The 144,179-nt window shown below is 38.4% G+C and overlaps 4 protein-coding genes and 1 long non-coding RNA gene across 13 annotated transcripts; 1 reads left to right on the top strand and 4 right to left on the bottom strand.

Annotated features, from left to right (window-relative positions):
- Positions 1–9,736: 9,736 nt before the first annotated feature.
- On the bottom strand, positions 9,737–11,485 carry BEX3 (brain expressed X-linked 3). 2 transcript variants are annotated; one of them, XM_045538870.1, is made up of 3 exons: positions 11,188–11,485; positions 10,733–10,811; positions 9,737–10,300 (listed from the first exon to the last, which is right to left on the bottom strand). In XM_045538870.1, the coding sequence occupies exons 1-3, from the start codon at positions 11,394–11,396 to the stop codon at positions 9,980–9,982; spliced, it is 609 nt and encodes a 202-aa protein (XP_045394826.1). In that variant the 5' UTR covers positions 11,397–11,485; the 3' UTR covers positions 9,737–9,979. The 2 variants fall into 2 exon arrangements, with proteins under 2 accessions (XP_045394826.1, XP_045394825.1); XM_045538869.1 differs by having other exon boundaries at positions 9,737–10,339; positions 11,188–11,401.
- Positions 11,486–13,073: 1,588 nt separating this feature from the next.
- LOC123628872 lies at positions 13,074–17,661 on the top strand. The gene is made up of 3 exons (XR_006731792.1): positions 13,074–13,097; positions 14,001–14,053; positions 17,190–17,661. It is a non-coding gene; the product is annotated as an uncharacterized LOC123628872 (long non-coding RNA).
- Positions 17,662–27,725: 10,064 nt separating this feature from the next.
- On the bottom strand, positions 27,726–29,708 carry TCEAL9 (transcription elongation factor A like 9). 4 transcript variants are annotated; one of them, XM_045537968.1, is made up of 3 exons: positions 29,559–29,708; positions 29,207–29,451; positions 27,726–28,567 (listed from the first exon to the last, which is right to left on the bottom strand). In XM_045537968.1, the coding sequence occupies exon 3, from the start codon at positions 28,502–28,504 to the stop codon at positions 28,190–28,192; it is 315 nt and encodes a 104-aa protein (XP_045393924.1). In that variant the 5' UTR covers positions 28,505–28,567; positions 29,207–29,451; positions 29,559–29,708; the 3' UTR covers positions 27,726–28,189. The 4 variants fall into 4 exon arrangements, with proteins under 4 accessions (XP_045393924.1, XP_045393920.1, XP_045393921.1 ...); XM_045537964.1 differs by lacking the exon at positions 29,207–29,451 and adding an exon at positions 29,028–29,101 and having other exon boundaries at positions 27,726–28,570; XM_045537965.1 differs by lacking the exon at positions 29,207–29,451 and adding an exon at positions 29,028–29,101.
- A 25,568-nt stretch (positions 29,709–55,276) lies between these two features.
- On the bottom strand, positions 55,277–58,127 carry TCEAL7 (transcription elongation factor A like 7). Of its 4 annotated transcripts, none has more exons than XM_045537729.1 (3): positions 57,306–58,127; positions 56,578–56,700; positions 55,277–56,201 (listed from the first exon to the last, which is right to left on the bottom strand). In XM_045537729.1, the coding sequence occupies exon 3, from the start codon at positions 56,182–56,184 to the stop codon at positions 55,882–55,884; it is 303 nt and encodes a 100-aa protein (XP_045393685.1). In that variant the 5' UTR covers positions 56,185–56,201; positions 56,578–56,700; positions 57,306–58,127; the 3' UTR covers positions 55,277–55,881. The 4 variants fall into 4 exon arrangements, with proteins under 4 accessions (XP_045393685.1, XP_045393687.1, XP_045393688.1 ...); XM_045537731.1 differs by having other exon boundaries at positions 56,578–56,642; XM_045537732.1 differs by having other exon boundaries at positions 55,277–56,204; positions 56,578–58,127.
- Positions 58,128–63,904: 5,777 nt separating this feature from the next.
- VAMP7 (vesicle associated membrane protein 7) lies at positions 63,905–125,363 on the bottom strand. 2 transcript variants are annotated; one of them, XM_045537539.1, is made up of 8 exons: positions 125,196–125,363; positions 117,120–117,274; positions 111,095–111,152; positions 108,537–108,674; positions 106,222–106,312; positions 85,193–85,260; positions 67,667–67,759; positions 63,905–65,673 (listed from the first exon to the last, which is right to left on the bottom strand). In XM_045537539.1, exons 2-8 carry the CDS (start codon positions 117,263–117,265, stop codon positions 65,605–65,607), a joined length of 663 nt encoding a protein of 220 aa, XP_045393495.1. In that variant the 5' UTR covers positions 117,266–117,274; positions 125,196–125,363; the 3' UTR covers positions 63,905–65,604. The 2 variants fall into 2 exon arrangements, with proteins under 2 accessions (XP_045393495.1, XP_045393496.1); XM_045537540.1 differs by lacking the exons at positions 63,905–65,673; positions 67,667–67,759 and adding an exon at positions 82,431–82,515 and having other exon boundaries at positions 125,196–125,294.
- Between the last annotated feature and the right edge of the window lie 18,816 nt (positions 125,364–144,179).

Raw genomic sequence — 144,179 nt, 5'->3', positions numbered from 1 at the left:
ACTCTTCTTTTTTCCTCTTGAAGGAGAAGCCAGGAATTGGGAGTCTTTTGTCCTAATCACATTGTGCTGTTCTGGAGAGGTAGAGGTGTTGAGCGTGTAAAGTGCACTGATCCCTGTTAATCTATATAAATGCCCACTGCCTTTAATTTTATCTTGTCTGATATTTTTAAAAAATACTAGCTTTCTTATATATACAACTTGGATAATATATATTTCAACATTTTCTTATGTTCCTTCTTTCTTTGTTCTTTTATCCAACGTGAATTTTTTATAAACACCTTTTAGTTTTACTTTGTTTTTAACTTTTACTTGGAATAGTGAGGGACAGAGTGGAGATTTGAACCTAACTAGTTCTGACAGGTTCCAACACCTGGACTTTTAGAGCCTGAGCTACATGGCTTCCCCTCTCTTCTCAATATTCATATTGTCCTTGGCCGATCTCATCCATATCTGTGGTTGTCACTACAGTACTAGGGGTGATCCCCAATTCCACATCCCTAGCCCAGACCTCTGTCTGGCTCTACACACTTTTATCCAGTTCTCTAGTACAACTCTCTTCCTGGATTTCCAAGGATACCTCAATCTCAGCAGTGATTAGTTCCACCATTAATCAAGATTAACCCTATGTCTCTGTCCCAGGTTTCCTGCTCAGTGATGTTCAAATGGTAGGCTGGCCCTAGGCACAAGGTGGCTCTTTACTTTACTTTTTAAGTTTCCCCAGTAGACATACATGTCTCATTAAAGGAGAAAAATAAATCCATTATTACATTTTAAAACAAGTTAGAAGGTATTATTTACCATACAATATCTATTCATTTTTGTAAATGTGTATGGATCAAAAACACTGACAGAATCTACTTGGCACATTTCTGTCCCATGAATTATGCATTCATAAAATAAATGTCTGTCTTCTGTTTCCGTTGCTGAGAGGTGTCTTAATTTTTTTCTACTGGATACCTTTCTCTGTGTCCTAGCTTCTGCTTCTTTACAATTTCTGCTCTCTCCTAATTTCATCTTTCTCATAACTTGGACTTATTTTAAAGACCTTTCAAGTCCTCAATATCAGGGACTTTACTTTTGTCCTTTGTTTTTTTCCCTCATATTCCAGTATCAACTGCCTGATTATTTTCATTATGCCCAGATTTATTCAATGTGAGGGAAAACACCATATCCCTTAGAAGAAAAAAATGGGATTGTGATTTGTCACTACTGAAATATTAGAAAAATGTAATTTTTATATTATATATAAGAAAATAGGTGGCTGTCTCTAGCTTTACCAATCATCATTAAAATTTGTTATTTACTTTATTGAGAGACTGAGAGCACTGATTTTGGAGTCCAATTGTTTTGCCTATATCCTGATTTTGCAACTTATTAGCTTAACAAAGTCAGGTAATTTGCTTAACTTTTTTGTGTCTCAGTTTCCTCCTATGTAAAGTGGGGTCATTGATAGTATAGTCCTCAGCAGCTTCTTTTGAGGAATAGTTTGATTAATACCTATAAATCACTTAGATCACTGTCTAGAAGAGGGTTGACTCTGAAAGTATGTTATTAGTATTGGTATTATTACTGTTATTTTCTGCATATTCTAAATTGACATTATGACATATATATTCAGAATTTATTAATGGCAATAAGATTGTAACCATACAAAAATCTAAAAATAAAAAAACTGGCACTGAAGAAAATAGAATGGAAAAATCACCTTTAATCACATATCTATTCTCAAATGTTATCAGTGGTGAATTCTTTTATATCTTTTTCTATTTGAATATGCACATGCCCATATACATTTATACACTTTACTTTCTTGATTATTAGATCATAGCATCTGTAACATACATCATGGATTCAGAAACGCTTTTTTTTTTCTAGTTTTGAGCATCTATTAAATTGTTCTTACTGGCCAGGCGAGGTGGCTCACGCCTGTAATCCTAGCACTCTGGGAGGCTGAGGCGGGTGGATTGCTCAAGGTCAGGAGTTCGAGATCGGCCTGAGCAAGAGCGAGACCCCGTCTCTACTAAAAATAGAAAGAAATTATCTGGCCAACTAAAAATATACATAGAAAAAATTAGCCGTGCATGGTGGCGCATGCCTGTAGTCCCAGCTACTCGGGAGGCTGAGGCAGGAGGATTGCTTGAGCCCAGGAGTTTGAGGTTGCTGTGAGCTAGGCTGATGCCACGGCATTCACTCTAGCCCGGGCAACAAAGTGAGACTTTGTCTCAAAAAAAAAAAAATTGTTCTTACTTATTTATTTTTTCATTTTTTGCATCTTCTTAATTTATTTTTTATAGATACATAATAGTTGTACATATTTATAGGTACATGTGATATTTTGAAAAAAGCGTACAAATGTGTAATGATCCTGCACTACCAGTGGTTCTCCAGTGTTAGTGTGCATCAGAATATGTCAAGGGAGCAAAAAGGGGCCTGGTTAGAAGTGTGCTTAAGTCATAGAATCTTGGGAAGAGTGCCAGAAGGGTGTGAAAGTCTGTTAACAAAAGAGACTGGAGATTCTAAAGTAGGCAGTCTATGTGAAATGCTTCAAAAATCACCAATACATACTGACATGGACTCCCTCCTAGTACAAAACTTTAGTCATATCCCTTTGAACCTTTTTTTCAGCTAGGCCTTGTCCTTGGCCTCCTGAGCCCAGTTTTAGCAAAGAATCCTGCTCAGTCAGTTTATCAAGAATCCCCCTACCCTTGACATCCAATCAAGCTTTCCTTCCCCCACTTTTGATATTTAATCAAGTTCCTCTCCCCCTACCCTTGATTATATTCTTCTTAGTAATTTTTCCATTCTCTCCCTTACCCTTCCCAGTGGCTGTAAAATCCCAGCTATCTCAGTTGTATTAAATATTTGGAATTGAGTTCAATCTCTCTCCTCTCTTGCAGTAGTCTTGAATAAAGTCTTCCTTGCTGTTTTTTAAAACAAGGATCCAGTGCAATTTTTTTTTATATAATATGATGCTAAATTTTTGTTCATGTTTTAATTTGCTGTGTCATCCTGCCCTTGCTAGGCTCTTTGGGAAATGCAACTTTTTGCCTCTGTATAAATGAAGTGACTTGACTGCTGTTCTTTAGTAAAGGGTAGAATTAGGCTAAGGACTTGAGGATTCCCACAGAATCATAATGGCCACATTAAACATTTACTTAAGAAATACCAGTATTTCTGCTCCTAGCCGGAATATAATTTCTCTCCTATCTGAAACAACTAAAAAACTGGATAAAATACATGAACCACTACTCTCAAGACCCTGAACAACATGCAACAATGGTCAGTGATCCCTGAAAGACTGGAAACAAATGAAATTATTTTTGTGATCGTCTCAGCTTACTTCCTAGAGAAAGTTTTCAGGCCACAGTGCAGGGAGTAGGAATCCAGTGGTATCCCAGAGCTTAGAAAAAGAAGTTAGGGGGCCAGGAGGCCAGGAGGCCAGGGAAGCTGGAGTTTACAACGCTGTGTGCCAAAAACGAAAGAGTTACCAAGAGAAAGAATTCCAGAGATCTGCAGATGGCCTCCCTTGAATATTCACCTGAGTACTGTTAAAAGATATGCATAGGCATATTAAAGTTTTGAAGAGTTTATATGAGTAGACAGTGATTCATGAATAGGGCAGCACCAAACTACAAGTTGTTCAAGCCTCCATCAAAGGGGCTTGTGAAGGGAAAACTTTCATAAAATGTTCTCTGAAGCAAGACAAAGAAAATATTTGATTGTTTAAAGTGAAAAGTCTGTAGTTAGTGGTTAGATGGTGGTTTCTGATTATTAAATTCTCTAGTTAGAGGTTAGTTGGCAGTTTTTGATTGGTTAAGCTTAAGTTTTATTTTCTTAGGCTGTGACCATTCACTATCAGCTGGATTGTGGTTTGCTTACATAGGAACTCAGAGGGCTAGAGTCACTTTGGTCTAATGGCCTCTCAATTATTTTAATAGTACTGCTCATTACATGCCTGTGGGTAAACTACCCTAGGCCAGGAAATGATCTACTCAAAAAGATTAAAGGGAACAATTCCTTAAGTTCACACATGTTTGGGAAGAGTGCATGTTCCCACTAGCCAAACTTAAAAACCTCATAATTCATGGGACATCCAAGTACTCAGAAGGGATATTTCATCATTAGTGGGGTACAATTAACCCTAAACTCAACTCTGATCCTTCCTTACAAAACTTAAAATCAAGAACCTAAAAGATCAAACTGTTTACAAGTAACTTAACTATGTCCCAGAATGAAAATCAATATATTTACAGGGATGAAAAAATATCCAGCACTCAATTGGTAAAACTTACAATGTCTGGCATCCAATCAACAATTACCAGGCTTGCAAAGAAACAGGAAAATAAAACCCATCATGAGGAGAAAAGTCAACCAATCAAACTGACCCAGAAATGACAAAGATGGTAAAATTAGAGAAGGACATTAAGACAGATATTAGTACTACATTGCATATGTTCAAGAAGCTGGAGTAGTGAACAAGTTTAGTAGAGACATGGAACACAAAAAAATATTTTAAAAACCCAACTTGAACATCTGGAGATAAATATTACAATGTCTGAAATGAAAACTATGCTATCAATAGCTGGGATGGGGTTAATGGTAGATTAGACATTGCAGAAGACAAGAATAGTGAACCTGAAGACATAGCAAAAGGAACAATTCAAAATGAAATACAGAGAGAAAAGATGGAAGAATTAACAAAGCATTAATTGTGGTTGTGTGACAACCACATTGATAATGAGTTTAAATGGAAATTGTCTTAGCCCTCTAATTACATGACGGAGACTTTCAGAGTGGATAAAAAAGCAAGACTCAGCCCCCAATATCTTAATAACCACAAACACAAGCTGATTAAAAGGCCTCTTTTGCAAAAAATATACAATATACCATGGTCCAAACATCACTAAGACAGTGCCCACCTAAGCTAGTATCACTCTAAGTCAGGTAGAAGGTCTTTATGCATAACTCTGTAGAAGATAAACTGGGATACTGGCACATTGAGGTGTCTAGGAAATCTGTAGTGATCGGGGCCAGTGGAAAGTACAGAACCGGGGGAAGGGGGTGACTGACTAAAGTAGAGGTATGGAGTGGAATTGTAACATACAGTTTGGATACTATTCCCAGCATCTAAAGAGAATCTGAGGGACTTGGGATGTGCAAGTGAAAACAAGCAGGTAACACAGCTCACATGCTCTTTACCTCCTTTGGTTCCCACAGCAGCCCTGGAAATTATCATCTATGTTTTACCAACAAACATAGTAAACAATAAGGCATTGCCATGGTATTAACTATTAAGTTTATATTACCAGCTAAATGATGCAGAAATAATTTGAAATTTATTATTCTTGTTTGTTGTTGCTTTTTCAACAAGTTTTCATCAGGTTCTTCACTGTCTTTTAATCTGATTGACACATTAGTTTGCTTCCTCTTTTAAAAATCAAACCTTAATATAATTACAGACTAGGTGATACTTATTAACTTAGGGAAAAATAGATAAAAACTTAAAATTAATTGTTACTCATGATATTAGGAAAGGAAGCAAGGTGTTGAAAGTAAGATTTAAAATTTTTCTTAATATATTTTTTCTTCTGTTCCAAAGCAACAACAAAAATCACTTTAGAATGTATTTCTTTATAATCAGAAATACAATAAAGCTCTTCTCGTTTGAGGGAAAATGATTCTTTTTTAATGGGCATACATCTGAAAATTTCTCTCTTCAAATGAAATTCAGCAAAGTTTATTTTTACTAAATAGAAAATATTTTCCACCAGCTACAAATGAAAGAGTAAATTTCTTTTTTTTTTTTTTTTGGAGACAGAGTCTCTGTTGCCTCCGCTAGAGTGCTGTGGCATCAGCCTAGCTCACAGCAACCTCAAACTCCTGGGCTCAAGCGATCCTACTGCCTCAGCCTCCCGAGTAGCTGGGACTACAGGCATGTGCCACCATGCCTGGCTAATTTTTTCTGTGTATTTTTAGTTGTCCAGATAATTTCTTTCTATTTTTAGTAGAGATGGGGTCTCGCTCTTGCTCAGGCTGTTCTCGAATGCCTGACCTCGAGCCATCCTCCCTCGGCCTCCCAGAGTGCTAGGATTACAGGTGTGAGCCACCACGCCCGGCAGAAAGAGTAAATTTCTAAACGTATTAATTGTAATTTTTCAAATAATGTCTGGGGAAAATTCAAAATAAAAATGAATATTTTTTCAAATTTATAGGGATCCTTTATTTATTTGATTTTGTATATTTATATCACTTAGAAAGCATTTTGCCTGTTTACACATGAGATAGCAACTATATTACATGCTATCTATTTGAATATTTAAAATCTAGATCTTTATAAACAAAATCACTTTCTTACATGATCTATGTGATACCAGGAAAGGAGATGGAGCAGACATGGGATTTTGTCGATTTCATTTATGTAATCTAATCTTTTTTCTAGTTCTGGGACGCTCTTTAAGTTTCATAAATAAATCGTTCTGCCTGTTCTATTAAATGAATGTATTTATCATGTTCCTAAATTTTCCAACTGAAAGTGGACTGCTAAAATGTGATGGTTTGACAGTTTTGAAAATCAGGAGCTAACTGAAAGTTGATCAAATATGCGTCAATTAGCTTTGAAAAGTGGGAAGGAGAGATAAAAAAATCAAAATAAACATGGTAAGCTGAATGTGTTTCCTTGGCAGGGGCTTTGAAAGAGGCAGTGTTTTTCATAAGAGGCACTGAGCCTGGCTTTATCATGACCAAATATAAGACGAAGAAAAGCAAATTTATAAGTGTTATCTTTGGATGATTGGATTACAGTTTTATTTGTATTCTTCCTATATTTTCTGCATAATCCAAATATGCGTAATGACATTGTATTACATAAATAATTATAAAATGTATTACATTTAAAAATGTTCCTCATAGAAACTTAAAACATGAGTATAAAAAAACCCACCCATGACACAAAAATGTTAATTATTGATATTATTTTAGATAAATTACTATTGTGAAATAATTTAATAATTAAATTATGATAGGGTGTGATGTCCATACTCGGGTGAGAAAGATTTTTCAGACAAAGTTTAGGATAGATAGAAGCGAAAAGTTTTATTTGGTCTCTCTCCAAAGAGAGAGGGCACAGCGCTGGAAATGGAGGCACTGGCCCTGAGGCCAAACAGCTCTGACTTTTTATTAGCGCAGGCTGAGGAGGGGTAGGGAGGTTATGACTGTAGCCCAATTAGCAGAGGACAGCTGTGTTGGGTTTTTCTGTTTCTCACCTAGCAGACTGTTAGCAGAGATTAGATTTTTCTTTCTTCTTGATAGCGGGAAGCATCTGGTACTCTCTCTTCTTGAGGAAGCGGGGGAAGTTCGTATTCCTACTGTGCAATCAGGAACTTTTTCAAGGCTGTTTAAACAATACTCAATAAACTTTTTTATAGGCAGTGAATTTTTGATGACAGTCCATCAGATAGTCTACCCTTTCCTCCCCTCTCCTAGAAACTTTCTTTGCTTTTGGAATGTGAATTGACTAGCTCTGATGAATCTTAATGAGGATTTATACCTTATTTTGTCTGCTCAGCTTCTTTTAATTGCTAGGTAAACGTCTCTGTAGGAAGGATATTCATGTTACTTAACCTTAGAGACAGGGTTCATGCTACTCTAAGTGGCTGCCAGTTAGAAATTTATTTTCTTGTTAGCCCGTTAGCAAGACCATTCTTTCAAATTATTTAATGAATTAATAATTAAATGAATTTAATGTTATTAAACATTACTATATTAGGCACTGTGCTAGAAACTGAGCTCCAGGGCAATTAAGACAAAATCATTGTTGTGAAAGGGAACAGGCTTGCATAGAGATGATAATGCATAATTTCATAATTATTATAAATGTATTATTAGTAATAAATTCATGATGTCATTAGTTTAATAGTATATTTAAAAAGAAAATAAAACAGTACCAGTTTAAATATAGACATACATTGCCTAATGTAGTCCAATTTTAGGAATGTTATATTTTAGAAATGTATATTCATTATGGAATCAAACAAGGTAATTTAGATCACAATGTTTGTAAAATGGTGTAATTACTATCAGTGTTTCTCTATGCCTATGTTGTCAAAACTCAGATGCATGAGAATTACTTGGGGAACAGTCAAAACAGTAATTCCTGATTCAGATGATTCTGGTGGTGTCAACGGTGGGTTGGGAGTAGGAAGGGCACCCAAGTGTCTGCATTTTTAACATTTTCCCTAAGTGATAATGAGCAAGTAAGGGCTCTGTGTGTTTCCCTGAACATTAACATATACAAAGTTTTTAAAAAGTTTACAGATTTTGGGTTAGAGACCTTCCTTGCTATGTTCCTTTGAAAATTAATACTTTCAAAGTAAGTAGCTACTTGCCTTAGGCCACTTAGTTAAGGATAGTCAGTTAGGAACAGCATTGAGCTGGGTTTCTGTTACCGTTCATTAATCAACCAAAATAATTAATAATTTAGTATCTACTATGTCAGGCACTGTACTAGAAACTGAGCTCCAGGATGATTAAGACAAAATAATTGTACGGAGCAGGGCACACACTCACATAGAAATTATAATGCCAGATATTTAATATAGTTTTTAAGAACTTACAAAGCAGTTTCATGTTTCCAGTGTGGATGGGATGGAGACAGGAAGAGAGTGTGTTTTAGCTTTAAGGAGAATGTGTTCCCCAGTGTAATTTACATGTCTGAGTAAGTCTGTTAAACTGGGTAGGCAGGCCTGCCAAGAGTCTCTTTTGAGAAAATCCACACCAAGGGTGAAAACACAGGCAAAAGTAAAGCCTTCAGCCCGTTTGTGTTTTGGAAGTTTGCAGTAATGCAATTCTGGGCACACCCTGGTCAGACACCCAGATGTGTTTCCTGAGCTAGGCCCCAGTGCATTCTTGTCTGAGTTCTTTGAAGAGGAGAAGCATAAAATAAAATCAGAAAAGGCTAGTTTGCTAAGAACCAATGTAACCCCAAGAACCATATGAGTTGTACTCACTGGGATACATATAACCCTAAGATTATAAATAAAGGCATTCTCCACACTTCTCTAGAGATCAAAGTGGGGATTTGGCTCACCAGGGACTCCAGAGAAATCAGGGGGGTTTTGTTACCTTAAGGACTCTAGCACGTCATCAACAGGAACAGAAACAGGATCCAGCAGAAGGGAAAGTATGGCCACCTAACATGGCAGGAATCACGGGAGGAGGATTGTAAATAACAGCAATGACATAGGGGAACCCACCTATTTTTACTGTGTGGACTTGTGAGCATGAGTCAGAACTCCCTCCAGTCTCCCCTAAGTACCTGATGAGGGCCTGGGTCCTGTTAAATGCTGAGAAGTTGGACAAGAGCCAGCCCAACACAGTTCCACACCTCATCAGTTCCACTCAGCAACCCTGTAAGTATTGTTCCCCATTTCATAGAACAGAAAACCCGATTCTTAAAAGGAATGTATCTGTAATAAAGGGAGGGTTTATTATTCCAGTTAATACTGGAAGATAGGAATTGTGATGTATCTGCATTACATTCATAGACTCACTGGAAAATTATTTTCATTGCTTCTCGAACTCTAGATAATAAAAGGAAAAAATGTCATGTATCATCTTACCATACAGAAATGTGCCCCAATGATCACTGGTGCATTTAATCTGAAATTTTGATTTCCTTTGGTTCATATGTTATATATACCATATATGTTTTTTAATGAGACAATAATAAATGTATAGATTGCTTTTTAGGTGCTTTATTAACTTTACATTTTTCCATGCAAATGGGTGAAAGTGTACTGCTGACAGAAACTTTGGGTGCAAAGGCAATCTCCAATTAGAAGCTGGCAACACAAGACCCACCTGACACATGGAAATAACATAAGGTTCACAGCAAACGGATCAGTAAAGGCATATCAGGAAAATGCAAGGAAAAAGAAAACAGTGGGAATCACAGTATTCATCTCATGGAAAATGGCAGGAGTCAAGGCATAAGGCAAAATTCATCATGATGGTCATGGTGGTTAGAGAGCTCCCCCATGAGGATACGCAGACAATTCCTCAACTGCAGCTCCCTAAGTTTTCTCCTGATTTCTCTCATCTCCTCCATGAACATTTCCATATCATCTCCATCTCCACCCATCCCATCATTGACCTGCCTATTGGGTATGGCCCATCGAAAATTAGGGGCAAGTCGGCGAGCCTGTCCCCGTCTATTATTTCCTGCAGGCTGATGGCCTTCGCCTCCTCCCAAAGGGCGCTCTTCCTCTCCATTCTGCATGGGCTGCTCCATTTCTTCGTTTTCCTGGTGAATATTTGCCATGATGAGATTCTGGTTGTTATTCTTTGAACACAAGTAAGACAAAGGCAAGGAGAGAGACTGAATGTTTGGTGCACTGACCAGCAGGATTCAGAGCCCTGATATCAAAGGTTTTTAAAATTTCATTTCTCCCACTTTAGAGGTTTCGTGCGCCGTTTGCGCCCTCTAAGGCGCCTCCAGTTCGAGTCCCTCCCTCCAGTTCGCTCATCTTACCTCCCTCCCCCAAAGCCCACCATTTTTCGTTTCCCAGGATTCTCTCCCAGGGCTCTACAGGCACCAAAATGGAGGACAGGGATGGGAGTGGGGAGGAGGTGGGGGATGGGGTGGGGTGCGCTGTCACCGGGCGGAGGGCTGGGGTCTCACAGTGGGCTCTCCGCACATTCCTCCCCCCACCCCCGCCACCGTCCACCCACCTACCTGGGCCTGTCCTCGCAGTGTCCTCCTCCCGCCGGTTCTCGCCGCGAGGTGCGCCGCCGCCACACTCAGCCCCGCAGACCTGCAGACGGCCGGGGTTGGGGGCGCGGGGGCTGCTGCAGCCGAGCGCTCCCGGTCCCTTCCCCGCCCGGCCCCTCGCCGCCGCCCTCGCCCCGCGTCTCAGGGCTCCCGCCGCCCCCGGCCGCCCTGCCCCCCGCAGTATTCACCGGTTTTTTTCCCGCAGGGACCCGGGGGTGATTTCCCTTCGCTTTTACTTCTGCTGTCCTCCTGGAACCCCAACCGCTCCTGCATCCCCACCCCAGGGAGCCGCTATTTATGTTCCCAAGAATTTTGCGGTGTGCAGAAAGCTGGCAGGACCCGCTGCACTGTCTGCCCCCGCAGCCGGGGTCGCCAAGCCGCTGCTATCCTGGCCGCTGTGCGGGCCCCGGAGCCCTTACCTGCTCCGCTTTTCCCGGGCCCGATGCCAGCCCGCCGAGCGCAGGGCAGCGGGGAGCTGGTCGCCAGACGCGAATGACGACTGCACCGAAGGCTGCGTCGCTCTGCAGCTCCGGGTCACGTGAGGGCCGCGCGTCACCACCGAGCTCGCCCCCCAACGTGGGCGGCCAGTGCAGCAGAAGCTCCCCCCATTGCCCCACCCCCGCCGCATGCACACGCACACCGCCCCCCCCACCGCCGCCCGCCGCCGGCCCCAGCCTGTCTGCGCCGGGCCCCAGCTCGCACGGCCCTGTCACTCTTTCGGTCCTCTCCAATCTCAGGGCCCACAAGTGGCATCACCGCTCTGCGGTTGGAGTTTGCCCCTCTCTGGTTACCAGGGAGGGTGTGCATCATCCTCCACCACCGCCTCCTCCCGCCCCAGGTTTGAGCTTTGGCCTTTTCTGCTTTCTCTCCTCTCTTCTTCTACCTGACCATGTCCATTCCACCCACCCCCGCAAAAAAAAAAAACAAACCCACACATCTTGCACATGCACAGCCCCAATGCCCACTGTAGCCCCTGAAGTCTTACCCTTCTAGGAAATTAGAATGAGGGCTGAGGTGAGGAGGCAGGAGGGGGCATCTCAGAAGGGAGGAAAGGAGGTGGAGTGGGCTGTATATATTTATTTTTATTTCTCTTTTTATAAAATCAGCATGCCTCAGAAAATTAGAAATGACAAGTTTTCATTTTTGAAAGAAATGCTTTATACTGCAGAATGAAAAAGCCTCATTATTTATGTTGCCGGTACCACACAGAAAATATTTTCTCTGGGCTCCACACAACATCAACAACATCACTTTTGAAACATACTAGCTTGTTTAAAAATTTTATTTTATTTTTTTTAAAGGGAGGGACTCTTCCTGAACACAGTTGCCATTTTCAAAATGATCTGTAAAGTAAATCTTTAGGGAGAAGTTCAGTTGTCAGATCTTGTCCATTTTATGTAACTTTACGTGATATTTTTGATACCACAGCCATCAGAGAAAAGAAGCCTTTTTTACTCCCTGCTTTCCTTTCCAACCTTCCAAACCACCCCTGCAAATATCTTCTTAGAATAAACTTAGAAGTTAAGTACCTAATATGCAGAAATTAGTCCCCAAGAAAGTAGTCCCCCTACTTTTTGGTGTGAGTGTTCCAAAAAATATTAGAAATAAGCATGGGGGTGTGAAACAACTAAACTTGAGACCGAAAGTCATCCTGAGTGCGAATGTTCCTTTCTCCAACTTGAAATCGTTTTTTAAAAAATCATCATGGCTAGAAAATAGAGATGGCTTTAAGAAAGTGGCATTGCTATTAAAAATATTTAGTAGCTGTTGGTTATGATAAAGGAACCAAAAGTATTATATGCAGCACTGAGGCAAGATAGGTCAGACAAATGCTTACTACCTCTAGTTTTGGCCCCAAACTTCTGTGTAATTTCCTATCCTGCTAAAGTAGGTGAAGCATTGAATAAAGGAAGAGGATATGCCTAGTGCATATATAGTTTGAGGTTTTGGAGATATATATTACATATAAAATTACATATATATCCTTTTAGAGATATATAGATATGTTAATATTGCTATAGTTTGGGTATTTGACTCTCAAAATCTCATGATCCCCAATGTTGGAGGTGGGGCCTACAGTGGGAGGTATTTGGGTCATGGGGGCAGATCCCTCTGAATGGCTTGGTGCCATTCTTAGGGTAATAAGTGAGTTCTCATTCTATTAGTTCCCACAAGAGTTGGTTGTTAAAAAGAGCCTGGTGCCTCCCTTCCCCCTCTTCCTCTCTCACCATGTGATCTCTGCATGTAGGCTTCACCTTCTGCCATGAGTGGAAACAGCCTGAGGCCGAGCAGATGCTGGTGCCATGTTTCTTGTAGAGCCTGCAGAACTGTGAGTCAAATAAACCCATTTTCCTTTTAAATTACCCAGTCTCAGATATTCCTTTGTACCAACACAAATGGACTAAGACAAATATATAGCTCCAAAAGTTCAAATTGTATATTCACACCCAATATTTGTCTTTTAAAGGAATGCTAGTGATTCCTAGATTCTATCTCACAGTTAACTCTTCATACAGATTGTTCTATTGATGATATTGGCTGGAAGGATGCAGGTTAGAAGCATGAGCTGTGGTATTAGACAAGTCAGAGTTCAAATCCAGTCTGCTGCTTACTTGATGTATGACTTTGGGTCAATTATGTATCAAGATCTTTGTGCTTCCTCTGTGAAACAGGGATTGTTTGGAGAATTAAATTATACATATCAAGAACTTACTACAGAGCCTAGTAAATTGTCAATTTTTATTGACTCATTATTTTTGCCATTGAATGGTAAAACTTATTGGATGATTTCTAACCAGCTTTGAAGAATAGCATGGTGTAACTCTTTCCTTAGCTAGATCTACTTGTTCTTAAAATCTATGAGGGCCCAAAACACATTTGCTTTGTTCTACTTTCCATATCCAATGACTTACAGTGTTCCTTGCACCAAGTAAGTGATTAGTGAATATTTGTTGAATTAATGCATCCAGTACTGAAGCTAATTGGTTGCTTTTCATTCAGAACATTACAAGAAGTCTTTTATTAAAAATTAGGAACTACCTAGAAAGAATCCCCCGAAAGTAAAGAACCCACTGTGACATAACCATTGGATATGAAGTTTAGCAAGCGGATTTTTATTTCTTTCAGTGGCTAAATGCTTTGCTGTTGTCCTTTGGACCTATCTTGGATAAATCTTTTGTTTGAAACCACCAACTTTTCTTGGATGAAAACATACATTTGTATATTTTTCCAGATCGAATGTTATACTATATAGGAGGCTGGTTGGAATGAAGTAATGTTTTAAAGGTAGGTGAAAATTGTCCTGGAAATTCTATTATCTTTACTAAAATGTTGTGAGGTGTTGATTGAGATCTTTTCTTGGTCTGGGAGTTTTCTGAGGAGTTGGATATAGATAACATCTTGTTGAGAACAAAATTTCAAAATTTTCCAAGGGCAAGTTATAAGGACACCAGATTCTGAGTTTGGAATTCATGTGTCCCCAAAAACAGAGAGGTGAACTGATTTGATGGCTCCTACCCTGAAGTAACAGAAGGGTAGTGTAATACTAGGGAAGGAGACTGAGTTCACATTTGGGTAAGTGCGGTGTTTGTGAAAACAAACTTTCGCCTCTTCTTATCTTCTGTAATGGTGGTGGATGGAGGCATTTGATTGATTCCCTTCCCCAAAGCCAAGAGAGTGGGATCCCAAAAGAATTGTGCATAAAGTTTAGGAATGTCTACTAGATGGTAATGTTTCACTTCTCATTCCTCTAGTGGATACCTGCTTTACCACTGGCATTTTCAGCTACCTTGATGCTATAGGAGCCTGGAAAGAACACTGTGGAAAGATGACGTGGTGTGTGGCCAGGTGGAGAAAGGGTCAGGATTGTCCCCCTTTGAAAGTTCCCAATTCTAGAGAGACATGGAAAATAAATCCTACCAGGCCTACAGACTCCAGAGTTGGAGCTGGGGAGAGGAAAGTTACTGAGATAACAAACTTATCAGGGACTGTTATAGAGTAGGACAAAGAGATGTATGTGTCATAGAAATGCCATGTGAGGATTATCATCTAGGAGTCACATGCAAGATATGGCTCAGTCTTCCAAGGTGCCACCAAAATCTAAGGGAGCTTCTTGGATGTGATCCGTTATCAGTGGGCTCTATAGAAATTAAGCTTGAGCCTCAGTGATGATTAATTATATGGGGATAGCAATCTTACCCTCAGTAGTCAGGTAAAAAGATGTCTTTTAATTCCCCTCCTCCAAACTCTCAAATCATGATGAGACGCAGGGAAGGATGAGGAATGGGAGACTACAGAACACTACTCTGCCACACACACATTCCAAACCCAGAAGCTGCATTCTAACCTGCCCTGGAAGGAGGAGGAGGACTCAGAATCAAAAGCGAGATTGGCATTTGAAAATGAATTCAATAAAACCTTTAACAGTCTGACTGAGACTATTTCAGTAAATAACAGTGACTGAAAAGTTGAAGAACAGGACTGAGATGTAAAGAAGCTCATTACCTAGTGTGAAGTGAGGAGGGATGATAGAAAGAATGCTATTGATACAGCTATTGTCAAATTAAAACTGTTTCATGATTTTACATCAACTACTTAAAATCCCTCAATAAAACTGTGAAGATGGTTAGTAACCCATCAGAGGAAGCTTTTTTTTTGCTGAAATTTTTATGTGTGTTGCTGTGATATGGCTCACATGTACTTGGCTAAAATGCACACAGTTGGACTGTGGTTATGGTCCTATTTTCCTCTCATTATACTTTCCTGGGTGAATGCTAGGCTTGGGAGAATGTAGTCTGAGCCCTAGTGCGCTCTGTGGGTATGAGTATCTCTTTTCCTGCCTAAAATGGTTCTCTGTGTGTCTTCCTGATGCTTTGTTGCTGCACTTTTATTGTGGTTCTCTTTTTCTTTCTAAATTTAAGCACCTATAACAAACCGAAACTAGGTATTAAGAATATAAGAAAGTATGCCTACTCCAGCTTTCCTCTAAGCTGTGGCCATTATAACTTTGATGTCAAGACTTGCAAAATGAGGAATGGACCTGCTGAAATTTTAAGGGTGTCACTGTAAGAGTTTGGATTATTTGGGAGATAAAATATATTTATTAATAATTCAAAGTATCTAATATGAAATAATAAAAGGGGTATGAGGCTCAGATGCCTGAATGTGAAAGCAGCAAATATTCAGAACCTCATTATTTATTGAAGAACTGAGGGGCATTTTTTTCTTTATTTCAAAGACTGCACATACCTCGAGACACCACATACCTATGGCCACTCTTTCCTATTGTTTAGAAATCTGGTGGAAAGAGAGCTCTGCCCGGTATAGTGTTCTAGACTGATGACTTGAGTTGGACTATGTATGGGCCAAGAGAACTCCTTTGGCCTTTCTAGCTTCATGCCGAGGCTAGCACCATTCTTATTTTCTCCTGGACTTTGGGATGAACATAGAGGAGTATCAGAAAACTCGTGTAAATGTTCATGAAGTCACTTTACCTTGCCTTAATACTGCTACTACCGTGTAAGTTCCATTGATAATACCCAATGCAACAAAGGAAACCTGATCCTTCACACAAATTCAAAAGACAGAACAAACTGGACAAAAATATTTGAGCAATAGGTTCTATGGGTTAAATTAAGTTCTAATCCATGTGACCGGTGAATGTGACCTTATTTGGAAATAGGGTCTTTAAAGATATAATCAAGTTAAGACGATGTTATCAGGATGGGCCCTAATCCAATATGACTGGTGTTCTTATTAGAAGAGGAAAATCAGTGTAAGGACAGAGGCAGAGACTGGAGTGGTGCAGCTTCAAGCCAAAGAATGCCAAGGATTAACAGCCACCACCAAAAGCTAGGAAGTGGCACGAAAAGATTCTACCCAGAGTCTTAGAGAAAGCATGGCTCTGCTGACACTTTGATTTCAGACTTCTTGCCTCCAGAGCTATGAGAGAATAAATTTCTGTTGTTTTAAGTCATCCAGTTTGTGGTACTTTGTTACAGCCATCCTAGGAAACCAACAATATATGAAGAAAAAGAAAGTTAACATCTATTATATTTTGAAAGCTCTTATAAATTAATAATAAAAATGAACATACCAATAGAAAACTGAGCAATAGATATGCATAGGTAGTTTTCAAAAGAAATAAAGATGGCCAATAAAACTTTAAAATTTTTTGTTACTTTAACAAATAGTAATTGACCGTCTACTATGTGCCAAGCACTGTTCAGGCACTAGATATACAGCAGGAAACAGCATAGACAGGGCCCCTGTTCTCAAATGCCTTCCATTAGAGTGGAATGTTGGGGCTCAGAAACCGATACCCCAAAATATGGCACTTTGATATGTTGAACTGAAGAAGAAGCCTCAAGGTCCCTCTGACCTTTCCCTCTTCCCTCCTGCCTCTCAATCCCCTGTCTCTCAGCACAGGATAAAGTTGCTCCCTGAAGTACCTTTATCTGCCTGAAGTCTGGACCCACCAAAGGAGAAAGCAATTGCTTCTGGTTCCTTCCCTAAGTTTTCATTAACTGAAGTCATACTGCAGAAAGAAAGAGTGAAGCCTGTCAACACACCTGGACAGACTTTTGTCACAAACCATTGTCTGCTCTGCGGCCCAACAGACTTTGTCTCAGAACATTGTATGCTCTTCAAGCCCATTAAATTCCCCTAAAAATCATTTACTACCCCCCTAATATTATCAACGCTTTCCCATCTCTCTTTCCCCTAAGAAGAAGGGTACAGAACCATCTGTACCTCATTGCATGGTAGGGTAATCACTCTGTGATTCTCCCCTGGGCACATTAATAAATGTGTATGCCTTTTCTCCTATTAATCTACTGTTTGTCAGTTGATTTTCAGTGAACCTTCAGAAGGTGAAGGTGAAATTTTCCTTTGGCTTCTACAGTACAGACAGAAATCAAACAAGTAACCGAATCAATAAGATAATTTCAGATAGTTACAAGGGCTAAGAAGGAAATAGAGCAATGTGATAGAGTGACTGGGTGAAAGCAGCTAAGGGTACATATGCTGCTTTAGATTAAGCAGCCTCGGCCTTTTTGAGGAAATAACTTTGGAATGGGGACCTGGATGATGGGAAAGAGAAGCCACGCTAAGTGTGAGGGGAAGAGCCTAAATGTTAGGGGAAGAGCGTTTCAGGCAGAGAGATTAATAGGTGTAAAGGACCAGAGGTGGGAAGTGATTTAGCACTTTTGAGGAACAGAAAGAAAGCTGATGTGACTACAGCATAATGAGCAAAGCCAGGATTAGTGTTAATGAATGCACAAGGGGGGTTCTCTATTGCTTACAGCACAGGAAGCCAATTACTGAGGCAACAAGGATTAAGGAAGAAAGGATTTATTGCGGAGGCTTCAAGGATTCATCAACCGGGAGTTGGGAGGAATGGATTGCCACAACCCCCCCTCCCACCAGCAGGGCAGCAGGGTCAGGGGTTTTTCTGGAGGTGGAATGAATAGTGCATGAGGGGCGTGAGTATCATTACATGTTTGGGGTGGAGTGCAGGGCACGCAAGGGCAGTGAGAAATCGTGCTATTACGTACATTCCATGATCAAAAAATGGTGGAAAAGTCCCTCCCAGGGCAGGGATTTAGTAGTATAATGAGCTAGGGGTTAATATTGGTCATTCTTTCAGCCTCGCATGCAGGCAGTAGGCTGCTCAGCGGGTCCTTGGGCACAATCTGTGGTTGGGTGTGGCTTGTCTGGTCCTGGACAAACAGATGGTGTAAGGCTTTGTAGTTATCTCCTGGCTGCAAGGACGTTCCACTGTTTTTGGAAAAGAAACTCTAAAGGGAGTACATCAGCGCAACAGCAAGTTACAGAGTTTTGTTCAGAAAATCTTGCTGGCCTGGGAACTTGAAACATAAGAGAACTACAGAAAAAACTGTAACAAATGTTTTCTCGCTTTATGGAGCTGGTTATAGTAATAGAAGATCAGGTCAGTGACATGGACAGGAACAATAGCACATAGGAGGAAATTTGAGTTCATCATAAACAGTTTGATTTCATTTTAAATGTGAGTGGAAGCTATTGGAGGATTTTAAGCAGGAGAGTAAGATGATATGAATTGTTCTCATCAAAAATCAAAGAAATTTAAAATACCCAAAGATTTAGAAGATTGGTAGTGCCCAGGGTTGGTGAGTATGTAAGAAAATAATGTCCTCTCATACATGGTTGTTGAGAGTTGAAATTAGTGTAAGTTTTTGCCAGGATATTATCTTGTAATTTGTATCATATTTTAATATTGCAATGATGGGTTCAGAGACTTTGAATACTTATATTGCAGAAATGTCATGTTAGAATCATCTCATGTATGATAAATATGTTTGATTCATTCAAAATATATTTTTCACTTGCTTGGTCAGAAAAACCATCATTATTTATTCGTGCTCTGAAAGTGGTATCATTTGGGCCTAAGTACACACAATGTATACTACATAGACGCACAATGTATATATTCCCATGTAACAACCATAGGAATTCCTAAGATTTCCCTGAATGTTAAGCATTTAGACTGAGATCTACTGGAAAAACTCACAAGAGTTTTACAACTTTTCATTTCCAATAGAAGACAAATACAGCTGGGCATGGTGGCTCACACCTGTAATCCTAGCACTTTGGGAGGCCGAGGTGGGAGGATTGCTTGAAGCCAGGAGTTTGACACCAGCCTGAGCAAGAACGAGACCCCCGTTTCTAATAAAAATAGAAAAAATTAGCCCGGCGTGGTGGCTCTCGCCTGTAGTCCCAGCTACTTACTTGGGAGGGTGAGGCAGGAGGATCACTCAAGCCGAGGAGTGTGAGGTTGCAGTGAGTTATGATGGCACCATTGCACTCTAGCCCAGGCAACATAAACAGATCTTGTCCCAGAAAAGAAAAAAACAAAAATGAAAACAAACAACAGAAAAAAGCCCCAAACCAAACCAAAACAACAACAAAAAGAAGACAAATAGAGCGTTGGGAGCAATACAAGAGTATTTGACAGTTCTAGCATCTAGCAAGGTCCTAGCACCTAGAAAGCCCTGTCAGTTCAGGTATTGCAAGTCACATAGCCTTGTGTAACATATATGTGAGTGAAGCTGGATGATCAGGAATGTGGTTGACTCGGGAGCACATGCCCTACCAAAATGGATAGCTTCTACTCACCTCTTGCTAATTGTTGTCATGAGGCAATTTAGGCCCACGCTTGCCTAATATTTCCTTTTCCCCCCAAGGGATATCAGAAACACAAGTTTATGTGATATTCATTTCTCAAAAATAAGCTGATAATTTAGAACTCTGCATTCATTTTCTCACCTTTTCTCACACTGCCCCACCTGTGCTCAGCTGACTTGGTAACCTATTGGCTTTGTGGCTATTGTGTGCCTGTAGGTATCAACTGCAGCATGACAGGTGACTCTTCCAGTTATCTATTTATGGGTAACAAACCATGCCAAAATTCACTGGTGTAAACTATAACTGATATTTAGTCTCACAGATTCTGTGAGTCAGGGATTCTGGAAGCACACAGTGGGGACTGCTCTTCTCTGCTCCAAAATGTCTGGGGCCTCAGCCAGGATGACCCAGCTTAGGGGAACTTAAAAACCTGTAGATCACTCAAACAACTGGGTCCTGTGACAACCAAAACTGAGATGGCTAAAGGACAGGCTTATCTGGGACTGTCAACCAGCAGGGCCACATGTAGCATATCCAACATGGCCATCTCAGGGTTTCAAAAGCAAATGTTCCCTGTAAATAAGGCTGAAGCCTTTTGTGACCTGGCCTTGGAAGTCACATAGCAACATTTACTCTATTGTTTGAAACTGTCATAAGCCCTCTTCCAAAATTCAAGGGGATGGAATATAGATCCTACCTCTTGATGGGAGAGGTGTCAAATAATTTGCAGCCATTTTTTAAAACCATCACACACCTTACTGGTGTGTGCCTCTTACCATCCCTAGACAAGGTAGTCAATACATTAGTGACACTTGTTTGATTACAACTGTTAGGTTCAAAATAATTTTTCACTAGGACCTACATTTCCACAGCCTTTCCTACCTTAAAGGTTTCTAAGAAATTAATTTTTACTAGAAAAAATTTACCATATTTGTTCACAATTGTCTACCTGTGTACTGATTGGGTAATAATGTGCAAAGTCACTACAAAGGGTTGGAAATAGGAGAATAAAATAAACTCTAAGGCAAAAGAATAGATTAGTAGGCTTATAGAACAGTGGATTTTATAGCCGTGTTTTCTATGCCTTTGCCTAATTTTGGATTTATAGGGTAGGATTTAAGATCTCAAGTTTTAAGCCTTCACAGATCATGTATAGTGAAAACTGGAACAATCTTAGAAATATTTCAGTCCAAGGGCTTTATTTACAAATTGAGAAACTGAGACCCAGAAAAAATAAGAGGCTTCCTTAGGTCACCAAACAAGATAGTGGTACAACTAGATGTAGAGCCACCTTTGTGAGGTCTACTGACTCCCAGGAGAGAAATCTTTTACTTTTTCACTTGTCTAGTTTATCAGTGTCTTAGTCAATTCAGGCTACCATACCAAAATACCATAGACTTTGTGGCTTAAACAATAAACATTTATTTCTCACAGTTCTAGAGGCTGGGGAGTACAAGATCAAAGTGTCAGCAGATTTGATGTCTGATGAGGGCCCACACATGGTGGAGAGCAGAAAGGGAGAAAGCAAGCTCTCTCATGTCTCTTCTTATAAGTGCACTAGTCCTATTCATGAGGACTCCACCTTCGTAACCTAATTGCCTCCCCTAAACTCCACCTCCAAATACCATCACATTGGGAATTGGGCTTCAACATATGAAGTTTAGGGGGACACAAACATTCAATTCATAGAACTTAGCCAATTTTATTTATCTTCTAAGTTTATATATAGTGTACATAAATATCAAAGGAAATATACTAATGTTTTACCTCTGATTACCTTTGGCTCTTGTGGTGATGGGTGATAGGTCAAATCATAAATTCCCAATTTATAACTTCCCATACTTTTCAAATATTCTAAAACAAATTAGGTGGATATGAGAATAAGCAAGAAATTATTTTTAAAACTGGTAATATTTTAGGTATTGTTAGTACAGATCATTTTTATCTATGTCTCATTAAAGCATCAAAAATAGATGTTCATTTATTTTCTCTTTCTCTGTCTCTCTGTCTCTCTGTCTCTCACACACACACACACACACACACACACACACACACACACACACACCCTACTCCCTACCTTTCTTCCTCCTCTCCCATTTATACTCCTTCCCCAGCTCCTGAGTTAGGGGCTACATTTTCTGTCATGACTTTCAGAGACCCAGGCATCAGTAGCATGACAGTATCCTGTGCCATATTTTACACTTAGAAACCTCTGCCTGGTGGCTTGGGGCCCTCATCACTTCCTCACCCCTTCTCATTTGGTTATCTTCATCTTTGAGATTAAAGATGCATTTCTGACGCTGACCATCAGGTGGTTATTACTTCTGTAGTCTAAATTAGCTCCAAGAAAAAGGTATCCTTTTTGCAAGAAGGAAAAAAAAGCATTAACTGTTTTTAAAATTCAGGTTATGAAATAGCACATAAAGAATTATCCTAGTTTTCTTACACATGCATAAAAGAAAATAAAATAGCACGTATATAAATACTGATATATGCACGGGATTATTGTATGTGTATATTCATTATAGCATTGTATTCTCTAAAATATCCTATGAGGTAGGTGCTAATATGGACAGCAAGGTTAAGCAACAGATAGGAAGTGGCACAGCAGGAATTCAAACTCTTATAGTCTAGTTTTTAATTCTGTGCTCTTAACCATTACTCAGTTTCATTTATTAATAAGTACCCAATCTAGATCTCATTCATTCTTTCATTCTTTCACCGTATGTTATTCCATATTGGTTGGGCGCTTTTCTGTGTCAGGCACTGCCTGCCCATATCCACCTCTCAATCTCAGCACCATATTTAGAAGTTCTAATTTCCAGGACATAGCTCTTTCCACTTAGTAGAAATATAAGAAATATACATTCAGTTCAATCAATATTTATTGTCTACTATGTGCCAAGCAAGCCTGAAGATGTAAAAGAGAATGAAGTATATGTAGCCTTCATATTTTCATGGAGCTCATGATATAATGGGAGAAAATCAGAAATGGAGTGCTGTAAATGCTGAAGGGGCACTTAAAACACAGAGTAAGAGGACCTAACCCAGTTGCCAGTGAAGTCTTTCAGAAGAAGTAATGTCTGGTAGATCGATTTCTGGAGTGAAATCATGAAGATCTCTGCAGATCTGCTCTCCAGTGAAACTGGTAAAAATTATAAAACCAAACCAAACCAACAACCATTTAAAACCTCTGGAAATGGTCTTAAGGGTCATGTAGAATGTGGCACAGGATACTGTCATATCAATGGAGAAACATCTGTCAAGAAAATCTGTAAAAACTCCATAAGAATGGTTGGAATCTGTGGTATTTGAACCTAGACCTCTCCCTCTGTCCCCACTCCCAGCTCATCAGACATAAACTGAACTCCTGACTGGCAGCCAAGAACACAAGCCATCCTCTTCCTGCAGCTCAGTCAAGGGCTTTCTTCCTGGGAAGAAGAGGATGTCAGCATTTCTCATCCTGCCCCAACTACCTGTTGCTGAGTCTAAGTTCCGGGTGAGTGCAGTCGAGAGGTGGGAACGCCCTTCTTTCATCCAGTCCTCACTGATGGAATGGAGGCTATCCCCTGAGTGTGGCACCGCTGAGAATGCTGGGGCCCTGACTATCCTTGCCCTGGCTTTGAGGCATGGTTTTACAGAGAAGTAAGCTGAGAGGATCTCAGGCTGTTGTTCCCCCTTCCACTGAAAGGTCAGCTCCTAAAGCAGGAGTGTCATTCAGAAAGAAGAGTGCTGTTGTCTTCACCCTCAGATCCCAAGCTGTGGCTCATAGATTTTGCCTGGGGAGAGAGGCAAGCCATAAAGCATGTATCTTCCAATACTTTCCCAGTAGAACTTAACAATTTGCAACAGAGCATGGAAAAGGTCAAGCCAAGGGTGCTCCCAAAACAGTGGAGGTTGTGGTGGAGAAAATTGGGAAGTGATCCATGGATTTGGTGAAACTAACTATTAACTGTTGTCTGGCTAGAGTTTTGAAGAGAGCCAGAGAAAAATATGGCTGGCAGGAGCCCTCCTAGGGTCAGAACAAATAACAAATATCAAACACTGACACTGAGAACTGTTCTTTCACTGGAGCCCAAATTTGATTGAATCAGTCTGTAGAGCATTGATGCACATTGATGCGCAAGGGTGACTGTTGAAAATAATAGACCAATCTGCTAGCAATGAGAGGAGCCTAAAAGTTGAATATGGTCATGTAAAGAGACTAAAAAAGCCCTTTCAAAACCATTGTCATCTGAGGGTGACTGTGGGCATACCAAAAGATGAACCTTCCTGAGGAGTGGCATTAGAGGCTTAATGCTGGAGGGAGAGAAATAGACTTCACTAAAATCATATAGCCAATCACTAAAGAAATAAATAGGCAAATAACAGGCCCCGAGGGGTACAGTAACCAGACACCATGAAGTGCACCAACATAAATGTGACTGAAGTACCAACATGAGAGGAGAGAAAAGCAAAGAAAAAATATTGAAATAAGTAATGGCTGAAAACTTCCCAAATTTATTGAAAAACTAAGCTGCACATCAAGGAAGATCAACAAACTCCAAATTGGATAAACACAAAGATATTCACAAACAGATTCATCATGGTGAAAATGCTAAAAGTCAACAACAAGGAGAAGATTTTGAAAGCAGCAAGAGAAAAATGACTCTTTACATTTAAGGGCAGTCTGACAAGATTAATAGCTGCCTCCTCAGTAAAAAACCATGGAGGCAAGAAGACAGTGGGATAACATAATGAAAGTGCTCAAAAGAAAGAAAACTATCAACCAAGAGTCCTATATTGAACAAATCTATCTTTCAAAATTGAAGGTGATATAAAGGCATTCCCAGATAGACAAAAACTGAGAAAAGTTGTTCTTACCTGACCTGCCTTATAAGAAATACTAAAGGAAGATCTTAGGGCTGAAAGCAAGTAACTCCAGATGCTAACTAAAATCTTTCTAAAAAACAAAGAATACCAGGAAAGATAGTATGTAATTATAAAAGACAGTATACTTTTATATGTAAGTATAAAAGGAATTTTTCTCCTTTCTTCTCTTATCTGGTTTAACAAGCAACTTTTATAAAATAATATATACCTAATGTTAGGCCTATAACATACAGAAATGTAATATAATTGTAATGTTTTTCCCAATAACAGAACAAAGGAGATGGGTAGGAGCAAAGCAGTATTGGTTTAAGGAAATGATTACAGAGGGTAAAGTAATAATTATATCAGTGCATTATTGGGTTTGTAACATTAATAGATGTGATGTGTATAACAATAATGCCACAAAAGTGGAGGAAGGAATGGTAGTAACATTTCTACATATCACTGGAATTAAGCTAGTAAAAAAACTTTAGGGTTCACTCTTGGTGTTGTACATTCTGTGGGTTTTGACAAGTGTACAATGACATATACCCACCATTATAGTATCATACAAATGAGTTTCACTGCTCTAAAAATCCTCTGTGCTCCACCTTTTTATCCCACCCTTCCCCTAACCCTTGGCAACCACTGATCCTTTTAATATCCCAATAGTTTGCCTTTTTCAGAATGTCATATAGATGAAATCATAAAATGTGTAGCCTTTCCATATTGGTTCTTTTCACTCAGTAGCATGCATTTAAGATTGCTTCATGTCTTTTCATGGCTTGATTGCTTATTTCTTTTTAGCACTGAATAATATTTAATTGTTTTGATGTACCTCAGGTTTTTCATCCATTTACCCACTGAAGGACATACTTATTGCTTCCAAGTTTTGGCAATTATGAATAAAACTGCTATAAATATTTATGTACAGGTTATTGTGTGGACATAAGTTTTCAACTCATTTGGGTAAATAACAAAAAGCATTGATTCCTTGGTTGTATGGAAAGAGTATGTTTAGTTTTGTAAGAAACTGCCAAAATGCCTTCCAAAGTGGCTGCTGTAGCATTTTGCATTCCCGCCATCAGTGGATGAGAGATCCTATTGCTCCATATCCTTGTCAGTATCCATATCCAAAATGTGGACTAGCCACACAATAGAATAATATTTGGCAATAAAAGGGAATGAAGCACTGATACAAGTTCTAACATGGATGAACTTAGGAAATATTATGCTCAGTGAAAGAAGCCAGCCACAAGAGACCACATTTTATGTGTCCAGAACAGGGAAAACTATAAAGACAGAAGGTAGATTAGTGTTTGCTTAAGTCTGGGGGGGTAAGGGCATAGGAGGGTCATAACTAAGTATGTGGCATTTCTTTTTGACTTGATGAAAATGTACTAAAATTGATTGTGGTGATGGTTGCACATACCTGTGAATATGCTAAAAACCGTTAAAATGTATAGTTTAAGTGGGTAAACTGGTATGCAAATTATATCTCAATAAAGCTATTATAAAAAAGAAGGAACATCTATTCTGGCATGGATTAGTAGGAGTTATCCCGGCTAAGGGTATAAGTGATAGTTGAGAGAGTGTTTCAGGCAGGGAGAACTACGGGAACCAAGACCAAGACTTGAAAGGGCACGGAGCTTTGAGATGATAGGAATTCACTTAGTACAACAGTATTGTTGTTACTATTTATTAACTATCAACTATTTCAGAGCAGTGATTAGGAGCAAGGACTTGGACCTTAGACAGGTGTTCCATTTAATAGCTAGGTGACTTTTCCTTTTCTCATTTACCTACAAAATAACAGGTAAATGATATATCTGGAAAAGGACTCCGAGTTCACATGAGGGAAGAAAGACTATGTAAGTCCAAGAACAATTTTGACAGTTACAATGCAAGAATAATAGAATTACCCATTGGGAAAAATTTTTTAAAATAATTATTTCTTAACCACATGACAGGAGGCCTGGTAAAATACCAAAATGCCACTTAAAGAGAAGTGATCCCTCCCTTTAGCAAACTAAAGGGCTTCATCTTGGTATTTGTGGATATATGTAAGTATGTGTATGTGTGTATATATTATACTGTGCCTCCTGTCTTTCATTTTTCTTCTAACAATGCATGATGAACATGTAGCACATATGGAATCTACCTCATTCCTTTAAATAGATACTTTACCCACACTATACTGAAAATATGGAGGAGGATGTGGACAAAATATTGAATAGACATGTCTCAAAGTAACGTATACAAATGGCCAATAAGCAAATGAAAAGATGCTCCGTACCCAACTAAATTATAAGACATGGCCCAAGTGGCACTGTATAGTGTCTATTTAAATTAAAGAAATGGACAATCTCCCCATTTCTGTAGAGGTCAGTCTGGAAACTCAGCCCACTGGGGGAGCCAAAGAAATGTGTTTGGCTTCACTACTTGAGAATTCTAGCATATCCATAGTGGTAGGGGCCTGAAAGGTACAATACATGGCAGAAGGGGCAGTAATGTCCAGTATACGTGGCAGTATCAAGAGTGGGAATGAGAGACTGGGCAGGCACAGCAGGAGAAGAACATAAAAGTGGCACCCACCTCATAGTTGCCTGGGTTTGTTTTTAAGTACAGATGAGAACTACTTTCTTAACCCTCCCAGGTAGCTGAAATGAATCTCTTAGGGAGCTGGGATCCTGCACGGGCACATGAAGACAACACTCTGTCAAACACAGCTCACAGTCATTACCTTATTTGGCCCTCACAAGATCTTTGTGAGATTATTATCTTTATTTTGCAGATAGGAAAAGATATAAAATTTGTTCTTCTAGCTAAGTGGTCAAGTGTTACTCTGAAGTTCACATTTGCTTCTAAAATCTGTCAACAAATATTAGGTGCCCAGTACTTTTAGAAATAAACTGGTAAGTGCTATTGGTTGCTCCTTTTTTGCTATAAAACTTTTATTATTTTTAGCAATGATAACGTGTGCTCATTTTAAAGATGTGGAAAATACAAATAAGCAAAAGAAGAAAAATCATTCATAATCCCACCACCAAGACTGTACTTTTTATCTTTCATCCTAAACAAGGTTTTAAGTACATATATGTAATATACAAATGTACTTTTACCTTTCAAAAATATGATATTCACATATTATTTAGTAACCTTTTTTCATTTTATATCCTATCAGGAACCTCTTTTTTACAAATGAGTAAAGATCTTTTATTAAAAGACAGAGTCTTGTAGATTGGTTCAAAATACAATAAACAATGAGATGCAGATAACAACAGATACATCTAAAACCACTAACAGCAACAGGTTAAAAGTAGAAAGATGGACAAAGGCATATCAGGAAAATGCTAATAAAAAGAAAGCTATATGGTATTGTTAATATCAAATAAAGATCAAGGTAAATTACATTAAATAGGGGTAAGGATGGTTTCGATTAACCTTCCAACGCATCACTATAAGTTTGTTTCTTACTCTCCTTATCTCATCTATTTCATCCACTTCTCTAAACATATCTTCATTGCTTAAATGCCTGTTGTGTATATCTTCTTTAAATTCCTGGAGAGATTGAATCAGCCTTTCTCTAAAAGTTCCTTCTGCTTTTTCTTCCTCCTCTGGCTCTTCCTCCTCCTCTGGCTTTTCCTCAGGCTTTGGCTCTTCCTCGAGCTTTGGTTCACTCTCATTTTCTGGTTTTCCTTCAATTTTTTGACAGGGTTTCATCTTGTGTCTGTCTGCCTCTCTTCCTTCCTCTCCTTTTCTGCTATTCCCCTTTGAATGCAATTACTTCTAGGAAGCAAGAAGGAGACAGTAGGTCAAAGATTTGGTGAGTGGACAGGTGCTCTAGACAGAGGTATCAGCATTTCCTTTTTTTGATTGAGAGCTGTCATCAAATATCTACCACCTAAGAAGTCCAGTCAGCAATCAGGGATCTCCTGATCCCGCCCCTCTTGCCACCACTTTTCCACCTCCTCACCTCTCTCTTGTCCCTCTTTCCAGCCTTTTCCAAGGCCCTCCTTCCCGCCTCCCTCCCCTCCGCAACCATTTCTCCCCCACAGGGCCTAACAGTGGGACTTCCCCAGAACAGAGAAGGGTGGCCGGAAGGGTGGGGAGAAGGGAGAAGGGAAAAGGGAAAAGGAGGAAGAGTAGAAAAAAAGGGAGGAAAAGAAGGGGGCAGGAACAGTGGGGCCCACAACCTTTCTCCGGCCCTCACCCGAGGAGTTTTTATAATGTTCCTCTCACCTACCTGGTACTGATCGGGTCAGTTTCTTCCTCTTTTTTTTTTTTTTTCTAGCCTTGGGTCGCGCTAAGAACACAAACCTGCAGACAAACGGGAAATGGGAGGGGACGGTGGGGGTGGGGCGAGCGCTTGGTTTGCTGACCAGCACCAGGGACTCAGGGTCTCGGTTATGGAAAGTTTCCCACCTTTTGTTTCCTCCAGTTCTCCCCTTCTCCACAGTGCGAGTTAGCTAGTCTTTCTCATCAGACAGGGAGGGAAAAGCAGATCCAAACTATCGCTAACACTGAGGCGCGGTTTGGGGGAGGATGGGTGTCTGGCAAGCGGTCTTAGATGGCAGAGAAGGATTACTTTTAAACTATTACAGAGATCTTCTTGTCCTTCTTCCAGGACCCCTAGTCCCTTTCCCAAGGGCCATACATATCCTGCAGACCTGGAGGAGGGGGGTGGAGAGTCGGACTTGCCTGGCACTCCCTCAAGTCTTTGCCCTAAACCAACGCACACTAGCAATCTCCAGGCAACACCCACACTGCCACCAACCTGCAAAATTTCCACAAGTTGACTCCTTCACCTTTCACTCTTCTCCGGGGCGGCCGCCTGCGCTGCTAAGGGAAGCTGGTACCCAGACGGGAACAAGGACTAGACTAGCAGGACTTCTGCACACGTCGACTCCTGGTCACATGAGATCTACGTCACCAGTGAGCTCGAGTCCCCAATTTCCACTCCCACCAAAAGCGCGGCAGAAGTGAGCCCGCCCCCTCTTCGCTCCCCGTTCCCCACTCCTTATACATCTGGCCCTGTCACTCTTTTCTGTTGTTGCCTGTCACACAGGGAAAAATGTTATTCGCAATTCTCTGATTACTAGGGAGGGGCTGCGTCTTTTTCTGGAGCTACGGAACTTTTCTAGTCCTTCTGTCAAGAACTGGCTCTTCCAGTTTTTCCGCTCCCAGGATAACTACCTCCTCCATCCTTCGTCCCTCCCCCAGCTTCCGTTTCATCTGCAATCTGGTCCTTAGCTGTTGAGGAGCGGGGGTGGGCCGGGTATAGATTGTAAAAAAAAAAAAAAAAAAAAAGGAGCCTGGAACATGAGTGAGATTTTTGAATGCAATTTTTACTTTATTCTTAATACTTCTATTTTTGTTTTATTTAAAACTAAGTTCTATCTTTTTTTTTTTTGAGACAGAGTCTCACTCTATTGCCCAGACTAGAGTCAGTGGCGTGGCGTCAGCCTAGCTCACGGCAACCTCAAACTCCTGGGCTCAAGCGATCCTCCTGCCTCAGCCTCCCGAGTAGCTGGGACTACAGGCATGCGCCACCGTGCCCGGCTAATTTTTTCTATATATTGGTAGCTGTCCAGATCATTTCTTTCTATTTTTTTAGTAGAGACGGGGTCTCACTCTTGCTCAGGCTGGTCTCGATCTCCTGACCTCGAGCGATCCTCCCGCCGCGGCCTCCCAGAGTGCTGGGATTACAGGCGTGAGCCACCGCGCCCGGCCTAGTTCTATCTTTTTATAGTGAGAAAAGACAAAGACAAATTTACTTCAGTTACATGAGTTAATACATGTACAGTGATTAGAATAGTGCCTGGAATATAGTAAGTGCTTTAAATGTGCAAGCAATGGTTACAATTATATTAGGATTTTATTTGGGGAAAAGGATTCAAAATGAAGAAAAGTAATTTTTGACTCCTGAGCCCTGGTGGTTGTGTTTCCAGGAAGCTGTGCTGCCTGAAGAATCATCACTTGATCAATTGTCAGGTATACATTGTGAGCCCAAGTTTCTTCATCTGAAAGAAAGGAATAATAACATACAACTCATAGAATTGATTGTTGGGAAGTCTAAATGATAACACTGATGTAAAGCATTTGACTCACAGAAAGTCTTCAACAGATATTGGTTACATTTCAACCTCAACTCAGTCTTTGGTAAAAGTCACAAATTTGCCATAAAAACTGCTTAGCTCCTAGAAGTAATAGTTGAAAAATTATAGGAGGAGATGTAAATATGTATTTTTGTTGTGTATAAGCTTTGGTGCTCCTTTGTGAAGGAAAATAAAGAGCTCAAAGAACCATATTGAAGGAAAAAAAGAACCTCACCACATGTCAATTTATTTCACTTGCTTTTCTATTATATTATTGTATCTTCTGGGAAGCATATGTATTTGAGCCCTAGAAAACCCAGCTATAATGGTTTGGGTCTGCTGGACGATCACTGGTGTGAGAGACAGGAGCTGTTAGTCCCAGTGCCAGACTTAGAACTGACTGCATGACCCTCAGTAAGTTACTCTCCCTGTACTGGCCTTATGTCTGAAACAGGAGAGCACAGGCAAGCTCTCAGAACTTTAGAAAGAAGCATGAGATTAGTAAAACATTTGACTATATTGTCCCCAGGGAAGATTAAAACATCTTGAATGGAAGCTTCTTTTATCTAGCTTGACAGCAATGGTTCCAAAAATCATTAGAATGTCCTGAAAGGGGAAAGGTGCTTTGCTGCCATTATCTCCTTTTATACTCCCAACAACTCTGCAAGGGAAATACTTTCATTTCCATATTATATATGAAGAAACTAAGAGAATTTAGGTCATGTTCCCCTAAACATTACCTCCTTAGACCCAAGCAGCAAAGGCCTTTGCCTGAGGCTCCACTTTTTGAGGGTCAGCCTCTGGCCCTCCTACATGTTCTCTTCCCCATGTAGTGAAGAGATAATGGGGCAAGATATACCTACTTGTAGCTTTCTCTCTAGACCATACTCTAAATCCCTAGAATCTTAGAATATCCTACCCAAAGGACCTATAGCCCAAATCCAAGGCCTGCATATGCCTCCTCTCTGGATCTGTTCTCCTGAGAATGGGCCACATCCCACTCCTAGACCAAGAAGTAGGGGTGGAACAGATAATATATATAGCTGGGAAGGCAGAGACTACTTCACATGAGACCATTTGGAGAAAGGGTAAAGGGAAGGGGGACTTGTCAGGCCTTGGCCTGGGTTAAAAGCCCTTGACCTGGGTCTCAGGGGATGGTCAGGATCTAGATGGAGGGAGGGAAGAAAGGAGAAGACTAGTATGATTGAACCCAGGTCCTGTGCCCTTACCATTAGTTACCCTGCCCTGTCTCTCATGCTTCCTTGCTGGGTAGAAGTTCATTTGCTTCTCCTTAGGGATGCTTAAGTCTCTTAACAGTAGTTATAGTTTGAAAACTAGTTCAGTGTAATCACATCATGATATGCTTTGCACTACCCCAAGGACTTTCTCACTTATTTCCAGGTCATGGAATCTGAATCTGTCTACCTTTCTGGACAGTACACTTAGGCAATTGCATTTAAAATATGCATCTCCTTTGAGCACATAAATCCATTCCTAGGTATTTCATCCTAGGAAAATATTTAATGGTAGTCACAATGATTTACTACAATAAAGTTTGTAGACTTGAATTCCTAGCATCAACCCTTTGGCTTCGACCTGAATATGCAGTGAGAAGCCACAAGTGAAAAGCAGCCATAAAGGGACAGAAAGAAAGAGAAAATCATTCTAGGCTGTAGCAGACCTACACCCAAGCATGTATACATTCTCATAACACTAGAATTCTCCTAGATGCTTTTTCTAGGTAAAGAAGGCAAACTTCATAATTCTGTTAAAACATATTCAAGCTGTACAGATGGTATGTACCATTTAGATGTAGAAAATGAGAAAATGAGTCTCAGGATATTCAACACAATTATCTATAATGAAAATAATTGCAAAGCAAATTAAATGTCTTACAGTAGGGAGAAAGTTAAAATTAATTATGTAACCACCACATGGAATTCTAAGAAAACATTAAGATTGTTATGGATCAAATGTTTGTGTGCCTTTCAAATTCATATGTTGAAGTCTAATCCCCAAAGTGATGGTATTAGGAGGTGGGGCCTTTGGGAGGTAGGTAACTAGGTCATAAGGGTAGAACCCTCATGAGTGGGATTCTTAACCTTATAAAAAGGGGCCTGAGGGATCATGCTCCTTCACTCTCTGATCTCTGTCCCATGATGATACAAAGAGAAGATGGCCATCTGCAAATCAGGAAGCAAGCCCCCACCAGACGCTGTATCAGCTGGTACCTTGATCTTGGAATTCTCAGCATATAGTATAATAATTTGTTATAGCAGCCCAAACTAAGACAGAGATCTATTGAGAACAGAAATGAGAGTTAACTTTTTCAGAAATTTTCCTCAGAGTTGGTGAGGATATGGGAAAAAGAAGCATTCGCATGCACTGTGAGAATATAAAGTACTACAACATTTTTGGAAGTCATTTTGGCAATATCAAACTTTAAAATATATGTCCTTTTGGACATATCAGTTCCTCTGCTAGGAATTTACCATACAGAAATACTCCAATGTCAAATATGATCATTGTAGTAGTTATGGTAATAGTTTTTTTTAAAGGAGATAAATTTCCCTAAAAGGGGACTGGATTAAGAAAAGTTTGATCGTTCATATAAAGCAATAGTATGCAGTGATGAAATAAATGATATGGAGTTACATTTACTCACATGAAGAAAAATGTCCAATGTATATTGTTAAGCAAAAAAAGGCAAATCGAAAGTTAATACATGTGGTATTACATTTTTGTAACAGCATACATATATTTATTTTTATGTATTTAAAATATGAATATACAATTAAACTCCACTCTAACATGATAAATGAAGTCCACAAAATCGATTACTGTAAAATTTTAGGTTATATTACTGAGAGATGAATGGAATGGCTAAGGTGAGCCTATTTGGTTAGCTGGCTGCACAGCCCAAATTCATCAAGTACTCAGCTGTGATTTTTGGTGCCACAAACAGTTGTTCACTGAGCACTCAGGCTTAAGTATCATCCATCCATTTTACCCTTCCCCGACCCCCACCCCCAATCAGGTTCTATCCAAAGTCAAGTCATTGCAGGGTCTTACTGTATTTCTAAATCATTAGATATGTGGATGAATGTACATTGAACTATTATCATAGGATATATTTGAGAATGAATATTTAATATAAAGAGAACTTTTACTTTCTAAGTGTTGCATTTATACATTTAAAATTTATCTTTAATAAGCATGTATTAACTAATATTCAGAAAAACAATTGAGATAAAATTTTGGAAATATGAAAAAGAAATAAAATATCTGACAAATATAAGACAGCCATATATTTCTTGAAATGAAGGTTTTTATACTATATTGGTATGTGAAAAAAGCAGTTTACAAACAATAACCTACAGAGCAGCCCATTTTCAAAAAGATATCTCTATGTATGCGTGCATAGAAAATATTATGAAATATATACACTAAAATATTGGAAGTGGATATGATTGGGTGGTTGGTGGGCTTATGGATGATTTATATGTTCTTTTTTTATCTCTTTGTAGACTCTCTTACATTTTCTCAGGGGGTATGTGTAACTTCTACAATGAAGCAAAGTCTGCAAACATTATGATCTTATTTTATGACACATATTTCATTTACATGCTTCTCTATAGCTGAGCAAGGTCTGAATTAAGAGCATCTACTACCTGTTTGAGGCTTAGGGTCTTTGCAATGATGGAATCCCTCACATTTTCTTCCCTTGTCCTCCTGACCTCCAGGAAGAGCTACATATTTATTACTAGTATGCATTAGAAGTGAGGCTCTCCTCGCCCTCCTCTGGCTATCCCTCCTTCCAATCAAGTTTGCAATGATCAAGCTGTAGCACCAGGTTATTAACATGAATCACAGAGAAGGAAACAGAGACATGTAGGGTGAAAGTTCTATTTTAAATAGCCCCCCGTTTCCACCATTGTGGGTATTTAAAAAGCAAGGAGTGCCGGGAGCTGAGGATGGATACGGAGTGACAAAGTTGAAGAATATGCTGGTGGGAGACTCGGAGTGGGGAAGAGGCCGGTGGTAATCAGGCGGCGCCAGCGCTTGGCTGCAGCAGCCCTCGCTTCCCCCACCCCAGCCGTCCGCAGGTTTGAGGGCCTAAGCGTACGCCCAGGCAGCTCGTGGGGGAATTGGAAGGAGGAGACTGCGAGGATGGGCCGGTCGGTGCCGGAGACCGTGGTCGGGGAGGGGACAGCCCAGTCTGAGGCCCCACTCTGGATCCTCCCTTTTGGTGCCTGCATAAGCCTGGGGGAGGATCTACAGAAAAAAAAAATGGTAGGCTTTGGAGGAGGGAGGAGAGAAGAGCAAGCGGGAGGGCGGGGCTTTAAGTTGAGGCCTCAAAGAGGGCGCAGAAATCCTCCCTGGTGGGAAAAATGAAAATGTAAAAACCCTTTATATCCGGGTTCTGAATCTTCAAAGGTGCGTAGTAGGGTCTCTGTCTTCCGTGCTGATATGTCCACCAAGAATTCCGTTTTTTCGTTCACCTTTTATGTCTTACGAGTAATGGAGTGCAAAGTGGAATAAGCAGAAGAAAAATCTCAACGTGGAAAATGCCTTCCAAGTAAAAAGAAAAAGGAAGAAAGGAGGGGAGCAGGCCCTGTACAAAATGGAGAGGAAGCTCGCTCGCCTTTTGTTGAGAGAGTGAAGTCCACAAGGCTAAAGGAAATATTAGAGGGTGTTAGACTCTGGTGTTTCAGGATTTTAGGGGGCTCGGGGAGGCAGTAGTCTTATCAATAATATTGGCATGATAGATGCAGATACAGATGTTATGGAATGATTCATGGAGGAGAAGAGAGGTAAGGCAAAAGCTCAGGGCACTGAAGTTAAGGTACAGTCCGTGGCCTTAATTAGGACCACCTTATGCATCATCACCACCCTGCTGAGTTTTGCCTTGTACTTTGAAAATTGAAGTTTTCTCTGAGGTTAATACTTTTCAATCTGCTTTCTGTTTCTTTGCCTTTATTTGATGTACTTTTGTTGATCCAATTGCTTCAAAACGTTTAGTGTTGGCCAGCTTCTACTTAAATATTGCATTCTGACCAAATCAACAAATTCTTCTTTGTTAGCAGAAGTGCTTCAAACACTTAAATAGAAAAATGGTTATTATGTATTTTAATTTAAATTAATTTTTTTTTTTTTTTACAGACAAGGTCTTGCTCTGCTACCCAGGCTGCAGTGCAGTGGCGAGATCATAGCTAACTATAGCCTTGAACTCCTAGGCTCCAGCTATCTTTCTGCCTCAGCCTCCTGAGTACATGTGCACATGACCATGCCTGCCTAATTTTTCTATTTTTTTTTTTTGTAGAAATGGGGTCCCCCCGACAAAGTTCCATGAATCAAACCACTTCGAACTGGGCCCCAAAATATACATTATTATGATCTCCTGAGAGATTCTGATGCAAACTAACTTCATTAACTGATAATACAGTGGAAGCATAATTATATTGAGTAAAAATATGCCTAGAAAAAGCCTGCAAGGAAATATGTCAAAATACCAGATAGCCTAGCAATGCATATATCACAGGATCTAAATCATCCTACTCTGTGTTAGGATCTACTTTAAAAAATATTTCAATATTTCTTACATTGTGATACATCATATAATAGATGTGAAGATATTATGTGATGGCTTCACTTTTTCTCAAAAAAAGTGTTTCTGAATCCATAGTGGGTGTTACAGATGTTATAATAATCAAGAAAGTAAGGTGTATAAATATATGAGCACGTGCACATTTGTAATAGAAAAAGAATTCACTATTGATAACATTTGGGAATGGATGTGTGATTAAAGTGATTTTTCTGTTCTTATTTTCTTCAATGCCAGTTTTTTGTTCATTTTTTTTTAGACGGAGTCTTGCTCTGTTGCCCAGGCTAGAGTGCCGTGGCATCAGCCTAGCTCACAGAAACCTCAAACTCCTGAGCTCAAGTAATCTTTCTGCCTCAGCACTGCCCCCCACCCCAGTAGCTGGGACTACAGGCGCTCGTCAGCACACCTGGCTAATTTTTTCTGTTTTCAGTAGAGACAGGGTCTCAGTCTTGCTCAGGCTGGTCTGGAAATCCTGAGCTCAAGCGATCCTCCTGCCTTAGCCTCCCAGAAGGCTAGGATTACAGGCGTGAATAACTCCGCCCAGTCACCAGTTTTTTATTTTTAAATTTTTTACACAGCTCAAATCATATTGCCATTAAGAAATTCTGAGTATATATCATCATGTTAATTTAAAATATGCACAATATAATGGTAATAACAATGCTCATAACATACTTTTGGCATGAACCATGTTCCAGAGAGCATTCTAAATGATTTACAGGTATTGATCAATTCATTTCTCAGAAGAAATCTGTGAAGTCTGTACTATCAGTGACCCCACATTATGTAGCAGGAAAGAGGCACACAGAGGTTAAGCAAACTACCAGAGGTTGTTCAACTAATAAGTTGCAAAACCAGGCTATAGGCAAAACTGTTGGGCTCCAGAATCAGTGCTTTCAGCTTCTCAACAAAGTAAATAATAAATACATTAAAACCATGATCAGAACAGCTGGAGACAGCCAATTATTTTCTTAAACATAATTTTAAAATTATATTGTTGTTCTAATATTTTAGTAGTGGCAAATGCCAATCTCATTGTTTCTTCTAAGGGGAATGGTGTTTTCCCTCACATTGAATAAAACTGGGAATAATGGGGATAATCAGGCAATTGATACGGGAGCTGAAAAATCCTTGATATAGAGGACTTGAGAGGTCATCACAATAAATTCAAGTTATGAGAAAGATGAAATTAAGAGGAAGCTGGAACTATGAAGATGCAGAAACTAGGACACAGAGAAAAGCTATCCAGTAGGAAATTAAGACACCTCTTAACAGTGGGAATAGAAGATAGATATTTATTGTATGAATGCATAATTCATGGGAGATAAATGTACCAGGTAGATTCTTTCAGTGCTTCTGAGGCAAACATTTAAAAAACTGAATAGGTATTGTACAGTAAAGAATGTCTCCTAACTTGTTTTACAATATAATAATGGATTTATTTTTGCCCTTTAACAAAACTTGGGTGTCTATTGGAGAAATTTAAAAAGTAGAGTAAAGGCCACCTCGTGACCAGAGCCAGCACTGCAGTTTGAACATCACTGAGTAGGAAGCCTGGGGCAGAGACATAGGGTTAATCTTGATTAATATGGGAACTAATTTTGGACCTATTGAGATTGAGGTACCCTTGAGATATCCAGGAGAAGAGCTGCACTATAGAATTGGGTAAAAGTCTGTAGAGCTGGAAGAGGTCTGGGCTAGGGATGTGAAAGTCATCATCCCTAGGACTGTAGTGACAACTGCAGAAGTAGATGAGATCAACCAGGAAGAAAATGGAGACTGGAAAGAGAATAAACTTTCAACATTTAGGGAAGGAATAAAGCTCAGTTTCTAAGAGTCCAGGCATTGAAACCAAATCCAAACTTTGTCCTTTTCTAGTTGTGTAATGCTTCACCTTTCTAAAAACATCATAAACTCCTTTTAACAAGTAACTAGAGCTATGGACTTTCTCCTCAGCACATACACACATGTTGAACAAATGGATATACTCATCTATGCACGTATATGGGCACACAATTTTAGGGGGCCCACAGGTTTTCTCTATTAAGACCTGTGGTCTAATATTATCAGTAGGAATGTAGAATAGGAGGGTCAAATAGAAAACAAATAGTAAGATGAGAGACATAAACACAAATACATCAATAATTAGAGTGAATATAAATGGACTGAACATCCCAAATCAGACTGGATAAAAATAATATATAGTACACTGTCATAAGAGACACACCTTAAATTTAAGGACAGAGAATTGTTGAAAGTTAAAGTGTGATAAAAATAAATACATACATGCAGTAAGCAAAAGAAAGGTGATATAGTTATGAAAAATTCAACAAGGTAGACCTTAAGACAATAAACATTACTAAAGATAGAGAGATATATTTTATAAGATAAAATGGTCAGTCTAACAGGAATATATTAAAATTCTAAACTAGTATTTTCTATTAACATTGCTTCAAATGTACAAAACAAAAAGTATTAGAAATAAAAAGAGAAATAGAGAAATCTAATGTCATTGTGGGACATGTAAATATACCTCCTTAAATAACTGATAGAAGAATCAGAAAGAATATCAGTAAAGTATTGAATATTTAAGCAACAATACTAACAAACTTGACTTAAATTACATATATAGAACAGTATAACCTACAAATGTAGAATATAAATGCTTTTCAGGAGAAAATGGAACATTTACTAAATTTGACTTTATACTAGGCCATTAGCCAAATCTAAATGCATTTCAAAATATTAAAATAATTCAGAATATGTTCTCTAATGACAGACAAAGCTAAGAATTAATAACAAATAGATAACAAACAAGTCTCAAAGTGCTTGGAAATTAAACAATGCAGTCTCAATAATTCATTGGTAAAAGAAGAAATGATAAATGTGTGTCATCTTTAAATGAGTGATAATGAGAACACAACAGATGGAAACTTGTGGGAATGCAGCTATATCTGCGCTTAGTAAAAAATTCTATGTCCTTAAATGTATATGTTAGAAAAGAAGAGTGGAAAACACCAATAATCTAAATTTGCCTGTCAATAAGTTAAGGGGAAAAAACAATACAAATGCTAAAGGAGTGCTCCAGCACAGAGCCAATCTACAAAGACTGGGAGAGGTGTTCTGGTTCTTTGTTGGTTAGTTGGTTTGTTTTTGGTTTTATTATTTAGCTCCAGGCATTCAAGGAAATATGTGTCAAAACACTGGCTGAAGACAAGCTAAAGGAACAGAGACTTCTGTGATGGCAAACAATAAGGAATACAGTATTTGCAAAAGTAGTTTGGAAAAGTCACTAAACAAATGAACAATTATAGCCTTCAACAATCAAACACACACGCACACACACACACAAAACCTTGGGGCAGAAAGAGAGTCTGATTTCCAAATTATAATATTATATTATTCAAATGTTCACTTTTCAACAACAAAAAATTACAAGGCATACAAAGAAACGAGAAAGTATAGCTCACTCAAACGAAGAAAATAAATTGCCAGAAATAATCCATATGGAAGCCCAGACATCATATTTACTAGACAAATAGTTTAAAAAATTGTTTTAAATATTCTCAATATGCTAAATATGGTCAAAGAACTAAATGAAAATCAGGAAAACAATGTATGAACAAAATGAGAAAGAAAAATTATTTAAAAAAGCAAAAACTCTGTAGCTGCAAAAAATAAGAAATAAAAAATTCAGTATAGCTGAAGATGTGAATCTATACATTCTAGAAGTTAAATAAGCTCCAAGTAGGATAAACCAAAAGAGATCTATATCAAAACGTACTATGTTCAAACTGTTGAAAGACAAAGACAAAGAGAAAATCTCAAAGGCAACAAGTGTCTTGTCATGTATAAGGGATCCTCAATAAGATTATTAGCCAATTTCTTATCAGAAACCATGTAGACAAGAGGGCAGTGCAGTGACATATTTAAAGTATTGAAAGAAAACTAAACTGTCAACCAAGAGTTCTACACATCAGAGAGTAACTCAAAGCTATATGAAGAAATGAAGGTCTCTGGTAAATGTAACTACATGTGCAATTATAAAAGCCAAAGTTACTGTATTTTTTTGCTTGCAATTCCATTTTTTATTGCCTATTTGCTTTATAAAACAAATGCATAAAAGTAATTGTAAATCTATGTTGTCAGACACATGTGAATAAAGATGTAATTTATGCAACAACGTAAATGGGGTGGAAAGAGCTATATAGGAGCAGAGATTTTGTATGCTATTAAAATTAAGTTGGTATCAGGCCGGGCGCGGTGGCTCACGCCTGTAATCCTAGCACTCTGGGAGGCTGAGGCAGGAGGATCGCTCGAGGTCAGGAGTTCGAGACTAGCCTGAGCAAGAGCAAGACCCCTGTCTCTACTAAAAAGAGAAAGAAATTATATGGACAACTAAAATATATATATAGAAAAATGAGCCAGGCACGGTGGCGCATGCCTGTAGTCCCAGCTACTTGGGAGGCTGAGGCAGAAGGATTGCTTAAGCCCAGGAGTTTGAGGTTGCTGTGAGCTAGGCTGATGCCACGGCACTCTAGCCAGGGCAAAAGAGCGAGACTCTGTCTCCAAAAAAAAAAAAATTAAGTTGTATCAATTCAAACTAGATTGTTATAAATTTAGGATGTTAAATGTATTCTCTATGGTAGCCACAAAGAAAATATCTTAAAAATATACACAAAAGGACATGAGTAGGGAATCAAAACAGTACACTACAAAAACAAAAAATCAAGTAAACAAAAAGGAAGGCAGCAATAGAGGAAATGAGGGCCCAAAAATGTCTAAGACATACAGAAAAGAAATGGTAGAAGTAAGTCCTTTCTTATCAGTAATTACTTGAAATCTAAATGGGTTAAACTCTCCAATAAAAAGACAGAGATTGGCAGAATGTATAAAAACCATGATCCAACTATAAGCTGTCAATAAGAAACTCACTTTAGATTTAAAGACACAAACATGTTGAAAATGAAAAGATTGAGACCACTTGATCAAACCTCCTTGGGTGTGGCTCTCCACACCCCCCCCCACCAAAAAAAGTGAATAATAAAAGATACTCCATACAAATAGTAAGCTAAAAAGAGCTGTGGTGTTTATACCATTGTCAGACAAAAATGAGTTTAAGTTTAAAAATGTTACAAGAGACAAAGTAGGATATTATATATTGATAAAAATTTCAATTTATCAATAAGATATAACAATTATAAACATATATGTTCCAAACAATGGAGGCTCAGAATATGTGAAGCAAACATGATAGAATTGAATGAAAAATAATAGTCAAAGACTTCAACACCTCACTTTTTTTAATTTTTACATAATAAATATTTTATTTCTCTTTGTAGGTAACAGGCACTCAAAGGTTTGTTAATGAATGAAGCAGACACTCAACCACCTACTCCTAACAAAAAGAGGCTGACTTTTTTTTTGAAGGCAGGATCTGTTGCCCAGGCTAGAGTGCAACAGTGTCATCGTAGCCCACCGCAAACTCAAACTCCTGGGCTCAAGCGATCCTCCTGCCTCAGCCTACTGAGTAGCTGGGAATACAGGCACATGCCAACACACCTGGCTAATTTTTCTATTTTTTTGTAGAAACAGGGTCTCCCCATGTTGCTCAGGCTGGTCTCGAGCGAGCCTCCCACCTCGGCCTCCCAAAGAGCTAGGATTATAGGTGTGAGCCACTCCGCCTGGCCAAGGCTGGCTTTTCATAATGCAGACGCAAAAATCTTTGAACTTTTAGATGAAAGCAAGTTAAAAATTGCTTCAGATATGAAAATAAAGCACCATTTTTCAAATGGTAGTTTGAGCTTATTTAAAGCATAGTAAACACCCTCAGACCACCTGAAAAAGAAACAAAACACTTCAATGCCCTTTGTGAGTCCTAGTTATTATATGGTTACACACACTAAGAAACATCTCCATTTCCAAACTCTACTAGTAGACAAAAATTAAACATGTATACATGTAATTGTGGTCCTCCATTTCACTTGTTTTGTTTTGCACAAGCTTCTAGCTACGTTTTAACCAGGTAAGAAATTAGAGTGACAAGATGAACCAACATGACCCTTATAAAAACTTTGTTTAAAATAAACCCCCACAAAAATCAAAAATATTAATTATAGTTTTAATTATGGTTTTATTATAAACCAGCATTAAAAGTCAGTATTCAATTACAACCTTTACATTGGTGAGTTCATTTACTTATATAAAAATTCAGCTAATAGACTTTTTTTTTTAGCTAGACCATTTTATGTATACATGGGCTAGCCATTTAGCCTCCCTTGTGTGCTTTGTTCAGGCCCTCCTTGGACTTTCTTAAAATCCTATCCCTTATATGAACTGTTCTTCATTTAACTCCTTGCCAGTACAAACGAAGCCTCAAGATTGACTTGAGACAGGCTTCCTCTTTCCCACCCTTTAGGATCTTGTACCACTTTACAAAATAATGCTAGCCTATAGTTTGGAAAGGAATGGACCTATTTCTCAGAAATAAATCATCTTTTATGGCACAGCAATTAAACACTTCACACTTTAATCTTATTGCCATCTTATTATTAATACAATATCCCACAGAGTGGGGAGACTCTAAATTAAAGGATTTTTTTCTCTTATTTTAAAAAGACTGCTTCTATGCAAATTATGTATTGGCTTAATACCATTTTACTATTATACACTGATTCCTATAATATTCCAGGAAAGAGCACAAAACTTTTTCCATTTTTGATCAGCTACCTATTCTCAGTTCTAACTGGAACTGAAAAACAGAAAACTTAATTTATTGAAAAGTCATCATTGAATTTTAAAAAGGGACACTTAGATAATTCTTCTCGAAGATCTTTAACAGCCACTTATTTCTACCCTGAAAAAAGCTTAAAATAAAATTAGTATTTAAAGCACCATACAAAATTAAAAGGAAAAATTGTACATTTCAATTCAATCATTATTTGAAGAAATCTGTAAAAATGGTAGACACATATACATTGTTGCAAAGGAGATTTAAGCATTCTTAATCAGTTATAAATAGTATCTTAAACTATGGAAATTTGGCTACATACTCTCAGCACTATTACATGCATTTAAAGTTACATACTTACCAAATTTTGACTGTCTGTTTATCCCTGCTAAGAAAGGACACAGTTCCTTAGAAATTTACTTCACTTTAAATCTTAAAGATTCAAAGAGGATCCATACTTTGTTTAGTGCTTATCTAGAAGAATATATTACTACATCACATACTCAGATACACATTTTCAGATTTTAGAAAACTATCATTGCTCACACTAAAAAGCATCAGAGTTGACCACTCATTGTTGGTTCACAAAGACCACAGCAGGAAATACAATGTGAAAACACCCTTAGTATGTATTGACGTCTAGGATATACCTAAAACCTGCAGGGGAAAAAAATCCATGTGTTAACACTGAGGCTAAGCACAAAACAGAGCACAAAGTAATTAGAAATACACTCAGAGGCTAATTTTAGCTGGTATGCACTGTCTCAGAAATCACTATCTGACCTATGTTTTTCAAGCAGTGTTAGAGTTACTTAACACATTTGAAAATTTCAAGGTTCTCAAAGAAAACCCTGTAAGCAACTGGGCTGCATGACCAATTTCAGTGAGCTGTTCCACCCCCACTCCACTTTAATCACCCTTGAATTACTGCAACTTTAAACAAGAACAGAAGGTAGTTCTCGTATTTTAATTTTACATCTATGCAATGTCTCAAAAGCATGAGAAAAATACTTTGCCTGTCAATTAAAAAGAAAACCTAGGCCTGGCGTGGTAGCTCATGCCTATAAATCCTAGCACTCCGGAAGGAGGAGGCAGGAGCAAGACCCCCTCTCTACTAAAAACAGAAAAAATTAGCCAGCCGTGGTGGCACATGCCTATAGTCCCAGCTACTCAGGAGGCTGAGGCAGGAGGATTGCTTCAGCTCTGGAGTTTGACATTGCTGTGTGCTAGACTGATGCCACAGCACTCTAGCCTGGGGACAGAAAGAGACTATCTCTCAAAAAAATAAAAAAAAAGAAAACCTTAAGCGTTTAAAAAAATTTCTTAAAAAATTTTCTAACTTAGAAGTTAGAAAAGTTCTAAGTAAAAACATTTACTCTGTATCTTAGTTCAAATAATTTACATGTTAAAAGTTTTTACATTTATAGTCCAGTAAGTGAAGGTCAGAAAAAATGAACTAGCATTAATAGGGAAATGTCAGGCAGTAAAATAATCATCTCCTGCCGGGCGCGGTGGCTCACGCCTATAATCCTAGCACTCTGGGAGGCCAAGGCGGAACACCTCACTTTTAATAGTGCATAGACCATCTAGACAGAAGACCAACAGTAGTATAGGACTTGAACAACACCATCAATCAACTAGACCTAGAAGACATACATAAAACCCACCACATAACAACAGCAGAATACACATTCTTTTCAAGTGTACATGGAAAATTCTCCAGGATAGACCATAATTTAGGCCACAGAACAAGTTACAATGAATTTAAGAAGATTTAAGTTTTACAAAGTATCTTCTCTAATCACAATTGAATGCTTTAATATCCAGAATATGTAAAGAACTACTACAACTTAACAAGAAGAAGATAAACCTTTCACAATGAAAATAGTGAAAGGACTTGGATCTCCAAAGAAGATATACTAATGACCAATAAGCATTTGTAAAGGTGTTCAATATTATTAGTCACTAGCAAATGCAAATTAAAAGCACAATGGGATACCATTTCACACCCACTAAGATAGCTATACTCAAAAAATGAAAAATAGCTGGGTGTGGTGTTGTATGTCTGTTATCCCAGCTACTCAGGAGGCTGAGGTGGGAGGATTCCTTGAATACAAGAGTTTGAGAGCAGCCTGGGCAACATAGTGAGACCCTATCTCAAAAAAAAAAAAAAAAAAAAAAAAAAGGAAAATACCGAGTGTTGGTGAGCATGTGGAGGACTGGAACCCTTGTCCATTGCTGGTGAGAAGATAAAATGGTAAACTTGATATGGCAAACAGTTTGGTGATTACTCAAAAAGTTGAACATAATTACAATATGACCCAGCAATTCTATACCTACATATATACCCCCCCAAAAACTTGAAAACAGGAATTCAAACAGATACTTGGATGTGAATGTTCATTGCAGTATTATTCACAATAGTCAAAAGATGGAAACAATTCAGATGGGATATTATTCATCCATTAAAATGAATGAAGTTCTGAAACATGGTACAGCATGTATGGACCTTCAGAATGTTATGAAGGCATATTATAAAAACTCTCATAAAACTAGGCATAGAAGGAACATCCCTCAATGTAATAAAGGCTATATACAACAAATCCACAGCTAACATACTGAATGGGGAAAAGTTTAAAGCCTTTCCTCTAAGAACTGAAACAAGACAAGGATGTCCACTTTCACTGCTCATATTAAACATAGCACTGGAAGTCCTAGCCAGAGCAATCAGGCAAGAGAAAGAAAGAAATACATACAAATTGGAAAAGAAGAAATAAAATTGTCCTTCCCTCTTTGCTGATGATATGATTTTATCTAGAAAAACCAAAAGACTCTCCCCAAAACTCTTAGATCTGATAAATAAATTCAGTAAAGTTGCTGGATACAAAATCAACGGTGTTTTTATACACCGATAATGAAGTAGCTGAGAAAGAAATCAAGAAGACAATCCCATTTACAAAACTACGAAACAAAAAACACCTAGGAATAAATTTAACCAAGGAGGTGAAAGATCTCTATAAGGAAAACTAGAAAACACTGATGAAAGAACTTGTAGATGACAGAAATGGAAAAATATCTCATGGTCATGGATCATAAAAATTAATATCATTAAAATGGCCATACTGCTCAAAGCAATCTACAGATTCAATGCAATCCCTATCAAAATACCAATGTCATTTTTCACAGAAATAGAAAAGACAATCTTAAAATTTATATGGACCAAAACAGAGCTAGAATAGTCAAAGCAATCCTAAGCAAAGAGAACAAAGCTGGAGGCATCATATTACCTGCCTTTAAATTATATTACAAGGCTATAGTAACCCATACATCATAGTATTGATATAAAAACTGACACATAGACCAATGGAATAGAATAGAAAATCCAGAAATAAATCCATGTGTTTACAGCCAACTGATTTTTGTAAAAGCTGACAAAACATGTTGGAGGAAAGACATCCTCTTCAATAAATGTTGCTGGGAAAACTGGATATCCATATGCAGGATGAAACTGGGTCCTTATCTCTCACCATATACAAAAATCAACTTAAAATTGATTAAAAACTTAAACATAAGACCCCAAACTATAAAATTACTGGAATAAAACATAGGGAAAACACTTCAAGGCATTGGTCTAGGTAAAGACTTTATGGCCAAGCCCTCAAAAACACAGACAACAGAACCAAAAACAGGACAAATGGTACTGTATTAGACTAAAAGGCTTCTGCACAGCAAAAGAAACAATCAACAGGTTGAAGAGACAAGCTGTTGAACAGGAGAAAATATTTGCAAACTATTCATCTGACAAGGAACTAATATCCAGAATATATAAGGAACTCAAACAATTCGACAGTAAATAAGACAAATAATCCCATTGAAAAGTGGGCAAAGGACATGAATAGACATTTCTCAAAAGAAGACATACAAATGGCCAAGAGGTATATGAAAAAATGTTTAACATCACTAATCATCTGGGAAATACAAATTAAAACCACAGCGAGATGTTATGTTACCCCAGTGAGAATGCCTATTATCAAAAAGAAAAAAAATAACAAATGCTGGAGAGGATGCAGAGAAAAGGGAACTCTTATACACTGTTGGTGGGAATGTAAATTAGTACAATCACTATGGAAAACAATATGGAGATTTCTCAAAAAGCTAAAAGTAGAACTACCATAAGGTCCAGCAATCCCACTACTGGGTATTTATCCAAAGGAAAAGAAATCAGCATATCAAAAAGATACTTGCAGCCCATATTTATTGCAGCATTGTTCACAATAGCAAAGATGTGGAATTAACCTAAGTGTCCATGAGTGGACAAATGGGTAAAGAAAATGTGATATACATACACATGGAATACTATTTGGCTATCAAAAAAGAATAAAATCAAGTCATTTGCAGCAACGTGGATGAAACAGGAAGTCATTATGTTAAGTGAAATAAGCCAGGCACAGAAAGAGAAATATCACATGTTCTCACTCATATGTGGGAGCCCAGGAGTTTAAGGCTGTTATGCACCCTGATCACACCTGTGAATATCCACTGCACTCCAGCCTGGGCAACATAGCAAGACTGTGTCTCTAAAAAATGAAAATAAGTAACATAAAAATGAATAAAATACTTTGGAATAAACTTGACAAAAGAAATACAAACTTACACTCTGAAAACTGTAAATTATTTTTGAAAGAAATTTCAATACAATTTCTATCAAAATCTGGCCACTGTTTTGCATAAATTTACAAGTTGATCTTAAAATTCATATGGAAATGCAAGGGACACAAAATAACCAAAAGAGTCTTTAAAAAGAACAAAGTAGGAGGACTCACATTTCTTGATTTCAAAACTTACTACAAAGTTACAGTAATCAAGAAGGCATGATACTAGTATAGGATGGACATAAAGATCAGTGGAATAGAATTGAGAGTCCAGAAATAAACCCATAAATCTGTGGTCAGCTGATCTTTGACAAGAGTGCCAAGACCACTAGATGGGGAAGAATAGTCTTTTCTACAAACAGTGCTTAGATCCAAAAGAATGAAATTGGACCTTACCTCACACCACATACAAAAATTAGCTCAGAATGAATCAAAGACATAAATGTAAGAGCTAAAACTATGAAACTCTTAGAAGAATACATAGGTATAATAATTTGTGACCATGGACTAGGCAATGGTTTCTTAGATATGACAATTAAAACAAAAACAGCAAACAAAAAACATAGGTAAAGAGGGCATCATCAAAATTTTAAACTTTTGTGCTTCAAAAGACACAATCAGAATGTGAATAGACAACTCAGAATGGGAGACAGTTCTTGCAAAACATATAAATAATAGGTATTGGTATCTGGAATATATAAAGAACCATTAGCACTCAATAATAAAAAGTCATATAACCCAATTAATATATGGAAAAAGGATTTAAATAGACATTTCTCTAAAGTAGCTATTTAAATGGTCAACAACTACATGGAAAGATGCTCAACAACATAGCTATCAAGGAAATGCAAATCAAAACCACATTGACATACCACTTTACCCCTACTAGGATGGCTATAATAAAAAAGTAAGATAATAAAAAATGTAGTCAAATATGTGGAGAAACAGGAACCCTCATACACTGCTGGTGGCAATGTAAAATGGTTCAGCCACTTTGGAAAACAGACTGGCAGTTCCTCAAATAGTTAAATATAGAACTACCATATGATCTAACACTTCTGCTCCTAGGTATCTACCTACGATAAATGAAAATATATATCCATGCAAAATTTGTACACATATGTTCACAGCAGCATTATTCATAACTAAAAAGTGCAAACAGCCCAGATGTCCATCAATTGATTAAAGGTTGAATAAAATGTGGACTAGCAATATAATGGAATAATATTTGTAAATAAAAATAAATGAAGTACCAATATATGCTACAACATGGATGAACCTTGAAAATATTTTCTTAAGCAAAATAAGCCAGTCACAAAAGATCATATTGTATATCATTACATTCATATGAAATGTAGAATAGGCAGACCTTCTAGAGAAAGTATTTTAATGGTTGCCTGGGGATAGGACTAATAAACCATTTGGTGGATGACGATTAAGGGGTTTATTCTTAGGATAATGAAAATGTTTCAAAATTGATTGTGGTGATGTATGCTCAACTCTATGAATACACTAAAATCCATTGAATGTTACACTGTAACTGAGTGAATTCTATGGTATGTGAATTATATCTCAATAAAACTGTTTATTAAAAAGTGACAAAGTATTTTCCAGATCTAGATTGATTCCTTGGTGAATTCTTCCAAATATTTACTGAGAAAATATGACCAAACTCACACAAACTCTTCCAGACACTAAAAATAGAGAGTACATTTCCAAATCTGTGTTATAAAGCCAGCATAACCTTGATAACAAAATGTGGCAAGGGCATAACAAGAAAGGAAAATGATAAGCAAATCTGTTCTGAAAATGTATGCAAAAATTTCAAATAACTATTAGTTGATAAAAGCCAGAAAGATATATACACACACACCTGTGTGTGTGCATGTGTGTGTGTGTGTATATATATATATATATATATATATTTCCAAATGTTAAAACAAACCTGGATTGCTGAAATAATTCTGCATTCATTTTAATAAACAAAACCTCCTAGTCCACTAAAAGCAGTAGGAAACTTCCTTAATCTCATGAAGAGAATCTAAAATAATAATAATTAATAAACCTACAACAACCCTGATACTTCAATGGTACAAAATAGAGGGCTTATCCCTTCATAATGAGAAGCTTTTCATCACTTCTATTTAAAATATGTGTTTTTAGTCTTATCCTGTACAATGAGGTAAGAAAAAATATTTAAGAATTGAAAAGAAAGCAATAAAGCTATCATTATTTGCAGATAACATGATTGTTATGTAGGAAATCCAAAAGATTCTACAGACATACTATAAGCATTAATAAGTAAACTTAGCAAGTAGCTGGGTACAAGATCAGCATTCAACATTGAATTGTGGTTTTATGTATCATCAACAAACAATTAGAAAAAGAAATTTTAAAATATACCATTTACAATTGCAAGAAAGAGTATAAAATACATGAGTTTAAACCTAACAAAGATTTATAAAACCTCTACACAGTAAACTGCAAACTTGAAGACCTATATAAATGAATATATAAATACATAAATAGATAAAAGATACTAGCCTCCCCAAACTAACATAAAGATTCAATGCAATCCCAATCAAAATCCAAATATTGGCCGGGTGCGGTGGCTCACGCCTGTAATCCTAACACTCTGGGAGGCCGAGGCGGGAGGATTGCTTGAGCTCAGGAGTTCGAGACCAGCCTGAGCAAGAGCGAGACCCCGTCTCTACTAAAAATAAAGAAATTATCTGGCCAACTAAAAATCTATATAGAAAAAATTAGCCGGGCATGGTGGCGCATGCCTGTAGTCCCAGCTACTCGGGAGGCTGAGGCAGGAGGATCGCTTGAGCCCAGGAGTTTGAGGTTGCTGTGAGCTAGGCTGACGCCACGGCACTTACTCTAGCCCGGGCAAGAAAGTGAGACTCTGTCTCAAAAAAAAAAAAAAAAAAAAAAAAAGTCCTCAATTGTAAGATGCATCATTTAATTTCAATATTATTTTCATGAAAAACAGTATTACTACAATATAAGTATAAACATTATTGTACAATACATTCCAAATTCAGAAATGTTAAAATATGGAAAAATTGTGAGCCTTAGAACTCATAAGTTATGTCCATACACGAAATACAATGTTCCAATAACAGTTATATTTTCATTTGTTTCTCTGTACTCTGTGCATTGTTATAATATTTTTGACATCCTACGCCTGCAGGGCTTCAGAATACTTATTTACTCTTTCTATTCCTTTCTTGTTTCCAAGACAACAAGGAGCTAGTACCTGAATAAATTCATAGGACTGGAAATACTTCGATACAATTCAGTTGCTCATTATGGGAGGGCTGTGTCACCAGTGGTCTCCAGTCACCAGTTTCCACTCACACCATCTCTGCCTTCTCATTTCACTATCCCCCATCCTCACATCACACAATTTGTCTTTGCCAATCTGAGAGGTCAAAAGTGGTATCTTCTCCCTGTGGCATTCACTTCCCTTTCTCTGTTTACCGAAGAGAGGCTACAGTTTCTCTTAGGGCTAGCAGCCATTGGCATATCTTCTCTGACAAATTTTCTTTTTGTCTCCTATGCTCCCAAAGCATCTACCTTCTAAGTCCACTTCTTTTCTCAACAGTCACTGATGTTCGTTTTACCTGTGCTTCATACGTGTGAAATTAATACAGAGCAGGATGTCCAAATGGGATGAGTGGAATTGAAGTAAGATTTTCCTTTTTGATATTTTTCTTTTTCTTTCTTTTTTCCTTTTCCCCATGAGCTTCTCTTATTCTGACAATCCGAAAATTTAATAACGCTTTTTTTTCATTTGGCGAACAAAAATATTCAAGGTTAGAGAAATACATGTTTCCTAAAGAAAATCATTTGTTTCAGTAGAGAGATAATATTACCTTCATTGTATGAATTTGTACTAAGTATAAAATGTATTTGATTGGCTGCATACGTAATAAAAGCTTTCAGATTTTTAAAATAAAGTAAATGCATCTGATCTGGAACATATGGCATACCGTTTCCCTCACTCATAACCTACCCCAGTTCACTGGGCCTTTCAGTCATCCTCCAATACAAAGGGCCACAAATGGCATCACTACCCTGTGACTGGAGTTTGCCTTTCTCTAGTTACCAGGGAAGGTCTGCACACTGCCCTGCCCCTCCCCTTGCCGACACGCACACCCCACGCATGCTTGTTTGCTGCCCTTATTCACAGTGCCCAGGTGGAAGCTGCCTTGGACTCCGTCTACTTCATCCCACCTGGCTTGTGGGAGGTGCAGTCTGCCTTTCACATCTGAACTTTCACTCTGTGCTGAGCCCTGGGGCACGGGGAGGATCAATGGTGTCTCTCAGCCCAAGCTGCCACCTCCATTCTTCTTTGGGCAGCTAGACTGTGCTGGACCTGTCAGAGCTCCTGGCCTGGCAATTCAATGCTATTTCTTTTGGCAGCCCCAGAGAAATTGGGGTTCTGGATGTGCTGGTAAACTCTTTCCCTCCTTAGGGGAAAGCTAAACGCTGGGATTTTTTTAATCTGCTAACTGTGCTTAGCAGGGGTGAGGATCAATGGCATAACTAGCCCAAGCTACCACCTCTGTTCTCCCCCAGGTGGCTAGACTATGCTGAGGCAGTCAGAGCTCCAAGGACTGGCAAGACAGAACCAGTCGTCTGGGGAGCCCCTTGGAAAAGTTGGGGTACTAAACATGTGCACCAACCCCTTCCATCCCCTAGATGAAGCTGGAAGCTAGGTGATCTCTTCCTGATCATATGGCACCGTGCCCAGATCTCCTGAACAACTTCTCTCAGAGTACAGGAGCATTTCAATTAGTTTCTAATTTCTTACAAAGGGAATTTGTCTGTGAATTGTTGCTGAGACAGTGTGTTTGTAGGGGACAGGGAAGGAGGATCTAGAGATTCCTGCGCTGCCATCTTGCTGAGGTCATTCCCTCTATTTTATTTATATTTATTATAATTTCTACTATTTCTTTCTTTCTGCTAGTTTTAGGTGTAGGTTGCTCTTTTCTCTCCTAGTTCCTTTAGGTGTAAAGTTAGGTTATTGACTTGGAGTCTTTCTTTTTTCTTAATGTGTTTAAACTATACATTTCCCTCTGAGCACTGCCTTTACTGCATCCCATAAGGTTTGAGAACGTGATTTTACTTTCAGTCATCTCAGAGTATTTTCTAATTTCACTTGCAATTTCTTCTTTGAGCCATTGGTTTCTAAAAAGTGTGCTTAATTTCCACATATGTAAAATTTCCCAGTTTTTGGTCTGTTATTGATTTCATGTTTCTTTTTCTTTATTTCTTTCTTTTTTTTGAGACAGAGTCTCGCTCTGTTGCCCGGGCTAGAGTGAGTGCCGTGGCGTCAGCCTAGCTCACAGCAACCTCAAACTCCTGAGCTCAAGCGATCCTACTGCCTCAGCCTACCAAGTAGCTGGGACTACAGGCATGCACCATCATGCCCGGCTAATTTTTTCTATGTGTATATCTGTCCAAATCATTTCTTTCTATTTTTAGTAGAGACAGGGTTCTCCCTCTTGCTCAGGCTGATCTTGAACTCCTGACCTCGAGCGATCCTCCTGCCTCGGCCTCCCAGAGTGCTAGGATTACAGGCGTGAGCCACTGTGCCCGGCCTGTTTTTTTTTTTTTTTTTTAATTTGTCTTTGTACCTATCAGTAAGGCTGAATAATGTTTATTCTTCACATAGATTTATTTGGTAGATACCCTATTTATATCATTTCCAGAATTTTCAGGGTATGATAATCACCATTTTGACTTTTGGGAGCCCTTAATTATGAATTATAAACCAGTGGAGTCTTTGATTATAAGAAGACTCCCTCGGCACAGTTCAGCTGAAACAGGGTCTATGGTGAAGGCTTATGAGGCAGTAATGGAGATCATGAGTTAATGGGAATCCCAAAATGGAGATTCCAGGGCCAAATGCACAGAGATTATTACTCAGTGTGTTTGTAAGAGTATGTGTGTGCATGGGGAGATGTGTGCCAGAATTTTGCATTGTAAATAAGCACTCCAGGTGATTATAATGTAAGGAGATGATTCTCTGAGTTATACAATGTTAGAATAATTTTATATACTAAATTTGGTGAATAATCCCTTGCCTGATGGATTTCTTTTGAAAACGTAAATTACAGTTTCTAGAGAAGTAGAGATATTGTCAATTTTATATAATCAGAAGTAAAACTGGGCACTAGAATTATAATTAAAATAAGTATTTATTAAGTACCCTCTATATGTTAACCATAGTACTAATCGATAGTATAATGAAAAAATATGACTATTTTTTGAGATGCAAAATATAAGAAGTCCAGTTTAAATGTTTAAATGTATATATATGTACATACATCTACACATATATGCTTTGTAAGACCAATATATATAAGTATATATATTATTCTTAATATATATTAGTTATATGTTAGTCTTAATTTATATTAGCATATATATTAGTCTTACAAAGTATATGTATGCATATATATTAGTCTTACAAAGCATATTATGTGTATATATACATATACGTCTTTATATATATTAGTACATATATACACACACATATCTAAGTCTTATGAAGCATTTGTACACATGTTTCAGGAAGGGAAAGGATGGAGAGCAGGGAATTGTTTTTGCATCACTTTGTGCAATTTACACATGTCCCCTGAGGGTCTTCTGAACCAGTAAAGCAGGACTACCAGGAACCTTCAGGGAGAGATCACCCCACAAGAAAAGGAGGACAAAATCTCATTCCTTGGACTTAGAGCAGCAACTCTGAGTACAGCATGATGTCTCATTCAAACTTGTACCTTGGTCCAACTCCCAGATGGACTCATAACGTCTGATTGCCTACGGAGAGGAAAGGTCCTATGTTTGAAAACAGAAGCGGCTGTTTGCTAAGGACTCTGCAAGAAGACATTGTGGTCCAAGCAACCCTAGAGAAGTCCCACTTCTGTTAAGTGACACTATAAAGCAGAAAGAGCCCTTTAGAAGATAGAGTGGGAGTTCAACCCATTGAGGACTCCAGGAAACTCAGTGGGGTTTTCCACTCAGGGACTCTACCGCACCAGCACCAGTGGGGCCAGCAGGGAGCAAAGGGCCCAGCAGAAGAGGCAGCAGTGCCCAGCAGGCACGGCAGGACCCAGGGGAGGAAACAGGGGTAAAGGGCTCAACAGCAGAGGACTGGCATGAAAGCCCCCACCTCTGCCTAGTGGACTTGCTGAGTCCACAAGTTGAGTCACGCCAGGCCCTCCCTCAAATAATTGGTGGTTCTATACTATGGTGGTTTGGGGGTTCTGTATGCACAGGTGGGGACAAGATCCCACCAAGCACCCCTCAGAGTTACTGCCTCGTTTCTTCTTCACAGCAACCCCGTGAGGCAAATATTTTCCCCATGAAAAGACTGAGTCTTAAACATGTGCATCTATAGTAACAGCCAGTTTATTCCTCTAAGAGATCCAGAGGTAATCTGAAGTTTACATTTCTTTTTTATACATCTGTTATTGAATTTATTAAGTGTTTCACTGCTTTCCAAAGGTGATTGACAAGTTGTTGTATTGTGACTATTTTAGAGGGTTTTCTTTTGGTGGCACAAGTAATACACACACACAAACACATATTCATTTTTTGGAAAATGAGAAGATGCAGATAGTCAAAAAAAAGAGAGAAAATACAGATCACACAGAGATTCACTGTTAACCTTTGGTGTATAATAAATCAGACACTTCCCTTTGCATTACATCATATAGAAATGTACATATAAAGTGTATATATACACACTGTTTTTTCAATTTGTTATTTTCACTTTACAATATACAGTGAGCATCTTCCCATGCAAATGAATGAGACTCTTTATTAAATGAGTAAGACTGGGTCAAAAGATGAGATGTTGACTACAAGTCATATGTAAGTCTAAGCAACACTGAAGGATTGGAGTAAAATAATGACAAATATTTAGCAAGGAAATGCAAACAGAAAGCAGTGGCAATATTAATAACAGAAAATAACTGAATTTTCAGAGAAATGCATTAAATGGGATAAGGACGGTCCCGAGAATGCCTATGGTTAGAATGCAGAGCCCTAAATTTCTTTCTCAGCCCCCTTATCTCTTCCAAACACCTTTCCATCTCATCTCCCTCTCTTGTCATTTCTTCATCCTTAAAATGCCTATAGTCTATGTCCTCTTTAAATTCTTCAAGAGACTGAAGCAGCCTCTGTCTAAAATTCCATTCCGTTTGCTGGCGTTCAAATTCTCCATAGGGGCATTCTCCCTCCCTCTTTGGCACGTTGCATTTGGGCTTTCCTTCATTTTCTTTGCAGGGTTTTTGCATGATGTTGTTGCTGTTTCCTGCTTAACACCAGGGAGAAAACGTAGAGACGGATTGCTTAGTTAATTTTAAATCGGGATTGTCAGTTTCTCTTTGAAGCAAGATGCTCGCCTTACTCTCCCACCCCCGCCCCACCGGTCCAGCTTCAGGAGTTCGAGCAGCCGTGGCATCGCGGCTCCCCGGTCCTCCCGGCCCCCTCCCCCACCTCCGCCTCTTTCTTCCTTCCCCTCCTGGAACCCACCATTTCCCCAGCAGACAAGGTTAATGGCCTCTCTAAAGGGCGGGGGAAGGGGAGCACACGCAGAGGTGGACCGTGAAGCCGCAAATTTTACCCAGCTTTCGCCCTGCCTGACTCCCACCCTCAGATTTCGGTCTAAGTGCCTCCCGCACACTGACCTGTGCCGATGCGGTGTTGTTTCCTGCTCTTTTTCTTGCTTCCAGATGGCTGTGAACCCTCCGACCTGCAAACAAAAAGGAAGGGGGCGGGGAGAAGGGAGCTCTCCGTGGATCAACCAGCAGCTCCAGAGACAAGACACTCGTTATTATCTTGAATCCAGGATTCTCATCTCCATCGGTCGCCCACAATTTCCTACCTCCTTGTTCCCTTCCTATCCCTACCCTTCGCTGCAGGATTTCTGTTCCCACCTCCCACCCCTCACCCTCAGGCCTGGTCCTTGCAAGGCCCACGGTCGCCCTCCTCCTTCCGCCCCACCCAACCAGGGCGGCAGGCCAGCATTGAGTAAAGCGAACTATTTTCAAGTTATCTTTAAATTTCTCTTGTCCCCATCCCAAGATTTCAGCTTTTCTCCACCTACCAACCCACACCCCAGGCCTACCATTTTATCCAACGGAATTGGAGAAAGACCAGAGAGAAGGATAAAAAGAAAGCTTGCCAGGATGAGAAAAGCCGATTATTTCTAAACTATCACTGAATATTGGGTGTTTCTCAAGAGACTTCCACCTCCCCCTCCCCCCACTTAAAAAGCTACAATTATCTCCGACGATTTTGCAGGGGTTTTGGGAAAGCAAGCCTGGACCTATTCCAATAACTGGATTCTGCCACTGCTGTCCCCGGGGTCCCAGTTGTTCCTTCATATCACCTTGCTGGGATTTAAGGAATTTACCTCTTCCTTCCCTTGGCCACAAGCACCCACGTCTGCAGGGCAGTGAGGAGCTGGTACCCAGAGGAGAAAGAAGCCCAGGAATATAAGGACTTCGGTTCCGGCAGCTCCTGATCACGTGAGGATTATGTCATCCTCCAACTCTGGTCCCCAATTTGCCCTCCCACCAGCAACGCTGCAGAAGTGGATGGCTTACCAGCCTCCCACCCCCCACCACACCAGGCCCTGTCACTCAGGTCTGTCTTTGCTAATTCCAGAGGTCAAAAGTGGCCCCTTCTCCCTGTGGTTGGAATTTGCCTTTCTCTAATTACCAGGGAGGGGCTGCATCTTCCCATAGTTACACTAACCATTGTTACTTGTTTAGTGGTTGCATGGAGAGAGAGGATTACTTATCCCTTCCTAGGCTACAAGAACAGAAAAGTAGCTACCTTTCTTCTACCCACCCTCTTCTCAGCCACTAACAGCTACCATTTAACTTGCAAATTCTTGAAACCCAATTGGAGGGAGTGGGGTGAGTTAGGAAAGGAGGCAATGATTAGGATTGTGTTTTTTACTTTTGTCCTAATAATTTCTTACTATTTTCCAATCTTTGTATAAATTTATTATAAACATTTAATAATCACAAATATGATAAAGATATGTACCTTTGGAAAAATATTCAAGATAGGAAGATAAAAAGACCAGACGCCTGTTTCTGCTGCTGAATTCATAATATAAATATAAACCCTTCAAGCAGACACATTTTCGGAAGTTTAAAATGTACAGGGAGGCTGGGTGCAGTGACTCACGCCAGTAATCCTAGGACTATGGGAGTCCAAGGCAGGAGGATTGCTTGAGGCCAGGAGTTCAAGACCAGCCCGAGTAAGAGCGAGACCCCTGTCTATACATAAAATAGAAAAATTAGCTGGGCGTCTTGGCACACACCCATGGTCCCAGCTACCTGGGAGGCTGAGACAGAAGAATCACTTGAGCCCAGGAGTTTGAGGTTGTAGTGAGCTATGCTGACGCCACTATACTCTAGCCCGAGCAAGAGAGGACCTTGTCTCAAAAAAAAAACCCAAAAATGTATAGGGAACTTGGAACCTACATTTTGAGGGGCTTCTGAACATGTGAGGTTCTTTCATTGAGTCACTGACACCATAATCCCATAACACCTTGTCCTTAGATTTTCAGATCTCAAAAGTCAGTCACAAATTTTTACTACTTTGATATCAGTATCATACCCCCTCTCTCCCAGTTTGTCCCATGCTCATAATCCCTTTTTTCCTTCAATACTGTGCCCAAAGTATCCCAACTTTTCTCAACACCCTCATTCAGAACAGAATAGCTTTTCATTTTCCCCAGACATTTCCATCCTATTTATCTTTTCCTAGACCTTATTCAGTCATTGAGGAATTAGAAGTTACTTGGAGCACTAACAGAAACTGGTCACATTTAATCATTCAACACACAAAACTTTTTGTTGCTAAGGATTTTGGTACTTATCTAAGTGTATTTGTTCTTGATTTGTTAGCTTGAAGTATATACAATGAAAGGGGGATGTGTAAAGTTCTTAAAATTTGTTTTTAGGAAGACTGTGGCTCATTATGAATGTAAAGTTGCCACCAGCAAGTTAGATGTAAACGGCTCCAGAAAAGAGTAAGTGGTCAGAAAGTGAAGAGGTCTTAAATAGAATGGAGCAATGTTGTCACAGATATTAACGAATGATTAGTTGTGACAGAGGCAGAAAATTACTTGGGGTGGAAAGTTCCTAAATCGTCTGTGAACAGCTTTTCATGCAGATGGTTAGACTCAGAGTTATGAAATGGCTAGAAGGATCTAGGTGCTGAAGAATTTGCATCTTAGTAAGAAGAATGGCATTGGACAGATCATAGTTTGAATTAATTGCACTTACCTTTTGTGTAAACTTGGATGTAAAACTTGGATACTAAAACTCTGTGCTTCATCTATAAAACGGGGCTAATAGTTTTAATTTGTTTATGTTTTCAAAGAACCAACTTTTTGTTTTATTAATTTCCCTTATGGTATTTTTGCTGTCCTTTTCATTTAATTCTGATTTGATCTTAATAATTTCTCACCCTCTGCTGGGTTTGGGGTCAGTCTGTTCTTCTTTCTCCAGCTCTTTGAGTCTATTCATTAAGTTGTCTGTTTGTAAGTCAAAAAGTCTTTTTGAAATAGGCATTTATGGAAATGAATTTTCCTCTCAGGACTGCTTTAGCTGTGTCCCATAGATTTTGATAAGTTGTGTCTCCTTTGTCATTTAATTCAAAGAATCTTTTGATTTCAGACTTGATTTCTTCCTTTATAACATAGTTATTCTGGAGAAGGTTGTTTAGCTTCCATGACTTTGAGTAGGAATGAGAGTTTTTGTTAGGGTTCATTATTACTTTTATTCCACTGTGATCTTAGAAGATCCATGGTATTATTTCTATTTTTTAAAATTTTTTAAGACATGCTTTATGTCCTAGGATATGGTCAATCTTAGAGAATGTGCCGTGACCCAATGAGAAGAATGTATATTCAGTGGATTTCGGGTAGAATGTCCTGTAGATGTCAGTCAGGCCCATTTGTTCTAGCATTCTATTTAAGTCTACTATTTCTTTGCTTAATTTCTGTTTGGAGGATCTGTCCTGTACTGTCAGTGGGGTGTTAAAGTCTCCAGCTATTACAGTATTGTTGTCTATCATTTGGTTCAGATCAAGTAGGGTTTGCTTTATGAATCTGGGTGCGCCTAAGTTGGGTGCATATATATTAAGTATGGTTATGTCTTCTTGCTGAATTGTGCCTTTCACCAGTATGTAGTAAACATCTTTGTCTTTTATTACTTTTGTTGGTTTAAAAACTAAGTTATTGGAAATTAAAACTGCCACACCAGCTTTCTTTTGGCTACCGTTTGCTTGAAATAACGATTTCCATCCTTTTATTTTCAGTCTAAATGCATCTTTGCAGGTTAGGTGAGTTTCCTGAAGACAGCAGATACTTGGTTTGTGTTTTTTTATCCATTGGCCCAGTCTATGTCTCTTGAGTGGGGAATTCAGGCCATTGGCATTTATTGAGAGAACTGATAAGTGGGACAGATTTCTGTTCATCTTGTTGGGTAGAACTTCATTGCTATGTTTTCTCTCTTGAGCCATTGTAGTGGCTGGAATTTGATCTTTAGCTCTTGGGTGGTTTTACATTCGTGGGTCTTTGTTGTGCTGATCCGTGTGTAACTCTCTTTTGAGTACTTCTTGGAGGGCTGGTCTTATATTGGTGAATTCCCTCAGTCCTTGTTTATCTGAGAATGTCTTAATTTCTCCTTCATATAAAAAACTTAGCTGGGTTTAATATTCTAGGCTGGGCATTATTCTGTTTCAGAAGAGTGAAAATGGGGCCCCAACTTCTTCTTGCTTTTAAGGTTTTTCAGTTGAGAAATCTGGCATAATTCTAATGGGCCTTCCTTTGTATGTTACTTGTTTCTTTCTCCTTACAGCTTGAAGAAGGGTCTCTTTAGTGGATATTTTGGTCAGTCTGATGACTACGTGGCGTGGTGTTTTCCTATTTGCTATGAATCTCCCAGGGGTTCTTTGAGCTTCTTGAACCTGTATATCTAGAGTTTTAGCAAGGCCTGGGAAATTTTCCTCTTTTATGTCTTCAAGTAGCTTGCTTATTATCTTCTTCACCCTCAGGGATGTTGATAAGTCTCACGTCAGGCTTCTTCACATAATCCCACATTTCTTGAAGACTCTGATCTTTTTTGTTATTTCTTTGCTCTATCCCTGTGACTGACTTATTTAATTGGAAAGAGTTATCTTCAATCTCTCAGATTCTTTCTTCTGTTTGATCTACCCTGTTCTTGAGACTTTCCACTGTGTTTTGTAGCTCCCTGAATAAATTCTTCATTTCTAGGAGTTCAGTTTGGTTTTTCTTCAATATTTCAATTTACTTAGTGAATTTTTCTTCCAAATCCTGGATTTTTTTTGTGGTTTCTTTGTGTTGGTTATCCATATTTTTTTGTACATTATTCAGCTTATTTATAATCCATAACTGAAATTCTTCCTGTAACATGTTGTTATTTTGAATCTGGTTTGTGTTAATTGGTAGAGAGCTGGTATTTCTCTTTGGGGGCGAGGTTTCCGTTTGGTTCTTTGTGCTCCCCATATTTTTCCGCTGAGCCCTTCCCATCTGGCTCTATCGTTAGATCTTTTCTCACAGCTTTAGTCTGGCTAACAGCATGCCTTGTCCTCTGTTCTTAGGCTGTGAAACAATCTAGGTATGTTGCTTCCTTTGTCCAAAGGGGGAGACTGTTGTGTGTTTTTCAGAGTTTTTTCTATCTCAGTTGGGGGACTGTTTCTGATGGGTCCAGCCCCAGAGGATTGGCTTGACCTAAGACCGGTTTGGCAAGTTAAGTCACTGTGTTGTGGACTTTCAGTTAGCAGGCAGGATTCACACTATTTGCAGGCAGATAGTCTCTCTCTCTCTCTTTTTTTTTTTCCTGTCTTTTGGTTCTTCCTCTAGAGGGGTGGTTTCTGCCTCTTTCCGCAGGAAAGACACTGGCTAGGGGGAGGAGGCACTGCCCTCACTCGCTCAGTGCCCCAGCTGCTGCTGCTTCCACGGGCAAAGGTCTATCCTGTCCCAATGTCCCCAAGGTCCAGGTTCCACACTCTTGCGTCTGGGGAAGCACTCAGTGTTCACACCCGGGCAGGGGACCTGGAGAGGTTCCATGGACCAGAGGAGGGAGTGGCCTGGGGAGCCACCTGGCACCCTATGGCTCCGTAGGAGCTAGGCCTTGGACCCCACAATGGCGACTGCCTGCCCGCAGATCACCGGCACTGGGGGGGAATGTTCAGGGTCCGGCAGGCACCAGAGCTGGGGGCCTGGCGAGCTCAGGATTATACAGTAGCTCCCTGGCTAGAGGGCCACTGAAGAGGAGAAAAGAAAAAGAAAGAAAAGAAAGAAAAAAAGAGAAAAAAACCTAATAATAATAATAATAATAATAAATGATATTAAGAAAAATACAAATAAAAAGAAAAAGAAAAAAAATAATAAAAAAATAAAAAAATAAAAAAAATCTGTAATTCTGTGACCCTTCGCAGCTTTTCACCTTAGAGCAGTTCTGCCCCTTTCCCTTTAAGCGCCACGTCTCTGTGGGGATCCCCTAGATTCTTAGCTCTTTCCCGCTGATGTCTCCTGTCCACAGAGTTCATACAAAGCCAGAGCTCTTGGGGTGGTTTCACAGACTAGGGGAGGGAGCCATCCGGCACCCTATAGTTCTGCAGCGGCTAGGCTGTGGACCCCAAGATGGCGACCACACGCCCGCTGATTGCCGGCGCTGGGGGAGAATGTCCAGGACTCGGCAGGCGCCAGAGCCCACAGCAACTCCCTGGCCAGAGGGCCGCCGAAGAAGAAAAAGAGAAAAGAAAAACCCTCTATAATTCCGCGATCGTGGCCGCTCGCCTTAGCCCAGTTCCGCACCTTTCCCTTTAAGCATTGCATCACCGCGGAAACCCCCCAGAGTCTAAGCCTGACCTGTTTCTAATGTAGAACACTGTTGTAGGGTCTAGGGCTGCTATTATTGTAGTTACATTCATTTGCAGCGAGATACCCTGGGAAGCAACCCAATATCTTTGTCTATCTCCAGGCCAGGAAAGACAGGTACCAGCATGGTCAAGCAAGGAGTAACCATTACCTAATGCAAGCAACGACCATTCATTTCTTAATGAAACCTCTGGATTGTGACATTATTTGACCTTGGGGCCAAGGGTTTTAAGAGAAATAGCTGGTGTTACTTCTTCTTTTGTTCATAACAACCAAATAAACAACCATCTCTTTTTCTTCTCTGAGTGTCTGGTTAGAGAATGCATACTTCAGTTGAAACCTGGATGAGACCTAGGGAGAACTTAGGCTGTTTTTAAGCTATTCTACCTGTACAAAAACATATTATGCAATACCTGACTTCAGACAGCTTAGGTTCAAAGGCCACAAGTGACTGTTCTGTTATGGCCTAAGTTTTTGTATATTTTATCCGTGCCCCTTTTTCTTTTTTTTCTGTTTAGCTAAGCCTGTTTGCAATCATGAATTATTCTTTCCTACCCCATTATGCCTTTCTTTGAAGTATCTCTTTCACAACTAGTCATTTAACTTTAAATAGAAAGATTTTTCAGAATTGTGATAAATTAGATGACAATCTCTGGGGTTGTTTTTCTGAGATTGTCACAACATTTGTGTCCAAGAGCCTTATATAATGTTTGGTTGACTTAGAAAGAAGAGCTCTTTAAAGTCACAACTACTGTACTCTGAATTTTTGGTACCATGAAGTGGAGCAATCGTGGGATGATATCAAATGTTGTATAGTTTAAGTAGGGTTGGTATATATGCTCTTTTGTCTTATATAGGTGCCTTTTCTTTTTCTTACGGCCTATATATTTTTTAAAGTTCTTTTTTGTCTTTTAGTTTTGAAGAAATTCTACACACCTGAGCCTATGTTATAGACCGTTACTGAATGGCTCCAGGTACCACTTAATACATTTTCAGCAAAAGTAAAATACTTTTCTTCTGTACACTGTGGCAAAATGTCATCAGAAGAAATTAGATTCTAGGAAGAACTTCTAAAACAAGCAACCCATTGAATTACTCTTAAATTTTATTAATGTCTTCAGTTGTGCATCATTTAAAATGAGATTTGTGCTTTAAAAAGCATTCTTATACATAAATAGACCAAGGAACAGTTAAGTAATTGATCCCTAAAACATGCACATCAATTTTATACAGGTGTATATAAGAAAGGGAAATAAGCTTTAAGTTTTTTTCTTTGGATTAAAAACATTTGGAAATTATTATTCAGGAATGCCAAATGTTTTTCTGGAACAAAAATGTATTACCCAATAGGAAATGCTGACATAATTAAAATGCATTAGTGTTGATAAAGAGGACTGGAAAAACATTTGTGCTATATGGATGATCAACAAGAAAAGAGTTAACAGTAGACCTAAGACACATGTCAAATAAATGAATCAGGTAGCATGAATTGAAACATTCACACGGAATAACAGGTACTGTGAGCCAGATTAAGGGACACATATATTCAAGGCACATGACTAGGCTAAACAGGTGGCTAGGTTCTATGGACTAATTGTTCTTTCATTGGGAAAGAGTAAAATGTAATATAATTTCCACTTAATGGCACTTATTGATAAATAAATACAATGAGAGCTAGGGCAGCAAATGTCTTCCTTTCAGATATACAACCAAAGTACATACTAGGTAACAGATGCCAGAATGGCTGAAGTAGTATGACTACAGTCCAATTTTCTTACACTGCAGTTAAATGGATGTTAAACTATTTTGTATTGTTTCTATACATCATACTGTCTATTCTCTTTCAAGTTTCACAAAAGAATTCTTCAAAACTAGGCATATTAAAGAATTTATTAAAGCCCAAAGAATGCTCAAATTATTGTTTAACAGAAGTCAAACTCAAACCCTTCAATTGACTGCTGACTGTATTCAGTTTGGGCTTTTTCCGGAATGGAAAAATTTTCCCACATTACCTCTCTTTGTACAACTAAAATGCTAGCATATCCACTGTGGTTCCCTTCTTTTTCTTTAGTGAGTCAGAGGAATTTGCCTCCCCACCCCTCCACTACCCATTCTATTAACAATTGCCCTAAATCTCCACAGAAGAAAAAGGAATATATAAAAAAAGCCCTCAACCTTCAACAATACTTAAACCATCATCTTCTCAAATCCACTATAATGGGGAATGATTGAAATAAGAATATTTCGTACTTTACCTAAGTTTCAAGCAGCACCAACAATCTAATTCCCCAAATAAACAACTATTCTCCATTTCTGTTGTTTTGAAGCACCTAAAACACTTCAATAAGGAAAGACATTAAGATGAGATGTTAGCAATACTATCTGTCTCTTGAATACTTTTGTGTGCACATACAAAGTTCCTCCATAGTTTTAGCGGACAGCTGAAAAGACTGGTGGATTCCACGTTGGCGATAGCTTTGTGCAATTAAAAATAAAAATGTTTCTCTAAGTAGACGACACTAGTTAACAAACCAAAGAAACAAGCAAAAGCCCCTTTAAGGCTACTGCAGCAATGAGTGGTTCAATCTGACATTCACTGGAATAAAATGGTTGACAGGACACAGATAAATCTTGAGGCATAGAAAAAGATTTAAAAAAAAAGAAAAAGTGAGAAGAGGGTTGAAGAGACTGGCAGACACTATCTGTCAGTACTGAAAGGCTTGAGTCACACAGATTGCTTTTAACTCCTTGTTCTCTCATATCCTTGGTTAATGACAACTTTTTCTTATTTCTTCACGCAGCTTGGCCACGTAAATCCACCACAGAGAGGTGACACAATGATATAGATGAATATCTGGAGGGAAGAGGAAGGCAATTTTATTTTTCTTGGATCTATTATATGCTCTTAAATAATATATAAAGGACAGTAAAGCCCTATTAAGAAATACTCTGGTTACATTAGAGTAACAGTTCTATAGTAATATAACACAATAATCAAGCATTTTCAAAGACAAAAGTGGAGTTAAAATGACCCTTTCGAGTATAACTCTTACCAATTTGAATTCCACTATGTTTTCTTCAGTGGGAGGGAAAGCAGTGGAGCTGTTGCTCTTCCCTGATAACCAGGCAGACTCGAGGCTTTATGAGCAACTCTTACTGATGTATTGTTAACAAGTTACAAACATCGCAAATAACCATGATTCCCTTTAAGTATGATTTTATTAACTATTAATATATTTTTAGATTTTGAATATGGATTTAATTTTTCCTTATTATGATAGGGATACATGAAAAAAAGCACAAGGACAGGCTATACATTCGTATTATGCATGACCAAGAATGCTGCTATGAACTGTTTGGTGGATGACACGATAATTATGATTATCAAACCAAAGAAAATTAGATGATGCAACTAACACTGCAAAACCGCTGGTTCTGTGACAGATGTGTTAGTTTTTTTAGTTGTAGTATTGTAATTTTAAATTATAATATTGTGAAAAGTCTCTACTTGGCCACATTATTACATTACAAAAAATAGATTTATTGTGAACATTAGGTTCACTGCATTAAATTAGTCATTTTATTTTGATTTAAATTATAACTTTTTGAGATCTTTAAGTGACTAATTTCATTACTCACATGCTTGGAAAAAAATGCATTTATGAATTCCATGCCCCCTCCCTCCTCCCCCACTCCAAAAATAAGGAAAGGATTTTGCCTTATTTCCCTACAAATGTTGCTGGGGTGGGGGTGGGGATTACAGCAAATTATGGTTATTAATGAATTGGTTAAACTACTCACATCATATTCATACATACACACACATACATATTCCATAAATGTTAAGTTTACCAACTTGACATAAAGTTAAACTATTTCCCACAGCTGAAATATAAAGATTTTCAAGCTGAAGTATAGTATGTTAGGTGACAACACCCTTTGGCAAAGATTTATACTGCACTTAGAGCAGTGTTCTGCATGTAATAAGCCGTCAGTAAATATAATCTGAATTTAATAATAATTCAGCTGCATAAATCAATCTAAATTCCCAAACAAACGAATAAGAAAGAAGCTAAGCTCAGGAGGCTAAAATGTGCCTTTAGAGTGAAGATCTTGAGCAAGGAAACATTCAAGTCCATGGTAACTTTTTCCAGTATAGAATTTATAGATCTATGACTGCTATTCTCTGTTAAATAAATCCAGCTCTCTAAGGCGGAGGATCCTCAAGCAGAGGTCGAGGAGAAGTGAAGCAGAGTCAGAGTTATCTAGTTTTGCAAATGACTGGAGGATGGGGAGGAAGGACAGGTTTACGTATCCATGAACCAGGGTAAAGCATGCCTCCCACCCTGCTTTAGCAATAGTTCTCAAACGTTTGGTTCAGGACCTCTTTTTTTATTATTTCAGTATATTATGAGGGTCCAAAGTTTAGGTTACGTATATCAGGACCTCTTTATACTCTTAAAAATCACTGAGAACTCCAAACAGCTCTTGTTTAGGGAGATTATAACTACTAACATTTGCCATATTAAAAATTAAACATTTAAAAACACATAGTTAACTTTCAAATAATAAACCTATGACATATAAACAGAAATAATATATTTATTAAAAATAACTATATTTCTGTGAGGTCAGTTTTATATGTCTCCTTACATATACTAATTCTCAACAGGGAAGAGGGGTTTAAGTACAGATCATATGTCATAGTGACTTCATAGGAAAGCCTGTGTTTCACCATTAAAAGACATCTGTAGCTCATTTCAAAGTGTTTCATTGAGAAATAATTCTAACATCTAATTTCTTAGAGATTGAAAAATAAAATCTACACTACAGATACAAAAACTTACAATTGACACGATGATGATGATGATAGTAAGCTTGAGATTCTTCATACACATGGCTCGGGCAAGATTTCTGCTAGTAGTTTTGAAGGTGACAGACTAGAAAAAGAGCATAAATTGTTTAATCCCTGGCACTGACTACATGGGTGATTTGCAGTAATACTCTGCAGAAATTTTACTTTTATTAATTATATTTATAAAGTTTCAATGTTCTTTTCCCCTTCCCTCTCTTTACAAGTAGAGACTGACCACTCATACTCACTGGTTTCCAAAAGCAGAACTCTGCCAGGCATGTCATAAGCAGCATGAGCCCTGTAGCAAGGCTTATCTCTTTTTTCTTCTCCACTGTAGCAATGCACATGATGTTGAGCGCCAGAAGTGGTTCTTTCCGCAAGTGAAAAAGCATTTCCCTCTCTATACTTCCAATAAGAAAGGCTCCTTCTAAGTCAGCTGGCTGCAAGCACATTTGCCTATTTTGCCCATTATATAATAATTCTGGGGCTTTGAGCCATAAAACGATGTTTGATTTCCATAGGAAGGTATGTATTTACTTGTGTGATAGCCAAAACCCCAAGGACTTCATTCCTTTAGTTTTCATTTGCATCATCAATTTTTCAAGATATACTAACCCACCAGGGCACAAAAAGTTTAAAACAAAAAGGCAAACAAACAAGCAAACCACCACACTTGCTAATAACCTAGCAATTCCACTCCTAGGTATATACACAACAGAGACCTATGCACAAGTTCACCAAAAGACATATATAAAAATGTTCCAAATATAAAACCATCCTTATATAGCCATCTAATCTTTGACAAAGCAGAAAACATACTCTGGGGAAAAGATTCCTTATTCAATAAATGGTGCTGGGCAAACTGGATAGCCACATGTAGAAGACTGAAACAGGACCCACAGCTTTCACCTCTCACAAAAATCAAATCACGGTGGATAACAGAGTTAAACCTTAGGTGTGCAACTATTCAAATTCTAGAAGAAAATGTAGGAAAGACTCTTACAGACATTGGCCTAGGCAAAGAATTTATGAAGAACACTCCTAAGGCAATCACAGCAACAATAAAAATAAATGGGACCTGATTAAATTAAAAAGCTTCTGCACAGCCAAAGAAACAGTCATGAGAATAAACAGACAACCTCTAGAATGGGAAAAAATGTTCGCACACTACACATCAGATAAAGGCCTGATAACAAGAATCTATTTAGAACTCAGGAAAATCAGTAAGAAAAAATAGAACAACCCTGTCAAAAAGTGGGCAAAGGACATGAATAGAAATTTTTCAAAAGAAAATATAAGAATGGCTAACAAACATATGAAAAAATGCTCAACATCTCTAATCATCAGGGAAATGCAAATCAAAACCACAATGAGATATCACTTAACTCCAGTGAGAATGGCCTTTATCAAAAAGTCCCAAAACAACACATGTTGGCGAGGATGTGGAGAGACAGGAACACTCATACACTGCTGGTGGGACTGCAAACTAGTGCAACCCCTATGGAAAGTATTATGGAGATACCTTAAGCAGATTCCAGCAGACCTACCATTCGAACCAGCAATCCCATTATTGGGCATCTACCCAAAAGAACAAAAGTCATTCTATAAAAAAGACACCTGTACCCGAATGTTTATAGCAGCACAATTCACAATTGCAAAGATGTGGAAACAACTCAAATGCCCATCAATTCATGAGTGGATTAGTAAAATGTGGTATATGTATACCATGGAATATTACTCAGCTATAAGAAATAACGGTGATATAGAATCCCTTTTGTTCTCCTGGAGAGAGTTGGAACCCATTCTATTAAGTGAAGTATCTCAAGAATGGAAAAATAAGTGCACATGTACTCACCAGCAAATTGGTTTCCCTGATCAACACCTAAGTGCACATTTGGGAATAAAACCAATTGGGTTTCGGACTGAGGGGGGGTGGGGGGAGGGGATGGGTGTATACCTACATGGTGAGTGCGTTGCACACTGTCTGGGGAATGGACACGCTTGAATGTTCTGACTTGAGGGGATGGGGTGGGGGGAGGGGATGGGGGTATAACTACATGATGAGTGCAATGCGCACTGTCTGGGGAATGGACACGCTTGAAGCTCTGACTTGGGGGGATGGGCGGGACATGGGCAATATACAAAACCTGAACTTTTGTACCCCCATGATAAGCTGAAATATAAAATAAATAAATAACTTCTAAACTAAAAAAACAAAATGTTTCTAATAGTACAACTTCTCATACCTCAAACTAGAAACTACCCAAATGTCCATCAACTGTACAATAAATAAACTGTTGTAGAGACATACCATGGAATACTATACAGAAATGATAATTCACAAGCTACTTGTCACACGTGAATCTCACAAACATTATTTTAAGCAATAGAAACTTGACATAAATAGAACACCTGCTGTATTTTACTAATCTATGGGGAGAAGTCAGGACAGCCATTACCCTTGGAGGGGAGCAGTGACTAGATAAGGTCAGAAGGGGGCTTCTGGGGCACTGGTCATGCTCTAGTTCTTAATGCAGGTGTTGGTTCCACAGGTGTATTCCTTTTGTGAAAATACAAGCTGTATGCTTATGATTGATGTACTTTTCTATATGTATATTATACTTCAACAAATTGTTTTTTAAAAATCTGTTCTCTTAACCATACAATCATCTCCAGCTACATTCTCCACAAAGTCTCTCCAGTATAGCAGTTAGCAGGGGCACTAGCCCTTGGGCTTCACTTGATGCACAGTGCAAAGGATGCCACGTGGAGGCACAGACCAAAACTGATTACATGTAGCCCTAAATATACACATTGAATAGAATATATGCATTGACCAGGACATATGAAAAGAACTAGTAGTTAAAAGGGAGAAGACAAAGCCAAGCAATCAGAGCAAACAGCCCTTAATGGAACAAAGTTAATATAGGAAATAAGCAAGAATAACAGTAATAAAAACTTCTAATAAGTATCCTCAGATATAAGACATCACTGCACTGATTTAAAACAAACTCATAAGTTGGGGTACATAAAAAGGAAAAATTAGATAATATTTTAAAAATATATTTTAATAAAATGATTGGCATAATTTAAAAAATTATAAATAGCAGAATATAAATGACCAAAAGAAGCTTCTGTGGGAGCAACTCAAAAAATTCTCTCAGAAAACAGAGTAAAACGTCTAGGTTACAAATTATGAAAGAAGATGTTTTAAGATACATGGAAAACTGATCAAGCAAATTCAGGATCAATTTATACAATAAACAGATATTTAACAAGTGCTTACTATGTGCCTGGTACTGATTTAGGTACCTGTTAGCAGTTATAGAAGGAGAGAATACAGACAAAAAAGAAGAATCAATCATCAGGGGACTAATAGATGAAAATATCCCCAAACTAAGAAAGACTTGGCTCTTCAGATTGAAAGGACCTACCTGCTATGTGACAAGAATACTGAAAGTTAGCACATACTTCCTATCTCTTGGTAAGATTTCAGAACTACATGCTTTTATTTGTTTCTATTTTACTTTTTCTGCTTTGAGGTATCATTGACAAAAATTGTAAATATTTAAGGTATACCACATGTTTTGGTATATGTATACATTGTGAAATGATCGCCCAAATCAAGCTAAGTAACATATTCATCACCGCATATACTTTTTGTGTGTGGTGAGAATGCTTAAAATCTACTGTCATAGTATATTTCAAACATCCAACATATTATTAACTACAGTCACCATGCTGTACATTAGATATCCAGAACTTATCAATCTTATAAGTCTGTACACTTTGACCAATATCTCTCCATTTCCCCCACCCACTGGCACCTGGCAACCACTTATCTACTCTCTGCTTTTATGTATCAACTTTTAAAAAAATTCCATATATAAGTGAGATCATACAGTATTTCTCTTTTAGTGTCTGTCATATTTCACTTAGTATAATGTCCTCTAAGTTCATTCATCCATGTTGCTGCAAATGGCAGAATCACCTTCTTTTTTTAAGGCCAGATAATATTTCACTCTGGGTGTATGTGTGTGTAGATAACACAATTTCCTTATCCATTTGTCCATCGACACTTAGATTGTTTCCAAATCTTGGATATTATGAATAATGCTACAATGAACATGGAGCACAGATACCTCTTCAAGGTACTGATTTCATTTTCTTTGGGTATAATATACCCTGAAGAGGGAGGGATTCCTGGATCATATGATAGTTCTATTTTTAATTTTTTGGAGTAACCTCCATACTATTTTCCATAGTGGCTGCATCAATTTACATTCCAACCAACAGTGCACAAGTGTTCCCTTTTCTGTACATCAACACTTGTTTTCTCTTGTCTTTTTGATAACAGCCATTCTAACAGATAGGAGGTGAAATCTCATTGTGTTTTTAATTTGCATTTCCTTGATGATTAGTGATGCTAAACACCTTTTCATGTATCTTTTGACCAGCTGTATGTCTTCTTTGGAGAAATGTCTACTCAGAGTCTTTTCCCATTTTTTAATTGGGTTATTTGTTTTTTTTTTTTTTGCTATTGAGTTGTATCAATTTGTTATATATTTTGAATATTAACCCCTTATCAGGTATATGGTTTGCAAATATTTTATCCCAATCTGTAGGTTGCCTTTTCATTTTGTTGATTGTTTCCTTTACTGTGCAGAGTTTTTAAGTTTGCTGTACTTCCATTTGTTTTTGCTTTTGTTGCCTAAGCTTTCAGTCACATCTAAAAAATCATTGTTTACAACAATGTCAAGGAGCTTTTTCCCTCTTTTCTTCTAAGAGTTTTATGGTTTCAGGTTTTATGTTTATGTCTTTAATTCACTTTGAGTTGATTTTTGTATATGGTATAAGGTAAGAGTCCAATTTTATTCTTTTGCATGTGGATATCCAGGTGTCCCAACACCATTTACTGAAGAGAATATTCTTTCCCCATTGCATGTTTTTGGCATCCTTGTGAAAGATTAGTTGACTATATATGCATGAGTTTATTTTGGGGCTCTCTATTCTGTTCCAGTGGCCCATGTGTCTATTGTTATGCCAGTACGATACAGTTTTGATTACTATAGCTTTGTAATATAATTTCAGATCATGAAGTGTGATCCCTCTAACTTTGTTCTTCTTTCTTAAGATTGCCTTGGCTATTCGGGCTCTTTTGTGGCTCCATATGAACTTTAGAATTTTTTCTATTCTGTGAAAAATTCCATTAGTACTTTGACAGGGATTGCATTGAATCTGTATATTGCTTAGGGTATAACAGTATGGACATTTTAACAACATTGATTCTTTTGATACATAAACATGGGGTATCTTTCCATTTATGTCTTCTTTAATTTCTTCATCAAGGTTTTATAGCTTTCAGTGTACAGATTTTGTTTTACCTCCTTCAAATTATTCCCAAGTACTTTATTCTTTTTGATGCTCTCATAAATGGGATTGTTTTCGTGATTTCCCCTTCTAATAGATAGTTATCTACATAGTAACAATGTAATTTAGGGTGGTAACTGATCACTCCAGAAAAATGAACAATGGGATTTAGGGGGCTTTGGGTCACACCCAAGAGAGGTGGAGACAGAGATCAAACCAGAGGGTCATCAGTCAAACTTGTCTATGTTATGAAACCCTAATAAAATCTCTGAACACTAAGGCTTGGGTAAGCTTCCCTATTGGGCAATGCTCTGTATATGTTGTTACACATTGATGCCAGGAGAGTAACATGTCGTGATTCCATGGTAAGAGGACAACAGAAGCTCTACATTTGCTTTCTTCCCAAACTCCATTCCATGCATTTCTTCCCTTGGCTGATCTTAATATGTATCTTTTGCTTGTAATAAACCATAAGTACAACAGTGTTCATGGAGTTCTGTGAATCCTTCTACTGAACTATCAAACCTGAGGGTGGTTGTGGGAATCCCCAAACTTGTAGCTGGTATCAGAAGTGAGGGTGGCCTTAGGAGCTGTGCTGTGTAAACTATACAGTTGTTCATGCTGCAGCTCCATTGTAAGTGGATGGCCTGACTGAGATCCTGGTGCTCTGCCCCTTTGTGTTGCCAATCAACCCAGCCTTGAGACCTCACTAAGTTTTTAAGCCACAGTCCTTCTTCTCTTTCCCTCCAATGTTGGAAGAGATTACTTGGGAATGAGCCTTCCCAGGTACATGGGACAAATTTACATCTAAAATGTTGATCATCAATGCTTTCAGAAGAGAAAAATTTTCAGCAAAAGGGGAAAATGAGAAAAGAAAACTAGCTCTGGGTATGCCCAAGGGCAATCTGTTCCTGACTACCTGCCTCACCCATTACCTTCATTACCTCTACACTTCCTCCTGGAATTTGTGATACAAAGAGCAATGTATAGACAATCAATAACTTGTTATTTTAATGTAAATTCTTGGTAAACAACTTAAGAACTATCTTTCTTCTTTTAAAAATCCTCTTGTAACTGCTGCTATTCGAAGTGTACTTCAGGGCAACATGAATCTATACTGGGTTGTGATACTCAAACTTGGCTCAAATAAACTCTCTACTTATGTTAAAAAATAAACTGTACAGTTGTTGAACTTCTCAGCTGCCTAAACTCTTCATGATTACTTACAAAATAAAAAGCACTGAAATGCAGCAATATGCAGAGAATTTCAAGAGAAATGACCTTAATCTTAGAATTATATACCAGCTAAAACATTGTTCAAATATAGAGTGGAAGAAGAAAATTTTCATTATTGAAGGGATTGAGGATGTATTACCACCCCCAGATCCTTATGAAGAAAATGTGTGAGGATATACCAAAAACAAAATCACAATAAAGAATCCAAGAAAGACAAAGATAATATGCATAAGAAAAAGTAGTGAGCAAAGAAACCAGTACATCTAAATATAGTTGTGTGATTCAATAGGTTGGGATGAGGATTCCTCCACAATCCATCTAAATATAGTTGTGTGATTCAATAGGTTGGGATGAGGATTCCTCCACAATCCTCAGGTCAATGTTTGAACACTGACAAATCATCTGTTTAAAAATCAGTTCAGCTATAAAGAACAATTGTTACACCTTTACCAAAGCTTCCCTTGGGGCTAGGGATGGGGGTAGGTGGAAAAAAACAAGGCATAAAAGTCTCTGTGAGAATGACAAGGAAAAGCTGAACAGCCCGATGGCCTCTTCACTCCATATAGAGTTTCATGAGCAGCTGTATAGAGCCCTGGGAACCTGCAAGTCCCATACCTTTGTAGTGGGCAAATGACATCATAAAGGTTACAGGAGGAACTTAGATGGAGATTTCACACACACACAGGAGAAGGTGATGTGAACAAAGAGAAGGAGACAATAGTGATACACCTATAAGCCAAGGAATACTGGCAGCCCCCAGAAGCTGGAAGAGATAAGAAACAGATTCTATCCTATGGCTTCTGGAAGGAGTGCAGCTCTGCTGAAACCTTAATTTCAGCCCAGTAAAACTGGTTTTGGACTTCTGGCATCCAAAAATGGAAGAGAATGAACTTTCGTTGTTTTAAGCTACCAAGTGTGTGATAATTTGTTACAGCAGCCACAGGAAGCTAATAACCATACATAAAAGGCTGAGAACCAAATATAAAAGAAGCTCTTTAAAATAGCTAGAAGAGGGTCAAGAATCCTTATCTTGAAGACAGGAATATTAAGAGGGATACCAATCTCCTCAAGAGAACACATGGAAGCCAAATAAAAATAAAATGGCATTTTTAAAGCACTAAAAAACAATTTAAAAAAAATTGTCAATGTAAAAAAATCTGTACCCAGAGAAAGCATCCTACAAAGAATGACAACACAGATTTTCAGATAAACAAAAGCTTAGAGAATCTGGTGTTCAATAGACCAATACTATAAAAAATAATAAAAGAACTTCCTCAGTTTGAAGGGGAAAAGGCTTCAATGGAAACAGAACTACAGAAGGCAATGAAGAACAACAGAAAGAATTATAGGCATATCTCATTTTATTGTGTTTCACAGATATTGCCTTTTTTACAAATTGAAGGTTTGTGGCAACCATGCATCGAGCAAGCAAGTCTATCAGCACCATTTTTCCAATAGCATGTGCTCACTTCGTGTGTCTGTGTAACATTTTGGTAATTATTGTAATATTTCAAACTTTCTTATCATAATTATATCTGTTATGGTGATCTGTGATCAGCGATCTTTGATGTTACTATTGTAATTGTTTTTTGGTGCCATGAACCACGCCCATATTACAATGGCAAAGTTAATCGATAAATGTCATATGTGTTCCAAACTGCACCACCAACCAGCCATTCTCCCTCTCCTTGGGCCTCTCCTAGTATTGAAATTAGGCAAATTAATAATCTTACAATGGCCTCTAAGTGTTCTCATTTTAAATCAAAAGATAGAAATAATTAAGCTAAGTGAGAAAGGCATTTTGAAAGCTGAGACAGGCCAAAAGCTAGGCCTCTTGCATCAGACAGCCAAGTTGTGAATGCAAAGGAAAAGTTCTTGAAGGAAACTGAAAGTGCTACTCTAGTGAACACACAAATTATAAGAAAGTGAAACAGCCCCTTATTGCTGATATGAAGCAAGTTTTAGTAGTCTGGATAAAAGATCAAACCAGCCATAACATTCCCTTAAAGCAAGGACTAATCAATCCAGAGCAAGGCCCTAACTCTTCAATTTTATGAAGGCTGAGAGAGGTGAGGAAGCTCCAGAAGAAAAGTTTGAAGCTAGCAGAGGTTGGTTCATGGATTTAAGGAAAGAAGCCATCTCTATAACATAAAAGTGGAAGGTGAAGCAGCAAGTGCTGATGTAGAAGCTGCAGCAAATTATCCAGAAGTTCAAGCTAACATAATTGAGGAGGGTAGCTACACTAAGCAACAGATTTTCAATACATTAGGTAATTAAATATGAAATGTCTAATTTTGAATCAAAAGGTTAGTTTATTATATCTCAAACAAGAAGCAGTATAATTAATCAAAGTATGTGCCTAAACTATTGACACAGTTTTGCCATCTTAACAGTAGCTTGTTTAAACCAGCCGGAAAAAAACCCTGGCGAGCGAGTGGGGATCAAATCGCCAAAGGCATTTTCCACAGTTTGTTGAGAATTGAATATCTTCCCTTGCAAGAAGTGGTCCAAAGCCTGGAAGAAGTGGTAGTCAGTTGGTGCAAGGTCTGGTGAAAATGGTGGATGACAGAAAGCGTCCAAGTCCAGGTTCTGCAGTTTGAGCAGCACTGCTTTTTGAGACATGTGGTCTTACAAGAGGATTTTCCTGTCTCTATTGACCAATCTCGGCTGCTTAATCACAAGCATCCTCATCATTTCATCCAGTTAGTTGTAGTAGATATCTGCTTTAACTGAATGACCAGGTTTCATGAAGCTAGTGGATAATACCAGCATTGGACCACCAAACAGACACCATTAGCTTTTTTGATAAATATTTGGTTATGGACTGTGTTTTGGCACTTCATCTTTATCCAACCAGAGCTTTCACCTCTCACAAAAATCAAATCACGGTGGATAACAGACTTAAATCTTAGGTGGGAAACTATTACAATTCTAGAAGAAAATGTAGTAAAGACTTTTACAGACATTGGTGTAGGCAAAGAATTTATGAAGAAAACCCCTAAGGCAATCACAGCAACAACAAAAATAAATAAATGGGACCTGATTAAATTAAAAAGCTTCTGCACAGCCAAAGAAACAGTCACAAAAATAAACAGACATCCTACAGAATGGGAAAAAATTTTCGCATACTACACATCAGATAAAGGACTCATAACAAGAATCTATTTAGAACTCAGGAAAATCAGCAAGAAAAATATCAAACAATCCTATCAAAATGTGGGCAAACGACATGAATAGAAATTTTTCAAAAGAAAATATAAGAATGGCTAACAAACACATGAAAAAATGCTCAAAATCCCTAATCATCAGGGAAATGCAAATCAAAACCACAATGAGATATCACTTAACTCCGGTGAGAACGGCCTTTATCAAAAAGTCCCAAAACAATACATGTTGGTGTGGATGCGGAGAGACAGGAACACTCATACACTGCTGGTGGGACTGCAAACTAGTGCAACCCCTGTGGAAAGCAATATGGAGATACTTTAAACAGATTCAAGTAGACCTACCATTCGATCCAGCAATCCCATTATTGGGCATCTACCCAGAAGAACAAAAGTCATTCTATAACAAAGACACCTGTACCTGAATGTTTATAGCAGCACAATTCAGAATTGCAAAGATGTGGAAACAACCCAAATGCCCATCAATCCATGAATGGATTAGTAAACTATGGTATATGTATACCATGGAGTATTACTCAGCTATAAGAAATAACGGTGATACGACATCTCTTTGGTTCTCCTGGAGAGAACTGGAAACCGTTATATTAAGTGAAGTATCCCAAGAATGGAAAAACAAACATCACATGTACTCACCAGAAAATTGGTTTCCCTGATCATCACCTAAATGCACCTTGGGCAAGGATACCAATTGGATATCAGACTGAGACGGGGGTGGGGGGAGGGGATGGGTGTATGCCTACATGATGAGTGCGTTGCGCACCGTCTGGGGAATGGTCATGCTTGAAGGTGCTGACTCGGGGAGGTGGGGGGTGGGGGGAGGGGATGGAGGTATGACTACATGGTGAGTGCCGGGTGCACTGTCTGGAGAATGGACACGCTTGAGGCTCTGACTCAGGGGGATGGGCGGGACATGGACAATGTCTATAACCTGAGCTTTTGTACCCCCATGATGAGCTGAAATAAAAAAAAAAATAGATCAAAGACTTAAACTTAAGATCTAAAACTATATAAAACTCTTAGAAGAAAACATAGGGGAAACCCTCATGAAATTGGATTTGGCAATGATTTCTTTGAAATGACAGGAAAAGCACAGAAATTAAGGAAAAAATAGATAAACTGAACTTAAATTGAAAAACTTTTGTGCATCAAAGGATACTATTAGGAGAGTGAAAAGACAACCTACAAAACTGGAGAAAGTATTTGCAAAACATATCAGGGGTTATTATCCACAATATATTAAAACAGTCCTACAACTCAATAACAAACAACCCACTTTATTAACAAAATGGGCAGAGGATTTGAATAATTTCTCCAAAGAAGATATACAAATAAACAATAAGCACATGGAAAGATGTTCAACATCATTAGTTTTATCATATACATTTTAAAATTTTTATGTGCATTATGATGTTTTGACATTAAAAAAAAAATTTAGATCCTAAGAGACTACCCCTCTCAGGGTCAGTCATTTCTTAGAGACAGCAAAGGGCCCAGCAGTCAGTATGCCTTTGATATGCAAATATGCAAACTACCCAATCCAGAGTTGTACCTCCTCTCTCTGGCCTGTGCACCCCAGAGGCAATATTCTTCTGCCTTAATCATCCCAGGGCCAGGAACCAGGTAACTAGAGACCACCTCTACAGCTTAGAACCCACTGAAATTATTCAAATTAGCCAATCTGAAATGTTTTTTTTCCTGCCCTACCTTGCCTTTCCTGCAAAAACCCCAATAAAGGATCTAGCTTTGGCTTTCCCTTTCTCTTGCCCCTTTTGCCTCCTGACCGTCCTGGTGTTTTCCCCTGCAACCATGTGTGGCATGTGGTGATCTCAACTTTGGGTACTGTGAGCATAATAAACTTCTTTCTTCCAAGCCTAGTTCCAATCTCCTCCTGTGGTCTATTGACTTTACCATACCATATCTAACATATGTATTATTAGAACATTAGTCATTAGGGAAATATAAATCAAAATCACACTGACATACTAGTCAATAGGATGGCTATAATGTAAAAATGGAAAATAAGTGTTGACAAGGGTATGGACAAATTGGTACCCTTGTACATTGCTTGTGGGAAAGCCAAATGGTACAGCTGCTATAGAAAACAGTTCAGCAATTCCTCAAAAAGCTAACACAGAATTATTATATGACCCAGAAATTCTACTCCTAGGTATGGACCCAAAGGAACTTAAAGCAGGGATTTGAACAGATATTTGTATGCTAATGCTCATTACAGCATTATTTACAATAGCCAAAAGGTAGAAACCACTCAAGTGTCCAATAAATGAATGGATAAACAAAATGTGGTATATACATAAAATGGAATATTCAGCCATAAGAAGGAATAAAGTTCTGATACAAACTACAACATGGATTAACGTTGAAAACATTATGTTGGGTGAAATAAGCAAGACACAAAAGGACAAATATTATATGATTCCATTTATATGAGATATCTACAATAGGTAAATTCATAGAGACAGAAAGTAGATTAGAGGTTACTTGGGGCTGAGGGTAAGGGGAATGGGGAGTTATTGCTTAATGATTACAGAGTTTTTGTTTGGAGTGATAAAAAAAGTTCTGGAAATAGGTAGTAGTGATGGCTGCACAACATTGTAGATGTAGTTAATGTCACTGAATTGCACACTTAAAAATGGTTACAATGGCAAAATTTTATGCTGTATATATTTTACCACAATTAAAAAAATAATAATATACTAATCCCAACTGAATCGAACACTTACTATTTTTTCAAATTAAACTTTAACAAAATTTCAATAGATTTAGGGGATGCAAATGTTTTTTTGTTACATGGATGATTTGTGTAGTGGTGAGGTCAGGGCTTTTACTGTACCCATCACCCAAATGGTATACATTGTACATGATTGGTAATTTTTGATCCCTCATCCTAAATTATACATTTTAAATGGGCATTTTGTATGGTCTGTGAATTATTTCCCAATAAAGGTATTAAAAAGACCAACAGAAGTGATAAAATGAAACAATTTTAAAAATACCTGAATAATGAAAAAAAGTTGGGGCAAATAAAAAACAAAAAGCAAGGTAGCTTACTCAAACCTAACTCTATCAAAATTTACATTACATGTAAGTAGAATAAACACTTCAATTACAAATATACTTCACATATTCAAAAAAGTAGAGGAAAGCATGCATGTGTGTATGGCATGGCATACATGGCATGATATAAAAAAAGTTTCAAATCAAAGTTGTAGAGATGAAAAATACACAGGATAGGATTAACAGCAGATTCTAAACTGCAGAAGGATAGATAAGTAAACTTGAAGACACAACATTACAAACTATCCTAAATGAAACACAGAGGGAAGAAAGACTGAAAACCAGAGAATCAGTGAGTTGTGGTACAACTTTCAAGTACCTTAATATATATGTAACTGGAGTCTTAGAAGGAGCTAAATCTTTTCATAATTTGATGAAAACTACAAATGCACAGTTCAACAAACCCAAAGCTGAAGAAATATAAAGAAAACTACACCATTTCTCACCACTAAGCATGTTAAAAAAAAAAAAAAAAACTACACCAAGGCATATTGTAACCAAACTTCTTAAAACCAAGGATAAAGAGAAAATTTTAAAAGCACCCAGAGGGAAAAAAAGACACATTATGTATGTAAGAATGACAGCAGAATTCTTGTCAGAAACAATGTAAAAGACAGAGATGAACCATCTTTAAAGTATTAAAGGAAAAAAAATTATTGACCTAGAGTTCTATACTCAGTGAAAATCTTTTTTTATTTTTAAATTTTAAAGAGATTTATTCTGAGCCAAATTTGAGGACCATGAGCTGGAGCCATGCCCAAGAAGCCTTGAACAAGTGGACTCCAGTGAAAATCTTTTTAGAAAAAAAAGAAGTGAAATAAAAACTTTTCAAACATACAAAAGCTGACAGAATTCATTTCCAGCAGACCTGCACTACAAGAAATGTTAAAGCAAATCCTACAGGCACAAAATAAATGACACCAGATGGGAACTTGGATCTACACAAAAGAATTAAGAGCACCAAAATGGTAACTGTGTGGGTAAATAGAAAAGACTTTCCTTATTTAAATTTCCTTAAGAGATAATCAACTGTTTAAAGAAAAATAATGACAATGTATTGTGAGGTTTATAATATATGTATAAATAAAAGTATGACAACAATAGCATAAAGGGCAGGAAGGAAAAATGGGAATATACTATTGCAAAGTTCTTGCACTATTCATGAAGTGGAATAATACCACTTGAAGGTAGACTGTGATAAGTTCAAAACTTATCCTGTAAACTCTAAAGCAATCAGAAGTAACAAAACAAAGAGCTATAGCTAATAAACTGACAAACGAGGTACAATGGAATAAGAAAAAGTACTCAATCCAATGGAAGGCAGAAAAAGAGGGAGAAGGGAGCAAAGAATAGACGGAACGAATAGGAAACAAAAACCAAGATGGTAGACTTTAAATATTCCCACAAAGAAAACTCCAGGCCCTGTCTGCCTCACTGGTAAATTCTTCCAAACATCTAAGGAATAGAGAGTAATGACAGTACCTAAACTCAGAGGATAGAGAGGTAACACTCCCCAATTTGTTTGATGAGGCCAACATATCCATGATACAAAAACCTAAAAAGAAATATAAATTACAGACCAATATCCCTTTTGAACAGAGATGCAAAATTCCCCATCGACAGCAAATCCAACAAAGTGTTACATAAAAAGGATAATACACCATGACCTTATAGGAACGCAAAGTTGATTTAATATCAAAAAATCAATCTAATTTACCATATTAACTGAATAAAGGAAAAAAGCAAACAATCATCTCTATATATGGAGAAAAAGCATTTGATAAAATCATGACTAACATTCTCAAATGAGGAATTGACGGGAACTCTTCCATCTGATAAAGGGTACCTACAAAAATCTCCAGTGAGCTACATACTTAACTATAAAAATATTGAATTTTTCCCCATAAGATGGTCAATAGGAAAGGATGTCCACCGTTGTCACTTGTATTCAATATTGTGTAGAAGGTTCTAGACACTGCAATAAGGCAAGGGAAAGAAATAAAAGGCAGGAATCTACCAAAAAAGCTACTAGAACTACTAAGTGAATTTTGCTAAGTTGCAGGATACAAACAAGGCCAATATACAATAACCAATTTTATTTCTATATAATAGCAATAAAGAATGGGAAAATGAAATTTAAAAATTTACAACAGAATACAAAAGCATAAAATTATCAATGGTAAATTTAACAAAGTATGTATAGGACCCGTACATCAAAACTGAAACACAGCAGAGAAAAATTTTAAAAACACTATGCAAAAGTAGAGATATGCCATATTCATTGATAGAAAGACTCAGTACTGTCAAGATACCAATTCTCCCTAAATTGACCTATATATTAGATGAAGTCACAAAGATACAAGTTGTTGTGTATGTTTTTTTGAGAGATGGAAAACAACAAGCTTATTGTAACACATAAATGGAAGTGCAAAGAACCTAAAAGAGTGAAGACAATCTTGAAGAAGAACATAGTTGGAGGACTTACATTACCTAATTTCAAGAATTCTATAAAGTGACAGTAAACAACATAATGTGGTACTGGCATAAAGGTAGACAAACAGATCAATGGAAAAAAATAAAGCATCCAGAAATAAAGCCCCACAGAGGAAAATGGATAAACAAATTGGGGTAGCTATATTCATACAATGGAATAGTACAAAACAATAAAAAGAATAAACTATTACAATAATCAACAACATGGATGGATCTCAGACATAATGGTGAATGAAAGAAGCCAGATACAAAAGAGTACATGACATATGATTCCATCTCTATAAATTTTAAGAACAAGAAAAACACTATCTATGGTGATGTAAGTCAGAAACATGGTTACCTCTACTGGGGATTATTAACTGGAAGGAGCATGAGGCACCCTTCTGGAGTGTTGGAAATGTGTTTTATATCTTGATCTGGGTAGTGGTTACATGGGTATAGACATACGTCAAAAATAATTGAGCTGTACACTTAAAAGTAGTACACTTGATACATTTTATTGCATGTATGTTATTTTACCATAAAGAGAGACACCTGTTAGTTTATTAGTACCTTATGTTATTCTGGGTCATGTAGTCAACAAAATTAAGAAGAGTTTCATTTGGAAAGTACAGACTATACTAGTACTGGTCAAACACAGACTATTCCAGCTAAGTAGGGTATTCTTTGGGGATTAAGGATAGCTGAGAGATAGACTGGAAGTACCAAATAAATTGGTCTGCAGATTTGACATCAGATACTTCTTTGATCTCTTTGTCACCCCCCCTCCCAGCAACGGGTCATAAATTGAGATCTAGAACCCAGGTTTTCTGACTTTCTGCATGGTTCTATCCTTCCTTCAATTACCACATGCTTTGATGAAAAAAACTGTTTATAAACTGCTACAAAATCCAGTAGTAGTCTGTACATCCTCTTAAGACCTGCTGTTAATAGATATCCCTGTAAAATTCACAATACGAAGAAACATTTAACGCATTAACTGCCACACTAGAAAAACTTGTTTTCCTTAGGGCACAGTGTATTATTATGAAAATAGAATAAAAACTTTGAAAACAAAATGATCCTAATTTAATGAAAAATTTTATTTTTTTATTGTTTTCAGTGCATGAGTTATATCCAACTTGAAAAATAGTTCATGTGGCTCCCAACGTGAAGAGATGTGAGTTACTATTCTCCATGAGCCCCTGAGCTCAAAACTAGCATGAGTTAAATACAACTCATGGGGCAGTTAATGTGTTAAATAGTTCTTACACTATGTACTAGATACTATGCTAGACTGTGTTACCTTGTTAGGCACTTTATATGCATTACCTTATTTATTTCTCAAAATGCTATGACGTAGGTACATATCCACTTTACAGAAGATGACAACTGAGGCACAAAGAGGTTAAGTAACTTGCCTAAAGGTCACACAACCAGGAAGTGGCAAAGGTGGAATTCAAATCCAGACAGCTTGATTCTAAAGCTTGTTCTCTTAAATACTACAATACAGCTGCCAGTCACAATGAACATGACCAATCACTGATGTATTTCAAGGTGTAAACTTCTATTCTGTATTTAAATTTATAATTGTGTAGACCCCAATTCTAACTGATCTCTGCTCTCCTTCTGTTCACCATATATCTATCATCTTTCCTCAAAACCTTCATCTACTAACCACATGGAAAATGTGAAGACACATAGAACTGTAGCATAAATAGCTCACAGGGACACACTGCCTCCTTTAAGGCTTATTGGCCCTTCCCAATCCATGCCTCTTGCTTGATACAAGCAAAGATCAAGCTATCATTGTAAACGAAAAAAATGAATTGTCCAGTTTTCAGGATTCATACTGGGTCACAATTGGCCTGTAAATTGGTTTAATGTTTTATAAATTTGTACAGAGAGCAGACTGGTACATGCAGGTGATAGGCATCAATCCAAAACTTTAGAAAATTGTTTCTGTATACTGATTATGTTTTTCAAATCAAAGCTACCTTAATGGCTATTAATGGACCATGGCTTTTTCTATGCTTCATTGAATCACATAATAGAGATGAGAAAGGAAAAAAACCAAAACACCAAAGTATTGAATTTAAGGCATTTCCCTATTATGTCAGCCATCATCCATAGTTTCTCTACTTTACATCCTGAAAAATAGTATCATATTCCATACTTACTGAATCCACGAGATTTTCTGTTTTGTCTATCAATAATTCCAATCTTTCTCCCCGCTGAGCTACCAGATCTGAAAATATTGGAAAAACAGAAAAGATCAGATTTTATATCACATATCTGCTATTTTTGTCTTTGCTTAAATATAAATCTGATTTTAATTACAGCTGGTATTCTTGATGGCTCATGTGTACTACAGAAGTGCTTATACCTTTAGGTAATAAGAGTTTTTAGTAAAGCTTATCAATTAAAGTAGGGATTGGCAGTTTTTTTCTGTAAAGGGCCAGATACTAAATATTTTAGGCTTTATGGGCCACATGGTCTCTGGTGTAATTACTTAACTCTGTTTGACATAAATGACATGTAATGAATGGGCACAGCTGTGTTCTAATGAAACTTTAACTAGAAAAACAGGCAGCAGACCAGACTTAATCCAAGGGCCACAGTTTGAAAACCTCTGAATTAAGGGTATGATCTGAGAGAAAAAAACTCAGGACCCCTAAAATGAGTAAAAGATACTTCCAGAATTGCAGCTTGGAGAGCTCCTCAGACTCTCTCTCCAACAAAAGCACCAGGACTGCTGAAAATTATAAAAACAAACAACAACCATTTTTTAAAAGTCTCTGCTGCCCTGCACTGTCTAGGGAATGGACACACTTGAAGCTCAGACTCGGGGGGATGGGGGGCATGGGCAATATATAGAACCTGAACTTTTGTACCCCCATAATAAGCTGAAATTAAAAAAAAAGAAAGAAAATGGCAGTTCCTGGAGCTGACCAACCATTGTGCAATTAAAAAAAAAAAAAGTCTCTGGCAACTGTGTATGTCCTATCCTAAGGGCATATAGCAAATAGAGAAACATTTATATAAGAAAATCAGCTAATTCTCTATAAGAACTGTGAGAGTCTATGGCATTTGAGTCATGACCTGTTCCCTCCCTCAGCTCACTGAGATGAGAACTCTACCCTTGACAAGTACAGTCCGGGGGCTTCCTTTTCTCCCAGGTCCCAGTAGGGGTCTACACTCTCTCCTCAGGAAGAGCAGGTCAGTAGCATCCCACTCTGCCCCTAGCTCTGTGTTGCAGAAGCTCTGTTCTAGGAAGCTATAGCTGATAGGTCTAGGACTCTTTTCTTCCTCTTAGCCCCTACTCATAGGGCAGAAGCTCTACCTCAGGTGATAGACCAAGAATACTGGGCCCTGACTTCCCCTTCCCCGACTTACTCATAGAGTAGAGTTTCCATGCTGGGAGAAGCAAGCCAAGAAGTACAAGGTTACTCCTCACTCCACTGGCAAAGCAAAGGTGTCATTCCAAGAGAAGTAGTTTACTGTCCTTGCTCATAGCTCCACAGCAGTGTCTCTGAGATTGTTCCCAGGGGGAGAGGTAGGCTTTAAGAACAGAAAGCTTTCCCTAGGGGAAAAACTTTATTTGGAACAGAGTATGGGGAAATTGAAGCCTAAGGGTGCTGCCAAAAACCATGGAGATTTTGAAGGTAAGCAAATAAGTCTGGTAGCTTCATAAGAACAACAAGCTAAACTGTAGGCCACCTAGAAGTTTAACAGAGATAACCAAGGCAAGAGATAGCTAAGAAGGTGTGTCCTGGGTCAGACCAAGTCTCCAAGACTGCCCTTACAATGGAGCCTAAATCTAATCAGATGTGACTAGAGCAATTTATGTCTGGAGCACTATCAAAAGCAATAGAGCAAATAGCCATCAATTAGTGCAGGCTAGTAGCTGGGTGAGATACCAGAGGCAGATCAGCTAGAAGTTAAACAGGAAAATCAAAAAAAGACACTTAAAGAGAGTTGTCACTCCAGAGTGACTATGAGCATGCCCAAGGCTGTTCCCTTGGAGGAGTGACATTAGAGGATATATACTGTGGGAGAAATAGATTTCAGTGAAAAATTCCAGCTCAGTGACTAAATACATAAACAAACAAACATAATACCCTGGGCCATGGGACTCACTACCCAGAGTTGCTATAATACAGTATCTAAAATGTCCTATTTTCAACAAAAAATTATAAGATACGAAAAGAAACAAGAAAGTGTGACCCAAACACAGGAAAAAGAATGGGGAATAGAAACTGACTTTGAGGAGGTCCAGCTGTAGGACTTAGCAAAAACTTCAAAGCAATCATAATAAATATGTTCAGTGAACTAAAGGAAACCTCCTTAAATAAGTAAAAGAAGTTATGATGACAATGTCTCACCAAACAGATCAATAAAGGGATAGAAATTATAAAAAAAGAACCAAATGGAAACTCTGAAGCACAAAAACAGAAGTGAAAAATTGACTGGAAGAGGTCAACAGTAGATTGCAGCAGGCAGAAAGAATCAGCAAACTTGAAGACAGGTCAATTGAGAGTGTCCATTCTGAAGAACAGGAATGAAAAAAAAGGAATGAAGGCAAACAACAGGGCCTCAGGGGAACATGGGACACCATAAGTGCACCAACACATGAATCTTAAAAAAGAACAAAGCTGGAAGATTAATATTTCCTGATTTTAAAACCTACTACAAAGCTACAGTCATCATGATAGTATGGTACTGGCATAAAGATAAATGGAACAGAACTCAAAGTCCAGAAATAAAGCCATACATCTATGGATAACTAACTTTTGATAAGGGTATTAGGACCATTCAATGGAGAAAAAAAAGTCTTTTCAACAAATGGTTCCGGGACAACTGGATATACATATTTAAGAGAATTAAGTTGGATCCCTTCCTTACCCCACATACAAACATTAACTCAAAATAGATCATAGACCTAAAAGTAAGAGCTAAAACTATAAAACTCTTGGAAGAGAACACAGGGGTAAAGCTTCATGTTCTCAGCTTAGGCGATAGCTTCTTAGAAATGAGATCCACAGAGGAGCCAAGATGGCCAGCTAGAGACACAGCTTGTTGGACCATCTGGGCAGAAGAGTAGATGGTTGGGCTGAGGAGAGTAAAGAACAATTACTGCTCAGAAGTAAACCACAGGGACAGACACCAGTTGAGTCTGGGGACCCCACCAAGAGGTGCTGTGAAGCTGAGAGAGAGGTGGACAGAAAAGAAATCGGAGGCATGAACCAAATCCAGGGAAGCCTGGAACCCAATGAAAGGGTAAGGGAGCTCCCCTCCCCCACTGGGTGCCTCAAGCCATCACTGGCACACAGGGCTCTCATCCCACGCGGGAGTGCCACAAGGGACCAGAGAGCCAGCATCCCTGCATCTGGACATCTCCATTATTCCTGGCATCCCAGAAAATAATTCTGGGTCAAGCCAGCTTGAAGCTGTGGCCCCACCCTCCCCATAGCAACCACGAAAGCGCTCTGTGCTCTGAGACTTATTTCCCAGCAACAGAGCGAGGGGAGGGCATTCCCAGCTGAACCCACTTCAGGGAGCGTAGCTGCCACAGCAGAAGCTGGGACAGATGGGTGGGAACTGGTGCCCCCCTGACATGAAAGGGTGCAGGGACACCACAGCCCCTCCCTCACTATAGTGGCCACTAGAGTGCTCAGTGCTGACAGCCCTGCTTTTCAGTTTCAGGGGCCCTTCCTGCCTGAGCTAGAGCTGGTGGAACAGCTACACTTTGCGATCTTCCTGCCCACAGGCATTCGGTGCCTTCACCTACTGACGGCTCAGACAGGCCAGCTGAACCTGGTATCTCCTGGTTGCAAGAGCAAGGTGGGGAGATGTAGAGGAGAGGTCATGGTTCCAGGCTTGGGTGGCAAGAGAGAGCCCTCATGGCCATACCCAACAGGAGGAGGACAGAGAAGCAGGAGGCTGTGAGTGTACCCCATCCCCCCCACTGGATAATTGCCATACTGGAGAAGGCTGTGGCATGGGGACTGAATTAGCATAGGCCTTGGTTCCCATGAGAACCTGAGCAGAGGCCCCTCCCACCACTCACTTCAATAGGAGTGCAGCTTGATCCAAGAGACTGGTGAGCCACCACTACTTCTCCAGTGGGAGTGTGCCCCTGATAGAGACCTCTGTGGATAGAAAGGCCTGCCTCCCTCTCATTGGGGTCTAGTGATGGAAAAGGGGTACACAAATGGAGATCCCCCTACCTGCCAGCATCACGCAGAGACGAATGCCAGCAGGTCAGACACAGAACTGTGGGGTAGCCAGAGAGCTGGTACTGGGTGGGGAGGTAACTCATGTAGACCAATCAGAGGGGAAAGTGCTGTGGAGTTCCAGGGAACAAGTGTAGAGAGAGCACATCCCACCCCACAGAGAAACCAGGTTAGTAGACAAGGATGGGAAAAGCCAGGCTAAGGGCCTAAGCAATCACATGATTAGGCCCCTCCCATCAGGAGCAGCTATCCAGAGACAGTCCTAAATTCCATATCAGCGACTCCCTCTAGCAGCTGGATAAGCAACCTGTGAGCTCCGTAGAGGCTCAGCAAAGCCCTTCACTCAGGCTCTCACATCCCAGCCATGCTCTATCTATCTTGCTCCTCCCCCTATCTCAGGGGGAGTAGGGTCCAAGCAACTCCTGGGAGCTACAAGGCCCCTCCTAAAGCACTGGGCATTTGTGTACCCCACCTGGGGAATAAGGCCTACCACGAGAAGAAAAGGTTTCCTCAGCAACTGGCTTCTCCACGCAAACTGCAATCAATGACAGTGAGAACAAGCCTATAGCTAAACATAATGCCTTCCATCTCGAGCTATTAGGGAGTGGCAGATTCATACACACAAGAACAATTCACCAGCTCACAGATTAAGCCGGGGGACCAAACTCACCACACTCCATTGGGAAGAGGTGAAGAAAACAGGTCAGAGGTACCCCAAGAGGTTCATCAAATCTACAAAAACACTCCAAAGGCAACTTAGGATCAGTGTTCCTCTCCATGACACGGTCAGGGATCAATCTTTGGGGACTTGGAGACAGGACCATAAACCAGCCCTAGCACCCCCAGCTCTCAACCAAGAGGCCAGATGAGAAGGAATAAGTGAAAGAACTCTGGAAATATGAAAAATCATAGGAAAAAGACACTCCCAGAAGAAATCAATAGCTCCTCACCAATGGATATCAACCTAAACAAAAATGGTTAAAATGACAGATGAAGCATTGTGAATACAGATTGCAAGAAAGCTCATTGATATACAAGAGAAAATAGAAATCCAACACAAAGAAACCACAAAAACAATGTAGGAAATAAACAAAAACCTCTCTAAAGAAATCAAAGTATTAAATAAAAACCAAACAGAAATTCTGGAAATGAAAAATGCATTCAAGGAATTACAAAACACAGTGGCAAGCCTTAAGAATAGGCTAGATCACGCAGAAGAAAGAATCTCAGAGCTTGAACATAACACATATGAGCTAAAAAAATCAGTCGAAGAGAGAAACACAGAAACAAGGAGCACGAACAAAGCACACAAGAAATGTTGGATTATGTAAAGAGACCAAACAGAGAATCATAGGCATCCCTGAGGGCAAAGAAGAAAACACACAAGGGTTGGAAAACCTATTTGAGGGAATAATTGAGGAAAACTTCCCTGGCCTAGCTAGAAATCTAGACATCCAGGTACAAGAAGCACATAGGACTCCTGGGAGATTCATTGTGAAAAGGCAATCACCATGTCACATAGTCATGAGGCTGGTCAAAGTAAACACGAAAGAGGCAATCCTATGAGTAGTAAGGCAAAAGTAGCAGGTAACCTACAAAGGGAAACCTATCAGACTAACTGCAGACTTCTCAACTGAAACCTTACAAGCCAGAAGGGACTGGGGACCCATCCTCAGTCTTCTAATACAGAATAATGGCAAGCCTAGAATTTGGTATCATGCAAAACTAAGCTTCTTATATGAGGGAGAAAGAAATAAGACTTTACCAGACAAGCAATCATTGAGGGAATTTGCAAAGACCAGACCTGCCCTGCAGGAAATACTCAGACCTGCATTATACGCTGATTAGCACAGTGTAAAATCACCCAAAAGCTAAAGTCCAGAGCCCAGATATAATGGTTCAAGAGACAAAACAAAGCAGTAAGGGTCTACCCATCAGGATGAAGAGAAATCCACGCCACATATAAATTCTCTCAATAAATGTGAATGGCTTGAACTCCCCACTGAAGAGACATAGGCTGGCTAAATGGATAAAAAAAAATACAAGCCAAGTAAGTGTCTGCTGTCCCCAGGAAATGCATCTAACCCACAAGGACTCATTTGGACTCAAGGAAAAGGGATGGAAAACAATATTTCATGCAAATGGAAACCAAAAGAAATCTGATGTAGCCATTCTCATATCAGATAACATAGACGTTAAATCAACAAAAGTAAAGAAAGACAAAGACGGTCACTATATGATTGTGAAGGGAACAATTCAACAAGAAGACTTAACAATCCTAAACATTTATGAACCCAACACAGGAGTGCCCAGATACATAAAGCACATCTTGCTTCATTATCTAAACAAAATAATAAACAGCAACTCCATAATAGCCAGGGACTTCAATACCCCACTGACAGAACCTCTGAACAGAAAATAAACAATGGACTTAAATGGAACTGAAGAACAAATAGGCCTAATAGACATTTACAGAACATTCTACCCAAAAAACACTGGATATTCATTCTTCTCTTCAGCTCATGGAACTTTCCCTAAAACTGATCACATTCTAGGCCACAAAACAGATCTCAACAAATTAAAAAAAATAGAAATTATCAAAAGACAGGGAAAATGGCAGAGTAAAGGTGACCTCCTGGCTCTCTGCTCCCAGAGAAAGAGGTGAAGAACTCGGTCTGCTATGCACAAGTGGATCAGTCCCCCACAAGAACAGCGTTGTGAAACTACAAAGAAACAGCATGGGACACACGACACAGGGAAGAAAAAGAAGGTGAATGGGACATAGGATCATGAAGTCTAGAAAGTGTGAGATAAACAATAGAGAATAGAGTGTGGGATGGCTGCGCCAGACCAGCCAGTGAGTGCAGTGGGATCAGACCCACAGGAGAATGTCCTGCTTCCCCACTGACCTCCACACCCACTCAGACAGGGACCTGCCTGAAGTCAGCGCAAAATCGCGGCAGGAGACATGGGGCTCTGTGGAGGGGAGACAATAGTGGGAAGCATCTTGAACCCAGAGCTCTGTGCTAGGACTGCATTGGGCCAGGGAGGGACTGGCCGGAGCTACCACTCGAGTGAGTTAGGAGACAGGCACCTCGCCTCTGGTGGTCAGCAGGACTAGAACAATGGAGGTGAACACTGAAAAGGGGGAAAGGGGGCTCTACCCTGGAAATGACTGCAGAGGATTAGGGCGGCTCGGAGTGGGTCAGAAAGAGCAAGACCTCCTGCTGGATAGGTGCAAGATTGCGGGAGGGCAACACACAAGAGACAACAGGCATCTTGTTGACTCAGCTCCCCAATTTGGCATCCGCCAACTCCTGAATAGTTGCCCCCAGTGCTAGCGCTCTGCAGGTAGGCGGCCACCATTTTTTGGGTCCACAACCCAGATACTGTGGTGTGCTATGGTTTCAGGCAGCTCCCTTCCCCTAGCCTGGGGATTCTCGTGGCAGGCTCCACCCTTCCATGACCTACAGTCAGACAGCCGGACCAGTTTTGATGGGCGAATTTTGAGTGCTTCCCCAGTCATGGTAGGCTACCATCTCTGGGATTCCCAGGCACTGGGGCGCTGGGCAGTCTGGACATCACACCTTCCCTAGCGCAGTGACTTTCACGCCAAAAGTGGTGGGCTCCAACCCTGGAGATAGGGAGAAGCAAGAAAAGCCACTTTCCCTGTGCGACTGGCATGAATCTGTGGGGCCTTGGCGCAGATCAATAGTTGACAGCCCAGTGATTCAGCCTGTCAGACCGGCTTAGGTCATCCAGTAGAATCATAACCCTGGGACCTGATCTCCGTGTCCGGGTGGCAGCCAACAGTGGGGCTCACAGTCAGTGAAGGAAAATCCTGGCCAGAGGCCACAGCAGGTGCACCAAGTAACCCCTCCCATCAGGAGCAGCCTCCCAAGTGCGGTGGAAGAACCCTGAATAACATATCAGTGGCTCCCCCTAGCAGCAGATCAAGCAACCACAGAAACATACACATCCAGGCTGGCAGGCAAAGGCCATGATCTGCCTTGCTCCTACCACCACTTTAAGGGGGAACAGGGTCCAATCCAAGTAACCCTTGGGTGTGACAAGATCCTTCCTAAAGATCAAGGCATTAGTATTCCTCACCCGGGGACCAGAAACCAACACAGAGGGATCAGATTACTTCTGGCTCCTCCACACAGTCTACAACCAATGACAGAGAGGGTAACCCCATAGCTCAACACAGTGCCCTCCATCTCAAGCTATTAGAGGGCAGTAGAGCTACATACACAGGTGCGATTCACCACATGAGAGTTTAAGCTGGGGGACCAACTCACTAATATCCACTGACAAGAGGTAAAGACAACAGGTCAGAGGTAACCCAACTTGCTAAAATACCTCTAAGGCAATATAAGACCAGCGTGCCTCCTCCTACCACTGCTAAGGGGGCTTGAAGTTAAGGGCACAAACAAGTCCTAGCACTCCCAGTCCTCAATCAATTACTCTGATGAGAAAGAACCAGAGAAAGAACACAGGGAATACGAAAGAGCAGATAGAAAAGTCACTCCCAAAAGAAATCATAAGGCCCTCAAAATGGGATACTAATTTAAATGAAATGATTAAATTGACAGAGGAAGAATTCTGAATATGGATTGTAAGGAAACGCAATGGAATTGAAGAGAACATAGAAACCCAACACAAAGAAACCACGAGAAGAATACAGGAAATCAATGAAAAATTCTCTAAAGAAATTGAAATATTATGAAAAAATCAAACAGAAATCTTGGAAATGAAGGAGGTATTCAAGGAATTTCAAAACACAGTGGAAAGCCTTAAAAATAGAATGGATAATGCAGAGGAGAGAATCTCAGAGCTTAAAGATAATGTCTATGTGTTAAACAAATCAGATGAAGAAAAAGAACACAGAAGCAAGAAATGTAGGATTATGTAAAGAAACCAAATATAAGAATTATAGGCATCCCGGAGAGAGAAGAAGAAAATACACAATGGCTAGAAAATCTATTTCTTAGAATACTGGAGAAAAATATGCCTGGCCTGGCCAGAAACCTACATATCCAGATACAAGAAGCACAACGAACTCCTGGGAGACTCAACGTGAAGAGGCAATCACCACGTCACATAATTATCAGATTGGCCAAAGTAAACATGAAAGAGGAAATCCTCACAGTAAGATGAAAACAACAGCTAACCTACAAAGGAAAACACTAACTGCAGAGTTCTCAAATGAAACCCTACAAGCCAGAAAGGACTGGGGACCCATCCTCAATCTTCTTAAACAGAACAATGGCCAACCTAGAATTCTTTACCTGGAAAAACTGAGTTTCATCTATGAGGGAGAAATAAAGACTGTCCAAGACAAGCAATCACTGACGGAATTTGTGAAGACCAGACCTGCTCTGCAGGAAGTACTCAGACCTGCATTATACACTGAACAGCACAATAGACACCCACCAAATTAAAAACACTCAAGAGTTAAAGTCCAGAACCCAGATTCTACAATGACTCAAGAGGTAAAACAAAACAATAAGAACTTACCCAACAATATGAACAGAAATCTACCCCAAATATCAATCTTCTCAATAAATGTGAATGGCTTGAATTGTGCTTTGAAGAGACATGGACTGGCTGAGTAGATAAAAAATTATAAGTCAAGTATCTGCTGTCTCCAGGAAATGTATCTAACCCACAAAGACACTTTCAGACTCAAGGTCAAGGGTTAGAAAATAAACTTTCAGGCAAATGGAAACCAACAGAGAGCTAGGGTAGCAATTCTGATTTCAGACAGCATAAATTTTAAAATAGCAAAAGTAAAGAAAGACAAAGATGGTCACTATATAATGGTGAAAGGAAAAATCCAACAAGAAGACTTAACAATTCTTAATATCTATGCACCCAACACAGGAGCACCCAGATATATAAAGCAAACCCTGTATGAACTAAATAGCATGATAAATAGTAATCCCATAGTAGCTTGGGATTTCAACATCCCACTGTCTGAAATGGACAGATCGTCCAAACAAAAAATAAGCAAAGAAATAATGGACTTAAACAGAGCTCTAGAACAAATGGGTCTAACAGACATCTACAGAACATTCTACCCAAATAAAGCTGAATATACATTCTTCTTGTGAGCTCATGGAACTTTCTTCAAAACTGACCACATCCTAGGCCACAAATCAGATGTCAACAAATTTAAAAAATAGAAATTGTGCCATGTATCTTCTCAGACCATAGTGGTATAAAACTAGAGATCGATTCCAACAGAAATGCTCACCACTTCACAAAGTCATAGAAACTAATTAATCTATTGCTGAATGACTGCTGGGTGAAGGAAGAGATTCCAATGGAGATAAAAAAATTCTTTGAATTAAATGATAACGGGGACACAAGCTATCAAAATCTGTAGGATACAGCAAAAGCATTCCTGAGAGGAAAACTAATAGCATTAAATGCTCACATCCAAAAGACAGAAAGCTCACAAATCAACAAACTAATAAATCGTCTCAAGGAACTGGAAAAGGAAAAGCAAATTAATTCTAAACCTAGCAGAAGAAAGGAAATAACTAAAATTAGAGCAGAACGAAATGAAACCGAGAACAAAAGAACTATACAGAAGATCAATAAAACCAAAAGCTGGTTTTTCAAAAAGATAAAAAAAAATGATAGCCCTCTTGCTAGATCGACAAGAACTAGAAAGGAAAGGACTTTAATAAACTCAATCAGAAATGAAAAAGGAGAGGTCACTACAGACTTCATGGAAATACAAAACATTATCTTTGAATACTATAAAAATCTGTATGCCCAAAAGCTACAAAATGTGGAGGAGATGGACAAATTCTTGGAAACACACAACCTCCCTAAGCTAAATCCGGAGGAAATACAACTCCTGAACAGACCAATATCAAGCACAGAAATTGGAGCAGCAATAAAAAAAATCTTCCAAAAAAAAAAAAAAAAGTCCCAGACCAGATGGGTTCACACCTGAATTTTTCCAAACATACAAAGAAGAACTCATACCTATACTGCAGAAATTATTCCAAAACATTGAGAAGGATGGTATCCTCCCCAACTCATTCTGTGAAGCCAATATTACCTTGATACCAAAGCCAGGAAAGGATGTAGCAAAAAAAGAAAACTACAGACCAATATCGTTCATGAATATAGAAGCAAAATTTCTCAACAAAATTTTAGCAAACTGCATCCAACAGCACATTGAAAACATAATTCACCATGACCAGGTGGGCTTTATCCCAGGGATGCAAGGCTGGTTCAACATACGGAAATCTATAAATGCAATTCACCACATAAATAAAAGCAAGAACAAAGACCATATGATTCTTTCAATAGATACAGAAAAAGCATTTGATAAAATCGAGCATACTTTTATGATAAAAACCCTCAACAAAATAGGCATAGATGGGACATTCCTTAAAATTATTAAGGCCACATATGACAAACCCACAGCCAATATAATATTCAATGGGGAAAAATTGAAAGCATTCCCACTTAGAACTGGAACCAAAGTTGCCCACTATCTCCACTTCTATTCATCATAGTGCTGGAAGTCCTTTCCAGAGCAATCAGACAAAAGAAGGGAATTAAGGGTGTCCGAGTGGGGGCAGAAGAGGTGAAACTCTCACTCTTTGCTGATGATATGCTATTATACCTAGAAAATCCCAAGGATTTAGCCAAGAGACTCCTGGAATTGATAAACGAGTTCACTAAAGTCTCAGGACACAAAATAAATGCACACAAATCAGTGGCATTCATATGCACCAATAATAGGCTGGAAATCAAATCAAAGATGCAACACCTTTCACAATAGCATCAAAGAAAATTAAATATTTAGGAATATATTTCACGAAGGAGGTGAGAGATATTTACAGGGAGAACTATAAAACACTGAGAAAAGAAATTGTAGATGATGTGCACAGATGGAAATCCCTACCATGCTCATGGATTCGTAGAGTCAATATTATTAAAATGTCCATTCTACCTAAAGTGATCTACAGAATTAATGCAATCCCTATCAAAATTCCAACATCGTTCTTTACAGATTTAGAAAAAATAATTCTACACTTTGTCTGGAACCAGAGAAGACCTCGTATATCCAAAGCAATCTTAATCAAAAAGAACGAATTGGGAGGCATCGGTCTGCCACACTTCAATCTTTACTACAAGGCTATATAGAAACCCAAACAGCACGGTACTGGCACAAGAACAGAGATATAGACCTTTGAAATAGGACGGCGATCCCGGATATAAAACCATCCTCATATTGTCACCTAATCTTTGACAAAGCAGACAAAAGTATAAATTTGAGAAAAGAATCTCTATTCAATAAGTGATGCTGGGAAAACTGGATATCCACATGCAGAAGACTGAAACTGGAGCCCCACCTCTCACAAAAATCAACTCACATTAGATAACAGACTTAAACCTAAGGCATGAAACCTTAATTTTGCAAGAAAATGTGGGGAAGACTCTTTTAGACATTGGCCTAGGTAAAGAATTTATGAAGAAGACCCTCAAAGCAATCATAGCAGCAACAAAAATGAACAAGTGGGACCTGATCAAATTAAAAAGCTTCTGCACAGCCAAGGAAACTGTCCTTAGAGCAAATAGACAATCTACAGAATGGGAGAAAATATTTGCTTTCTACACATCTGATAAAAGGATGATAACAGCAATCTGTATAGAACTTAAGAAAACCAACAAGAAAAAATCAAATGACCCCATCAATAAATGGGCAAAGCATATGAACAAAAACTTTTCAAAAGAAGTCAGACTAATGGCCAGCAAACATATTAAAAAGTGCTCAACATCTTTAATCATTAGGGAAATGCAAATCAAAACTACAACGAGATATCACCTAACTCCAGTGAGAATGGCCTCTATCAAAAAGTCCAAAAATAACAAATGCTGGTCTAGATGTGGAGAGATTGGAACACTCTTACACTGCTAGTGTGACTGCAAATTAGTACAACCCCTGTGGAAAGTAATTTGGAGATACCTCAAAGAGCTAAAAATAGAAAACCATTTGATCTAGCAATCCCACTACTAGGCATCTATCCAAAGGAAAAAAAGACATTCTATAATAAAGACATCTGCACTCGAATGTTTATAGCAGCACAATTTACAATTGCAAAGATGTGGACACAACTCAAGTGCCCATCAATAAATGAGTGGATTAATAAAATGTGGCATATGTATACCATGGAATACTACTCAACTACAAAAAACAATGGTGATCTAGCACCTCTTATATTATCCTGGATAGAGACTGAGCCCATCCTTTGAAGTGAGGTATCACAAGGATAGAAAAACATGCACCACATGTACTCACCATCAAACTGGTACTAATTGATCAACACTAAGGTACCCACTTGGTAGTAATACTCACTGGGTGCCTGTCAGGTGGGGGGGTTCGGGGAGTGGGAGGTAGAGGGAGTGGGGTGGGTAAACCCATAGCTAATGGAGATGGGGTGCACTGTGTGGGGAAAGGACATGCTTGTGGCCCTGGCTTGAGCAAGGCAAATGCATTTCATGTAACCAAAATGTTTGTACCCCCATCCTTAGTTAAAAAATAAATAAATAAATAAATAAAAGAAATTATACCATGTATCTCTTGTATCTTCTCAGACCACAGTGGAGTAAAATTAGAAGTCAATCCCAATAGAAACACTCATCTCTATACGAAGTCATGGAAATTAAACAATCTACTACTGAACGATTGTTGGCTCAAGGAGGAGATAAAGATGGAAGTCAAAAGAGTCTTTGAACTAAATGATATTGGGGACACAAGTTATCAAAATCAGTGGGATACAGAAAAAGCAGTCCTGAGAGGAAAACTCATAGCCTTAAATTCTCACATCCAAAAGACAAAAGGATCACAAATCAACAATCTACTGAATCACCTCAAGGAACTGGAAAAGGAAGAGCAAACCAATCCTAAACCCAGATGTAGAAAATAAATAACCAAGATCAGAGCAGAACTAAATGAAATTGAGAATAAAAGAAATATACAGAAGATTAATGAAACAAAAAGTTGGTTCTTTGAAAAGATAAACAAAATAGACAGGCCTCTTCCTATTACAGATTGACCAGAAGCAGAAAGGAAAGGACTTTAATAAGCTCAATTAGAAATGAAAAAGGAGAAATCATAACTGATAACACAGAAATACAAAACATTATCATTGAATAATATAAAAATCTCTATGCCCATAAACTTGAAAAAATGGAGGAAATGGACAAATTCTTAGAAACACACAACCTCCCTAGGCACAATCAGGGAAAAACAGGAATCCTGAATAGACCAATATCAAGCACTGAAATTAAAGCAGCAATAAAAAATCTTCCAACAAAAAAAGTCCCAGATCAGGCAGTTTCACACCTGAATTTTATCAAACCTACAAAGAAGAACTGGTACCTATACTGAAGAAATTCTTCCATAACATTGAGAAGGAATGACTCCTCCCCAACTCATTTTATGAAGCCAATATCACCTGATACCAAAGCCAGGAAAGGACACAATAAAAAAAAAGAAAACTACATATCAGTATCCCTTATGAATATAGATGCAAAAATTCTCAATAAGATTTTAGCAAACTGATTTCAACTGTACATCAAAAAAAACAATTCACCATGACCAAGTGGGCTTCATCCCAGATATTCAAGGATATTTCAACATATGCAAACCTATAAATGTGATTCACCACATAAATAGAAGCAAAAACAAAGACCATATGACCCTCTCAATAGACGCAGAAAAAGCATTTGAAAAATTCAGGACTCTTTTATGATAAGAACTCGTAACAAAATAGGCATAGATGGGACATACCTCAAAATTATTACAGCCATATATGACAAACCCACAGCCAACATTATACTGAACATGGAAAAATTGAAAGCATTCCCACTTAGAACTGGAACCAGACAAGGATGCCCTCTATCACCACTTCTATTTAACATAGTGCTGGAAGTCCTAATCAGAGCAATCAGACAAGAGAATGAAGCCAAGGCATCTAAATGGGGAAAGATGAAGTCAAACTATTGCTTTTTGCTGATGATATGATCTTATATGTAGAAAACCCCAAAAATTCAACCAAGAGACTCCTGGAATTGATAAATGAATTCAGCAAAGTCTCAAGCTACAAAATCAATGCACACAAAGCTGTAGCTTACATATATGCCAGTAAGAGTCAAGCTGAGAATCAAATCAAAGACTCAATACCTTTCACAACAGCAACAAAGAAAATAAAATACCTAGGAATATATTTAACTAAGGAGGTGAAAGCCTCTACAGGGAGAACTATAAAACACTGAGGAAAGAAACTTCAGAGGATGTAAACAGATGGAAAAACATACCATGCTCATGGATCGGCAGAATCAACATTGTTAAAATGCCTATACTACCCAAAGTGATTTACAGATTCAATGTAATCCCGATTAAAATACCACTGTTATATTCTGCAGACCTTGATAGTTCTACACTTTGTATGGTAGCAGAAAAGACTCCAAATAGCTAAAGTAATTTTACGTAATAATAACAAATTGGGAGGCATCACTTTACCAGACCTCAAGCTATGAGGCTACAGTAACCAAAACAGAATGGTACTAGCACAAAAACACAGACATATTAATAGATCTATGGATCAGAACAGAGAACACAGATATGAGTCCATCTTCATAGTGTCATCTGATCTTTGACAGAGCAGACAAAAACATACACTGGGTAGAAGAATCCCTATTCAATGAATGGTGCTGGCGCAGACCAGTGGAACAGAACAGAAAATCCAAATATAAAACCATCCTCATATAGCCATCTAATCTTTGACAAAGCAGACAAAAACATACTCTGGGGAAAAGAATCCTTATTCAATAAATGGTGCTGGGGAAACTGGATAGCCACATGTGAAAGACTGAAACAAGACTCACACCTTTCACCTCTAACAAAAATCATATCACGGTGGATAACAGACTTAAACCTTAGGTGTGAAACTATTAGAATTCTAGAAGAAAATGTGGGAAAGACGCTTATAGACATTGGCCTAGGCAAAGAATTTATGATGAAGACCCCAAAGGCAATCACAGCAACAACAAAAATAAATAAATGGGACCTGATTAAATTAAAAAGCTTCTGCACAGCCAAAGAAACAGTCAAGAGAGCAGACAACCTACAGAATGGGAAAAAATTTTCGCATACTATACATCCGATAAAGGACTGATAACTAGATTCTATTTAGAACTCAGGAAAATCAGCAAGAAAAAATCAAACAACCCTATCAAAAAGTGGGCAAATGATATGAATATAAATTTTTCAAAAGAAGAGAGAAGAATGGCCAACAAACATATGAAAAAATACTCAACATCCCTAATCATCAGGGAAATGCAAATCAAAACCACAATGAGATATCACTTAACTCCAGTGAGAATGGCCTTTATCAAAAAGTCCCAAAACAATACATGTTGGCGTGGATGCGGAGAGACAGGAACACTCACACACTGCTGGTGGGACTGCAAACTAGTGCAACCCCTGTGGAAAGCAATATGGAGATACCTTAAACAGATTCAAGTAGACCTACCATTTGATCCAGCAATCCCATTATTGGGCATCTACCCAAAAGAACAAAAGACATTCTATTACAAAGACATCTGCACCAGAATGTTTATAGCAGCACAATTCACAATCACAAAGATGTGGAAACAACCCAAATGCCCATCAACCCATGAATGGATTAGTAAAATGTGGTATATGTATACCATGGAGTATTACTCAGCTATAAGAAATAACGATGATACAGAATCTCTTTTGTTCTCCTGGAAAGAGTTGGAACCCATTCTACTAAGTGAAGTATCCCAACAATGGAAAAATGAGCACCACACGTACTCACCAGCAAACTGGTTTCCCTGATCATCACCTAAGTGCACATTTGGGAATAACACTAATTGGGTATCAGGCAGATGTTGGGGGGGGAGGAAGGGATGGGTGTATATCTACATAATGAGTGCATTGCATACTGTCTGGGGAATAGACACGCTGGAAGCTCTGACAGGGGGGAGGTGGGAGGGCATGGGCAATATACATAACCTAAACTTTTGTACCTCCATAATATGCTGAAATAAAATAAATAAACAAATAAATAAAGGGTGCTGGGAAAATTGGATAGCCACACGTAGAAGGCTGAAACAGGATCTGTACCTCTCACCTTTCACAAAAATTAATTCATGATGGATAACAGACTTAAAGCTAAGGCATGGAACTATAAGAATTCTAGAAGAAAATATTGGAAAAACTCTTACAGATTTTGGCCTAGGCAAAGAATTTATGAAGAAGACCCCAAAAGCAATCACAGCAACAACAAAAATAAATAAATAAATGGGACCTGATCAAATTAAAAAGCTTCTGCACAGCTGAGAACACAATGATTAGAGCAAATAGACAACCTACAGAATGGGAGAAAATGTCTGCATGCTACACACTCAATAAAGGGCTGATAACCAGAATCTAAAAAGAATTCAAGCAAATCAGCAAGAAAAAATATCAATCAACCCCATTAAAAAGGGAGAAAAGAAACTTGAAGAGAAATTTTCAAAAGAAGATAGACCAGTGGGCAAGAAACACATGAAAAAATGTTCAATGTCTCCAATCATCAAGGATATGCAAATCAAAACCACAATGAGATATCACTTAACTCCAGTGAGAATGGCTTTTATCAAGAAGTCCCAAAACAACAGATGCTGGTGAGAATGCAGAGAGAATGGTACACTTATACACTGTTGGTGGGACTGCAAACTAGTACAAACTCTATGAAAAGTAGTATGGAGATACCTTAAAGGACTATAAGTAGAACTGTCATTTGATCCAGTAATCCCACTACTAGGTATTTATCCAAAGGAAAAAAAGACATTCTATAAAAAAGACACTTGCACTTGAATGTTTACAGCAGCACAATTCTAGAATTGCAAAGATGTGGAATCAACCCAAATGCCCATCAATACATGAGTGGATTCATAAAATGTGGTATATGTATACCATGGAGCACTACTCAGCCACAAAAAAAATGGTGATCTAGTATCTTTTGTAACAACCTAGATGGAACTGGAGGCTATTCTTCAAAGTGAACTATCACAAGAATGGAAAAACAAACACCACATGTATTCAATACTAAACTGGAATTAATCAATCAACACTTATGTGCACATACAGAAGTAAAACTCAAGGGAAATCAAGTAGGTAGGAGGGGGCAGTGGGGTGGAGAGTATGGGTAAATTCACACTTAATGGGTATAATGCACATTAACTGGGTAAAGGGCACACTTATACCTTTGACTCAAATTGTACAAAAGTAAATTATATAACCAAAAGGTGTGTACCCCTATAAAATTCTTAAATTAAAAAAAAGAAATGACATCCAAAGCATAAGGAACTAAAGAGAAAAATACATTGGCATTCATAAAAATTAAAAATTTTTGTGTTTCAGAGAATACCATCAAGAAAGTAAAAAGACAATCCACAGAATGGAAGAAAATCTTTTCAAATCATGTATCTGTTAAGGGTCTAGTATACAGAATATATAAAGCAGCATACATTATATAAAAGGCCACACATTATATGGTTCCATTTACACAAAATGTCCAGAATAGGCAAATTTAGAGAGACAGAAAGGAGACTGATCATTGCTTAGGTCTCAGGGTTGAAGGGAAATGAGGAGTGACTACACATGGGTACAGGGTTTCCTGTTAGGGGTGATGAAAATATTCTAAAATTGACTATAGCAATGGTTGTACAATTGTGTGAGTATAGCAAAAACCACTGATTATATAACTTAAATGGGTGAATTGTATGGTATAAATTATATTTCAATTAAGCTGTTAAAAATCAAAGGGAAATAGTTGGAAATGTTTTTGCTACATTTTAACTTTGCTGTTTCTATAACTCTAAAAACAGATAAGTCACTTAAAAGGAGTTGATTAAAACGTTGATTTTTCTGGGAACTTTATGCATCTGCAATAAATAATATTATAGCAGTTGGTTGCTTCCGCTATCAGGCAAAATAAATACATTTGGTAACAAAAAAAGTAAAAAGAAGTATTAGTAGTTTTCTCAATAGATTCTAATTTCTATCTAGATGTATAATTAAAACTAAAATCAAAGGAAATCACTTTAAATAGCCAAGAGACATACATATCAAGAACTATAAAAATGTTTCTGCATTTTGATTATTAATCCCATTCCTGAGAATCTCAATAAGAAAAACATAATAGGTACAAAAACATAACAGTACTGTTAGTGTAAAACAAATCTCTAAATCAGTGCTACTTAAAGAGTGTTTGCAATTGGTTCAACCAAGTCTCCAAACATACTGTTCAGTCCAATTGATAATATTTTCATAGTAAGAAGTTCTCAATGAAGGAAGCATAGCATTGATTTGCATTCCTCAGCAAGCTCCTTATCTGGTTGCAAAACAAGACTCAGAGTAACATTGGTCTAAAGAACGTATGTGTCGTGCTGTGAGCTAGACTGATGCCACGGCACTCTAGCCCAGACAACAGAGTGAGACTCTGTCTCAAGGAAAAAAAAAAAGAGAACCTATGTGTCCAAAATAAGGACATGGTTAGGTAACCTGTGATATATTAACTCAATGAATTACTATATGAGCATAAAAAGGACTAATAATAGCTATCAATTATTCAGCTCTTACTATTTGCCAGGCACTGTACAAAGTTCTTTACATACATTACTTCTTTTAAATAGGTAAGCTTAAGTTCTGTTATCATCTCCTTTTTGCAGATTAGAAAATAAAGCTCAGAGAGGTTAGAGGATTGCTGAAGGGCTAAAGAGCACGTGGAAAGTGAAATTGAGACTCACATTCAGACACACAGAAATCCAAATCTTGATCACTTTATCACACTGCCTCTACAAAACTGAATATAAACCATGATTATAACTATGTATGTACAGATGTATTAATAGATAAAAATTTAAAGGAAAGAAAATGGAAAAGAATCTTTAGGATGGTGAGACTAAATTTTTTAAAAAATCTTCTCATGATTTGTAACTATTCTAAGAATAAATATAAAAATAATTCAAATAGTAAACCTAAGATTATAAATAAATTGACATTTATGAAATTTAATAATGCCTCAATTAAATATCTTATAAAGCAATTATGTAGCCATTTTCATTCAATTTTGTAAAAGTTATTACCTTCAGAAGATGTATTTAAAAGAGTGGTTCTCAAACTTGAGTATACATTAGAATCCTCTGGAGGGCTTGTGAAAACACAGATTGTTGGGTCCCACTCCCAGAGTTTCTGATTTAGTATGTCTACAGTGGGGCCTGAAAACTTGTACTTCCAACAGGTTCTCAGGTGATGCTGATGCTGCTAGTCCAGGGACATTATGAGAACCAGAGCTTTTAAAAAACTAGCATCATCATAAATCTAAATATCACTGCATAAATCAATTAAAAATAAACTTAATGAAATTTTTTGGATTATTGTAATGTGCTAAATGGTTTTGATAAGATGAACATAGGCCATTAGATGGAAATTATAACATAGTTTATTCTTTTGAAGGATACAACAGTTTTTTGGTCCAATCCTTTCTTTCAATCAAGAGCCATAAACTTTCTGAGGAGGTCAAATAGTTGTAAGTAAGTATCTACTGATAATATCAGTTATCTGAATATCTCCAGCCAAAACTGACCAAATTATTCTGCACTGCTGAACTATCACAAGGTTTTTAGAACTTAGTCTTGCTAAGCAAACTAACAAATTTAGAATAAAGAATAGTCACAAGTACTAAGAAGAAACCATTCATACAAGCAGACAGTATCATGGGTAAGTAACCTCCATATCTCAGCTGACAATTTCCAATAGTAAGAATAAGGAAGTGCTGTTTTAGCCTCTCTAGAATAATTTGACCTCAATCAAGTATCTGCTATCATTTTTGCCCACATGCATGAAACTATGCCATGGAACATACCTATGTTTCTCACCATGATTCCTTTCAGTTCATCCACTTGGGCTTGAGTCTCCATCACTTTGTCTAGGCCCTTATTCTCAGAGTGATGCTTCTATAAGAAAACAAGTTTTAACTTATGGTACCCAGACATTATTTACAATAGGAAAACAAAAATAAGAAGAATGACAGTTTACACCAGGGAATACTAAGTTATGTCTCTATTGATACAAAAGATATATGTCACTTCACTGGAAAAATGTTACCAGACTTAGGAAAGAATATGGGCAGCATAAAAAAATGCTTCCATAAGAACTATAAGTATTATAGTTTAAAAATATCATGTTATTTTAAATATAATAAAGCTAAATATATTATATCAAATATACGGCTGAGGTTCTTGGGGCAGAAGTTGGAGGAAATATAATCTGTGCTCAAAGAAGAAACGGGAAAAAGAAGACTATAGTTGGGGCATGAGGGAGAAGACAGGGCTTTCCAAAATCATTCTACATTTCTTAAGTATGATGAGGTAGGGGCTGGCCCAGATTCTTTGCACCTGTTCTTTTATCTGCTGGGATCCCAGCATGCATCCTATTTTCATTGGCTTTTCATAGGATCTAGAATCTAAGATACCGATAATATATATTTTGAAGTTATTATCTATAGCTAACAATTATGGAGGGCTTAATATACAATGTTCCAGTCACTTCACTGTACTAAGTACTTCAAGCAGGGGATATTGTTTAATCTACCCCCAACTATATGATGAAGATGATATAATTATCTACATTTATAGAGGGAACTGGCACAGATCTGTTCAGAGGTCATACACAGATCTGGAGCTAATGACAAACTGGCTAATTTCAAAGTTTTGCTGCCAGCTGACCCTATTTAATGTTGACTGTGCATTGTTGTTTTTTTTTTTTTGGTAGTGTTGTGTACAGTTTCACACAGATGAACGTTTCCTAGTGAGCAGTATGAAACAAATCAATTGCCTGAATAATAAAGGTATATAAAATAACCAATTTAAAGGAACTTCATTCCCAGAGGAAAATATATCTATATACACATATATACATATATGAGCATAATACTCAAAAAGAGTATTAAAAAATGCAGGAGAAGTGAGAAGTATTTAATTGTAATACATCTTTATTTTCATTCATAACAAAATCACAGCTAGAGCCTATGTCTTTGTACTCAAATAGTTTCATGGGTAAAAAGCATTTTAAAAAGTGTTCAACATCATTAGTCATCATGAAAATGTAGATTAAAACCACAATGAAATACCACTACACACCCACTAGAATGGCTAAAATTAAAAAGACAGACCACAACAGGTATTGGCAAGGATGCAGAAATACTGGAACTGTCGGTGAGAATGTAAAATGGTACAACCACTTTGGAAAAGAGTGTGATGATTTTTTAAAAAATTACATATCACTTACCATATGGCCCAGCAATTCCATTCCTAGGTATTTACCAAAGAGAAATAAAAACATATGTCCACACAAAGACTTGTACATGGAGTTTCAGAGCAGCTCTATTCATGACAGCTGAAAACTGGAAGCAACTCAAATATCCACCAACACGTGAAGAGATAAACAAATTGTGGTACATGCATATACTACTACTCAGCAAAAAAGGGAACAAACTACTGATTTATACAATATGGATGAATATCAAAAGCCTTACAATGAGCAAAAGAAGCAAGACATAAAGAGTACATACTATATGATTCCATTTATAGAAAACTCTAGAAAAGACAAAACTAATTTATAGTGACAAAATGGAACAGTGGTTGCCTGGGGCAGAGTATAGGGGAGAAGTTTGACTAGAAAGGGACATGAGGGAATTTTTAGGGTGATAGAAATGCTTTCTATCTTGACTACAGTGATATTTCAGAGGTATACACATATATACACCTTCACTGAGCTGACAATTAGGGATTCATAGAGTTGAACAGACTTTCAAACAATTAATTTGAGTTGTTCAAAAATTAAATTTGCCTTATGGAAGGGTAGAAAGTTTATGTATAGGTTAAAAGGCCATTTGGCATGTTGACTGCATTTACCATTAGATGGGTAGTTGAACTAGATGATGTTTAATGTTCTTCCTAATCCTGAGATACTCTGACCACTATTAATAGAATATCACTATTTTCTACCCTAAAATGGCCCCTTTACATTTTATTTTAATCAGGAAAGTTTTATTATGTTGGCATATAGTAACACAATCAGAAAAGTATATTTCAGGTTAGGGCCCCCTATATTCATCATGTTTCAAGGTAATAAAAAAGAAACATGAATCAAAATACTTTATCCTGAGAAAGATCTTACCAGCTGTGCAGCCAAGACACTTGAGAACTCACTATTCATGGCATATGGAAGTGCTGTCTGTGCTCTTGAACCATAAGTAGTCTGGAACCTCTTCTTTATCTCATTCAGAAAATTAAATGCTCGGGAACGTTCAAAATCCTGGAAAAAGACCGAAACAGAGTTAACATTTAGAAAGTAAATAAAGATGATCTGGATAATTAATAATAACAATAAAACAGCTAATATTTACTAAGCAATGACTCTATGAGAAGAAACCAGCATTGATCTCATTGTAAAGATAAGGAAACAAAGGCTCTGAAAAGGTAACTAACTTGCCAAAGGTCCAACAAGTAATAAATGAAAGAGCTTAAAGTCAAATCCAGATATGTCTGGCTAGATAATGGTACCTAGATTATTCCTGCATATCTTTCATAGGATCTATTAGAAGGCTCAGCACAAGAAGATGTTCAATAAATCCATAATAATAGTACAGTCTTTCACACAAAAAGATAATACTGCTGATATAAACTTTGAATTGATATTTTTCAAAAGTGGTGGTGCATTTGAAAAGATCAAGTGATATACCCTTGTCTAGTCCCAGCCAGTCAAAAAGTATATATGTATGTGTGTTTATGTATGTGTGTGTGTATCAAATTAGAAATATGAGGCTCAACTCTACCCTAGACTTCACGATATTTTTCATCTATTCTAAGCTCTTTCACATCAGTCATTTCAGATATAGCTGGATTTTTTTTCTGATTTTAGAAAACACTGTGAAGCTAGGAATAAAAATCATTGTGATGATCACTATGGTTGATAGTCATTTCCATTTTACCCAAAATGTTTAGTCTAGGTCAAAGGTTCTTAACTTTTGGTCAATGATCCAAATTCAAATGACTCTTGTACTTGGACAGAAAAACAAATCACATCATTATTTGTACCAAACTTTTACTTAAATTTCAGTTGTGAATATAAGTAGTACATTCACAACCTAAGTATTACTGTAACTCTGTCACCAAAAGAAGTCTTTTTTCATATACCATCACAGTAATAGATATCTTGAAATACCATTTACACTCATCACCATTTCAAAATTATTATTAGTTATTGGACTATGACTAGATCTTGTTAATGAGTTCATAAAGAAGCATATACATTATTATATCAACTTAGAAAATATTTTGAATATTATATTTTTTCAATATAATTGGTTTTGTTAGAATCATATATGTTTTATTTTATATAGCTAAAAACATTCTGGGAGGGGCCCATGAGTGACAAAGGGGGCTGCGACACAATAAAGATTAGGCACCCTAATCTACGGAAATCATGCCAATTCCTGCTTCTTGTCAGTGATCAGTTTAGAAATAAGCATGTCACCAATAAGACATGAAAGGAAGACAACTTTGAAAGCAGGCAGAGGAGAGGGCATGCGTCTGGGAAGTTTCCTCATTCCTACAATAATAGAATCAAGAAGCCACAGTCCCGGCTGGGTGCGGTGGCTGAGGCCTGTAATCCTGGCACTCTGGGAGGCCGAGGCAGGAGGATCCCTTGAGCTCAGGAGTTCGAGACAAGCCTGAGCAAGAGCGAGACCCCATCTCTACTAAAAATAGAAAGAAATGATTTGGACAGCTAAAAAATATATATAGAGAAAAAATTAGCCGGGCATGGTGGTGCATGCCTGTAGTCCCAGCTACTCGGGAGGCTGAGGCAGGAGGATCACTTGAGCCCAGGAGTTTGAGGTTGCTGTGAGCTAGGCTGACACCATGGCACTCTAGCCTGGGCAACAGAGTAAGACTTTGTCTCAAAAAAAATAATAAAAATAAATAAATAAATAAATAAATAAAAAGAAGCCACAGTCCCTTTTCTGTGTACAGGAATAAACAAACATGTAGCTCCATGCAGTCATAAGAGTAACCTGTCTGGGAAAAAGTCAATACTAAGGAAAGCAGAAGATAGAAAGGATCTTAACGACATCATTAAGTTATTGAGCATTTTGGGTCTAGAGCCTACAAATACTCAAAAACCAATCCAACCAATGTAAACTACAGTTTTACATAGCTGATTGTAATGTATTGTGATTTTGTTTGTCCAAAGTCCTTCCACATTAAAAATTTCATTAACTATTGATTGGAGGAATGAAGTCATCTAATATGACATCTCCCATCCAAGTACTAACAAGGCCCGACCCTGCTTAGCTCTGAGATCAGACGAGATGGGGTGCGTTCAGGGTGGTATGGCCGTAGACTAATTTGACATCTCAGTTAAACAATTTTTGAGAAGCTTTAATACCAAAGAATCATACTTATGAACACCAATTCTCACTAAAATAGGATAAATGTAGAGTTGCTAGAGGTTAAGCTAAAACTCTACCAAAACAAAGCTAATTTTCACACACCCATGTATCAAGTTTTCTTGTCATGTGCTGCTCTATAGGGCAAATGCAAAGTATAAAAAAAAAAAATTTCCAGCTGTAAAAAGTTTGTATTACCTTTATCCATCATAGGTATAGATAATTAGGAACTGACTATATTAACAATACACATAGTTAAACAGCAATGTGTCTTCAAGTTACTTACATCATCAGTGATACAAAGATATACAATCCTGTCTTGGCAGATGTAATGAAACAAATAACTGTAGAATAAAAGATATAAAACTTACTGTGGTTATAAGCAACATCTCTTTTACTTCTATCTTCTATCTATGTATAAGCAAGCTCAGTACTGCCAACATCACCATATTATTTACAGATACAGTCTATTTTCTCTCTCCTCCTCCCCCATATACCTGTTTCTTTCAAGTCAAACTGATAGGAATAAATAAGAAATTAAAAGAATGTCTCTACCCTAGCTACACAGCATAACAGCATGTGTACCAACTATTAAAATGACAGCTCCAAAAGCATAATTGGACTCTTAAGTCCTGAATAAGAGATGACATCTTAGGAGGGGCATGCAATTAAGATTAACCCCAATGGGCCATATAGTCTTCCTTGCTTTTACCTAAGATCTCAAACCAAACACCTTTTCTACCAAATTCTCAACAACATTTGTTTGAGTATCTACTTTGAGCTAGTTGCTGTGCTGGATGCCAAGGATACAAAAAAGAAAAACTATCAGTCCTTGTCTTCACAAGGATCACAGTGCAAGGAATTACAATGTAGCATGGCAAACAAGACGACAAGAAAGTTAAAGGCAGTGCATGGTGCTCTGGGGCCACAGAAGAGCACATAATGGAGATTTGCCAAAGGATAACAGGAAAGACTTTCTGGAATAAGTGATGTCTGATCTGAGACCTGAAGAATAACTAAGAGATAGCAAAGTGAAGAGTGGGCAAAGAGTTTTCCAGAGAGGAACCAGCAAGCATAATGGCCTGGAGATAAAAGAGCACACAGGAAAGTAAAATTGGCTCACATGACTAGAGTTGAATGTGAGGAAAAAATAAATTGCCTGGACAGATTAGGCTGGAGAAGTAAGCAAATACCAAATTACATAAGACTTTATAAACTACACTGTGTATTATCCTAAGAATAATGAATAAGCATCAAAAGGTTTTAGCCTGGGAGACTGTGATCAGATTTGCACTTTGAAAAGGATGCTTTGGCTAGAGTGTACAGAACTGACTGAAAGGAAGTCCAGATGGGAAACTACTTCAATGCATCAGTTAAGAAATAATGAGGGGATGGGCACGGTGGCTCACGCCTATAATCCTATCACTCTGGAAGGCCTAGATGGGCGGATCATTTGAGCTCAGGAGTTTGAGACCACCCTGAGCAAGAGCAAGACCCTGTCTCTACTAAAAAAAAAAAAGAAAGAAAGAAAGAAAGAAAGAAAGAAAGAAATTAGCTGGACAACTAAAAATGTATACAAAAAAATTAGCCAGGCATGGTGGTGCATGCCTGTAGTACCAGAAGCTACTCGGGAGGCTGAGGCAGTAGGATTGCTTGAGCCCAGGAATTGGAGGTTGCTGTGAGCTAGGCTGATGCCACGGCACTCTAGCCAAGGCAACAGAGTAAGACTCTGTCTCAGAAAAAGAAAGAATGAGGGAAATAAACTAAAGTAGTACGGGCAATGAAGAAGGGACAGAGAAGAGAGACAGGAGATACCATTTATAGAACTTGGTGACTGGCTACTGGGGAAGAGACAGAAGGATAACTAAATTTTGCCTTCCAGATTTCTACCTTGGACAAGTGGGTAGACAGCAGTACCTGTTGAATTATATTAATGTCCACATAGAGGCTTGATATGAATTACAAGTATGGAAACTCAGGAGAAATGTCTTCCTCTACTACTCTGAAACTGTTCACACCAATTCCACCATTGAATTCCATGTTGCCATATCCAGTGGCTCTCTCTGAAATATTTGATAGTGTTGACCACTTCCTTCTTCTGTAAATTCTTCTGTAAAGTTTTTTCTCTTCACTAGACTTCTTGACACCAGGCTTGCCTGTTGGTATGGAGTGAATTGTGGTCCTTTCAAAATTCATATGTTAAACCCCTTACCCTCAGTGTGACTATATTTGGAGATGAAGCCTTTGAGAGGTAATAAAGGTTAGATGAGATCCTGAGTGTGGCCCTTATGATAGGATTAGTGTCTTTAAAGAAGAGGAAGAGAGAGAGAGCACTCTCTCTCCACATGAGGAAACAGGTAGAAGTTAGCCATCTGCCAACCAGGAAGAGGGCCCTCACCACGAACTGAATTGGCTGGCACCTTGTCCAGCCTCCAGAACTGTGAGAAATAAATGTCTGTTGTTTAAGCCACTCAGTCTATGATATTTTGTTACAGCAGCCTGAGCAGGCTAATATACCTGACTTATATCATAATCTCTTTCCCTCTGTGCTGATGTTTTCTAGCATCCTTAGCCCCCTGCTTTTCTTACACTCACTCCCCGGAGGGCAGCATCCACTCTCAGTTTTGTTGTTGATGTTTGTTTTCAGCTACCACAATTACACTGATGATTCCCAAATCTAGACCTGACTTATCTTCTGAGTTCCAGGCCTACACACTACTGCCTACTAGACATATCCAACTGGACATACCATAGACAACTTAAACATGACGTGTTCAAAATGGAAGTTATCATTTTCCCCATAAAATTTGTTTCTCCTAAACCAGACTGGGGAGTCACTTGGTACACAGGTCACAAAAGGTAACAAGGTATGATGCCTGCTATCAAGGACCCTACAGTCAGAGGACGGAGATAAACAATCAAGACTACAATTATAATCCAGTATGATAGGTGTTACAATACGAAGCAACACCAGATGCCATGTAGACACAGGTGCCTCTGACTGAGGAACCTGGCCAAGTCTTGGAGTTCAGGAGTTTCTAGAAGAGGAAACATCTAAGCTCAGGAACATTAAGCCAGATTTTAAAAAAAAAAACAAGTATATATACATATTTTCCAATAAAAGATAACAGTTATTGCAAAGGCTAGGAAGAGAGAAAGAACCTAACATTGAACTGCAAACAGCTAAGTATGGCTAGAGAACAAAACTGAGGACTAAAGTAATAAGAGATGAGGCCAGAGAATAAAAAGGGCCAGATCTTGAAGAATCTTCCAAGTCATGTTAAGGAATGTTCAGGAAATTTACGCTGAGGGCAGGGAGTACATGCTGAAGGAAGAGACATGAACAGAATGGCCCTTTTAGAAGGATAAAGTAAAAATTAAGAAAGTATTTCATTTGGAACCAATAAAGTGAGCAAATGTTTACAAGGTGGTCTATGAGGGCAATGATATTCCCAGAAGATACAAAAGCACAGAAAAAAATTTACCACAGCTCAAAATAACACAGCTAGGTCAAGGAATGGCAAAGGGTCTTGTGGAGATAAGGATAGAAAAAGGTGAGGAATGTACAAAATTGTGAAGGGTGAGTTGGGGTTTTATTCTAAAAGCAGTGGGTTTAGAACAATAAAGTATCATCATAGGAATGTGAAATACATATTTAAGATGGAAGCAACTAGAAGCAGGAAGACCAGTTAGGAGGAGGATGATCAATGAGAGACAATGAAGGCCTAAACTAACACTGTGACAGTGGGATAGAGAAGAGGGAATAGACTGAAATACTCCTTGTAGGAGAATAGCAAGGATTTGGTGAAGAAGTCTAATATGATTCTGAAGTTTTAGGCTTAGCCGATTTAAGTGGCCAGTAATGCTATTAAAGAAAAAAGGAATAGCAAGAGGAAGAACAGATTTCAGGGGGAAAGTGTTTAATATGCAGTAAAATGGAATTTTTCTTTTGGTATACAGTAATAAGATTTTTTTTTGGAATGATGGAAAATGATTATAAGGGGAAAAGAAAACTCAATGCAGACAGTTAAAAATAAAAAAAATCTCAATGATGGAATCTCACCACAGAGGATAGAGGGGAGGACTATATCAGGACACAGCTAGAGAGTCATGGCAGACAGATAATACCTCCTTCTACTGTAACCACATTTTAATTGGACTACATATTCTAGCCTCTTTTGTAGCTAGATGTTGCGATATGACTTAGTTCTGGTTGACAATATGTGAGTGAAAGATATATGCCCCATTTCCTAGTCTTGCCTCTAAAAGGACTGTAAGTGCTTTCCTTGGACATTTTCCAGGGAACTGACTAGAACTAGAACTGACACAGATTATAAGCCTAAAACATTTTTGAAGAAACTATAAAGCCAGAATCACAAGAGGCTGGGATTACTGAACCCCTAAAGCAACCTCTGGGTCCCCAAATGCACACCAGCAGGAAGTAGACTACAAAACTTGTATAGTTCCCAAATATGACATACTCTCTAACACCCATTTTGGATGTGGCCAGAAAGGATAATGGACCAGGAAGAATCTCCTGGAGAACAAAGCCAGGAGTCAGGGAAAAAAGATGAGAGAGTTCCTCCAAGAAGGCAGAACTACTAACCACTCCACAGTCAGGACAGGGAGTCTTTGAAATTGCTGTGAGGCAGTTGTTTTATCATTGCTAGGAAGCGGTGACTTCTATGTGTTTCTCATTCTTCCCTTTTTCAAATGGGAGTTTGAAAAACGGGATCACTCTGATCCTGCTTTTATTTCACCATTGTCTATGGGGTTAGGCTGGAAGAACAGGAAAAAAAATTATGACCTGTCTTTTAGCGGGTCACAGGACACATCCCTGGGCCTGATAGAAAGGACCGTGTTTCACCCAGTTCTGGACTTGGAGCTAAACACAGCAACTAGATAGGTCTTTGGAACTACCTTCCTCAGAGAAGAAGTGTATTCTATGGTTGGGAAGAAGAGTTTACCCAGATATTTGGATGGTCAGAAGAGTAGAATGAAAGGCTGCAAGTGATCCCTTGATATCCTATAACTTCCTCCACAGTAACAGACTTTTAGCTATATGACTACATAGCCGGAGATGACATTTCCTGGCCTCCCTTCTAGCTAGGTTAGCTACATGACTATGTAGTGAACAATAAAAAGTGAGCAGAAAGTTCTGAACAATAAAATGTCAGGCCACTTCTGGGCCTTGCCTTTAAAATTACTGGGCAAGCATTGGGACTTAATAAGAACTGAAGGAGCTGCCTTACACAAGAGTTGGAAGGCACTAATTGAGAATGGCAGAGCCCCCCCAAAAAAAATCCCCAAACCATCCATCTCTGGACTATCACATTTAAGTCAACACTATATATCAGGGTCTCTCTCACAGTAGCTTAGACTAGATCCTAAATTGTGCAAGGGATTAGCCCTAGAAAGAAATAAGGACTTTCTTCTGAGATAAGAACTAAGGAAATAAGGATAGCTTATGTAACAAAAGATTTTTATGTATTGATGAGGAAGGTTGAGGCAATTTTTATCTGATTACTAAGATTTCCTACCTATGCCCTCTCTAATCAGCCACCAGAGTAATCTTTCTAAAGCAAAACCTGACCATATCATACCCTGGCTGAAAATCCTAAATGCCTTCCCATGCCCACAGGGTGAAGTTCAATCTCTTAACATGGCCTATGAGGCCCTATATGACTTTTTCTCTACCCCTCTCTCTCGCTTTATCATCACCACCCTGGGCACCAGTCACAGAGGACAACCTGCAGTTCCCCAAATATACCCTATGATCTCATGCCACCATACTTCTCTACCTGCTATTCCTTCTACCTGGAATGCCATCCCCCTACCCACTACCTCCCACCCTCTACTATAATTATCTATGGATTTTACTGTTTCCCTCATTAAACTATAACCTCTATGAGGACAAATACTGCATTTCTTGTTATATCCTCAGCACTTACCAAAGTGCCTGGCAATAGTTAAATGCTCAGTAAGTATTTACTGAAAGAATGAACAAAGGAATATTATTTATGTTATCTGTATCATTTTACATATCCTTGAGCTCCAGAGCTAAGTCATTTTTACATTTAACATTTCCATATCTTTCTTAAACTAATATCACTTCAATGATAGAATAAAATAATAGCAAGTTAAATGTTTAAGTAATAAAACTAGACATTTTCAAAGGTAGTGAAGGTTACTGTTTTGTCAGTCTATTCAAATTATCTACCTATAAGCTTGTTTTCTAGTTTTCTACTGTTCTAACTATAATAATAGAATTCCCTTCTTTCAACCCCTACCCCATGCAAAGCAGAACTCACTTGCCATGTGAGTACGTTAGTTTGTTATTTTCAGAAGGTATCTTAGCCAGAATCTGCTCTGTCACCTCCAGGAAGTTTCCTCCACACCAAGCATGTTTGGCAAGGATAGTGGTCCCCCTGGCAACAACAGCAAAAAGAATGGCCATGGCTTCAATCTAACAAAAGGAAAAAAGACACAAATTTAGAATATTCCTTTGATACGATCTTCCAAAAGTAACTTACTATTATTTATCAACATCTACCTGTAGTATCAAACAAGGTACTATAACATGGAACTTAACACACTTAACAGGCTTAACAAGAAGGTCACAATCTTCTACAAGCTTACAACCTAAGCCATGCTGATATGCATACATATAGAGAGACACACAAGATACATACACACACACACACACGCGCGCACACACACACACCATTGATAAATATGTTGCATTTACAAATTATACAACACAAACTGATATCACCCTTTTGAAAAGCAATGACCATAAATAGCAAAGGAACATAAAGATGTCTTCATCCTTTAATGATGTAATTCCATCCTGAAAATTTATCCTACGGAAATAGTTCAACAGAAGTTAAGATTCTGGATTCACAAAGATAATTATTAACAATAATAATAGCCCATACTTATTAAGTGTTTACTATGTGTCAGGTACAACTTTAAGTACTTTATAATTATTAATTCAATTAATCCACACAACTCAATGAGATTATACACTATTATGACACTTCTATTACAGATGAGGAAACTGAAGCACAGATGACTGTAATTTGCCCAAAATTACAGAGCTAGTAAGTGACAGACCTACTATTTAAATCCAGACAGTACGGTTCTAGAACCCACAATCTTATCCCTTTACTGTATACTGCCTGTAGTATTAAGGCATTATCCATAATAGGAACAAAGTGAAAATAACCAAAACCTTCCACAAGAGAGGAATGGTTTTAAAAATTATGGTAAGACCCTTCATAAATAAAACATTACTAAAACAATTTGAGTTTAAGATTACTTTCCTTATGTTTGGTTATGAATATGTGCTTTTTTCCCCCCCACACAACAGCCCAGTTTCTCTGATTTAATGCCATAAACTTATAAAAAGAGATGAACAAATGCCTTACTAGTCTTCAATTAACTGTTAAACCTAATGTTATTTGTTAACATGTTCAGTTTCACTCAACAGACCAGTGGTTCTCAAACTGTAGTGAGAATATGAATCATCCTAGGTGGCACAGTAAGAGTCATTTGCTAAAAATGCAAATTCTTGGCATCATTTCCTGAAAATTCTGATTCCGGAGGCCTGAGGTGGGGTCCCGGAATCTGTATTTAAAATAAGCCTGTCTGGGTGCAAGTGATTCACATAGTCATACTTTGTGAAACATGGTACCAGACTATAAAGTGCCTGAGGTCAGGAAATTTGCTGATCCTTTATTGGAATCCCAGCACTGAAGGACAGCACAGAGAACAGAAGGTGCTCATCTATCTCATGAGCTGAATGCCTCTCAGAATCTCTTCCTCATTCTCTCCAAATGAAGTTGTTCCCTGAGTCATGTGCTCAGCCATCTTCTTTCCAGAATTCTTACACATATGTAGGAAGTTATGGTTTCCAAATCACTGTCTCATACTTTAACTCCTTTGATCCTAAAAGCCTCCCTTGCCATGTATCATACTGTTCTATTTCTTAAAATCATTGCCTATACACTAGCTCTGCTTCTCTACCTCCTTTTAACTCTTCAGCTTACTACAATCTGGTTTTTGCCCTTAACACTCCACAAAACCAGAATTCCTAAGATCACCAACAGCATCTACATTGCAAAATACAGTGGTCACTTCTCTATCTTTACCTTACTCGACCTCTCAGGAATAGTGAACACCACTGACCAACCCTCCTTCTTGAAACACTCCTATGTCTCTAGCTGCTCTTTCTGTCCTGTTGCTGACTTGATTCCTCTTCTACCTGACCTCTAACTGCTGATTTTTCTTAGGGATTGATTCTGTGCCCTCTTATTACCAGCTGAGCTCATCTAGACCTTCCATTATAAACACGATTATTTGCTGAAGATATATCGCATACAGAAAAACAGAATAGTGCCACAGGTAAACCCAAAGCACAACCAATGGTTGAGGAAAGGTAGATAAAAAAAGACCCACAAAGAAGACTGAGGAGGACCAACTAGGAAAGTGAGGAAAGCCAGAGAAGCCAAAGAGAAAGAAAGCTTTATGAAGGACAAGTGCCAGCTACTAGCTGTATTTACTCACACAGAGAATGAAGATTGTAAAACAGTCAATGAAGTTTTATAACAAGGAAAAATGTCATTGCTTAGGGTGAAAAAGATATAATGAAGAGGAACAAAAACACAAAGAGAAAGAGAGATGAGAAATCATATGATCCCTGAGATAGACAGATTAAAAAATAGCAGCCTAAGTCCCTGAGCAGCTTTAAGAAAACTGAGCTTGGCAACAATTAATACAAAAGGATCAAGTGTTTTAGTGGACCATAAGTTCTTTATGAACCAACAAGAGATATTGCTTAAAATGCTTACATAATCTTAAATTATATTAATAGGGTGTCTTGATCTCTTTAACTACTATTACCATTACTCTCTTGTGCTTATTAGAACACATGTGGAATAATCAATTCAGTTCTGGGTATAATATGCATTTTAAGATTGGACAGAAAGAAGACAGTATGGGTGAAAGACATGGAGACTGTGTCACCCAAAGAATGGCTGGAGGAACTAGAGATATTTAATGTGAAAGAGAAGACTTACAAGGTACATGATAGTAGTTTTCAAACTTATATGAAGTACAATCTCCTGGAACAGGAATGCGGGGAGTTAGCTACGCTCCCCGCAAAGGGTTTTTTTCTCTTTCTTTGGATCAGGTCTCTAAGTTGACCACGCCAGTTTGCAGGGAGTTAGCTACGCTCCCCGCAAAGAGGTTTTTTCTTCCGATCAGATCTCTCAGGCAGGGGTCATCGCAAAGGATGAAAAAATAGTAGGAAACAGAAATAATAATAATAATACACAGAGCCAAAGATATACTTTATAAAGTAAAGGTTTATGAAAATAGATAAAAGGAGGGTATCCGGATGGGGATATTTCCTCCCGCCATAAATATCTCCCAAACTGAAACTCCACACAGGTATTATATAGGGTAGATACAAGCTCCCGTTGCCAAGGGCAACAGGATTTACATACTAACAGGCAGTTTGCTTTAGCGTCAAAGTCTTCTAAAAGGCTACTACAGATCCTTTAACTAACTCTAACTAGGGGAACAATGAGTTGTAAAATCTTCTTGGGGCAAACTTCTAAGTTTTCTGATAAGGCTATTACTGTAGCAAAAAACAGAGACATCTTGGCTCCGGTGATTGTGTTCTTGGAGACAGAGATGATCTCAGAAGTCACCATGAGCTGTGCCTTGTGTTAACTACTTTAACCGCATGGCTCCTTCTGGGCCCGGCTTGGGCATTAGCATATCTCTCTGATCAGCTCTCATCTCCGGGGGTCCTTGCCAGCTCCGGCAACCCATGGCTCTAGGAAGAGGCCTGGCTTGTCTTTCAAAACAGGTGAGAACCATAGGCCCAGCTTACAGCTGTCTCTTTGAAGTGCAGCTATTACTGACCAAGGAGACGCCCTCCTGAGACGAGGCAGCTTTTGAACTAACACATTTCTTTTTTCTTTAAGGCAAAGCCTTATGTGACTTCTGAAATCAAATCTTGTCTCCAGAAATACAGGGGGCATTTCTATAACTCAGTATTCTTAGGCTCAACACAGGAAGCACATTATTCAGACTATAACTAGGAACACTGGCTGTAAGTTATAGGGAAGCACTGTTTTATTCAACAAAAGCAGTCTCCGAGTAAAACATGGCTGTTAAACACTGTGTACATGGTAACAGAAACTTTACTCTCCTCCCAGATGTCACTAATAGGAATTCCTTCCTCTCTGCTATACTGCTAAAAATCCCACCTATAATCAAGTCTCACCTGACCCCATTGTAACTCTCTTGCAATAGAATCTGCAATGTCTTGATGAATATTGAGATAACAGTGAGATAACAAAAACAACTGTGGCACACTGCATCTGAAGTCACAAAACCTGGCTCTGCTAATTAGCAGTAAGTGAATGCCAGTTTATAAGCCATAAAGTGCTATGTAAATATTCAAGAAGAAAAAAAAATGAAAAGATAAACCAGAGAGAGAGAAAAAACATAATGCAATATAAAAGAAAGCCCTGTTTCAACACTGTTCCTCCCTGTTCTCCTATTCACTCATCAATTGGTCCCAGAGCCATCATCCCAATTCTACTTCATTCCTACTAAGAATCCTGCATTAGTTTTCTGTGGCTGCCATAGTAAAGTACCCAAAACTGGGTGGTTTAAAACAACAGAACTTTACTGTCTGACAGTTCTGAAGACCAGAAGTCCAAGGTGTGGGCAGAGCCCTGCTCCCCCCGAAACCCGTAGACAGAATTCTTCCTTGCCACTTTCTAGCTTCTAGTAGTTTGCTGACAATCCATAGCATTCTTTGGCTTGGAGCTGCAGCACTTTAATCTTTGTCTTTGAAGTCACACAGCATTCTCTATATCTGTGCCTTTACATAACATTTGCTCTGTGTCTCTTTTCTTCTTATAAGGACACTAAGTCATATTGGGTCAAGTGTCCACTCTACTCCAATATGACCTCATTTTAAATTATACCTCAATTACATTCGCAAAGACCCTATTTCTAAATAAGGTCCCATTCACGGGTGCCAGGGATTAGGTGTTCAACACAGCTTTTTGGAAGAAACAATTCAACTAACACCCCCCCCCCCACATTTTAAACTGGCAAGAAGAGGTACTACACTTGACCTTTGCCAAAAGGCTGGGAAGTGATGCAGACTTCCATTTTAGAAACTCACTGTTCTTTCCAAATCAATCCTACTCTTCCCTTTCTACATACTCACATCGCCCCAATTTGCCTCCCTCTCCTCTCCAAAACCTCTATCCCATCTTTTTTCCTCACTCATATTAGAGGCCTGACATTAGAGCTATGGGCCAGAAGAGTAACTTACAACAGGCTGGCCTTAGAAAAGCCTGTTTCTAACTGTGTTAACGTTCTAAGGAAACGATATTTTTATTCCAGCTACTCAGATTCAAAAAAAAAAGATATGCTATGGAGCAATCCAAATGAGAATTCTAGATGCATTTTTAATAGATGAATTATTATAAAGATGTTACTGGTTGGCATAACCTAAATTGTCATGGATAGCATTATTTATAGAGAAAAATGCACCCAGAGTTTCAAACAATAAGGTTACAAAGGAACTTTTGGAACATGTCCATTTGTGCGTAAGGGATTGTCTGTGTAAAAAAACTTGGTAATAAACTAGAACAGCAACAATGAAAATGCTCTTCCTCAATGGAAGCATCTTCAAGTAGAGGTTGAAGACAGTTTCAGGAAACTGAATAGGGGGAAAGGCCAAGTCAGTTTCTCACATTCAAATCCAAGTGTTCTGAGAATTTTTTGATTCTGTATTTTTACTTTGATAACAAATGAATAACAATATTCTGGATTATCTGCATGTATATCTTATAAATGGGCAATGGCACACAATCCACTGTTGCACTTGCATTCATTTCTATGAAGGCACAGGTGTCAAGAAATCCCCTAAAATGACTGTGCTTATTTTTTAATATCTTAGCAGCATATCTGGCTGATATTATGTTGGCATATCCTAAAAACATAATGACAGACATGACTCAAGCACTCTTGTACTCCTGTTGTGTTTTTAATGAGTTAGAAAGACAAAAATTTGTCTTTTGCAGTAATGTTTTACAATTGAAAGATACCTGGATGGAATAAAACTTTAAGAACTGAGACTTTTATCTCACATTCTAAAAAATGACAATGTGGCAAAATAACATTAATGCATACATTATCTCAGGCTAAGGAGAAAATAATATTGAAAGATGTTTGTACCAAGTGGAAACCAAATGATACCATAACATGCTGTATGAACAAAGGTTATACAAATGTTCAAATAAAGAAGTGGAAGAATTAATTCATCACATAGCACGTGGTAACAATCAATGCAAACTCAAAAGAAAGCATTCTATATCATTATTTATACTATTGCAAGGGGATGTATTATGTTAATTCTTGTAAGAGTTCATTAGCAGAATGTTTCATAGAAAATACACAATGGAAATTAAATTTTTTCCATCATGAGCATACTATTAAATTAATTGGTCCATTAAATTAAAGGGGGTTATGCAAGGTTCTCAGGAAAGAGATGGGAACTCATTTTAGAAGGGACTTACGGAACAAGAGAAGGCAAAGAGCTGAGAACAAGCTAAGAAAGGTAAATAAACTAGCCTGATGAGATGGAACAGCCCACATCTGGTAAATGAGAAGATTGAGGGATAAGACTTATGGCCTTACATAAAGAAGGCCTTGTATACATTAAGTCACTTGGATTTGATCAAATAGTCTATTTCAGTTCAACACATACGTACTATATGATAGCCAAAGTAGTAGACACTAGAGGTATAAAGTTGAGGAAGAAGGGACTTCTCTACTCAAGGAAGCCATAGTACATGGGGAAGGCACATAAAAACAAATAAATACAAAAAAGTGTAACAAGTGAATAATGTAAGAATGTCCATAATAGTTCAGGGGATTTCTTAAAGTTTTGTGATTATCTCACCTTGGATAAAAAAAAGAAAGAAATGTACATGTCAGCCTATGCATTAGGAACCTCCTCAGTATACTGTTAGGATTATTTCTCTTTGGAAGAGACAATAACACCCTTACTATTTCCCCAGTGCTCAGCACAGTGCCTGGCATGATATTCCTTCAAATATCTGTTGAATAAACAAGTGAACACTGAGAATATTTTGGTTTTAAATATATTATAAATGGCAGATAACTTTACATTCAGTAGGACACAGTAAGAAGAATATTTTCACTAACTTTTTTCTAAGTAAGATAAAGCAGTTGAGCTGATAGTAATCCAATCCCCAACTCTTCTGTCCGGGTCTTAGAAGGAAATAAGCCAATGATAGATAAACCACAAATTCTGATGCAATAACCTTGAAGGATACCGAAGAACAATTAATAAACACTGCTATGACAGGGGAAAAGAAGAGGTGTTTAGGAGAAATAAGGCTACAGATCAAGATTATTCTTGTTGGTATTACAAATATTTTTTCTGCACAATGCTCTGAGACCCAGTCCAATTCCTTTGACTTTCTCAGAATTGGATCCTACCCTGTCAAGTCTACCACCTGTTTTATTTTGCATTAACCAACATATAACATCATCTTGATTATTCCTGTTTGCCCCCCCTAAACACAGGTATTCAAAGGGAAAGAATGTTCCAAACATGACAGTATCCTCTGGGATCAAGGGTGTGAGAATGGAGGTACAGGTGGTTGAGAGCAATTAATAAGACAGAACGAAAAGGACTTGATAATTGTTTGTGGGAGTTTGGGGAGAGGGAGATGTAAAGCATTTATCAAAGAGTCTCGTACATGTTCGGAGTTTGATAATCATTGGCTATTAATAAAAATATCAGTAACATACAGTTCTGAAGTTGAGGAAACAGGTCTGGGCGAAGATATAGTTCCTACCCGAACTGAGGAAGAGGAGGAATGTCAATAGTGGGCGGTAGGGTGAGTAGGGGGCTAGGAACCCATGAAGGAGCATAAAGCAGAAGGCGAACCAGAAAGTTACGTCATCAAACAAGGATGCAGAGGGTTTTGGGGGAGGCTCAGTCGATTTCAAGAGATTCAAACGCTACAGAAAGGTCTTGCAGAATACAAACTGAGGGCAAGTTAACATTTTTTTCCCTCCTGTAATGACAACTTAAGTGACGCACTCTGACATTCTTTAACTCGAGGCCTTTTCTGCAGCATAAAATGCACTTCACCGAAACTGGACCTGCTCGACAATTCGAACTGTAGACACCAGAGAAGCCCGAGTCACCCTTGCACTGACTCCTCGCTCCACCCCAGCACCTTCCCATCTACACCTCCGCCCTCCCTCCGCCGTTGTCTCCCTGCCTTCCGCAGAGTGCATCCCGCTCCATTTACCTGTCCGGGCACCCTCTGAGGGCGCACGGGCTCGGGACGAGGGTCGCGGGTCAGCGCGAGGTCGCCGACTGCCCGCTCCCAGAGGAGGATGGGACCGGACGCTGCTGACTTCCGCGTAAAGCGCCCCGCCTACGCGTGGCCTCCTGGGAGTGTGTGCGCTCCTCCAATAGGAGCAGGCGGTGGGGCGGGGCCTTCTGCGATCCCAGCGCCCGCTTCTCCCCGCACTTCCCAGTAGCCGTACTGCATTCCGGGAGTGGTAGTTCCACTGGAGTATCTCTGCGTGTAACACGTTACCTTAACGTCAGACGCCATACAAGGGATCCAGGAAAACAAGAGGATGCCGGGCTGCAAAAATAACCTACCAGGATTGAGCCGGCAGCATAAATCAAGACCAGGTTTGCCCCGCCATCTCCTCTGCTTAGTCTCAGCCGGTAACGTCGTCGCCTGTTACTTCACAGACATATTAGAATTCATCCGATAGGAACTCCCGCTACTTTCGCCATTAAATTTTCTAACTTCCTGTACCCTTCACCAATCCTTTCTGCCATTCTTTTGCAACAACAACATAATAATAATAAACAATTACTTTCCAGTCTACCCCACCCCTTTACATCCCTATTCCTTCTTGCCAACTCAGCAGCAAACCCTTCTGTCCCATGATGACTCAATGGCTCTTGGCTGACTCGCTTTTTATTATCAGCATTTAAAGACTGTCAAAATTTTTCTCATCTAAAACATTCTAAAGTCACCTTTCTCAACCCCAGACCCTGAGCCCCCTTACCACTCACAGGATTAAGCTAGTGGTCTTTCTCCCACCTCTCCTTTCCAGCCCAAATTCTCCACAGTGTTGCTGAAACAAATAGATACTTTTCTGCCATTACCACACGTCAACTCTGCAGGGCTTTCCATTGAATATTCCCTCCTTTTTGAAACCTTTTATTCTCTTAGCTCTTTCCAACATGCTACACCCTCCTGGTTCCCTTCCCACCTCTATGGCAGCTCTTCATTTTCTTTGGAAATGTTCTTGTTCCCTAGGGTTCTCCTTTTTTTTCCTGTCTCACTACTTGAATTGGAACATCTCATCTCATCTTCTGCACTTGGACTGGGACTTACACCAGTGGCTCCCCTGATTCTCAGGCCTTCAGACTCAGACTGAATTATATCCTTGGGTCTCCAGCTTGCAAATGACAGATTGTGGGACTTCTAAGCCTCCATAATCATCCAATCCAATTACTCCTATCCTGATAATAAATTTCTTTCTCTCTTTCTCTCTCTCTCCCTCTCTCTCTTTACACACACACACACACACACACACACACACACACACACACACACACAAATTTCCTATTGCTTCTGTTTCTCTGGAGAATTCTGACTAATGCAGGGGCATTCATTCACCCATCCATCCCTTCAACAAATATGTACTAAGTGCCTGCTATGAGCCAGGGCCTGCTCGGATGTTGGACATACAGCAGCAAACAGGACAGACAATGTCCTTGACTTCATGCCTTTGTACATGCTGCCTCCCCTCTTACCATTTCATCACATTACCAAAGAATGGAATCTCTGTCTTTGTAATCCATGATTTTAGGTAGTTTGAGTTTATGGAGTAAAGGTTTTACTTGCCATTTCAGTTCCTACATCTACTGAGCCTGTAATTATAGAACTGACAGTTTAAATGACCTGATACAACTGTAAATATGTGAAATCTGCTTAGCTTTTTAATCTTGACAAAGACTAAAGAACTAAGAAGAGATGGAGCCTTGATTACAAACCAGCTCTCCTATACTAGGTGCTCCAGAAATGTCTGTTGGACTAAATAAAAAAATACACTTATCACACAGAGCTCTAGTCATATCTGAAACCCTGGTTTTATGTTCTGCTTAACAAGATTGGATCCTGATGTGTTATTTTGTGGCTTACGAACAAATCTAGTGACTCTGTTGCTTTGCAATAAAAATTCACATTATTGCAGTGTATCACTGATCACCAGTGCTGTTTATGCTTATTTTCTTCTGGGTGTTTGGACTTGGGCAACTTTTCTTCCTGTTTTTCTGTGCTCAAAACAGACCTATATCAAGGATGCCTGTTCTCATTTGAAATTGACAATGAGCAGAGGAAGCTAACACATTATCAATATCTACAAAATAATTGACATTTGAGTATGAGACAGATTCTCTTTGCACTGAGTCATCATGTATCCCCCTCTGTTCATCTGAGCCATCGGTGGTTCTAATACTAGCTTTTGCAAAGCAGTTGTGAATTACTTCCAAGGTGTCTGTGTCCCACACAGCAGTAAGATTTCTCATTACATCATGAAAATGCCATTTCTTTATATCTATGATAGGAACAATGCTTCTCATAATGTACCAAGCACTTCCAGCATCCAACTTTTGATTATTTGTTATATCTCAGTCTAGTGGCTGCAGGTAGCTATGGTGCTGGCAGGCAAAAAAAATTTTTAAAGGCCGCAGCCTTGTTTTAATTTAAATCTTCAGTAACTGTATGCAGCTATCATTAATAGAGTGTTCACATTCTGGTAAACCATTTTTCTCTCGTTGAAGGAGTCACTCTCCAAACCACCTGCCAGATAGTGCATTTTTGTTAATTTCATATACACACAGTTATGTACATAAAGAGATTTTTAGCAATTTTGTATGAGTGATTTTAATTTCTTGTTTCTCTTAGCACTCTAGCAAAGGAACGCTGATGACCCATCTCTCTTTACATATTTGTTATTCTCCAGGGAAATATTCTTCTGTCAGAGCACACTTTTGACTTGGTTGCAGATTAGAGAGGTGCGTTAGATGTGCCCCATGGGTGCATCAATTCAGATTTGTCCTCCCATTTTCAAGAAGATCTTCAGCAGAGTTATTGTAGATGATTTACCTTTTAGGTAAAGTGACATGATATTGTGACAATGCTCATTGTCACCAGCCATAAAGACTTGACCTCAACTCCCATCTGGAGAGCAATTTCATTAGCCTTTTCTACAAACAAATGAGCATCCAGATATAAAAATACCTGCTCTGATTTGGCAAAAGTATTTAAGTGTTTTATTTGCTAAGTTAGCATGTTTACCTCCTCTCATTCTGTTATCAATTTCACCTCCCTTGGCTGCTTTTTATCTTTTCCTAATTTTTAAGAGACATATGGAATATTCACAAGGAAATACCAAATTCTGAGACCATTTTACTGTTTGACTTTTATTTCTTATCCACTAACTTCTAGCTCTAGAGAAATTGGGAGCTCACAATATTTTATCTTTAATGCTACAACTAATACTTTGTATGGATTGTAACAGAAAAGGCCTGCTTCACAGAAAACAAACATTCTAAAAAGGAAAATAAACTAAGAGCAATCTCGGGGCTAGGTGCAGAAGGTAGAAGTGCAGCACTGAGAAGGTAATTCATTCTCTTAAGTTTCAAAGTTTCTTAAAATAGCAAAGGTGATATCAACTTTAACAGGAAAGGCTAATTTGAATTATCTTAATAACCAAATCAAAGAATAAGGGATACTAATGACTTTGAGGTAGATGCTGCTGCTATCAGATATTGAGTGATTAGGTTTAAGACATAAAAATGATGAAATTGATGGAAAGCACTGTTTTGACATTATCCTCCCTTAAAATTCTGATGGAAAATTATGAATACTTCCAGTTCAAAGTTTTAAGCATAAAGTGCAGGTATGTCCCATGTGTTGGCTCTCTTCTTTAATTTGATATAAAGAATCCAAGGAAAGAGCCACACTCTAACAGAATTGCAAAGCATGAAACTGGTATCCCCATGAAAAAGGATTGCCATTAGATTTCTTTCCACCTTGGCTCATTTCCAGTTGTTCAGGATTTTGACTAAAAATCATTTAGCATTAAACAAATTATTTGTTGGTGGAAGAGGGGGCTGGAACTGTTTCTCTGTACATATACTCATCTTTGTCACCACTTTTATAATGAGAAAACAGCTGGGACACATTGTCACATCTTCCCTATCCTCCAGCTCTTTTTGATGAGAATGAAGAAGCCCATGTAAGTTATCCCTACATGTGCAGGGGCAGAAATACACCTCTGAGTCATCCTCACATAGCAAGTCCATGATTTCCACCTTGGAACAGACCAAGCAGGTTCTCACCTTTGAGTTTTTGCATCAGCTATTTACTCTGTATTGAATGCGAAATCTCCAAATCCATGTGTCTTTCTTGTCATTCAGGTTCTGGTTTACATGCCCCCTCCTCAGATGAATTTTTCCTGACCACTGGCTTCTCTTTAGCCACTTGCCAAATGTTCTCTCTGTACATTTTCTTGTTTTATTTTCTTTACAAAATTTGTAACAATCAAAATAATTTTTTTGTTTACTTCCTTATTGTCTGTTTACTCATTAAAATATAAATTCCATATGGGCAAGAACCTTATTACTCTTATTCACCACTCTTATCTCCTCAAGGTAGCACAGAGCTTGTGCTCAATTACAGGTTGTTGAAAGAATGCATACTAACGGCAAGGGCTAACACACCTCGTTAGCAAACAGTATTTTAAGGTAGATATCTATTACTGCAGTTAATCATTGCAGTAATGAAGTGTTAATAACTATTATCAACAACCCTGTTTATTAGATTTAAAAAACCAAGGTTTCAAGCCATGCAGATACTGAGAGGGATCTGAGGTTTGCCTCCCACCATCTTGGGTTCCGGACTCCACCCCTCTGAATTATTTGCCGAGGCTCCTTAAGAGGGAACACAAAGGGGAATGGGCAATCAGAGTTGGTTCACTGGAGCGAATAGTCCCAGGTGGATACATAATGTGATTGCTTCCGCGAGCCTCCTCCATTTCTGTTCCTGGCTCCTCCTCCGCATAAACTAGATAGCGGACCTTCACCTGCGTAGACTCCAGGATCGGGAGAGGGAGCAGGAAGCACACATTCAACAGCAAAAAGGTTAGAAGACAGTGAGTAAAATGCTAGGAAGGGGCAAAATGTTTCCGAATATACAGCCCAGGGACTTCAACAGAAATGCTTCAGGGGCTGCAGAACTGGAAGGAAGCGAGGCCGCGGGGAGAGGGACCGGCTGCAGCTTCTCTGGGAAGGGTGCGCTGGAGGGATTGGACAGGGCGCCCACCCTGTCGTTCTCTTCATTCCAGCAGGGAGTGGACTCGAGAGCAGCTCCCGTTAGATACTGAACGTGGCCCCTGAAGGCGAGGTCGTGGCCCAGGTTGGGGAAAGCGGCGGGAAGCGGACCGATGCTGCAACCTTCTTCCAGCGGCAAGGAGACCAGCAAGGGGACGTAACACTCATCTAGACCAGGTTGGCTTTGGTATTCTTTTGTCTCCTCCCCACCCTGCTCGAAATTCACACGGAGCACTTCTCTAAAAGAAAGGCGACTGCAGTTAAAATAATGGGGGTAAACCACTGACGAAGTGTACACCCATAGTCTAATACAGTAAGGCCCAACGGAATTACTCTAAATCACCCCCGAGTTTGAGGCTTGGAGCTGGGACTACAACTCCACGCGGCTGCATCGTGGACCCTTGCTCTCTCCAACGCATCCGCAACAGTTTTTTTTTTTTCCTTCCTACTAACGCCCTCAATTTTATTTCAAATCTTTGGCTGCTGTGGTTCCCTGTAGGGAAAAGAACAAAACCTTCAGGTAGCACGCATGTAAAGGTAATATTTTCATATTATATTTTAGAGTGTTTGAAAGCTGTCAGTCCATATGTAACAAATGAGATGAGGGGATGTGTTTTGTTTTCTTTTGTTTTAATATGTCCATCTCACTCCCTACTAGAAAGTAATTGCAGAGTGTTTTGGGAGCTCTATTAAAAAAAAAAAGTGGGCCGGCGCTGTGGCTCACTAGCACTCTGGGAGGCCGAGTTGGGAGGATCGCTTGAGGTCAGGAGTTTGAGACCAGCCTGAGCAAGAGCCAGACCCTGTCTCTGCTAAAAATAGAAAAATTAACCGGGCGTCATGATACATGCCTGCAGTCCCAGCCACTCAGGAGGCTGAGGCAGGAGGATCCCTTGAGCCCAAGAGTTGGAGGTTGCTGTGAGCTAGGCTGAGGCCACGGAACTCTAGTCAGGGCAAAAGAGTAAGACTCTGTCTCAAAAAAAAAAAAAAGTGGCTGGAATTCATTCACACACATCTCTCTGCTCACAGGATCACTAGGGTACACTTTTGCTTAGTTCTGCATTGAAGATAACTACATCCTCTTCACACAGCTGTGCAGATCATTAACTTTGTTGAGAGACGAAAATACTTTTTGTAAGAACACAGTAAATTTAGAAGTATAATGGAAAGTCATATACAAAATTAAGAGGGCTGTAAAATAGATAAATATGCATGGTATGACCATAATTGAAACGAGAGGTTTTTGGCTTTTTAAGAAAAATTTAAAAATATTAAGGGGGTACAAATGTTTTTGTTACATGGATACCTTTTGTAATGCTTAAGTTGGAGCTTTTAGTGTGCCCATCACCCAAATAGTGTTCACTGTACCCAATAGGTAGATTTTTACCCCTCCCCCTACCTCCAGAGATAGTTTATGAACAAAGTAGGCAGAGGAAGGAAGGGAAACAAATTAACATTTTTATTTATTGAACATTATTTTTTGAGTTTCTTCTGTGTCTAGGGTACTCATACAACAGTGCACAAAATCAAGTTCCTGCCCTCTGGGAGACTGCACTTTACATTTGTTGAGTACCTGTGGTATCAGGTAAGGTTTCTTACAATCTGTCTTACATTCTGTTTTTTGTTTTTGTTTTCGTTTTTTGAGACAGGACCTTACTCTGTCCCCCAGGCGGGAGTGCAGTGATCATAGCTCACTACAGCCTCCAGAGTAGCTGAGACTACAGATGCGTGCCACCCATGTCCAGCTGACTGGCTGCCTGGCTGGCTGATTGGTTGATTGATTTTTAATTAATTAATTAATTGTTCTCTCTCCTTCCTTCCTTCCTTCTTTCCTTTTTTTCTTTCTTGAGACAGAGGTCTCACTGTTTTGCTCAGGCTGGTCTTGAACTCCTAGGCTCAAGTGATACTCCTGCAACAGCCACCCAAAGTTCTGGGATTACAGGCATGAGCCACTGCGCCTGGCCTGTTTTTTTTTTTTCTTACTATACATGGTCTTGGTTAATATTCCAACAACCCTAAGTAGTATCATCTTGAGGTCCATTTCTTGAAATTTCAGCAACAACTAGAATTTTGAAAACCATCCAAAGACATCTCCATAATGTAAATGTATGGAAGGACATATTGAACAATGGTAAGAAAATTTAGGTTTGAAGAGGTTAAGAATCTTAATAGCAGAGATGAAATTCACATCTAAAATGTGTATCTTGGCTGCAAATTACCCTTTATACAATGTAGCTTCCTATGGCCAAGCCCAAGCATACTTCACAACTGAACTGCGCCTTAAAGCTGCAGTCCCCAACCCCCAGGGCCATAAACCAGAACTGGTATATGGCCTGTTGGGAACCAGGCCGCACAACAGGAGGTGAGTGGTGGGTGAGCGAGCAAAGCTTCACTTGTATTTATAGCTGCTCCCCATTGCTGGCATCACTACATAAGCTCAGTATAACCAAGTGTGTTAGTTTTAAGGAATTCATTTAGTTTTCATTTACCAGGAGATAAAGGAAAGCAATGAAGGAACCTAAAGCATGCTGAATGGTAGTGGCACTGGAATTGCAAAAGACTCTATGCTCTCCCAAGCATCCACATGTCATAAATATGGAGTCATGCATGCAGGGGACTGGTCCGATATTTGCTTCATACCCACAAATCCAGACGGATCCCCTAATGCCTTCTCCTAAGTCCACATCATGAGAAGATTTATGATAGTGGCAGGCCAAGGTGAGGTCTTGTTACAAAAACTTTCTTCTTTGGGAAACGCATGATGAAATAGAATTATAATTTAGCTGTACCATTTATTTTCTTATTTCAAAATATTACAGGGGTATAAATGTTTTGGATACATAAATTGCTTTTCTACCATTTGAGTCAAAGTTATGTGTGCCCATGCCCTAGATAGTATGCATTGTACCTGTTAGGTGTAAATTTACCCATTCCCCCACCTGTTTGATTTCTGATGACTATTGTTTCCATATGTGCACATAAGTGTTGATCCATTAGTTCCAATTTGATGGTGAGTACATGTGGTATTTGTTTTTCCACTCTTGTGATAATTCACTTAGAAGAATGGTCTCCAATTCTGTCCAGGTTAATATAAGAGGTATTAGTTCACCACTTCTTTTATGGATGAGTACTACTCCATAGTATACATATACCACATTTTATTAATCCACTCAGGTATTGATGAGCACTTGGGTGTTTCCACATCTTTGCAATTGTGAACTGTGCTGCTATAAACATTTGAGTTCAGTTATCTTTTTTGTAGAATGTCTTTTTTTTCCTTTGCATAAACACCAAGTAGTGGGATTGCTGGATCAAATGATAGTTCTACTTTTAGTTCTGTCAGTTATCTCCATACTATCCATAGAGGTTGTACTAGTTTGCAGTCCCACCAATAGTGTATAAGTGTTCCTATTGTTCTGTATCCATGCTAGCATTTGTTGTTTTGGGACTTTTTGATAAAAGCCATTCTCACTGGAGTTAAGTGATATCTTATTGTGGTTTTGAGTTACATTTCCCTGGTGAGTAGGTATGTTGAGCATTTTTTATATGTTTTTTGGCCATTACTGAATTATAGTTGGGTCAAGGAGGAAATTAAGATGGAAATCAAAGATTATTTGAACTAGATGATAATGGGGGCACAAGTTGTTAAAATCTGTGGGATACAGCTAAAGCAGTCCTGAAAGGAAAATTCATAGTCATGAATTCCTACTTCCAAAAGACAGAAAGATCACAAATGAACAAATCTAATAAATTGTCTCAAGGAACTGGAAAAGGATGAGCAAACAAATCCCAAACCAGGGAGAATAAAAGAAATAACCAAGATCAGACCAGAGCTAAATAAAATCAAGAATAAAAGGACTACATAGAAGATGAATGGAACAAAAAGTTGGTTCTTTGAGAAGATAAACAAAATTGATAGGCCTCTTGCTAGATTAACCAGAAGCAGAAAAGAAAGGACTCTAATAAGCTCAATTAGGAATTAAAAAGGAGAAATTACAACTGATACCACGGATATACAAAATATCATCTCTGAATACTGCAAAAATCTATATGCACATAAACTTGAAAATGTGGAGGAAATGGACAAAGTCTTAGAAACACACAGCCTCCCTAGGCTCAATCAGGAAGAAATAGAATTCCTAAACAGACCAATATCAAGTAATGAAATTGAAGAAGCAATAAAAAAAATTCTTCCAACAAAAAAAAAATTCATGGACCAGATGGTTTCACACCGAAATCTTACCAGACCTACAAGAAGAACTGGTACCCATCCTGCAGAAATTATTCCATAACATTGAGAAGGAAGGAATACTCCCAACAACATTTTACAAAGCTAACATCACCTTTATACCAAAGCCAGGAAAGGACTGAACAAAAAGAAACTACAGACCAATATCCCTTATGAATATAGGTGCAAAAGGTCTCATTAAAATCCTAGAAAACCAAATTCAGCTGCTCACAAAAAAAGTAATCTATCATGACCAAATGGGCTTTACCCCAGAGATGCAGGGATGGTTCAACATATGCAAATCTGTAAATCTAATTCACCACATAAATAGAAGTAAAAACAAAGACCATATGATCCTCTCAATAGATGCAGAAAAAGCTTTTGACCAAATTCATCACCCTTTTATGATATAAATGATTAACAAAATAGGCATAGATGGGACTTACCTCAAAATGATAAAAGCCATATATTACAAACCCAGAGCCAACATCATACTGAATGGGGAAAAGTTGAAAGCATTCCCACTTAGAACTGGAACCAGACAAGGTTGCCTACTGTCACTACTTCCATTCAACATAGTGCTGGAAATCCTAGCCAGAGCAATCACACAAGAGAAGGAAATCAAGGGTATACAAACGGGGGAAGAAGAGGTCAAACTGTCACTCTTTGCTGATCTTATACCTAGAAAACCCAAAAGATTCTGACAAGAGACTACTGGAATTGATACATAAATTCAGCAAAGTCTCAGGTTACATAATCAATGTACGCAAATCAATAGCATTCTTATATGCCAACAACATTCAAGCTGAGACCAAGTCAAAGACTCAATAACTTTCACAATAGCAACAAAGAAAATAAAATACCTAGGAATATATTTAACTAAGGAAGTGAAAGACCTCTACAGGGAGAACTATGGAATACTGAGGAAGGAAATAGCAGAGGATGCAAATAGATGGAAAAAGTTACTATGCTCATGGATTGGCAGAATCAATATTGTTAAAATGTCTATAATACCCAAAGTGATCTACAGATTAAATACAATCCCTATTAAAATACCAACATCATTTTTCACAGATCTAGAAAAAATAATTCTACACTTTGTATGGAACCAGAGAAGACCCTTTATAGCCAAAGCAATCTTAGGCAAAAAGAACAAATTGGGAGGCATCAATTTACTGGAATTCAAGCTATACTACAAGGCTATCGTAATCAAAACAGCATGATAGTGGCACAAGAACAGAGACATAGACCAATGAAACAGGACTGAGAACCCAGATATAAAACCATCCTCATACAGCCATCTGATCTTTGACACAGCAGACAAAAACATACACTGGGGAAAAGAATCCCTATTCAATAAATGGTGCTGGGAAAATTGGATAGGCACATGTAGAAGACTGAAACAGGATCAGCACCTCTCACCTCTCACAAAAATCAACTCATGATGGATAACAGACTTAAATCTAAGGCATGAAGCCATCAGAATTCTAGAAGAAAATGTTGGAAAAACTCTTATGGACATCAGTGTAGGCAAAGGATTTATGAAGAAGACACCAAAAGCAATCATAGCAACCACAACAATAAATAAAGAGGATCTGATCAAATTAAAAAGCTTCTGCACAGACAAGGAAACCTTCATTAGAGCAAATAGACAACCTACAGAATGGGAGACAACATTTGCATGCTATACATATGATAAAGGCTAATATCTAGAATCTGTAAAGAACTCAAGCAAATCAGCAAGAAAAAATCAAACAACCCCATTAAAAAGTGGGAAAAAGACAGGAATAGAAACTTAGGTGTACTATTTAAAAGAGATAAGTATGTGTTCTATGCCACCCAGGTTTTGCTAAATCTCGGGGCTTTAAATCTGCTTCCCTTCCTTGCAAATTCACTCATTTTGCTGAGGAGTGGTGTGAGGGTGGCTGCCATGGGCCAGAATGGGATTCTTCCCATCTCCCACATTCATGAAGCTCCCTGCCAGAACAGGACTCTCTAAATCTTGCCTTATCTTCACTTTCCAGATTTTCGAGAAAGTGGTCTCTTGTGTGGTCAAGTGTCTGAATAGCCACTGATATTCCAACTTATTGTCTGGGTGTAGAAACCAGGTACATAAAGTTGGACCTAAACCTCTAAACAATACTATTGGATTTTTTTTTTTTTTGCCAACAGAGGGAGATTGTGATTGAAACATGTTAAGTTGGATGGACAGAAAGAGGCAGGGGGAGAAGATGCAATAAGTCATTGTTCAGATTTGCTTTGGGGTAGGAGGCCCTCAGATTCCTGGCACGAGGAGGTGAGAGGGGCTGACTGTATATGTATACCCATCTAAAACCCACCAAGCAACCAACCACATAGGATGCTTCCAAGGGGGTCAGTCCCAGAGAGAGGTGAACCAGCAACAGCAATTCATGCTGAAATGGTGGGGGCATTGGTGGTGGTGTTTGAAGTCCATGAGTGGAGCTCCTCAAGACCCATGACCCCTGCTCAAAGAGTCTTTCTCTTTTACCCTGGGACAGGCAGGACATGTCATGCCACTTGACACCGGGAGATATTTCCATGAAGCTCAACTATAAATGAGGATAGTCAGGGCCGGCTACTCTCTCCCCCTCCCATCCCATGCGTAAAAACTGTAAACTGCCAGTTACCCCAAAACTGCTCACCTCGGGGGCCCCCAGACTACAGAAGATTAAAAAAAGCTGACTTTCATATTCTTCCCCACATGATTCTGGTCATCACATGATTTCCTCCCAAACGTGACTTAGAAGCTATTTTTGAAACTTGTAGTTTTACAAAACTGTTTTGAGCCTCTTTTGAAGGCTAAAATAATCATTTAAAAATTCTACATTACATGTACAAATAAGTAGGATAAAAGCCCTAAATCTACTTAACTTCAGGAATACTCCTCCACCCTGAAAGCCACATCAGTTCATGTTGACACCTCACATTGCAGCTCGGAAGCCCACGGTCACAACAGTGTCTCCTGTTGGGCATCACGGAACTAGAAAAACAAATTCTTAACCAGCGCATTCACTTATTTGTTTGCAGGTGCCATTTATTCCATGCCAATCTCTGAACATATAAAATTGGAGAATCAAAGCATTAGAGTTGGGGACCACTTAACAGAAACTCTAAAGCCTTTCCTGAGATTCGAGGAAGATTTTTCTCTGTGTAAAACATGCTCCTTCCTTTTGTCTCCTCCGATTGCATGCAATGGGTTTCCATCCTTCTTCTCGAGATGTTTTCTCACAATTTACCATCAATACACCTTGTCAGACATATTTCCCTGGTCTTCATCCCTGGATTCTCCCCTTCCTCATTCCATCCCAGTCCTAATTATAACTCCTCACCCTATGCTAAGTACTTCTCTACTCTCCTTGGTCTTTGTGTCTTTCAAGTATTCATAGGTAGAGAGGAGGACCGCCCCCCCCCAGCAGGGACTCAGCCAAGCTGCACCTATTGGAAGCCTTTAGTCACGCCTCATGAGCCAATCTTGCCTCTCCTTGATGACTGGAGTTATTTTCTCTAGAGTCTGTTCAATTAGTCAATACCTGACTATTCTCCACAGAAAGCACGATGCAGCCGAAGTTGTCCTGGAGCCTCCAGAACCCCCTCTTGTCTGAGCCATGGGGCATTTCCTCTGCAGAAGCCCAGGGCATGCAGCAGCCACTCACAGACCAGAATAGTGAATCTTCTTTGGCAGCAGCTCCAAAATCTCTTCCACCCTGCTCCTGTCTGCCTTGCCTATCATCTTCCCATGAGTCTTCTACTTGCCACACGGTGGCCATGTTTTGATATTCTTAGACCCACACTTCTAACCTCCCTGAATTTCGTCTCTTGGCTTTTTATTGGTGTTGGAAGCATTTGTTTCATCTGCAAATGGCATCGGGATGCTATTTGCCCTTTTAAAAAAATTTTTTGAGGCAAGATTCACATAACATAAAATTCATCATTTTAAAGTGAACAATTCAGAGACATTTAGTGCATTCACCATGTTGTGCGACTATCACCTCTGTCTAGTTTCAGAATGTTCTCATCCTCCCAAAAGGAGACTCCATCTCCATTAGTTGTTACTCCCCAACCCTGGCAACCACTAATCCACGTTCTGTCTCTATGGATTTGCCTGATCTGGACATTTCATATAAATCTGTGGTCTCCAACCCCTGCACTGAGGACTGGTACCTGTTTGTGGCCTGTTAGGAACCAGGTGGCACAGCAGGAGGTGAGCCGCAGATGAACGTGAGAAACTTCATCTGTATTTACAGCCACTCCCCATCAATCCCATCACTGCCTTAGCTCTACCTAGTGGCAGCATTAGATTCTCATAGGAGCACGAACCCTAGGTAAACTGCACATACGAGGGATCTAGGTTGCATGCTCCTTATGAGAATCTAATGCCTGATGATCTGAGGTGGAGCTGAGGTGGTGATGCTAATGCTGGGGAGCAGCTGCAAATACAGATTATCATTAGCAGAGAGGTTTGCCTGCACAATAAATGCAGTGTGCTTGAATCATCCCAAAACCATCCCTCCACCCCAGTCGATGGAAAAATTGTCTTCCATGAAACTGGTCCTTGGTGCCAAAAATGTTGGGGACTGCTGTCTTAAAGGATGAATTGGGGCAGAGATGTAATAGGGAAAAAGTTACTGCTTATGTAATACATTCCACAAAAGGGACCTCTTTTTTTCAGTCATTAAGGTTACATGATTCAGTTCAGACTTACTGAGAGAATTATTCATACAATTTTAGCTTGACAAATTAGAAAGGCCAACATTCTAAGAATATGTTTTTCAGAAGCTTCACTACTTGCAATTAAACAGAGTAGTTCAATTCAACAAACTTTTATCGAGGTATTGTGTGCCAGGAAGTATGCTAAGTACTAGAGATACGTGCTCTCAGGGAACTCCAATAATATACATAATTGATTCATTAAATATATGCTAAAATGGAAAAACATGTCAATGTGAGGAGTCTAATTCTATTAAAGCCTCTTAGCTTTTGTATATATTTTTCATTTTCCTTTCCTTATGTATTCTAGATTTTCTCAATCTTATCTTTCAATTCACAAATTTGCTCTTTAGTTACTTCCATTATCTTATCTATCTTGATCCTTATTTTTAATGTGATCTTTTCCTTTGGTTCTTTTTATATTGTCTTGTGCTTGTGTCATATTGCTAATATCTTCTCTTGTGTGTTATTATATGTTTATTATGCTGAAGTTCTTGGTATACCTATTTTAATAGTTACGCTTCTAGTGGAATCTACAATCTACCCTGTACCATAAGTCTGAGTTATTTATTTTAAATACCACTATATAATGTTTATTGAAACTTGTCATTTTAAACCAAGGCAGAGAACACATTCCCAGAGCTAGAGGAGTAGAGTATAAAACTTCCTCCTTCTGAAAGTAAGCTCCCCCACTACAAGCTTGGCATTTTCTCCAGCTTCCCTACTCCAATACTCCAGTATAGGAAATGGAAATATTTTCAATTATTATGAAGGAAATTTGCAACTGCCTTCTAGGAAGTATAGATCTTGTTTAAAAAAAAAATAGGAAATGTGATTTTTTTTTCTGACCTTGTTGATAGATTTGGATACGCTAAAGCAGACACAGAGTGGAGCTTGGGAGTAGACGCTAGGGATCTCTAAGAAAGGTGCTCACCTGTGGACCAATAAATTTCAGTTAGGGACATGAGAGCATGTAAAAATCTAAGAGATTCTATTCAAATCATATGGTGGGAGTGAGAAGAAGGTCAGTTCCCAGAAGAAAGATGTTACTAGGCAAACAAAACAGTAGCTGTTCACTACAGCTGAATTGTTTGCTCCCATTCTCCACTACTTTATTTTTTTATTGAGGTGTTCATCTTACTCATTTGTAAGAATGTTCTATATATATTTAGGACAGTAACCCTTTTTCTGTCTTATATTTTGCAAATATCTTTTTAAGATATTGTTAATATTTTATTTTAATTCCAGGACTTTAAAGAAATTTTAAATTTTATGTAATCAAATATATAATTCTTTTTATTCTGCCTTTTTTTGATGCTTAGGGGAAAAGACCTACATAAATATTCTCCTATATTGCCCCCCACTTCTTTTGCTTTCATTTTTTAATATTTAACTATTTTATCTACTTATAGTATATTTTGATGTATGCTTATGCAGAAATGATCAAATTTTATTTTTACTATAATTTACTAAATAACTTATTCTGTTCCAACTAATTCAAACTGGCATACTTTATTATATAGCAGACATTTATGCATAATTGCATCTATTTCTTCCATTCTGTTCTTTGTTTCCATTCTTTTACTGGTAAAAAATATTTTAATTATTGTAGCTTTATAATGTTTTAATATCTGAAAGTACAAATCCCTCCCTGGCTATTCTTGTCTTTTCCATATGAACTTAAACTGGGAAGAATTAATAACATTATAACACTGAAACTTTATGACATTTCCCCCTCTAGGAACATGGTAGACCTGTCCAATTATGCAAGTATTCTTTTAGGTCACTCAGTAAGGCTTTAAAATTATGGTATGTACATTTCCTCATATTGTAGAGATTTTTTGTTTTTTATTGTATTGTTTTGTTTCTGAAGGGGTTATTTTTCAGTATCTATTCTAAATGGTTATTTTTTATTTATTGGAAGGCTATAGGTTTTAAATTTTATTTATATTATAATACAATACTAAATCCACTTATGAGTTCTAATAGTTTTTCAGTTAATTGCCTTGGGATTTTCAAAGTGCAGTAGACAACAGTGAATTCTACAAATAAAAATAATTATTTATTCTTGTCAGTATTTGTAAATTTTATTTCTTTTACTTGTTTTATTACATTGAAAAGGACTTTCAGAGCCATGTCATATTGGTAATGGTCATCTTTGTCTTGTTTCTAAGAATGAGTATTAGTTATAGACATGCAGTCTGTTTCATGTTAAGGAAATATTTTATCATAGATTCCTGAGATTTTTAAAAACATTAGTTATGAGATGATATACTTTACGAAATAACTTTTGGCTATCTTTCATGATAAGGAAATATTTTGATGTAATGATTTGTATTCTAGATTTCCTAGTATTAAATTATTCTTTTATTCCTGGCGTAAATTTCAGTTGGTTGTGATGTATTAAATATTATTCAGTTTGCTAGCATTTTTCAAAGGGTTTTAGTCTAAAGTTATGTTATATTTTGTAACTTTATAATATGTGGAATATTTTTTGGATTTTGGTATTCATTTTATAGAAAGAATCTGGATGCTATTTATCAGTTTAAATGTTCTGGAAAGAATCTGGATGCTATTTATCAGTTTAAGTGTTCTGCAATCATTAAAATATTATGAGGATGTCTATTCTATGGAGGTTTGTATTAATAATAATGTGCCTGAAAAACCTTATTTTCCATAAACATGACTTCATTCATGTTCTTTAATCTACTTAGATTTTTTATTTCTCCTAGAATCAGTTTTGGTACTATTTTTCTAGATAATCTTTTTTCATCAATATTTTAGAATTATTTTTATAGAGTCATCAGTGGTTATCCTTCTTTTTTGTTTTTTTTATTTTTTTTTATTTCAGCTTATTATGGGGGTACAAAAGTTCAGGTTATATGTATTGCCCATGCTCCCCCATCCCCCCCGAGTCTGAGCTTCAAGCATGTCCATTCCCAAGACAGTGCACATCGCACTCATCATGTAGGTATACACCAATCCCCTCCGCCCACCCCCATCCCCCCAAGTTAGAACTTCAAGCGTGTCCATTCCCCAGACAGTGCGCATCGCACTCATCATGTAGGTATACACCCATCCCCTCCCCCCAGCCCCCGATACCCAATTGGTGTGATTCCCAAATGTGCACTTAGGTGATGATCAGGGAAACCAATTTGCTGGTGAGTATATGTGCTGCTTATTTTTCCATTCTTGGGATACTTCACTTAATAGAATAGGTTCCAACTCTCTCCAGGAGAACAAAAGAGATTCTATATCACCATTATTTCTTATAGCTGAGTAATACTCCATGGTATACATATACCACATTTTACTAATCCATTCATGAATTGATGGACATTTGGGTTGTTTCCACATCTTTGCAATTGTGAATTGTTCTGCTATAAACATTCGGGTGGAGGTATCTTTTTTATAGAATGACTTTTGTTCTTCTGGGTAGATGCCCAATAATGGGATTGCTGGATCGAATGGTAGGTCTACTTGAATCTGTTTAAGGTATCTCCATATTGCTTTCCACAGAGGTTGCACTAGTTTGCAGTCCTACCAGCAGTGTAAGAGTGTTCCTATCTTTCTGCATCCACACCAACATTTATTGTTTTGGGACTTTTTGATAAAGGCTATTCTCATTGGAGTTAAGTGATATCTCATTGTGGTTTTGATTTTCATTTTCCTGATGATTAGAGATTTTGAGCATTTCTTCATATGTTTCTTGGCCATTAGTCTGTCTTCTTTTGAAAGATTCTGTTCATGTCCTTTGCTCACTTTTTAATGGGGTGATTTTATTTTTTCTTGCTGTTTTTTCTGAGTTCTATGTAGATTCTAGTTATCAGCCCTTTATGGGATGTATAACATGCACATATTTTCTCCTATTCTATAGGTTGTCTATTTGCTTTAATGATAGTTTCCTTGACTATGCAGAAGCTTTTTAATTTAATCAGGTCCCATTTGTTTATTTTTGTTGTTGCTGTGATTGCCTTTGGGGTCTTCTTCATAATTTTTTTGCCTAGGCCAATGTCTGTAAGAGTTTTTCCAACATCTTCTTCTAGAATTCTTATGGTTTCATGTCTTAGCTTTAAGACTTTTACCCATCATGAATTGATTTTTGTGGGAGATGAGAGGTGCGGATCCTGTTTCAGTCTTCTACATGTGGCTATCTAATTTTCCCAGCACCATTTATTGAATAGGGATTCTTTCCCCCAATGTATGTTTTTGTCTGCTTTGTCAAAAATTAGATGGCTATATGAGGATGGTTTTATATCTGGGTTCTCATTTCTGTTCCCTTGGTCTATCTCTCTGTTCTTGTGTCAGTACCATGTTGTTTTTGTTGTTATAGCCTTGTGGTATAGCTTGAAGTCTGGTAAATTGATGCCTCCCAATTTGTTCCTTTTGCTTAAGATTGCTTTTGCTATATGGGGTCCTCTCTGGTTCCATACGTGGTGTATCAAATTGTCAATTTGCATATGTTGAGCCATCCTTGCATCCCAGGAGTAAATTTCACTTGATCAATTAGTATGATCCTTTTAAAGTGTTCTTGAATTTATTTTGCTAGTATTTTATTGAGGATTTTTGCATCTATGCTCATCACGACTATTGACCCATAGTTTTCTTTCCTTGTGTTGTCTTTGTCTGGCTTTAGTAGCAGGGTGATTCTGGCCTCACAGAATTAATTTGGCAGTGCTCCCTCTTTTTCAATTTTTTGGAATAGTTTAAGAAGGGTTGGTATTAATTCTTCTCTAAATTTTTGGTAGTACTCACCTGTGAAGCCAGCTGGTCTTGAGATTTCTTTGTTGGGACTTTTTTGAGTAATGCTTGAATCTCCTTATTTATAATTGGTGTGTTCACGATTTCTTTCTATTTGTTCTTGATTCAGTCTTGGTAGCTTGTATGTTTCTAGAAATTTATCTATTTTCTTCT

The sequence above is a fragment of the Lemur catta genome, chromosome X (assembly GCF_020740605.2).
Source record: "Lemur catta isolate mLemCat1 chromosome X, mLemCat1.pri, whole genome shotgun sequence".
Lineage (NCBI taxonomy): Eukaryota > Metazoa > Chordata > Mammalia > Primates > Lemuridae > Lemur > Lemur catta.
The sequence above is the reverse complement of the archived record's forward strand: the minus strand, read 5'-3'. Positions and strand labels throughout refer to the sequence as shown.

Coding starts and splice junctions, on each gene's coding strand:
- BEX3 (XM_045538869.1), bottom strand. CDS start 11,396: ATGCGGCGGGGGTGGGGCAATGGGGGGAGCTTCTGCTGCACTGGCCGC. Junction 10,812..11,187: donor GCCCGGGAAAAGCGGAGCAG/GTAAGGGCTCCG, acceptor GGCCGTCTGCAG/GTCTGCGGGGCTGAGTGTGG. Junction 10,340..10,732: donor CACTGCGAGGACAGGCCCAG/GTAGGTGGGTGG, acceptor TTGTGTTCAAAG/AATAACAACCAGAATCTCAT.
- TCEAL9 (XM_045537968.1), bottom strand. CDS start 28,504: ATGAAACCCTGTCAAAAAATTGAAGGAAAACCAGAAAATGAGAGTGAA.
- TCEAL7 (XM_045537732.1), bottom strand. CDS start 56,184: ATGCAAAAACCCTGCAAAGAAAATGAAGGAAAGCCCAAATGCAACGTG.
- VAMP7 (XM_045537539.1), bottom strand. CDS start 117,265: ATGGCCATTCTTTTTGCTGTTGTTGCCAGGGGGACCACTATCCTTGCC. Junction 106,313..108,536: donor GTGTCTTGGCTGCACAGCTG/GTAAGATCTTTC, acceptor GTTTTCTTATAG/AAGCATCACTCTGAGAATAA. Junction 85,261..106,221: donor AATCATGGTGAGAAACATAG/GTATGTTCCATG, acceptor CAATATTTTCAG/ATCTGGTAGCTCAGCGGGGA.